The sequence below is a fragment of the Gracilinanus agilis genome, chromosome 4 (assembly GCF_016433145.1).
Source record: "Gracilinanus agilis isolate LMUSP501 chromosome 4, AgileGrace, whole genome shotgun sequence".
NCBI lineage: Eukaryota > Metazoa > Chordata > Mammalia > Didelphimorphia > Didelphidae > Gracilinanus > Gracilinanus agilis.
Genome location: NC_058133.1, coordinates 381,114,523 through 381,231,618, shown reverse-complemented (window position 1 = coordinate 381,231,618; position 117,096 = coordinate 381,114,523). Strand labels below are relative to the sequence as shown.

Below are 117,096 nucleotides of genomic sequence, written 5' to 3'. Positions count from 1 at the left end.
TTCCCAGCTGTGTGACCCTGGGCAAGTCACTTGACCCCCATTGCCCACCCTTACCAATCTTCCACCTATGAGACAATACACCAAAGTACAAGGGTTTAGATTTTCATCTAGTCCATATGAAAGAAAGCACCATTTCCTATGAATTACTAACAGCACTTGTAGTCTTTACCATAAACTAAAGAATTTAATTATTTTCCATCTCATGTTATCTGTTGTTTTTCTTGAGTGCTCATTGCCTCAGCTGGACTCTTGAGGGGGAAGCAGTATCCTTTTTTTTTCAGTATCTTCATGTCTCTAAAATATTACAACTACCTAATGAAACTTGCTACAAATTCTACTTTCTGGGCTTCATCTCTTTAGGTTCAGACTTTAATCACTGTTGAAATGCAAATGGACCAAATGCAACTAAATATTTATAGTAGTATTTTTTTGCAGTAGTCAAGAACTGGAAATAAAAGATGCCCATCAATTGGGAAATGACCAGATAAATCATGATATATGAATATATTATGATGCTGTAAAAAATGGTAAGTATGATGAATACAAAAACACATAGAAAGAATTACACTGATGCAGATTAAGTAACACCAAGAAAACAATATGTGCAATAACTGCAAAAAGTGTAAATAAAAAGAATGATTACAAAATTGAAAAGAATAAGCCTGGCCCCAAAGAAGGATTATAAGATAGAAGATATTTCCTTTTGTAGAGCTAAAAAGTCCACAGGCATGGAATATTACATATATTTTCAGATTTTATTTTGACGTAATCTTGATGTATTGATCTTTTCCTCTTCCTCTTTTTCTTTAGAAAAAAATTGTTATGTGGGATGGCTCCCTGGGAGGGGGTAGAAGAAGGCATAGAGAGGGAAATTTAGGCATTGTAAAAACCAAAAAAAAACTCCAATGTAAAAATATTAGAAAGAGTGGTACTTGGAATCAATCATTTATAACTTCAAATGAACTGATCTGAAAACATATGTTGATAGGGAGAAGAGGAAGGTCCAACATAACTGGGTGGATAAGCACCACAGAGAAAAACAGGAAAAAAATCTGAAAGTATAGGGAACAAAAGACAGATTTTTACCTTTGAATGCCCACAAACACAGCCAGGGCTGAGGCAAATGTTTTGAATGATAAACAAGTATCTTGGGAATTTGTAGTTCCACCACCACCACCACCACTACCACCCCTCCTTTAGTTCAAGAAAAGAGAAGTGAGGTAGTTGCTGGTAAAATGAGATCAGTGGCCCACGGGAATTGGAGTGGGCTTGGCTCTAAGAGGCAACATTGCTGAAAAGAAGTGGGAGCCAAAGCTGAAGACAAAAGGAAGCAGGACAGAGACTGACTGCTCAGAGCATCATTGGACTTCCTCCCTTTTACCTATGAAGCTGAGTAGCTGAGTAGTATTCCCCTCCCTGTTAGGAATGTTTTGAGATTTAAACAAGATGATGTATATAAAAGTATTTTGAAAACTTTAAAGCACTATTAAAATGCCAGTTAATAATAACTGTTGTTATTATTGGCCTACAGTCCCACAGTATCTAGTCTAGTAATGAATCGATTCCCTAATCCTTCTGCTGAACTCAAGCAATGTGCAGGTAAATGCTTAACAACTAGGCTCTCCAAAAAAAAAATATATATGTATATATATGTATATATACATATATGTATGTATATATACATATATATACACCCACAATTTAAATTTAATCTGTCTTATTGACACTTTCTTAAGTCTTTATTAAGAAATCAATAAAATAATAAATCAAGCCCTGATTTGCTAGCTATTACAGATTTCTAAGTATAAATGCTTACAATGAAAATTAACTATAAGCTCTGACAAGTCAGTTAGAGCTGACTCCAACACACTCTTATTCCTGAAATTCTCTGAGTTACTGTTGGCACTTACTTTATCACTTGGGCCCCCCTTAACCTGGAACAACCCTCTGCTTAGCCAGACTATTCGCCTTGGTATATCCCTTCATAAGATCTGCTCTCCCACTCCTAACAGTGAATTTCTCCTGGAGATTCCATTTCATGGCCTGGCCCAGGAGAGCTTGCCTCCCTTCATTACACTCCAGTCCTGTTCCTAACCTTCTCTGGACTTCAGAGCCCCACTACTATACCTCAGTTCCTTCCTCCACCTTTTCAATTCCCTTTTTTCTGTTGTCTTTTTCCATTAGAATTGTGAGTTCCTTGAGAGTCAGAAGTGTTTTTCTTTTTGCTAACATCCATGTCTTCAGATTTTAGCACAATGCCTGGCACATAGTAAACATTTAATAAATACTTAATTTTTTAATGACATCTTCTTCCTCCCTCTCTCTCCAACCATGGTCAATTTAGATAGTGCTTTAAAAAGATGCAATATTTTCCTTTCTCGCTTTGCTTATCCTAATTTGTAAGCCTTGTCTTTTTGAAATCATTTATTCTTTAGGAATGTCATTCCTTGAAATCAGAGTCTGCATGAGGGGTTGGCCTCAAGACATTTTGTATTTTACAAACTGCTAGAACCTTGTTGGCTGGTCTCTCTTGAGTTGGGGGAATGTGGGATAAAAGACTTCCCTGAGGGCTAGAGTCACAGTTAGTTTATGAATGATCCTATAACTCTCTTAAGCATAACACTAAAACCTAAACTCTGGTCTCACTGAGATTTCCTCCAGAAAGAATGAGCCATTTGGAGCCATGCTGTCCACTTGAGGGGTGATTACCAATCTAGAGACTGACCTCACTCTCTATTAACCAAAGGGAGGGAAGTAGTCAGAGAAACTGGGAGAGAATGTCCTATCTCCCAGTTAGCATTAGGGGTACAATCTGTGACAATTTAACTCTGCCCCCTCCTAGTTGGAAGGCATGCCCAGACCCCTTCTTTCTCCACAGGGTTTATCTAAGGTTCCACTTATTTTACAGTCTTACCTAGCATCAACTCAAACTCCTTCTATACTACATGGTAGGTTTAGAAGCCACTAACACAATATCATCCAGAGTTCATTGGGAAAAGGCAACAGAAGAATTATTCTGGTTTTATATGGAGTCGTAAGAACTTTTCCTTTTTAATGGCCCTCTCTCTAAAAGAGCATTGGATTTGATGTCAGAGATCATGATTCCAAATGTTGACATGTAACTGCAATTCAAGTCAGGTTGACAAACACTTATTAAGTGCTTACTGTATGTCTAACACTATGCTAAGTGCTGGTGACAAACCTTTATTAAACACCTAGAGCACAACACTCTCCTAGGAGCCAAGGTTATAAAGCTAAAAATGAAGGAAAATCCTCACCTAATGGAGCTTACTTTCTTCTACCAGGATTTTGTTGTTGTTGGGTCAATTTAGTCTTGTCCAACTCTATGACCCCAATTTTATGGAATTTTCTTTGTAAAGATACTGGAGAGGTTTGTCATTTCCTTCTCCAGGGTTCCTATTATCATTGAGGAAACTATTGCAGACATTAAGTGATTTATCCAGGGTCACACAGCTAGTAAGTGGCTAAGGCTGAATCTGAACTCAGTTCCTCTTGATTCCAGGCCCTGGAGTCTATCAACTGATATAATTTGTAAACAGATAATCAAATACAGGGTAATTGAGAAGAAAACACTGATAACTAAAGGAATTAAGCAAAGCCATCTGTAGGAGGTAGCATCTAAACTGAAACCTAAATTGGGTTAAGAATGGATATTAACTAATCCTTTGACCTTACATAAATCATTTAAACTCTCTAAGTCTCAGTTTTCTGATCTATAAAATGGGAATAGTAAGAGTTGTGAAATCTACCTCACTGGATTTGTGAAGACTGATCCAGAGAGTGATCAGATAATCATCAGATCCTTCAGCAAATTCTAATCTTTTTGCCAGGAGAGGGTGTTGCCTCAGTGTTGATGTCTGGTTGCTGAAGACTGGGGTGTTGGTGGCAATTTCTTTAAAGAAGACAACAATGAAATTTGCTGCTTCGACTCTTCTTACTTGAACACTTAGGGGTCATTGTAGGGTTAATAACTGGCCTAATTTCAGTATCATTGTGTCTCAGGGCACAAGGAAATCTAAGAAGAGGGAGAGATATGGGAAGAGCTGGTCAGTAAAGCAGTCAGAACACACACATTTATTGATTAAGTTAGCCATCTTATATGGGTGCAGTTCTTAACATCCCGAAACAATTACAGCAGTAACATCAAAGATCACTAATCACAGAGCCCCATAAGAGATATAAAAATAATGAAATCATATGAAATATTTTGAGAATTTACAAAATATAATGCAGGGATACAGTGTGTGGAGCAAATGGTGCAGATGGACTTACTTGACACAGAGCTGCCACAAACCTTCAATTTGTAAAAACACAGTATCTGTGAAGAGCCATAAAGTGAAGCACAATAAAACAAGGTATGCCTGTGCCCCATATTTTGAATGGGGCAATTTTTTTTTGTTTCAAGTTCTATTTCATGGCCTAGTGATGTTTGCATATCATGAGATCAGTGCTCCAATGCTCTCTCTTTATAACCCACTTCTGTCTCAAAAATGGCCCTTAATGCCAACCCCTTCCAAAAAAAAACTCTTTTCTCTGTGACCTCTAATACATAGATCCCATATAAACAAGGAGGAATGTGCAACTGAGCTCCCACAGGTGCACAGGCACGCCAGGAGTAGACTGACAAGTTGCAAATTGTCCCTTCCTGAATAAAGGAAGCCCTCTTGGCAGTAGCTACATATGGATGGTTGCCAGTATGAAGCTGTTAACCAATGGAGGTTATGATAACATGCAACTTCACAGCTGGATGAATGTCTCCAGTTGCAGGATTCAGACAGGAATTGAAAACCAGCAGAAAACTGAAATGGACACCTAAGACTAGACCCCTGTGGTTCAGTGCTAGGGTTTTGTTGTTTTATTTGGGAAGTGCACTTTAAGAAATAGAGGCATGGGAAAATGCTGAGCACATAAAAAGTGATCTTTACTAGCCAAAAGTAATCAACTGTTGAATATGACTTAAACCAGTAAATCAACCAGCCCCATCCTTACATTTATAATATCAAAAACAACCAAAGGATAAAAGTGATGGCCACATCTATCAATATACATAGATGGATCTATATAGATACAAAGATCTGTCCATACAGATATATACGAACACATCCATAGATCTATCCATAGCTATATACATAAAGATAAATACTGGTCTCCTGGCAAAGTACACTGAGCATATCAATATCAAGGAGAAGGCTGTGACTGATATGACAAGACTTAATGGCATTCTGAAAGCAAAGTTGAATGGAAAGACCACATTTAAAGCAATTAACACCTATAGAATACAAGTCTTAATGGGCTCTATACCTCTTTGGAAGAACAAAATGGACTACAAGATGAAAACTTAGGGCCTCAAACCCTAAGGCAGTTATAGGACCAGTGGTATCACTAGGTGATATCTTGACTTGTACATGAATTGGATTTAAGTGAAGCTGAGTTGCACAAAGTTATCAATCTCCCTCTCTCTTCCAGTCATACAAATCCAGTGGCAAGACAAATGTCAGGATGACTGGTGATGGCCTGGATGTAGGGGATGACTTTGGCACTTCAATGTCTGACAAAGCTCTAAGCACTCCCTAGTGCCTACTTCAGATACCTTCAAAGGCACTGGAACAAATTATTCTCATCTGCCCATTCCATGGAGGGTAGGATGCTGGGGTCTTCACATGTTTGGAGAAGACATCTATTAACTCAACCACAGGTTTAAGACCTATTAGTCACTCTCAAACTAGTTTAGTCCAATTTTTGAGGTGGTTTGATCCAGTTGTGTGCATGCTACAGCTTCTTAGAGTCCCAGGTGAGAGTTGGGTGAAAGGTGGACACCAAAGGACCAAAGGTACATGAGCAACCCCAAAAAGGACTTAGCAAGCCCAACAAGAGGTGCTAGTCCTCCCTGAATACCTCATAAACCCCAATCAATTAATAAACAGTTATCAACACCTATTGTTTGTCAGACACCATATTAAATGCTGAGGGAAAAAGAAAAATACCACATATAGTAAAAGGCAGTCCCTGCCCTAAGAGGTCACAATCTTGTCCTTACTAAAAAAGAAGGAAAAATATTTCTAGACATTATCTGAGCATGTGACAAACATGTCATAAATCTGCAGAAATAACTTTTTGTATAAACAAGCATCACACTACTAAGGAGTAGTAAAGATCAATAACAAGTACAGTTTTTGACGATGGATTTATCAACTATAGCTAAAAGTTGTTTATCTCCCAACTGAACCCATGAAATAACTAAGATCTAGAAAGTGGAATCAAAAGGCCCTTCATGGGAAATATCTGCACAAACTCAACCAACAAATGTTGATAAAGAAACCTCCAACAAATGTTTGTGGAAATGGAAGAGTTTATAATGGAAGTTCAAGACTAATTCATTGCCACAAAAAAAAACCCTCAAATAGATTATCTTTAAAGAACTCAGACTTATTGGTTAATGTATAAAAGAGTGGCTATTGTACAACACATTAAAGTAGATGGCCAAAATGTCACCTATAGTGAATACCTAGAAAACCAAAATCTAGTGGCTAGAAATGTATGTGTCAAAATCCTTCTTGTTATTTTTCATAGCCTACCAAATGACATACAATACTACAAATATAGGCTTCAAAATATCCTGGACAATTCAACAAATAAATTATACTAGAACATTAATCTGGACCAAATTGTTGCCTATAATGGCCTAAATGTATGTAACATAAAAACTAAAGAACAATGTTTTTAATACATGCTATCATCCCAAATATTCACAATCATCAAACTATAAAACAAATAAAATACATCTATAAAAAGGGACAAAATTCTTATTGAAACAAATAAATCGTTTATCTTTTTCATCATTGTGTCAGCTACTAATGTCCTGAGAACTCTAGGATTAAGCTTACAGCCTAGGATGAGCTTATAGCCTAATGCTTTATTCAAAAAGAGTAATTATTTTATCTATCTATGCAAAAGTTAATTGGACATTAAATAAAATAATAATGGCAGATTAAAATCATTTCTATCAGAACCTCACACAAAAAGATGAGAAAAAATGAGATGAAAATAATAATAATCATAATGATGAAGACTTCTTCAAGGATTAATGATTCTGACTTGTTTGAGTGCCCCCTTTGTTGAGAAGATCATGAATTCTTCCACATTAACTCAGTAAGTAGTTATGATATTTACACCTATTTTATAGAAAAGAAAAACTAAGACCATAGAAATTCAGTGACTTGCCCATGGTTATACAGTTAATAAAGGTCAGAGCTGAGATTTTAATCCAGATCTTCTGACTCCAAGATAAATATCCTTTCTAGTACCTCATATCTGCTTACATTTCGGATTATTTCAAAACTTTCATCATTCTAAGACAATTATGATGGACTTATGAGAAAGAACACTATCCACATCCAGAGAAAAGAATTGTGGGAACAGAGACACAGAAGAAAAACATACAATCGATCACAAGGTTCAATTGGGATACGATTGAGGACGCTAACTTTAAAAGATCACTCTATTGCAAATATTAATAATATGGAAATAGCTTTTGAACAATGATATATATATAGCCCAGTGAAATTGTTCATTGGCTCCAGGAGAGGGGAGGGAGAAGGGGAGAGAAAGAACATGAATCATGTAACCATGGAAAAATATTCTAAATTAGTTAATTAAATAAATTAATTTTTTAAAAAACTCTTATCATCTACCAATCAGCTAGGATTGAGTTAAGGCTTTAATGTGCCATGGGCAGTTAGATGGGCACAATAAATAAAGTAACAGACCTGGAATCAGGAAGATTCATCTTCCTGAGTTCAAGTCTAGCTTCAGACACTTAATTAGCTATGTGACCCTGGGTTAGTCACTAAACCCTGTTGGCCTTAGTAAACTAGATAAGAAAATGGCAAACCACTCCAATATCATGCCCAGAAAACCTCAAAGGGGGTCACAGTGTGTCAGTCATGACTGAAAAACGACTGAACAACAATAACAACAATTAATGTGCCAGGCAATCCATGGCTGATCTTTCTTCATGTCTTTGGAGATACAGAGTCGAAAATAAAACAGTCCCTACCTTCACTTTTACATTCTCTCAGAGCAGACAAAACCTACACTTATAAGTATCTACAAAATAAATACAAGATAATTTTGGCAAGAGGGAAAGGACAGGATCATGAAAGAGCTGATTTGTGAGTATTTAGGATGGTGGCATTTAATTTCAACTTTGAAGGAAACTAGAGATTCTAAGAAGCCAAAGTGAGGAAGGAGAAAATTCAGGGCATCATCATCATCACCATAGCCAGCATTATATGTGTTGTGTGCCGGACACTGTACTAAGTGCTTATAAATATTATTTCAATTAATTCTCACAACAACCCTGGGAGGTAGGTGCTATTATTATCCTTAATTGCCAGAGGTTAAGTGACTTGACCAAAGTCATACAGTTAGTAAGTGTCTCAGACTGGATCTGGACAACTCTAGGGCCGACACTGTATCCATCTAACTGCCTGTGTAGACATGAGGGAGAGGCTGGGCAAGGAGATAGTGTGGTAGGACCACAGGGTCGCCCATGAAGGAGCACAATGTTCAATAAATCTGAAAAGGGGAGTATAGTACTTCCATCTGTGGAAATTTCTAACAGTTTCCAAGACTGGCATCAAAAAACTAAAAAAAAAAAAAAAGAAAAAAAAAAGCATAGTTGGCTCTGCCTTAGTCTTTTAAAGCATTGATAGATGTGGTTTACGACAGATCCATTTAGAAACCCTTTTCCCTGATTAATACTGTAAGAAGAATTTGTGCTACATACATGCCACCGAAAAGCAGCAGAAGGACAAGTGAAATGGGGTGGGCATCTTTTGGAAATACGTGAAGAAAAGTCTCCTCATTCCTTCAGTTTGAGATAAGTATACATCAAAAGCAAGGGCAATGGCATTACCCGCTGACCAAACGATCATGAGAAAAAAGGGGAGTTTCAGCAGAGACATACATAACAAGTTTATTCCTGAGACACCGACATACCTAAGCTAAGCAATACATCGTGGAGAGAAGACTGGATGTGAAGTTGGGAAGACCTCAGGTCAATACCAGCCTAAAAAAGATGCTGACTGTATGACCCTGGGCGAGCTGCTTAATGGCTTTCTGCCTCATGAATCATAGGATCATAAATCTGGAAATGAAAGGGATGGGGAGAGCTAGGTGGCTCACTGGACCGAGAGCCAAGCCTAGACACGGAAGGTCCTGGTTCAAATCTGACCTCAGACATTTCCTAGCTGTGTGACCCTGGGCAAGTCACTTAACCCCCATTTCCCATCTGTAAAATGGCAATAATAATAACACCTATCTCACAGGGTTGTTCTGAGGATAAAATATTACTTATAAAGTGGCTTGCAAACTTTAAAGAGCTATATAAATACTAGCTATTTGTGTCGTCAACATTAAAGAGATTCAATATTTTTATTTAATATTTTGTTCAATTAATATATTATTTATTGAATAAGTTGAATGTTATTAAACATGGAAAATATTTGTTGAAAATATTTAATAAACATTTATTAAGTGCCTGTTATGTGCCAGGCACTGTGCTAAGTGCTAGGAATACAAAAAGAGGCAAAAAATGGTCCCTGCCTTATAGTAGCTTACAATATTATTATTATCATCATCATTATAATATCTCAAAAATTACTATGGAGGGTAGGTAGGGAAGACACCAGGGAAGAGTTCACATGGAGTATAACCCCCTGTATCTCATCTAATGACTTTCTTTTCTATTTTCTCTTGAAAACGAGATATTAAGGTTAAAGAATCAGGAGTGTTGTTAGTTCCCTCTAAGTTTCATCAACCTGGAGGAAAGTCCTCATAGCCTCACTTTAATAAATTATTTTCATCTGAATAATTAAAAGAAAAAGCAGCCTTTAATAGATAGTTTGCCAAATTATCAGAAAAAACTTGATTCAGATATTACCTCTGACTATATAAACTAATTCCTTAATCCCCAATCTCAGTAAGCCAGTCTCCAACAGTGGAAGGACTTCTTACACTAGGTTTTCTCTAGACTAATTAAATCATGAATCATAGGATCAAAAAACTAGAAACAAAAGGGATGGGAACAGCTAAGTGATTTACTGGTCTGAGAACCAGGCCAAGAGATGGGAGGTCCTGGGTTCCAATCCGATCTCAGATACTTTCTGACTGTGTGACCCTGGACAAGTCACTTAACCCCTGTTTCCCAGCCCTTACCTCTCTTCTGCCTTGGAACCAATCCACAGTATTGATTCTAAGATGAAAGGTATGGGTTTAAAAAAAGTGAAAGGGATTTATGGTATCATAGAGTCTAACCCCCTCACTTTACAGATGAGGAAACTTAAGGTTAGACTTGCTCAAAGTCACCCAGGGAACAAATAGCAGAGCTTGGATTTAAATTCAGGTTTCATCATTCGAGGCACATGTCCCACTATGTCAGGCTCTAAAAACTTTGTGAGTTTCAAAATTAATATCTAATATTCTAAGTATCATATTAAATAAGATTTATTAATAATAACTAACATAAAAAAGCTAGAGCAAAAAGCCACCTTCCTCAGCCCGCACACGGGGAAAAAAGAGAGGAAGAGGAAGCACTTACAATAAACTATATACAAAACATGACCACACATGTGGTGGAGAGATCAAAAGGAATTCTAGGAAATACTAAAGGACTTCTGGGAGATGAAGTCCAAGGGTTCAAGAATTTCTAACTATATAACTTTGAGCATATATAAGAAAAAGATTTCCAAGTGCAAATGACATTTGAATTCCTAGCCAAAAATGTATTCCTTAATGAGAAGTTCCAGTAAATAATGAAGTGACTCACCCAAGATCACACAGCGGGTAACTGCTGAGGTTCCAATGTAAGTCCTCTGATTCTAAATCCAGCCATTCCAAAAGTCAGTGTAGGAGACCTTACTGTTACTTAGCCTCTCCGGGTCTCAGTTTCTCCATCACTAAAATGGAGGTTGGTCTAAAAGACCTTCCTGCAACAGGACCCAGAATGTCACACTGAGGAGAAGGAATGAACAGATATCATATTTCTATAAAGGAATTGCTATTCACTCATGTCTAACTCTCTGTGACCTCGTTAGGTTTTTCTTGGCAAAGATATTGGAACTGCTGGCCATTTCTCTCCAGATCATTTTAGAGATGAGGAAACTGAGACAAATAGGGTTAAGTGACTTATCCAGGATCATATAGCGAATGAGTAAGAACTCAGGGATATGAGTCTTCCTGACTCCAGACCTACAATCCTGTCCACTGAGTCACCTAGCTATCTGTTGCGAGGGATTAACAAGTATTAATGAAGTTCCTATCAGGCACTATGCTAAACATTTTACCAAGATTATCTCATTTGATCCTCATAACAACCCTGGGAGGCAGGTGCTATTATTATCCCCATTCTATGGTTGAAGAAACTGAGGTTAAAGACTTGTGTCTCGGTTTAGCCTTGATCTTTGGGATCCTAAGCAGCTTGTTTTAATGCCCCATCCTGTCCTCCCCCCTCAGAGTTTCAGCTTCCTCATCTGGGGAATGGGAACAAAAATATCTACCTGGCTTGCTAAGCAGGGTTGAAATATAGAAATAACAACTAATAGCATTATTTTCAGGGGCAGCTAAGCGGCTCCATAGATAGAGTGCTGAGCCTAGAATCAGGAAGACTCCTCTTCCTGAGTTCAAATCTGACCTCAGACACTTCCTAGCTGTGTAACCCTAGACAAGTCATTTAACCCTGTTTGCCTCAGTTTAGTCATCTGTAAAAAACGAGCTGGAGAAGGAAATAGTAAATCACTACCTGTGTGCCACTGGGCAAGTCACTTCAGTCCATTTGCCTCAGTTTCCTCATCTGTAGGAGAAGAAAATGGCAAACTAGTATCTGTGAAACCCTGGGCAAGTCATTTAACCCAGTTTGCCTCAGTTTAGTCATCTGTAAAAACTGAGCTGGAGAAGGGAATAGCAAATCACTGCCTGTGTGCCACTGGGCAAGTCACTTCATTCCATTTGCCTCAGTTTCTTCATCTGTAAAATGAGCTGGAGTAGAAAATGGCAAACCAGTCCAGTATCTTTGCCAAGAAAACCCCACATGATGTTGTGAAGAATCAGGCAGGACTAAAACAACCGAACGAACAACAAACAACCTTATCATTAATATCGCATTCAATCTTTCCTGAGGGAAAGTGCCATTACAAGGGAAAGCTTTCCTCCATCCTGTCCATCCTTTGATGGATCCTTCATTGGAGCCACCAGCCTACATTGTCTTCTAGATCTCAGGGCACAGATCCTGTCTAGGTGGAAGTTCGAGCCCTGAAACACATTGGATCAGGTCCCTGAGAAGAGTGAGTCTTCTGACCCTGGTTAATGGCAAGCTGAGCTACTGAACTGACTATGTTTGGGGTGTGAAAGCTTTTATGTTCCCCTGATTGTTTATGTTTCCTAGACCCTGAGGAGTTTCCAAGGTCATTAAGAATGAAAACGTTTCTGCTTTTGGACATTGGAATGGCTGCTAGAGTTGCTACAAGCTTAGTTCATCATTTTTCTTTTGTCCCCAGCTGAACAGCTTCTCTACAAAAATCAAACTGAACTGTCCCAGAAATACTTTTCTTGGTTCGGATAGCAAGAAGCTCATTAATATAAAATAAATAATAGAAAAAAATAAGCTAACGAGACTGTCTTTTTCCAGATTCTTGGGCAAATTTACAACTCAAATAATATTTCTACAACATAGTGTCATCTAGGTTACTCCTTAACAACACATCCTTTGGATTAATTTCTACATGAAGCACAATGAGTCTCTAACTGATTATTTATTTTGGAAATTATATCAACTGATGATTCATCAGGAACCAGTTTTCACTTTCTCCAAATACATTTTAAAAATAGAAAGTGGCTTTTTAGTCCTCTCAGATCCATTATTCAATTGATTATTTATAATGTAGCATTATTTATTCATTTGATTAATGTGCATTATATCCTGTTCCACATGTTCACAAATAAAGAACAGTAAGAAAAACAGATTTGTCTTTTCCCTAATGTCAGCTTCTGAGATGGGAGGCCCTTAAGAATGCTGGTTTCCATGTAGCTGGAATCCCACGTAAAAGAGGTCTCACTACTCAAATCACAACATACCTCATTTCTTTCCCTTTGCCCACTAGTGAGTAGAGTGTGCTGGTGGCAACTCTTTGTTCTCAACCTAATAGTTTGTTTTTTTCCTCGATGACTGTCCACATTAAGACCATTAGCACATTAAACCTAGCAGACTGAAAAATTGGATTTGGTTATTGTATTGCACCTGAGGCTGATTTTTTTATCCATCCTTAATGTGCTAAGTGCCTCTGAAGACAGCAATCAGAATTCATTTTTAAGCAGCTAAGAAACAAAGGTGCTACCCCAGATAGAATTCATTATTTTGGTGTTTTACAACAGCAGTGTCAGTTCTCTGCTTTTGCTGGAATAAAGGGGAAAAAGAATGATGATAAATTATCATTTATATGTAACAAGCTACATTATATATAAAGAATAATTTATAACATAAAATAAAATATAGTAAAATGAGAAAAAAATAAATAATGAAGAGTAGATTTTTTTTTATTTAGCTACAGAATGCAAGGGCTTCTGGTTGGTACAGTGGAAAGTACACTGTGCCTAGAGTCAGGAAATCCTGAATTCAAATTCAGTCTCAGACACTTACCAGCTATGTGACCTTAGGCAAATCCTATAACCCTGTTTGCATCAATTTCCTAATTTGTAAAATGGCAAACCATTCCAGTATCTCTGCCAAGACCCCAAAAGAGGTCACAAAGAGTTGGACATGATTGAGAAACAATGGAACAACAACAGGATGCAATCCAGTTAGTAAAAAGATAATAGAAAGCACAGAGATGATCTGAAGCTGGGAGGAGTCATTGATAAATTGCAAGAGAAAGGCAGGATTCAAAAATTATCTTAACAGACTAAAACAATGGTGTGAATAATAATAGCATTAATATAGAGCTTTAAGGTTTACAAATATTATCTCAAGTGCTATTATCATCCCCATTTTACTAGAAAGAAAACTGAGACTAACAGAGGTTAAGTGACTTGCCTGGTGTCACATAGCCTGCCACACTCTGACAAAGATTATCAGAAGCAGACTTTGAACTCAGGTCTTCCTGACTCTATGTCCAGCCCTTTTTCCAGCTCCTCTAAGAAAATTTTTAATCTAATTAGATGAAATTTAATAGGGGAAAGCATAGATTCCTGCATGCATGTTCAGAAAGTCATATTTATGAGTAGGAGAGAAAGTGATGGCTATATAATACACATAGAAAAATCTATTTTCCAATTGCTTACCATTTGGGGAGGGGAGAGTGCAAAAGAGGAGGGAAGGGGACAATTTGCCTCAACATTTTTTACATGAAGGTTAAAAATTATTTTTACATGTAATTGAGGGAAAAAATTAAATATTACTTAAAAATTTTAATGTATATTATAAATATCTTCCCATCATTTTCTTAAACCTATATAGTTAATAAAACAATAAATAATCAAGGGAGGGAAATGGAGGATGAGGCAAAGAAAGAGGAGGTTTAGTGGCCTGGAAGCACCATACAAGTCCCAGTATGATGAGCAATCCCCCCCACACCCAAAATAAAAGGTGATTTTTTTTTCTTTTTGATCTAGACATGTGATTTCACTGGTATAGGCACCTAGTGGTAAGGAAACTCCTTCTACTATTACAAATTAGCAACCGTTCTGCAGTGTATATTCTTTGAGTTCCTGGATGCCTCAAAGGTGTTACCTGACTTACCCAGATCAAATAGCCAATATGTGTCAGAAGACCTAGGTCCTCTGATTCCAAGTTCAGTCATCTATTCACTCTGTTTAAGCTACCTCTCAGTTGTTGTCTGAGATTGCATGAATAGAAATCCAGCACTGAGAATCAAGCCGAATTGGGCTGACAGATCCCCTGTCCTCTGCTATGTTATGCCACATTGGAATAATTGAAATTCTAGGAATAATATTTATATGGGGCATCGACAACTTGGAGTTCATGAAGAAAAGGGCTACCGATAAATCAGCTATCAAGCATTTAATAAAAACCTACTATGTGCTGGGCACTGAGGCTATAAAGGCAGAATTGAAATTACCCTGCCTTCAATGCAGAGATTTTTAATGCAGAGATTTTTAAAGTCATAATGAAAGGATCACTTTGAAGGATCTAAGGATATCTTGTTCACAGAAGAGAAAATGTAGTTGTCTTCAAGTGTTAGAATTGTTGTCAGGTAGAAGAAGTGTTTTATTTATTCATCTTGGACCCAAAGGGCAAAGTTAGAACCAATGGATAAAAGTTCGAGGAAAACCTTTTAGTCTAATATAAAGAACTTTCTAGAATTTGACTTCTCAGTCTCTTAATGGAATGGAACCAAGAGCCTTAACAGTTGGGAATTCCCTAGCAATGGAAGGTTGTCAGGTGGAAGTCTAGACCACCAGCAAGGGGTGTTGCAGGGCAGGGATTAAAGCTATAGGTAGAGATTGAATTAGATGCCCATGTAGGTCCCTTCCAACTCTAAAATTTTTGTTGTGTTGTTGATTAGTCATGTTCAATTCTTTGCAACTCCTTTTGGGGTTTTCTTGGCAAAGATACTGGAGTGGTTTGCCATTTCTTTCACTAGCTGATTTGGCAGTTCCAGAAGCTTGGGCCAACAGGATTAAATGACTTGTCTGCAGTCACAGAGCTAGTAAGTGTCTGGGGCTGAATTTGAATTCAGATCTTCTGGACTCCAGGCCTGATGCTCTTTCCACTGTTCCACCTCACTGCCACAGATACCTACACATTCTCTCCTAATTCAAATCTGGTCCTGACCTACTTGTAGAATTGAGACCTGGATTAGGTTTCCCCAGTTTTGATTTTTTATCTATCTTTTTTTAGCTATCTTAATGCCTGGCATATAGTAGGCACTTAAAAGATGATTACTATCTGCATATATGTTCCTATATAATATATGATAGAGGTTTATGTAGAAAATAGGAGGTCTGAATCAGATTTCTATTCGGAATGTGTCTATCCCAATATTTTAGAGTTGGAAGGGACCTCGGTGGCCATCTAATTGGTTTAATCCTCTCTGCAACATTTCTAATAGCTGCCCCCTAGTGCCTAAAGATGACCACCTGAAGACTTCCCTTGATGGAAATCACCTACAAATCAAGGCCTCCTGTTCCATTCCATTTAGATTCTACATAGATAAGTATGAGTATGTATGTATCTACAGCTAGGTAAGCATAGGGACATGTATTTATTTATCAGCTAACACACACTAGTTGATAGAAATACAGACAGAGCACAAGCTCTGGCCAGCCCTAGTCCATTGCCTAAAGACCACATTGGGCTAAATTTAGAGCCATTCATCATATGGTTACACATTAATGAATATTTCAGTTGTAACAACTCAACAAATTATACCTAAGATCCTGCGGGAGGACCCTCAGAGAGGAAATCGCCATTCTGTGAAGCATTGAAGAACTGGAGCTGACCTGAGATTGTTTGCCACAGAGTTATGTGCCCCAATTCCCATTGTGTATTAACCTTGTATTTGAGTAAAAATGGACTCTGTATCAATTAGAGTCACAAGATGTGAAAGTGTGGTGCCAGTCAACGAGGTGCGTTTTGCAAAATGCAAGGTGAATAAAATATAAATACACTGTGAAATCCAGTGCATTATTTATAAAACGAAGAGGAAGCAGTGAGCAGGGGATAGAGAATTGGGTTTAATGCCAGGAAGACCTGGGTTCAAAGTTCAAGACACGACTTCAATGTCCCCCACCCCACAAACATACAAACTTAATGGTTGTTTGATCCCTGGTAAGTCACTGAACCTCTCAGTGTGTTCAGCAACTTTGCCATGAATTAGTAGGGGAAGTTTCTTCCCCATTTTGGAGTTTCCTATACAAATGAAATCACAAGTCCCAGTTATAAAATGAGGAGTTAGGACTTGTTCGGTTATTTTCAGTCACATCCAACTCTTCATGACCCCGTTTGGGGTTTTCCTGGCACGATATTGGAATGGTTTGCCATTTCCTTCTCCAACTCATCTGACAGATGAGGAAACTGAGATAAACAGGGTTAAGTGACTTGCCCAGGATCACACGGCTATTAAGTATCTAAGGCCAAATTTGAACTTGGCTCCAGACCTGGCACTCAATCCACTGTGCCAAATTAGGATTAGAGGATCTGTGAAGTCCCTTCCCAATTCAAATGTTCTAGGGTTCTGTGAGCTTTCCTTAATCCAATAAACATTTTTAAAGTGTCTGCTGAGGGGCATTAATGGCTATAATGGAGGCATCTTAACATTTTAGATAAAATAAACAAATGATTAGTCATAATAAGTTTAAACAGTTCCCTAAGGAGTTGACTAACCATTTTTCCCTGTTACCAGATATTCCCACAGGCAATGAGCTATTCATATATTAGTGAAACCATGATGGTTCTGAGGCTGGATTTCCCACTTGTCAGCGATCCATGGGCCTTGCCATCCCGTCCATTTCAATTCTCATTATTACTTCTAACAAAGGATGAGGAAGAAGGTCACTGGTTAGAAGCAATTGAAAAAGAGTGGTAAGGAAATGAGTGGCAGCTATGTGAAATCATGGATAGAGTACCCATCCCTGAGCCAGGAGAAGATTCATCTTCCTGAGTTCAAATCTGGCTGCAGATACTTCTTATGTCATTCTAGGTAAATCACTAAACCCTATTGGCCTCAGTTTCCTCATCTTTAAAATGAACTGGAGAAGGAAATGGCCAACCACTCCGTATCTTTGCCAAGAAAACCCTAATGGGGTCACAGTGAGTCCAGGACTGAAGAACAACAAGGAAAGAGGTAGAAAGTAATCATTAAAGTGGGTTTTACAAATTCATTGATATAAATGATCCCCTTTCCCTTGAGAATAGAAAATGAATGAAAAATAGATTCACTGTGTGAACAAAAGATGATCAGCTGGTTACTAAACTGACTTTCTATACCCAGAATGCTATGGGAGTCAGAAATGTATCTATCGATTCATTCCTCGCTTTTAAAATGGGCTATCCTTTGTTATCCTAATGGGAAGATTCATTTTGAGATGACCTACCCCTGCCCCCAAAAAGAGAGACTTTCAAAGGAATCTTGTGTGTGAATGCTAGAAAGAGCCTCGACCTTGTCCTCTCTTCTAGGACTAAGCAGCTACATCCAGAAAGCAGAGCCAACAAGGACCCTCTAAGATGTTGTGACTTCTTTTATCTTCACCCTGTCACAGTGCTGCTGAGTGATGGCACCACTTGTGAATGGCCTATTCTCTCTGCAGAGACTCAGTGTCAACAAGACTCTCGATTGCAGATTTGGCTAAACTTGCCTAAAGAGGAGGTGGAGAGAAGATGCAAGCCTTGCTTGGCATTTGAGCTCTGGAGTCCTGGAGCTTGACCCCGAACGGCAGTGATAAGATAAAAGCAAAAAATAAATGTTAGACTGGGCTAAGGGAAGACATTATTTTTAGAGCATGTGGGTTTTAAAGTACTCCAACCTAGAAGGAAAGGAAAAGTTCCATATTTTCTTGACTCCACACACAACCTCAACCGCTATCCCTAATTCCTGACTTCAATTCAACTCACTGAGTATTTTTGTGCCAGGTCTATGGACAAAATGACAAAAAAATAAAACAGTCCCTTCCCTCAATAAGTTTATAGCTTCCTGGGGATGAGAGGGAGGCATAATAAAACATACACTTGTGCAGGAAAATATAAAGCGGAGAAAGATGGAGAGAGGGTGAGAGGGAGAAACAGAGACAGAGAACAACTGCGAAGCAGGAATCTAAAAAGGTCTTGTGTAGGTACTGACATGTGAACTGTACTTTGATGGATATAGGAGATTCTTAGAGGTGGAGATCACCATAAGAGATACATATTGCTTTAAGTTTTGCAAAGTATTTTCAAATATTATTTCACTTGAACCCCACAACAACCTTAGAAGGCAGGTGCTATTATTTTCATCTCCTTTTAACAGATGAGGAAACTGAGGCTGTGTCTGAATCAGGACTTGAACTCAAGTCCTTCTGACTTCAGGCACAACACTATCCACCATGCTACTAACTGCCTCTAAGAAGGGAGAGTGGCATTCCAGAGGAGTTTTTTTTTTGGTTTTGTTTTGTCTTTTAAATCCTTACCTTCCCTCTTAGAATCAATACTGTGTATTGGTTCTAAGTCAGAAGAGCAGTAAAGGCTAGGCAATGGGGGGGGTTAAGTGACTTTCCCAGGGTCACACAGTGAGGAAGTGTCTGAGGTCACATTTTAATCCAAGACCTCCCATCTCTGGGCCTTGCTCTCAATCCACTGAGCCACCCAGATGCCCCATTATGCCAAAGTTTTAAGAATTTGAAAGTAGAAGCTATCATAATCAACCTACCTGGGGCCAAAGATGGGCTCAGATTTGAACAATAATTCAAACCTAAAATAAATTGTTTTCATTGGGATGTAAAAGCATGGAGAAAAATTAATTGATAAATGAAGGACTATATATGTTCCTTCTCTGGACGTCCGAAGATCATTATTACCATTCAGGCATTTATTCATTTATTTATTGAATTACTTAGCTAACAGAGTGCATCTAAGTTATTTCCACTGATACTAGTAAACAGAGGATAAGCTAATGGATATTTAGAAGACATTTACAGTTTTTCCCAGCCAAAAGATTTTTCTTCATCATAATCATCAAAAAGCATTTATTAAATGACTGTTCAAAGCCACCCCTTCGATAAATAAAGTCAGCCAACAAATATTAGTCATGGTCATGTGCCAGAGTCTACTAAGTGAAGGAGAAACAAAGAAAAGAAGACACTAGCAAGAGTATGGGACTGGGAGTCAGAGGCCTGGGTTTAGATTCTAGTTCTCAGGTGTGCTCCCTAGGTGACTTAGGGCAAGTTATTGAACCTCAGTTTCATCATCCGTAAAAGTGGGACAGCAAGGTCATACAGCGGAGTTCTTTGGTCTGGAGTTGTGAAGACCTGAGTTGAAATCTAACCCTCAGATTCTTACTAGCTGTGTGACTCTGGGAAAGTTACTTAACTTTTGGCCTCAGTTTCTTTATCTGTAAAACTGTAAAGGAAATAGCAAACCTCTCCAGGATCTTTGCCAGGAAAACCCCAAAAGGGGTCATGAAGAGTCAGATACAATTGAAAATGACTAAACAAAAGCGGGAGATAGAGAAACTTTCTAAATTTCCATCCAGCTCTAAACCCCATGATTCTGTGACAGGGAAAATGGGGATGATAATCCAGTGTCTTGAAATTGGGTTGAGGGACAGAGCATCTATGGGAGGAAGAGAAAATTCCTCCCACAGCTGGTGACTAAAATATAATTAGCCACAATAAATACAACAATATAAATGAAAAAGAACTACACACAAAAAATCAAAAGCAAATGAAACAAAATTATAAAGTCGGTCTCGAATGAGGAGATATTAGAGGATATCCCAAACCATCCCTTTATGGAAGTGGGAGGTACACAGGTGTTACATATTGCATATGTTTTTAGACTTTTTCAATGTATCAATTAATTGTGCTATTTTTTTCTTCTCTCTAAGAAATATAATTTATTATATGTGACAACTCTTAGGGAAGGGAAGGCATATTTGAGATAACTATGATGATATAAGAAACAAAAGACATCAATGAAGCCTATTTTTTAAAAAGAAGGGTTAAAAAAATCCCACACAATTATCATCAAAATTTCATAGAATTTTCTTAGGCTCCATGTTGTTCTTCTGTGATGGGACCTCTATGGAAAGCTCAACTCCTGATTGTTATTAGGGAGACTTATACTATATTCTGAATGTAAAGCCCTTTTGCTAACCCTGTTGTTAATTTTTTAAAATACACATGCACATATTTATTTTACAGACATTTTGTATCCTTCCCTCACACTGGCCCCCCACTGAACAGTTTTTAAAAAGAAAAAAGAAAACCATCATAGAAAATATACAAAGTCCAGAAAAACAAATTTCCTTATTGACCATTGTCCATCTAACTCTCATTCTGCATTTTCAGTCATCTTTTCTTTGCCAGAAAGTGGTTAACTTGTTTCATTATCATCGAGGAATCTTGTGGTTTATTGCTGCACTCTGGTATTCATTTTGACCAGAGTTATTTATTTTTTAGTTCTATTGATAGCTTTTTTTCTTCATAGTAGTTATTTCTCAATATACTATCCCCTCTCTTCTTTGCCATGGAACCCTAATCTTATGACAAAAGAAAACAGCTAAAAAAAAACAATCAACATCATCCTTTATTTCTAAATCATGTACCCATTTTCTTAGTAAAAGGCATGAAGTACTACTGGTCTATGCCTAATTTCTACCATAGTGTTTTCAAGTTTTCTCCAAAGTTTTTGTCAAATAGTAAATTCTTCTTCCAAAAGCTTGGCTCTTCGGGTTTGTCAAACACTAGATTACTGTAGTCATTTACCATTGCATGTTGAGTGCCTAATCTATTCCATTGGTCTTCCACTCTATTTAGGTAGTACCAAATTGTTTTGATGATTATAGTTTTATAACGTTTGAGATGCGGTATAGCTAAGTCACCTTCTTAAAAAATGTTTCCATTAATTCTCTTGATATTCTAGTTCAGTGATGGTAAATCTTTTAGAGACGGAATGATGGGCTCTGCCACCAGACAAAGTGTCATGCCCCTCCTCCTCACCAAATGCTGGATATGCCCCCCATTTACTCCAAACAGAGGAGAGAGGAAGCGCTCCCATTGGGCTGCTGGGCAGAAGGGCAGATGAAATGAGGAATGTCCTCAGTGAGTGTAGAGAGGGGGAGAGGAGTGACCTGAGCACTTGGCTTCCCTTCAGCTCTGCCACCTATGAGCTGCCCATCTTATCCCCTGTGAGCTCCCATTGGGCTGCTGGGTAGAGGGGCAGGGGATATGAAAAAAATCATGAGGCACTGTGGAGAGGGAGAGGGGTACAGCTCCACCTGAATCCCTCTGCCATTCTAGAAATGATCTGGGGAGGAGGGAGGGTGAGAGGGCAGCCGCGTGCCCACAGAGAGCACTCTGTATGCTGTCTTTGGCACCCATGCCATAGGTTCACCATCACTGTTCTAGGTCTTTTGTACTTTCAGATGAATTTTGTTATTATTTTTTCTAGCTCTGTGAGATAATTTTTGGGCAGTTTGATATGCCACTGATTAAGTAAATTAACTTAGAAGAACTTGCATTTTTCTTTTATTGTCTTGGCCTACCCATGAGCAATTTTCCAAATTGGTTTTCCAATTGGTTTTATTTGTATGAAAAGTATTCTGTAGTTGTGATCATATAATTCCTGGGTTTGCCTTGGCAGTTAGACTCCCAGGTATTTTATATTTTATATATACAGTTATTTTCGAAGGGATTTCTCTTTTTATCTCTTGCTGTTGGGCTTTATTGGTGGAATAGAGGAATGGTGGTGATATCTGTTTTATTTCCTTCCTGTATTTTTCTCTAGTGAAAGCAATATGTGTTTTATTTCACAACATGACAAGCATGAAAATATGTAACATATGATAATACATGTACAACCTGTGCCTTTTGAATAAAATGAATATTAAATTTTTATTTAATAAAATATTTTAAAATTTTAATGAAAATATTAAAAATTCTATCAACATCTAATCTGGAAAATTGAAACTAAAAAGGAAAAAAAGCCAATCAACCATCCAAGTCCCATAGCTGTAGTCCCCAACTCCCTGAAATCAGATGTCACCCATATAAAGATGTCAGAGAATCATTTGCGGCTGGGATGGGGGGAGGGGGAACAGATTAATAAGATGAGTTCAAGAAGAAGTAGCAATGGCAATACCAAAGAAAAAAGAGCATCAAGGAAACATTTTTAAATATACAGAAGACAACAGAGGAATGTTCAGAAGGGGAGGGCAATAATGTTAATTTTATTATATACTTTAAAAAAGTATATTATATATATATATAACCAAGAGAGACACGATTTCCTAAAAAGTTTTATATCTATGTGATACAATGAATCTCCGGAGCACTGGGCTTGAGGTCTAGAAGGCCTGGGTTGAAATTCAGCTTTAGCTACATCCTTGCTGTGTGACCTTGGACAAGTCACTTAACCGCTCCCTGACTGGGTTCCCTCAACTGTAAAAAGAGGGTCATTATAGCAACTACCTCAAAGGGTTATTGTGAGGGTCAAAGAGGATTATATTTGTAAAGTTCTTAGCACAGTTCCAGGCATATAATAGGAGTTTAATAATTGTTTATTTCCTTCCTTCATCTTTTGTTCTTATTTAAATATAGAAATTTGTCAAGTTCATCATTTTTAAATAATTTTCATTTTCACAATCCCCTCAGCATGGCCCTGTGTCTAGTGGCATGTACCATTATATAGACTTTAATGACAGAAGGGACATTTAAAATCTTCTGGTCTAACTCCCTTTTTTTACAGATAAGTGAAGTATTTTAGCTAAGGATACATAATTAGAAAGTAACAAATCCAAGAAATGAATACTGATCTTCTGACTACAGACCCAGGGCATTTTCTACTATACCACATCCTAGAAGCAGGTGGTACAGTGGACAATGTCAGGCTTCCATAACTTAGATAACTCTAATGGAAGGTCTGAGATTAAACACTGCCTCAATTGTATGACCCTAGACAAGTCACTTAACTTCTGCCTCCGTTTTTCCATTATGAAATAAGGAGCACTGATCTCACAGGGTTGGTGTATCAAATGACTCAATAAAATATATGTAAAGTGTTGTGGAAACACTAGTTATTTTTAGCTATCATTATCCTGTACAGTATGCTTTAAAAAGTCAAATCCACCTTCCAGGAATTAAAATTGATCTTTTTTGCAAACCTACTTTAATCATTCTTCACCTTAATTTTCCCTCTGTAACCAGGTTGAAAGAGCACATCAGGTAGGTCTGACTATTCAGAACTGAACATAGTCATTCAAAAATATTAATCTCAACCCTTTCTGAAGCCAGTCACATATAATTGAGAAAGGGGAAATCCTATAGAAGCAAGTAAAGCCTTTCTTACTAAATTATGGAACTTTTTGAGAATTTAGGAGAGAAAGAGAAAGAGGGAGAGAGAAAGAGAGAAGGATGGATGGATGGATGAATAGACAGACAGAAAGAAAGAAAGAAAGAAAGAAAGATAGATAGATAGATAGATAGATAGATAGATAGATAGATAGATAGACAGATAGATAGATATTCTATATATTATACAAAAATACACGTGCCTCTTGTATACTTTGTTCATTGATTGATTCTATTTAGTTAAGCAATCATTTAGTGCCAGACAAAGGACTAGATGCTGAGGATGCAAAGGCAAAATTGAGGCAGTCCTTCTCTACCCTCAAAGTACTTAAAAGCTTATATTCCATACTATTGTGCTCAAAGGAATAATAAACTAGAGGAATTCCAGGCGAACTGGAAAGACCTCCAGGAACTGATGCAGAGCAAAAGGAGCAGAGCCAGAAGAACACTGTACACAGAGACTGATATACTGTGGTAAAATCGAATACAATGGACTTCTGTACCAGCAACAATACAATGACCCAGGACAGCTCTGAGGGATTTATGGTAAAGATGCTACCCACATTCAGAGGAAGGACTGCAGAAGAGGAAACATATAAGAAAAACAACTGCTTGAAGGCATGGGCTGAGGCGGACATGATTGGGGATGTAGACTCGAAACTACCACACCAATGCAACTACCAACAATTTGGAAATAGGTCTTGATCAAGGACACATGACAAAACTAGTGGAAATGTGCATCGGCCATGGGTGGGTGGAGTGCGGGGGGTGGGGGGAGTGAAGGGGAAAGTAGGAGTATGAATCATGTAACCATGTTAAAAATGAATATTAATAAATGTTTTTTAAAAAAGCTTATATTCCAGTGATGGAGGGGAAAACATGCATACAGATAAGTATAAAACGCATATAAAAAATAAACAAAAAATAATTTTCCATGAAGAAGATACTAACAATTGGAGGAATTAGGAAAGGTCTCATAAAAGAGGAGGTGGCACTTGAGCTGAGCCTTGAAGGAAAGGAGGTAGAGGTGAGAAGGAACAGCTACCCAAGAATGGGAAATAAATATGACAAAGCTATGAAGGCAAGCGAGGAAATGTTGAGGAGGCAGGAGAATCAGTGCACCTCCATTCCATCTCCTGCTCCAGCATCAACAGGTGTACAAGGAAAGCCAAACATCAAGAAGGTGACTCCATTCTCTCCATTCATCAGACATAATCCATGAAGCCCCAGGCAGACAGAATACAAAGAATCATTTGGTCCTAAGAGCTGTCTGAGGTAGCAAGAATCCAATGGGGTTAATGCACCTAACCAACATGAGTCTTTTTGTAATATAATCATGGAGCTGTAGCTGCCTTGCCCTTTTGTGAAGATTCCCTGGTAGACAAGCTTTGAAGACAACTATGACAATAAAGAAATAAGTCTCTTAGTCTCCCAGGCTTCAGTCTGTTTGCTTACAGTTCAGCTCTTCACATAAATGGTAAAACTACCCTACATACAGAGGATTGGTTTGACTGACAGAAAGCAATGATGTGGATGAGTGGATGACACATTTTCTGTGTTTAACTAGAAACAGCAATTGCTTCCTGGACAGAAGTATTTTAGTTATTTTAATTGTTACCAAATCCATTTGTGGGCCATTAGACAGCTCCCCTGGTGTCCAGGACCTGAGCTCACCCTGCTCAACAGCACAAGGAGGTATGGAGTCTGTTTCAGGGATGGATCAATGTGAATTCCTCTGAAGTGACTTGTGTTTGGATTCTTATTTCATGCTTAATAATGACACAAAGAGTACCATCAATCTTTCCCGACTATTGATTTTGAGAGAGTCCAATGGAATCTAACAAAATATATGCTGAGAATATAATCTTAGTTCCTCCTAATAACATGGAAGGCAAAAGTTAATGTAAAGACATCATAGACTATAAAGAGTCTATCTCTAGTAACAGAAGTTTCCAATCATCCTAGCCATCATTTAGGTATAAGCCTGGTAGCCTGTGGATTTACCAGGAACTTTTGCATTCTTGTCACAGAGAAAGAAGGAGCAGCAGTCTGACAGTCCTGCAGACTTTTTAAATATTAACAAAAAGTTTTTGTTAATGTCTTTTGTTTTTTATATCTTTCCCTCTTTTCTTCTCAAAGATCTATCCTATATGACAATAACATCTTTAAATGAGAAAAAGAGAAAGAGATTGGGATAAGGACAACTAATCATTATATTGGAAAAGTCTGAAAACAAGAGCAATGTATAACATCTGTGGAACTCCTGCCTTCATGAAGGGGCAAAGGAGCAGCATTATCATGTATTTCTTCTCTTAGGTCATACTTGTTTAGAATTTTACAACATTCCCTTTTGATTATGTATATACAGTTGTTCTTCCATTTACATTGTTGTAATCCTTACATCCATTATTGTTTTTCTTGGCTCCATTTACTTTACTCTGTATCGGTTTACATTGATCTTTCCCTGATTCTCTGTATTCTTCACACTCATCATTTCTTATAGAAAATTAATATTCCATTACATTCATGTACCACAATTTGTTTAGCCATTCTTCCATTGAATGAACATCTACTTTGTTTTCAATTCTTTGTGCTTACAAAAAGTATTCCTAGGAATATTTTATTATATACAGAGTTTTTCTTCATATCAATGACTTTCTTGAGGTATAAGTCCAGGAATGCAATCTCTAGATCAAACAGCAAGGACAACTATAGTCACCTTATTTGCATAATTCCAAACTACTTTCCAAAAATGGTTATACAATTCACAGCTCCACCAACAATGTAGCAGCATCTGCCTTCTCACAACCTCTCCAACACTGATTCTTGACATCCTCAGACAACTTTTCCAATTATCCAGTTATGGATTTAAACCTTAGGGTTGTTTTGATTTGTATTTCTTTTAATTTTAGTGATTAGGAGCAATCTTTCATGTGGTTGTGAATACTTTGGATTTCTTCTTTTGATAAGTACTTGTTCATGTTCTTTGACCACTAAACTATTGGGAAAAGGCTTATCCTTGACAGTTGATTGGCCCAGTTGGACTGAAACAGCATTTTGTATTTGTCTTCCTGATCATCCAGGGACATAAAAGAGGTCAGCCCACAAGGAACTAGTGGTCTTTAGATTTGGCACATGTCCCACTGTCGTGCAACTCACCACATTCTGCCCCTGCTGGCCAAATGAATTTCTAGTTAAAAAAAGAAAGTCTTCATCTACCAGTGATTGATTACAAACTATCTATTCCATGTGATAAGTATGTAAATCTCCTTCTATTAGACATAGATCATCTGTGAGTACTTTTCATTCCAGTCTCAAACCAGAGCGATCAGATTAGGATGAATCAGGCCTGAACTATAACACCCTTCCCTTATTTTACAGAGGAGGAAAGAAAGATGGGTTTATAGAGATTAAGGGACTTGCCCAAGATCATGCACATTGTGGGTAGCTTTGGTCTTCTGCCTACAGATCTAGCTCTCTACATCTCACCATCTTGCCAGTACAGGTAACCAGAATAAACTATATTATATGATAGGTGACTTAGAAGTCCTTTTTCTAAAATAACATTAGAGATCCATCCATTGTTAAGACAGGTGTCTCTGTCACAAACCAGGACATGTATTGCTACCTGTGGTCTCTCAGGGGACAGATGGACAAGGAATTAGAACCATTATCTCCTCTGGAAACAGTTTTTCCAAGGTGAGGATCAGACACATGCATATGGCAGTCAAAATTATCTCTACCCCTTGCTGCATATCTTCTATGGATAGAGTGAGGGCCTCGGTCTCCTAAGCTATCAGTCTAGCACCTCTTCACACATGCCCACATAATTATACATCTGATTCTGCATTCCTTCCTAAAGTAAAATTTCCTCTGAAGTGCAAGGCCATTTTGCATGAGGAAGGGTGACAAGACCATGCCTATAATAAGAGTTTTGTTAGCACCCTATATCTTTTTCTCCAGACTAGATTGAACGTGTCATTATAGTTGTCTTTTATTTTTCTCGTGTGGAAAGGACATTCCTCCTAGACAAACTTACAGGGAATGGAGTACCCCAGTACCCAGAAGGCTGCTGTTGACCCCAGAGGTGACAGATCGACTCCATGGAAAATTGAGCAACATTCTTTCCCGACATTTGTATCTCAAAGACCTGAGAACTTCCAGCCAGAAGATGAGAGAATTACTGAGAGGATTTGAAGACTGACAAGAAGTAATTTCCTCTTTTGTCCTGTCCTAACCCTCTAAGTCTGTGTGCTGGGAGCTTTGAAACATGTGAAAAGGAAAAGACATTCTGGCCAATTCAATCCCCTCTCGTCATAAAAATGACCAGTCAGTTTTATTTGTGACTCTTCAGAAATATCTATATACTTTGTGTTATATATTTTTCTTTTGTTGTTGTTTCCAGTCATTTCAATAATATCTGACTCTTCATAATACCATTTGGAGTTTTCTTGGCATAAAAAATATACTGCAGTGGTTTCCATTCCCTTCTCTAGCTCATTTTTACAGATGAGAAAACTGAGGCAGACAAGATTAAGTGACTTGCCCAGCTAATAAGTATCTGAGGTCAGATTTGAACTCTGGAAGATGTCTTCCTGACTTTAGGTCTGGCACTCTATCCACTATGCCACTTAAATATATTTTTTCTGGTGAGCAGGTGGGTAGCTCAGTGGATTGAGAGCCAGACCTAGAGATGGAAGGTCCTAGGTTCAAATCTGGCCTCAGACACTTCCTAGCTGTGTGACCCTGGGTAAGTCTCTTAACCCCAATTGTCTAGCCTTTTACCACTCTTCTGCCTCGGAACCAATACGTATTGGGTTTTTTTATGTATTTTTTAATAAATAAATATATTTTTCTAACCTAGTATAATAATACTTTACATTTGTTTAATGTTTTTGCTCTTAAACATATTCCCATAATATTTTCACAGGAGGTCCATCTAGCCTCCTTAGGAGGTAGGACAGATATCCTTAGATAGGGACTGTGATTTCCATTTTTTGCCTAATAAAATACATCCAAATTCATGGTTTACAGCTAAAGAAATATAAACTTGCCCAAGGATACACAGTGAAACTTTCAGGGACAAAGTCAATGCTAGTGAGGCTCAGCGACATACATTTCTACAATATCATGCTAATGTCATAGTCATGATTTCATTATTTTTGAGTCCTCTCAGGGACATGGCACTGAACTAAGAGATTTGGGGAAAATTACAAAATGCAGAGTAGGTTTGGCATAATTAATATAAAATAACCTTCCCCACCCCTCCCCAGGCTGCAAGAACACAAGTCGCCAGGGAAGGCTCTTTTACAAACTTAATGAATGAATTATCCTTTTCACATTCAAGAAGGATGTCCAGCAGTGGTCTCAAAATTCATTCTTCCTGAGTGAGAAGCGCTAAAGGACACAGCAGATGTAGAAAGCTGTAGACCCAATGAAGCCAGCACTGTGAGTGATAATAATGATGTATCTTTTGAATTCCCCATCAGCCAAGCATTCTAAGTACATAGCAAATCCAAGGGGAAACGGACACAAGCTTAGAGCATATGTGACAGATCTCCAAAAGTCCTTTTGGTTGAGTCCTCCAGATTTTCTCCTTAGTTATAGTATGGCTTTTTTGCTGGGCTTCTTATAGAATCAGAAATCTGCCTTTCCTCATCATATTCACTTTACCCTCCATTTCTGGTACTGACACTGCAGCTGTTTACCACTGCCCTACAGATATTGCCAAGATGCCAATGAAAAATCCAAATCCTTCAGTCCTCTCAAGTTCACAAGGTCCTTCTCTGGCCAAGGAGGAAAAGGACACAAAGGCCAAGAATGAGGCCTTCTCCTCCCCTTTCCCTCTCCCAGCAATTCTTTCTCAAGTGCTTGGCTAGAAGTAAGCTACCAGACATTCAAATCCTTCAGTTCTAAACTGGCTCAGTTGTATGTAAATAATCCACCGAGTGTGACCAAGTTTTCTCAACCAATTCAAACATATTTCTCGGATAGTATTACTCTAGATCATCCAATAGTTTTCAAATGCGTCTAAATTCATCAAAATCTTTTCTCACATAACCTAAAACTTTTAAATGATTGATTGAGTAAATGGAAATTGATTAAATGGAAATTGATTAAATGGAAACTATACCTTGTTCCCACCTAGTGAACAATTCACAAATGTTCTTACCTGCTTAATGTATCAGAGCATAGTGACCACACCACCCTATCACATTTCCTTGTAAATACATTGAATAGCTTTTGAAACATGAAACATTTATATTTAAAATAGAGCAAGGGTGACCAGCTTTGCCATGTTATGTTATGGGGTATTGTGATCATTCTAAATAATTGCCCTGTTCAAACTTCCACAGAGATGGACACACACTCTGGCCACTGATTCCTTACTGGTCCCTGAGTATCCTTGATTAGGAGCTGTGCCAAAAAAAAGGCCACAAATCAACCAGGGCTATTATACCCCAAAGAATGAAGTACCCTGGACCAATCATAAGATCAGGGGGTTCCATGTTCACCTCCTGTTACCAAAAACATGTGATATCCTATGTATTGAATGTGAAAATTTCATTTTCTGAAAATCTTTTATATTTCAAAATTGCTATCCTTTCACAGGTAATTTTTCTTAGATGGCTTCTAACAACACTTAGCACCCATGGTGCCCTTAACAAAAAGGACAAAATTATACCAGCTTTTTTTTTCTTTACCCGCCTGCTTTTCTCCAAGTCTACAGTATCAATTTTGCATAGATAATGAAATCAATTGAATAACTTTTCTGGTTACTAGCTGACCTGCTATGGCCATTCTAGCAAGAGAATCTCTTCTTAGAATGATTTCCATACAATTTTTATGTGAAATAATATAATGTGGGGGTAGCTAGGTGGCTCCATGGATTAAGGGTCAGGCGTAGAGACGGGAAGTCATGGTTTCAAATATGATCTCAGATACTTTTTGGCTGTGTGACCACGGACAAGTCAATTAACCCCCCATGCCTAGCTTTTACCACTCTTCTGTCTTGGAACCAATACACAATATTGATCCTAGGACAGAAAGTAGAGGTTTTTTTAAAAAAAAGAAAGAATATAATGTGCATTGATAGGAGCAATAACCATTGATACTTCACAGATAAATCCAACAGGAAAGTTGTCATTAGTTCAGGGTCACAGTAATAGAGTAGAAGTTCTAGATTTTTGTAGCTAACAAAGGCAACTTGGAAAATTGGTTGCGTTGATTCCATCATCTTCGGCAAATTGGAGGATCACCCAAAAGGCCTGGCGAGGCAGGTGGTAGTCATGAGCAGGCTGAAATACATTACAAATCAGGAACTGTGTGAGGAGAATGACCTAAAGGATGGATCTGTTTCATAGTAAAAGTAAGTAGGAGAACTATAAATTCCACTGATACCACAAAATACAGGAAATCTAAAGCAAGATCTTTAGGACTTTTGATGGGCATCCTGTGGCAGATTTACCAGAAGATTTGAACAAGGATGATAGAGAATAAACAATCAAAGCATTATTGGAAGGAATACCCACTTCATGAAATCACAAGACAAACCAAGTATTGAAATAAGGTTTTTAGGTATAGAAATGCATCAAATCTGTGGCTAAACCCTTCTTGTTTCCCCCATATATCTCTTTAAAGTTTCCACAGTTTTAGAATGCCAAATATAGAACTAAGATGTCTAGGAAATATGGAAGAAAGGCAGAGTTGCAAAACCTCTCTTCATAGCTCATAGTGTCTGCTTATAAAAGGAGTCCAGAACTTGAGTTTAGTTCAGATGTTCCTAACTGTGGAGTAGAAAAAGGCAGAGTGAGAATCAAGGAGCTCTCCATTCAAATGGCACTTCCATCAATTCCCTATGCACAACTGGGCAAATTATTTCACTTCCCTCAATCTCAGTTTCATCATCTTTAAAAGAAGAAGACTGAACTATGTAATCTCTAACATTGCTTCCTGCTTGAATATTCAATGGTTCAACTTTTCTTTGCTTTGTTTTCCAGGGGGAAAGGGAAAGAAAGAGCAGGATTAGAGTGAAATCCTTAAGCCAAGCAGATGAGAGGCACTGTTGCTAGATGTACACCCCTCTCACCAAGGAACCTGGGCAAATTGTGAAATGAGAAACATGAAAGACAATATGGTGGTGACTGGCTTGAAGACTATGGGTTAGGAACTACCAATTGGTTATATGACTTTGTAGGCAGAATACTTATCATGGGATTAGAGATTAGAGCTGGAAAGAACCTTAAAGGTCATCTAGTCTGACATTCCTATGTTAAAACTATCCCCATACCGGTGAGAAATTGAACCATAAGGAGGTTAAGTGACTTAACCAAGGTCATACAGGTGGTAATCATTAGAGATAGGATTTGAACTCAATTCCTCTTAACTACAGAATCAAGGCTCCTTCTACTGTACCATACATACTGCTTTCCATGTGAAAATGATAGTAAAAATGTTCTCATCTGAATCTCAGAGTTCATCCAGTCTAACATTCACTTGTTAGACCATACAAGTGGGAAGTTGAACCATAAGGATATAAAGTGACTTACCCAAAGTCACACAGGTGGTAACCATTAGAGGCAAGATTTTTTCATCATAGTCTTTCTGAAGACATGATCTTTGATCTTGAAAAAACCTTAGACCATCCACTTCAGCCCCTTCATTGTACACATGAAGAGACTGAAATTTTTATAAATGAAGCAACTTTCAGGTTATAAGGATCAAAGGTGGGATTTGGCCACAGATCCTCTGATTCCAGAGCAAGTGCTTTCTCCATGGGATAGCATTGCCTCCAGTAATAGAAGTCCTCTTCTCCTACTGTCAGACACTAAATAGTAATTATCCCTACAGGCAAAAAGAAAACTACCATTTCAAAAAGTCTCCGTTGTTTTAAGGCCTGAGCTGTATTTATATTCTCCAAAGTCAAAGAAAGAAGCTAACAAATGGAGGATTAAGAAATTATATTTTCCTAATTTATTTTGCCTCCAAAGATAAGAACAGTTTGGAGAACTAAATGCCAAGGGACCTCAGCATATCTACTGCCAGGATTTGCTGCATGAGATTTCTACTGGCTAGCTTAATCCAAATTAGTAGGAGCTTCAGAAAAGGCTTTTGGCCGATCCACAGCTGGAAAGGGTTTTGTCACAAACCCTGCCAAGTACATAAGGATATACAGGAAAAATGAGAAAGAGAAAAGTGAATAAAAATTGAGGGAAGCAGATTTTGTTCTTTTTTATAATAAATTTTTTTAAATGAATGAAACCTCAGATTTAATTGAAATTCTCTCCATATTTCTGGCCTACCCCATGATTTTTATAGAGCTCCCCAAAATTAACTGCTGTTTAAAAACAGAAAGTACGGAGAAGTATTTTGTATTTTAGAATAATGGGAAAGGAGAGAAATGAGATTTGGGGCTCTTCTTTGCTATTGTCCTCAGGACCAATGATGACAACCTGTTTAATGGGGTGGGAGGAGATAGGGGCGGGCAGGCCCAGCCTTGCAGCTAGTAAAAGTAGTTTATCAGCTCGTCTACACATGGTTCAGCAGAATACAACTGTTCCTTCATCAGCACACAAATGTAAGGAACAAAGAGAGGCTAACCAACTATCCAATACAAGAAGATATGACTGTGCTGTTCTCAAAAACTTTAAGCAGTACAACTGGGTCTTTTCATCTTAAGTAATACTTCAGTGCTGTAAATTGCTTTCAATTAACTTGAAATTATCTAACTGAATCTCATGTGAATTGTGTCATGCCAAACCTCCTTGCCAAAGATTCTTGGGATCTGTAAAAAAAGATATAATATTGCAAAATCAATCTTGGAGCATGACAACAGATTTCATATCTATGTCTATCTGCCCTATAACCTGGGCTCTCCGTCACCTTCCATTTCCAAATGATCATCAGTTTGGGCTTTAGAATATCTCTACCTTCTTTTCCATTCCTAAAGTTTCCATGGTGCCATGGAAAGTACAATAGATTTTAAGTCATAGGACCAGGGTTAAAGCCTCAACTCCGTCATTATCTGTGTGACTTTAGGTAAGTCACTCACCTCTTTAGACCTCATTCTGTTCCTCTGTAAAATCAGGGGGTTGGATGAGATGGCATCTAAGTTCCCTTCAACTCTAAATGTATGATTTTAGAATCCACAATAATTTTGATCATAAAAGAACCCTTTAATGGGATGGTGGAATTAAAGTTGGAAGGGACCTTAGAAATCATTGAGTCCATCTCCTTCACTTGATAGGTGAGGAAAAGAGGCCCATGGAGGGTAAGTAGATGAGGGAGAAGATGGAATTTTTTGTCAATTAAAAGGAAAGGTGGCTTTCGTCTGGCTTTTTTCTTTTGATTATCCAAGTGGTGGCATCATGTAACTTCATGACTTATATTGAATGATAGAAAATGAGCTGACCCTTCCCCACCCCAATATTATGGGGACACCTTTCATGCAAGCTAGAGGAAGGATACTCCATGAGGCTTGTCCCCAGGTCCCCGGCTACCTTTTCTACTTTGTATTTCATTTCCTGAGTAGGTGACCAAGCATTGAGCTCAAGATAGCCATTATTAGCCTTGGACGTGACCTTGTGAGTTCCGGGAGTCCTGGATCCATCCAGTGAGGCTGACTAGGGGAAAGGGATATTCCTTCATCAGAAAGGATGACCACTGAAAAAAAGAACAAGCCTTTGTCCTGGCTTACCAGAAAACGTGGAGCTTTTTTGGACAGCACAAAGCAGGGGTGAAATATGAAATGCCTAATTACCAGTCCTGCAAACTGTTTTTATGTCCTGATGAAATTTTAAGTTTTACTTCCCAGCAAATTATAGCTTAAGTTGTTACTAAATCGAGTTAACTATTGAGTTACTAAATCTTAAGTTATTCTGGCAACATTTTTACTTTCTGAAAATCTTTTGTGTTCATCTTTTCTTTTGGCTGTGTGAAATATATACTTGACCTGATTTATATTACACATTGAGATTTTCTTTTAATTTCCCACTTTGGGGAGACCTAGACATAGACCAAAATATCCTCTGAGTGCTGGGATAAGGACTGTGTGAGCTAAGGAGTGTGGTCAAAGAGAGCTTCATTAGTAGCCAGGCTCTCCAAGGATTGAACCAAGTCAGATGGCCTGCATAGGTCCAAAGCAGAGGCATCCCTTAGGGGAAGAAGGTTAGACACAAATTGTGGATAATGTGGCCTTGTGTTCTATAGTATTTTTATATCATAAATAGAAGTATTCAAGCAACCAATGACAAACCCACAAAGTCTTCCCTCACCAAGAAGTCAAACTTCCACCTTAGTGCAGGGCAGGACAAAAAACCAGCACAAAAAGACATGTTCAGGTGGTCAGATTCTGATCTTTCTCTCCCAGTGCTTCAGGGCTTCTTAGAGTCCCATGGCTACATGCAACACTAGAGTTCCAGGGTCAATACTGATAAACTCTTCCTAATTTGCTTCCCTTCCAGTTTAATTTGGCTTTCTGCTGGTTATTGATTATTCTACACTGGCCATACCTTTCCCTTCTCACTTGATTTAATATGCCATAGATTCTCTGCTTGTTCCTGGGCATGGCTCATGCCAAAAGAATATGTGACTTTCATATTAAAGTCTCATTGTAAAAAATTAACCAACCATTCAACAAGAACTTATTAAGCTCCTACTATATACCAAGGCATTGTCCTAGGCAAGAAAGGTATAAGGAGAGGGAAAAAGAATAAGCATTTATATAGCACCTACTATGTGCCGTATACTATGCTAAACACTTTGCAAATATTATCTCATTCGTATATAAAGACTCAAAGACAAAACTGAAATAGTCCCTACTTTCAAGATGATTACATTCTATAAAGGGAAGCAACATGAATACTTAAAAGAATATACAGCATACATGCAGAGTAAGTAAAATGTAATTTGGAGAAGAGGCATTAGAAGCTAGTGGCTGGTGAGGGTCAGTAAAAGCCTTACATAGCATTCTAGGTAACTTTTGAAAGAAATTAAGGATTCTGGGACAGGATGAGAAATGAGTGTATGTGAGACAGACAATACAAAAGCATGCAGATGAGATGAGGAATGTAGTATGTGAGGAACAGCAAAAAAAAAATAATAATAAAGCCAATTTGGCTGGAACATAGAGTACATGTTGGGGAGTAAAGTATAAATAAGTCAGGAAAGAGAGATGAGAGCCAGGTTTTGAAGGGTTTTACAGGCCAAACAAATAAGCTTGTACATGATCCCAAAAGTAACAAGAATCCATCGAAGTCATTTACTAAAAGGAGTGACATATTCCTTAGGAATATTGTGCCTTAGGAATATTAACTTGGTATTTATGGAGAGGAGGCTTTGGAGAGGGAAGAAACTAATGAGGAGACCAATTAAGAGGCAAATGCAATAGTCTAAAAAGAATGAGAAATAGGTTCCATGCCAATTCCCATTTTATTTCTATCTTCTCTACCCCTCTCACTCTTACCCCTTGCCATTAAATTGTGAACTTCTCAAAGGTGGGGAGAATTTTTTGCTTTCTTTGTACCCCAGGCATTTAGCACAATGCCTGACAGACATATAAGAAGTGCTTTTTTGCTTTCTTAACTTGACTCTGTCCCCCTTCCCCTTCCCAAAACCTCATGCTTTCCCACCTGACATGAAGTTCATATTATACCTCCCCACATAGATGAGTGTTTTGTGCCCTGCCTCAGGATTTATTAACTGGGGGAAGGAATATAACTACATTAATGTAATATATACATTATCCTTTATTTAGTCTATAAGCATTTGTAAAATATATACTATGTGTAAGGTAGTGTGGAGCAGTGGATAGTGTCAGCCCCTAAATTAAGAAAATCTGAGCTAGAGTTCTATTTCCGAGACTTACTGAATAAGTCACCCAATAATTTGGGGCTCTAAGAAATTCTCTAAATTTGTAAAATCTATGAGTTGCAGCAGAGGTACCCACCTGCATTGGTAGGGGAAGTTTCCTCATGTGGGAGTTCCCTAAACTAATGGAATCACAGGTCCAGTTTATGTCTATTGTAGAAACTCACAATGGTGGATGAGATAAATAGGAACAATTCTTGTCTTTAAAACATGAGCTTGTAGTACTTTTGCTCCCCTTAACTTATACGTTATTCTTAGACATCTTTCTGATAGAGTGATTAATTGAGGCTAATTGGAGTTCAGTGGCAAAGCAAGAGGCTTTGAGAATTTTAAATGTCAATCTCGAACACTCATCTGTTCATCCAATGAGAACAACCAAAGATTTATTCCAGATGATAAAGAATGCTTATTGGGGCAGCTAGCTGGCTCAGTGGATTGAGAGCCAGGCCTAAAGACAAAAGGTCCTGGGTTCAAGTTTGACCTCAGATACTTCCTAGCTGTATGATCCTGGGTAAGTCACTTGACCCCCATTGCCTAGCTCTTACTGTTCTTCTGCCTTGGAATGAATATACAGTATTATTCTAAGAAGAAAGGTAAGGATTTAAAAAAAAGAATTCTCATTTCATTTATTTCTCTATGTGTCCTCCTCTTGTAAAAAGTCAGTTAGGCAGACTTTTTTTTACCCAATTAATTATTTAATTACATAATTAATTTCCACAAAAATGGCAACCCGGTCTGTGTTAAAATCTGCACCAGAAAATTGTACACTAATGGGGTCTGTGAGAGTAAAAGGAGCCACTGGGCAAATGGAGTTAGTGCCCAAGCTAAGATCTAAGATGGTGAAAATAGACCCAATGACCTTAGATCATTCCTTTTTGTTGATACCCAGATGCCCATCCAACCTTTTGGGGAGGGATGTTCTCTGTAAATTAGTGTGATAAGTCAGGCCAAATATTTCTACACTTACCCAAACAGTCACTCAAGCACTATCCCTTGCTATTCCTAGGGCAAGTGGAGGGTGATGAGGAGGAATAACATATGGGGAGTATCTTTGAAATACCAAAAGATATCCCAGAGGCAGTTTGAGCTAAGCATTCAACTGATGTGAGAATTTTAAAATCTGCCACACCTGTTAAGATCAAGGAGAAAGAGGGCACTCCACCTAGAATCCCTCAGTATAGGTTGAGCAAAGAGGCCACAAAGGATATCAGGCCTATTATTCAAAGTCTCCTGGAATAAAGCATTTTGGTCTATACCAGGGGTCGGCAACGTATGGCTCTTGAGCCATATCCGCTCCACCTCCCGACCAGCCAGTCCAGGCAGAGCCCCAGGATGTATCCCAGGGGGCCCTTCAGCCCCTGCCCCATATTCCAGCACCTTCCGCCTCCATCCTCGTCCTTCCGCAGGCATTTATGGCTCTCACGGCGAAAAAGGTTGTCAACTATTGGTCTATACTATATCCGAGTACAACACACCCCTTATGCCCATTAAAAAAACAAAGAAAGATCCAAATGGCAAAACACAATGGCATTTTGTGCAGGATCTGAGGGCAGTTAACAACTTTGTTAAGAAGGGACATGCAGGGGGCAGCTGGGTAGCTCAGTGGAATGACTCAGCCCTAGAGACAGGAGGTCCTAGGTTCAAATCTGGCCTCAGCCACTTCTCAGCTGTGTGACCCTGGGCAAGTCACTTGACGCCCATTGCTTACCCTTACCACTCTTCTGCCTTGGAGCCAATACACAGTATTGACTCCAACACGGAAGGTAAGGGTTTTAAAAAAAAAAAAAATAAGGGACATGCAGTGGTATCTAGCCCAGCAAATATCATCACTGAAATTCCAAGCAGTGCAGCCTGGTTCACAGTCATTGACCTGTGCTGTACATATTTTACCGTACCACTGAATGAGTCTAATCAGAAGATTTTTGCATTTTCCTGGGAGGGTAAGTAAATCTGCTGGACCCGAATTTCATAAGTATTCTCATAAAGTGCAAATATCTTTTGCCAGATCCTGCAAAGAGACCTTGAATCAATCATATTCACTGAGAGTAAATTAGTGCATTATGTTGATGACCTTTTGCTAATGTCACCAAATGCTCGAATATGTCAAAGGGACAGCAAATATCTATCACAAGAGCTATGCAAAAGGGGACATGAGGTCTCCAAAGCCAAGCTACAGTGGGATTTGCCAAAAGTAGAGTACCTTGGCTTCGTATTGGAGAAGGGTATAAGATGGATTTCCCAAAAAAGGGTTGCACGTATACAGAAGCTGTGCATGCCTAGGACCAAGAAGCAGCTCTGTGCAATTTTAGGAATCACGGGTTACTGTAGGCAGTGGATACCTGGTTGTAGTCTGATCTCAAAACCTCTGAGAGACTTGACTAGGAACACTGTCTCAGAACCTTTAAAACTGACACGGAAGCACAAGCATGCAATAGAAAAACTGAAAACAACTGTGTTGTCAAGCCCTGCACTTGGAATCCCTGACCATGCAAAACTGTCTCACCTGTTTGTGCATGAGGACAAGGGAATAGCCAGTGCAGTATTAGTGCAGACTCTTTGGGATCAATTCAGACCAATAGCCTATTATAGCTCCCAGCTAGATGTAGTGGCTAGGGGGATGCCACCATGTATGAGAGCAATTGCAGCTGCTGCCCTGATGGTTAAAAAATCTTCACATCTGGTTTTGGGATACAGGATTATGCTGTACTCACCTCATCAAATAGATACTATCTTGAAAAACAGCAACCTACAAGCGTTTACATCCCAGCATTTATCCCAATATCAAATTGTGTTGCTGGGCAATGAGAACCTAACTTTCCATCGTTGTAAGGAGATCAACCCAGCCATACTGATGCCAGACTTACTGTTAGAAGGGGAACCCATCCATAGCTGTGCAGATACCTTGGAAATAGTTCAGAAAACTAGAGATGACCGGACTGATATCCCTTAGTTCTCTCTAGACCGACACTGTTTACCGATGGTTCTGCATTTGCGTTAGATGGGGAATGGTATACAGGTGCAGCTGTGGTGACTCAAAATGAGACTTTATGGTATGCAACTCTACCAAAGTCCATGAGTGCTCAAGGTGCTGAAATCCTGAGTCTCACCAGAGCTCTAGAGATTGACTGGGGAAGGAGGATAAACATGTATACCAGCAGCAAATATGTGTTCAATGTAGTCCATTGCACAGGCCAAATCTGGAGATATGAGGGGTTTATAACTGCTGGTGGGAAGGAAATAGCTTATGGGAGCCTTATAAACCAACTCCCCAGTTACCCAAAGAGGTAGCGGTGATGCATTGCCAATCACATCAAAAGGGTGAAGATGAGATCTCATTAGGAAACAGAAGGGCAGATATAACAGCCAAATATGGTACCTGATTTGGTCCCATCCATGTGCTGAACTTCTCCTTGGTGGATGAAGCAGATCTAAAACAGGCATACTCCTCAAGGGAAGTGAAGCACTGGATAGAAAATCTAGGGGCCAAATTAGTGAAAGGTGTATGGTTTTCTAGTGCAGACTAACCCATTCTTCCAAGATCTCTATATAATACCCTATGCCAAAGGTCATTATGGGACCCAATCCCTGGTGGATAACATTCGAAGACACTGGATGGCTTCTGGCATATCCACTTGTGCAATTAGAATGTGCCGGAAATGCAAGGTTTGCTTGCAGTACAATCAGGGCATGACCAGAATTAAGGGACTAGGGGGCAGACAATTTGCATATATCCCATTTGAGTGCTTACAGATTGATTATATATCAATGCCCAATTGTCGAGGATACAGATATGCCCTAGTCATCGTTGACAGGTTGACTCAATGACCAGAAGTGTTCCCTGCGAAGAAAAACAACTCAGCTTTCATGGTAAAGACACTTCTGAGAGAGTCCCGAGATTTTCTGTACCAGCTAGAATTGATTCAGTCCATGGGTCACACTTTTCTCAAAAAATCCTGCATGAGATTTACAAGACCTTGGAGATACAGAGAAGCTTACATTCGAACTACCTTCCAGAATCCTCAGGGCAAATTGAGGTGTGCAATAAGAAACTTAAAAATTGATCGGAAAAGTGTTCTGAAAGCCATCTGAAATGGGTACAAGAAGTCCCCATTGTTCTCTTTTATTTGAGAAGTCAACCCTATAGTGACACACACCTATCACCATTTGAACTCTTGTATGGTCATGCTCCATGGCATGGTTTATCCCAGAAGTCGGCTCTCTTGTCACACCTTGGAGCTGAATGTCAGCTATATAAATATATAAAAGCTTTAAAGAAAAGACTAGATGAATTGCACAAACTTGGCTTGCTAACCCAGAGAGTTCCTTTAGACTTTAGCTTACATCAGCTTAAACTGGGAGATATGGTCTACATAAGGAACTTTGCAAGGAAATCTGTTCTAGACCCTAAATGGGTAGGGCCTTAATAAGCACTATTAACTATCCCAACATGTGTTAAAGTTGAGAACAGAGACCCCTGGTTCCACATCACACATGTGAAGCCTGAAAAAGAACATGCTGTACATGAAGAACACCATGATAAACCAACTGAATTAGAGCAAAATCAAATGAATGCACAAACAGATCCATAGCATACACAATGTACTGTTGAAGAAAATTGAACTGATTGAAAATAAAAAAAAATGCAAAATGTTTTTCTTTGCAACACAAAAATAGCACAATGAAAATTAACACAATTACATGACGACAACTAATGTTCCTGATTAAGAAGGTGACAAGCCAACTACCTGGCAAGATGATAGACAACAGGGAAGTATGAATCCAGTACAGATGAAAAATTGAAGAACACAGAAGCTATAAGCTGCAGCAATTCAGAGCAAGGACAGCATGGAGGAATGGACAATCACAAGGGATTTATAACCTTTATTAAGTACTGTGCAGGAAGAGGACTGGAAGGAAGAAATATGTAAGGCCATAATAGCATGTCATAAACACACATTACATAAATGAGACATCACATGGTAGTTGCATGCCACACTACAAATGCTACACAAGGAGAATTGTGGTTCTCCAGTGTGCCCAGAAGATCCGTGCAGTAATGGGTATGTGCATGCATCAGCACTCATTAGTTCATTGGACACAACACAAAACTGATTGTTCGCCTTTTGACATAGACCTCATGTAAATAAATGAGAGTCTCTAGTATGTATATATGTATTATATGTACATATTACATGTGAATATCTGTATGTAATGGAAGGTATCCTGGGATCTCTAGCATATCAAAAGATCTATTGTTTGTTTTTTGATTTGATAGACATCAAGGGAACTTCCACCTGTATATAGGCATTGTGTATAGCCTGTATTATAATTACTAACACATAGTAGAGTTACTAACAACTTAGGGAAAAGTAGCTTTAGGGACCTTTAGAATACAGAGTTAGTTAGGGAGAGTCACTATAGTATATGAGGATAAGTAATGTATATAGCCATGTACATACTTATAAGTAACAGGATAACATTAACATACTAACAATTTAGAACTTAGAAGTATTAACCCCATTAACATAGCTTAAGTAATTAACATGAAAACTTAGAATTAAATGTTTCAGGTTTCTGTATAGATGGTTCTATAACACTTTGCTTATAGTTTTACCATGGTCTTTTTGTTGTGAGTTAGGAGCAAGTTGAGAAACAATTTAGTCCTTTGCAATTTTGCATTTGAATGTGTTACAAAGATATTTTCATTGCATGCTTTAGGAATAGTGATTGCAACCTGTAATTGTTGCAAATTTGGTTTTATGGTTTTGTTACTATGTTTGTTATGTTGTTATGCTTGTACTTTATACCAAAACCCTTTTTTTCCCTTTGTTTACCATCCTTTTCGCTCCTTAGAGAGGGGTAGATAGTTAACATAAACCATAGGAACAGAAAGAATAGGATTAGAGTGTTAAGAATAGGAATTTGTTTAGAAAGTTGCTTTAGTTATAGCATTGATATGGGTAAACTGTGCTGAAATATCTTAACACTGCAGAGTTTCCTGTGGAAACTCTACCTACTAGAAAAGGAAGATACTGCAACATGGAAAATGGCAGGGTAGAATTCCTGCAAGATACAGGGTCAAGCCTCACCCAGAATTCCAGGAGACACCCCCCCCCGGAGAACTATGGGTGAAGGGACAGTTTAAAGCAGTTAGGGACAGTTGATTTCTGGGGGTTGAAGTAAGCAGGTCACTCTGTTTGTTGAGCCCAGTTCTGGATAGCTTTGGTGACCTGTGGCAATAGCCATTTTGGTTCTTCTCTGCAGTTTGCCTATTTAACTGAACTAGACCTTTGCTGCAATAGCATTTTTGTTACAATTTAGTTATTTTGGATATTAGAAATGATAATTATGGGCTATGAGGGCAAGCTAGTTATAAAGTCTGCCACCCCCTCCCAAGGGGGGAGGGGCTGTTTCTACCTAAGAGTTCAGGGCTTCCCAGATCTTATCCTAATCCTTGAAAGCCTTCCCTGCCTTCCCCTTTCCTTTTTATCAGTAAAACTTCAACTTTGAGGTAGCTGTGCCTGGCTATTTATTTGGGAATACTCAGTTCTTCCATAAAGCTTGGTTCCTTTCAGTTGCCAGCCCAACAAGTCAGATCCTTGTTCTGTCCCTGATAGCTACAAAATATCAAGCTTCTCCTATCTTCCCTAGTCAAACCTGTGGGGAAATAAGTTGAGAAAGTGAACATCTTGAGGGGATTAGCCTTGCTCATCCAAGCCAGTATATCTGGTCAACCTCCATTTTTCAACTGATTCCAATTGCTTGGTGGGAGGGAGAAAGTAAGGAGTACCTACCCCTCTCTACTCATTCAAGCCTTTGTGTGGGGGAGGAGTGAGTCCTGCAGCTTTCCGGTTTCTGGCCAACGCTTCAGCTTCCCAAATATCTCTGTTAAGATCAACATAACATGATGGCTCATAAGGCTATCATCTCTCTTCTCTCCCCTGAGCTCCAGGCCATTAACTTCAACTGCCTACTGGATATCTCCAGCTGAATGTCCCAAAGACATTGCAAAAGCCTCATTTCCAAAAGGAAACACAGTCCCTTTCTGCCTAAAACCAGCCTCATCCTAACTTTCCACTCTTTCTAGGGCACCACATCCTTCACCCATATTTGCAACCCCAATGTCATCCTTGACTCTTCACTCTCCTTTATCCATCCCATCTAATCCATTGCTAAGTATTGTTTATTCTATTTCTGCAGTTGTTTAGTTATTTTTCAGTTGTGTCTGGTTCTTCATGATTGGAGGCTTGGATTTTCTTAGCAAAGATCCTGGAGTGTCATTTCCATTTGCCATTTCCTTCTCATTTTACAGATGAAGAAACTAAGGCCAATAGGGTTAAGGGACTTGCCCAGAGTCACAGAGCTAGTAAGTATCTGAAGCAAGATTTGAGCTCAAGATTTTTCTATCTCCAGGCCAGACACCTAGTTGCCCATCTATTTCTGCAACATCTTTCATATCTATCTATTTCTCATACACACAACCACCTCACAAGTTCAAGTTTTCAACACTTTTGAGTTGTAATATTATAACAGGTCCCTTTGCTTCCACTTTCTTCCTTTTCCAGCCCCTTCCTCCACAAAACTGTAAAAATGATTCTTAAAATATATACCTGTTCATGTCAGTCCTGTGAGAATCTATTTTTCATATACAGCATTCTTATATCAGAGGCTCCAATCAGTTTCTGTATATTAAAGGATAAGTTTGTGTATCACAGGCACCTTTGAGATTATATGTTTTCGCTTGGGAATCCCCAGGAATGAGTTCCTTTCATAAAACCTGGTTGCCAGGAAGTTTTTACAATTATTTTCTGGTATATGTGACAATCATCACCTGCTGGTGTGGGGAAGGGTTATGATTCTCATGGACCACCTCCTAATTAGCTAATGAGCTCGCAAAAGTGTATATAGGTGCCTGATTCAGAGAGAAGTGCATCTGTGGATTTATGGAGGAAATCCTTTGACCATATTAGGATGTCTTGAATGGTCAATTAGTAAATTATTTTAAATTAATACTGCCTTTTGAGAATTTCAGTTGTTACATTCCCTTGCTCAAGAAGCTTCAGTTAGTTGTTCCCTACTGCCCCTAGAATTAAATACTTCTATGTTTAGCATTTAAAGTCTGATTATAGCCTCCTTCCAGACTTGATTTCACATTATTCCCTCACATATCTTCTATGTTCTGGCCAAATTTGCCTATCTTATGTCCCCTGTACACAATTAATAAAATTCCTTCTCCCATCTCTGAGACTTTTTCTTGCCTCAAATCTGGAATGTTCTCCCCTCTCCACCTGTCTTTTGGAATCTCTAGATTTCATCAAGGTTTAGCTATAGTGCTACCTTGTACATTAGGCCTTTCCTGATCCCCTCCCCAGTTGTTTTTGCTCTACATCTCTAAAATTATCCCTTATTTACTTATCTGTGCATATATTGCTCTTCCTTTCCCCACTAGCCCTGGTAAACTTTAAACTCCTTAAGAGCTGAGAGTACTTGAGACCAAACATGGTGCATTACACATAGTAGTTTATTTAATTTTATATTTATGAAGTGAATTTTTTTCATATTTATGGAGTGAATGAATAAATGAAGGAAGAATGGTTTCCAGGATTTAGAGATGGCATATTCTAGAACTGAGGATCGAATTTAAATGAAGAGTCAAGGTCCACAATCTCTCTACCTCTTTCTCCCCATTGACAAGATGGAAGAGATAATGCTGTCACTACTCATTTTGCAGTGTTTTTGCAACATACCACCCTGACTTTTTCATTATATTTCTTTCACACAATCTTTTGTTTTAAACCTGAATTAACTTTTAGGGATGAATCCGATGGTTTCATGCTAAACTGCACTATTGGTACTCTGACATTACAGCTTCCTCCTTAATTAAATTTAATTAACTTCAGTTAATTAAAAAATTAACCTAGGAGAGTCAGAAAGAGTGTTCAAAAGAGAAATTTCTAAATTATTGAGCTCAAAGCAAAGTCCTTTTTTGGCATTTTAAAGTCTGGCATTACTGCAATATGACTGTCTTTGTAAGAACATTCAGATGCCAGAAGGAAAATGTACTGAGTACATTCTAATACCCTGTGAAGGAAAACTAAGGGTCTAAAGTTGCATAAGGGCAGCTGGCTTATCTTGACATTCATCTAGTAAAGCCTGATTTTGATCTGGGGCCCAGGTTACCTAAGAGATTGCTGAGACAGTTTAACTTCTATCCCCTAAGGCCTTGTCACCGATAGCTTACTGATGGAGGGATAAGAGACAACCACCAAGTCGGCCTCAGTTAGAGCAAAATGTCAATACCCAGCTCAGGGAAACAGACAAACGTCTTCACGAAGACCCTTGCTGAGGGAATAGGGTCAGGGTCCTTAGTGAGTTATTTCACCCCAGTGTAGACAGGAATGTGCTGCATCTGGGATTCTGTGGCTAGAAATGTGTTTATCCTTCCACTGCAATACTTGACACTCTAGACCTTCTGTTCCCAGACCACTCTGGTATTAAGGAAGATCTAAAATGTTTTAATGAAGTACAAACACCCTTAGCTTAAAGTTTATTGTGTTCCTATATATACACATCATGGATTAAAGGATTAGGTTGTGGGTTTGGGGGGAAGTGAGAGGTCAGGGGAAGCTGGGGGTTGAAGAGAAAATGGCATCACTTGACAAATGATGGAAAAAAATGGGAGTGGAAAATTTTGAAGTGTAGCGTCCTCCTTCAGGGGACCTGGCTTGAAATTAATGTTCTAATGTTTAATAGTGCCCTGATGTTAGGTATTTAACTGCTCGGTGCCTCAGTTTCCTCACCTATAAAATGAGATTAGACAAGATGGTTGGAAGAGAGATCTCTTCCAGTTCTAAATCTATTAGCCTACGACCCAGAGGAAATAATCCTCACAACATTAAGACCCTGCACAAGTCGTTTGCTCTTTTTACTAATTTAAGAGTATTACCTTACATTTATCTTCTACAATGACTTAAGGTACTTGACCTGACACAATAATAAGGGAAATCAAGTCACCAGCTCTCTCCAATTTCTATCCATTATTAGTTAAGAATCAAGAAGAGTCAGAAGAGGAGCTAATGCTGCTGCCATATAATCTTCAGGTCAGAAATCAGTTCAATTCACTGACTAAATGTCCAAGTGAAAAGTTCTCCCAAGCCTCATCTTGGAGTGCAGCTTGCAGTGTGGGTCCTAACAAAAGGTTTTTATTATTTGTTATTATTATACTATATATATATATATGTATATATGTATATATGTATATATGTATATATGTATATGTATTATTTTTATAGGAGAACTACTCTACAGTTAGCTTTGGAAAGGTTAATCACCAGAAGGCTGGCAAATGGGTGCTAAGTTTTTTAGGATGTCGGAAATTCGCTAAGAGAGAAACAGAATAGAGTAATGGCCAGATTTTAGAGTCAGAAAGACTTGATATGATCCTGGGGAAATCACGTAAACTCTCAGGGTCCCAAATGACTCTCCCAGAACATTATACACAGAGGCTGATACACTGTGGTACAATTGAACATAATGGACTTCTCTACTAGCAGCAATGCAAGGATCCAGAGCAAGGCTAAGGGACGTTTGAGAAAGAAAACTAGCCACATTCAGAGGAAGAACTGTGGGAGAAGAAACACAGAAGAAAAACAACTGCTTGAACACATGGGCTGATGGGGACATTATTGGGGATGAAGACACTAAATGATAACTCTAGTCCAACTATCAATAAAATGGAATTAGGGCTTAATCAATGATACATGTAAAACCAAATGACTCTCCCAAACTGTAAGTTACAGATGTGTTGCCAGTCTTCATTGTGGAGGGCATTTCTGGAAGTAAAAAGATAAGACTGAGTCTTGAAGGCTGTGAGAGACAAAAATAAAGTGGAGGAGCATTCCTAGCCCAGAAGATAGCTTACCCCAATTTAGGCAGGCAATGAATAGGATGCTAAAGTTCTGGAACTGCTAGCTGTTCTCTCCAATTCTCAGCTGACTGCTCACACTGGCAACCAGATCACTCCATCTTAAAAGTCTTATTTCCTGGATTTTAAAAATAACATCCTTGCTTCTTTCATTTACATTTTAATAAGGGTATAAAAACACATGAGTCAAAAGCTATTTCCATGTCTCCATAAAGCATGTGCTTAGAGACTTTTAAAGCATATTTTTCACCCAATAATATAAACACATTCGCTTTAATGAATCCAATTATGCTACCTCGGGCTGTACTTCCCTCCAAGCACAAAGCTTGGAATAAGATTCTTTTCTGTTGTAATATCCACTCCTCTCGAGTGTATAGAGAATGGCCAATTTTATGAGTGCACATTTCCTTAACACATTTCCTTAACAAGGAAACTATGATAAGATTGCCTTACCTCCCAGAGTTTGCAAACACTTTGAAAATGTCCTATTACTAAATCCCTATCTTTAAAGGGTTTGTCATTCATGGGCTGGCCTGGTAGGTCACAGCCGGGGCACAAAGCTACTGAGAAAACAGCACCAAAGAGTTCTTGAACTTTTTGTGTATGCTGGTGACTTGGGCAAAAGCCTCTCAAGACGACCTGCTCTCCTTATTCATCCTGCTTGTCACCAGACACACACATACACACACACCGCTCACCAAAATTAACAAGGAAGGGTGTTATTACCTTTGATGAAACATCACCCAGGTGGTCTGGTTTTTATTATATGTTAAATAAATTAATTTATACCAGAAACAAGACTACAGACTTAGTCATACTATAAACATTAAAGAGACTGGTCTAGAGACCACCTGGGGGACCCTTAGGACCATATTCGAATCACAGAGCTACAGGACCGTTAAGTGGATTAGTGTTTAGTTAACTGGCTAAGGTGATATTCCTGCTGCTAAATATAAAAAGAAGTGAGCCAAATATCCACAAGTTGAAACAATCCTCTTTGAAGTAATCTGCTGTAATTGCTACAAAATATTACAAAATATATAATAGGATAAATTATGCATCCCAGTGATTGGCTCCCAAGCTGGTGACAAATTAGGAGTTTAAGGGTGGTCCTGCTGACAAAAACTCCAAATAAATTCCATAAAGCTTCTGCAGATTCAAAGTTTAATAGACTTTTCAATTACTGCTTTAAATAATTAGCTCAATTATAAGGATAATTTGGAATCTGAAATCCATTTATAAGTTTTATGGCTTTTATTTTGCTGTTGTTTTAAGTGGTGACCCAGTTAAGATTCATTTTAAAATGCTCCAAATTTTTAAACTAAGACTAATTTTTGTTTGCAAAAGGGAAAAAAAGGCACTAGGCTGAAATTTCTCATTTCAAATTTTTCCAGCAACAAAAATTCAGATTTACCCCTAAACAACCTCCAAATTTAAAAAATAAAAAACAAAACAAAGCACTTTATACCAAATAGAAATACTGAAAATAAATCACTGTTGGATACTTTTAGACTTTCCTCTAGTGTACCACAAATCACATCCAGAAGCCCAAACAAAACAATCACTGACATTTTTGAGACCTTCCTGCTGAGATTCAGATCCATACCAAAAAAAAAGGAAGAAGGAAAGACTCGAATGTAGAAGGGAGCCTTTAGCATGGGCCATACTAGTCCTTGGTAAGTAATGATCAAGTACCCATTAATGTGTGACCACAATTACCAAAGGTAAAATTAAACAAACAAACAAACCAAAAAACCTTTTAAATCCAGCAGCATCTGGATGGATTGAAAGACTCCACTTTACCACCACCCTGCTGAGGTACATTTGACCACCAAAGGCAAGGAAAGCCATTAACATCCAGAATTAATGGGGTTAGTGGTTTCCCAATGAGATACTTTCATGACACAATGTGGATTCAGCAAAGTTTCCCCTTCAAGAAAAATACAGCTTCGATTTCAAAGAGTACTGATTGGACTTAATACCATTAGGGAAACTATTATGGGACTTTTTGTTGTTATTGTTGTTACTGTGCTTTAACTATCAGTTGCTGAACCAAAAATTGTGGGCAGTTGTCTTTACCAAAAGTCAAGGTTTAGGAATGTGAAAGCAAATCCAAGGTACAGATGAGCTTCAGATGTGAACAAGCTTCAGATAGTTTAAGAGCTTTTTTTTTTTTCAGTTTTAACAGGTCTTAAGGTTTATAATTATCATTACTAGAAGAATAAGAAATTCATCAAGAAAATAATAAAAAACACCGAATGTTACTCCAAGAAGTTGCATTTTATTGGTTTCAATGCATATTCGTTACAAATAAAAATTAAACAGTTTGACAAATCTACTAAAGAAATAATTCTTGATCACCTTCAACAGGTCCTAAAATATACAGGAGACCCCAAATACCAAAATGCCAATGCACTGTTTCCTTTTGCAAGTTAATGGTAAAAAAATATAATTTTAAAGTCAATCTTCAATAACACTTGAAAATATAAATTAAATAAGGTTTTTAAAAAGACACATACAAAAAAATTTTGCTATAAACAAACCCATTTTCAAAAGAATTGCTCAATTTACCTTGTATTTATTTTGTTTCTCTATTTTAAAAAGTTTTAAACAGTACATGTTCTCTGGAACATCCATGAACATCCAGATGTCTTTTCTCCTCAAACCCCAAATCTTCAGTTTTCGTTCATTTGTTGTAAACTTAATTTTCACTCTTGGATGGATTTTTCTTCCTTGGCAATTCTTTTTGTTACCCCACTGAAATACTTTTCACGAAATGAATTAAGACCTTTGTAAGGCAGAAACTGATTATCTAATAGGTGAGAATACTGATCCTGGTCCTGGTGGATGAGAAAATAGAGAAAAAAATATTCATTCAATTCATTAAAATTCATTAAAATATTCATTAAATTGTTTATATGTGACATAGCAAAAATTCTATTAAGCAAACTCTCTGCTTTTTTGTTATTCTTTCATTCCAGAATATATTTCTAGAATCTAAATAAAAGAACTGTGCTCTGAGTACTTCTGCACAAATCAATCAATCAATAATAATTTATTAAGTGCCCATTATGTGCCCGGTACTAAGGATTTGAAATAAAATATGAAACCAGAAGAAAATGATCACAAAGGCTTGCATTCATGTAATATTCAACAAATAAATGAAACTTTTGGGTTACTCTCATATTCAGGTATTAAAGTGGATGGCATACTACTACATTAAGTGCCATTTAACAACTGTTAAGTAGTCTAGACTACTGAGAAATGGTTTGCCACCAGGGCAAGATCAGATATACCTGACAGTGAATAATAATTCAAATACTTCTCAACTAGACCTGGACTTATATAAAATAATTTACCAATTATATAAAAACTGCAGGGGTAGGTTGTTTGCTCTTAGAGAGTCCTACCACCTACTCAAACAGATGCTGATATGCACGTGAATTAATATGTTGTTGTTGTTTTTCACAGAGATAAAGAGAATCAACTAGCAAGCAGAAACCTAACCTCTTAGTCTTTAATTTTAATATCAAAATAGTAGCTACAAATGCATCTGTAATATATCAACTGTCAGAATGTTTTCCCATTTCTGCTTATTTCATGAGAAATTAATATCTTTGTCCTACTTCATTGCTAGTTTATAAATACCCAGAAGCTTTAGCTAATATGAAATTTCATTTTTTATACTGTTGGCCCATATATTTTCCTAGGAACCATTTTAGTCAAACTAAGTGCATCCAAATTATGCAATAAGTATTTCATAAATATGTCTAGCATTACTATTGCATTAAGCATAAACAGACAGCTACTTGAATTTTAAGATAGCATAGCATACACATATCCTAGAAGTTTATCAAATTTGTAAAGAACTCCAATGAAATGAATTAAACAACAGTATAAAAGCAAAATGAAAAATAGCAAAGAGTCAACAACTTCTGGGAATATACAATCCAAGAAAGGTGAATTTTCTCCTAGTCACTTGGTAGATACTCAATATATAAATATTTTGTCTTATTTTTTCTTCTCATCAAAATAAATAGGCCCAAATGAGGCACTCTGAAGTGACTAGCCCCAGGACTCAATCTGAAGAGAGAAAGAGCCACTGACCCATTTTCTCATCCACTACTGCCACTGACCCCATACTAAAGAGAGAGAAATTTTTCTGAGTCCCATTATACCTAAGACAGCTTTGTGGAAAGTAGCTTTGCCAAAAATGTGTTATTTCAGATATTACTATCGACAAAAACTACCTCTAAGAAACAATTAGCAAATAATAGAAGTGTTAAAGGTTTGTCTTTATTTGATATAGAGGAGCAACCAAAAGAAAAGTCTAGTCAAGGAATTTCTGTAAGCCAAGAGCACTATAATGTACCAGTTGATTGATCACAAATTATACAAATTCTACCCGAGTCTGGAGAGATGGAGTTCTAAGGAAAAAAAAATTCTTCTTTCAGAATCAAAAAGTAGCTAAAGGAAATATTGTAGACTTTAAGATAAAGTGAATGTATAAGGAAAGGATATTAACTTCAAGGTTCATGACAATTAGAGGAACCAGTGACTGAAGATGAAACAGGAAAGCCCCTAAAAATACAAAAATAATGCCTTCAAGCTGTCCCAAATAATGAAAATAAAATTACGTGCTATGAATTGCCACCTATATATAGATTATGTCCCAAGATTTCTTAAAATGTCTTGAAAATTAATTTGTGCCCTAGAACATAATGTAATATGTTTTATACCAAGAAGGGATAGAGAAGTAGGGGAGGGAACTATGGGAAAAGCATAAGTCACATAAAAATGGTACATTATATAAAATAATTATACATACACAAACATATATATGTCAATTGATATAATGACTTATCAACTCTAACATTTATTTGGTGCTTTAAGGTTTATAGTGTTCTTTCTTTCCCTAACCACCCTGTGAAGTAGGCAATGTTATTATTCCCATTTTCCAGATCAGAAAAGTAATCCTAGGCAAAGTTAACCCATATGTCCTGACTTCAAGTCTACCACTCTTTCTGCACACACCCCACCCCTGAAACTATTTATGACAGTAAGAATTTATAGTGCCTCACTTCAGATAAATTCAATTCTCAATCTTCTACTCCTCTCTATCTACTCTTATCTTTTCTTAAGGCCAGAGTAAACTCTTAAGATGTTGATATTCAACTCTACATATCTTTCAACACCTGTAATGACTCTTCTCTATTCACATTCCCTGTCCATTCTGACCAAGTATGTCTGTGATTTTGCTTCAACTCTCATCAGTTAAACATCTCAAAGACAAAAGTGTTTCTTTAAAGAGAAGGAAGACCTTTAGTACAATATGATCTCCTATCTTTTTCTCCTTGACTCAGGATTGCTATTTGCTAGGACTCTGCATCTTGTTTCTGCAATTTCTTTAATAGTCGTGAAACTGCCTACTAGCCTAAATCACAATACTATCTCAATATTACAAAGACTTCATTCAAAGTAGCTTCTTTTTTTTCCATTAGGGTCACCAATTTATAATGAGAAAGAAAAGTAGATGGAAAATACAGATACACAGAAAACTAAAGACTACTAAGAAAGAAAGGGATGTTTAAAAAATTTAAAAAAAAAAAAAAAAAGATTTGATCTGCCCCAGTTTGTTGCTTCACACTTGGATCCTTTAAGTACTCACTGAAGGGAGGAGAAATTTTACAACTCGAATTCTCTGGAGACCATATCTTAGTTTTATAATTATTTATTAAAATAGCAAAAGGCAGGCCAGAGAAAAAAAGAGAGAAAAGCACCAGCTGTGTGGCTGGCTGCCTCCTCCATGAGCAGGCTGAGCCAGACCTTGGGCCCTCCTGAGTCTCTCCATTAATTTATGCTCTTCATGACATTCTTTCCCAAACCTCTCTGATTGGAGGACTCAGAACTCTATCAGGACAAGGGCTGGCTCTTTCTGATACTAGGAGTAACCACTCAGGCACTTAGAATGCCGGAACAACATGCACTTTTCTCCACTTGATGCAATTTCCCAGCATGGCGGCTAGCTGACCGACTCCATTCCATAAGCAAATCCTTGCTTACAGATAAAATAAAGAACTTGTGTCCAGTCCATCTGTCCTGAACCAAAGACAAAAGTAGACAAAAGAAGCCTCAGTCTCAGAGAAGATACAGTTTAAGCTTCAGTCTAAAATAAAACTTTTAACTTCAAAATTAAAAAGTTGTTTTGGGGGCCAAAAAGTGGTACAAATTAATATGAACTTTCCTCACAGATAGTAATGAAAAAAAAAACAATTTGTTAAACTAAGCTTCTTTCTCAGAAGAGAAAAGCAACATGGCGTAGTGGATAAATCCCAAAAGATTTGGGTTCATGTCTTGAATATAACACTATGCACTCATGACTACAGACCAGATGCTAATTTGCACTGGTGGAAAAAGTTTCCACACTGGTAATTTCTGAAATTAATCCCAAACCATCCAGAAAAAAAAAAAGGTTGAAAGGAAAAAGAGGATAAGAGAATTATAAAATAAAGTGAATGGTAGGACAGGTTCACCAGATTGTTCTTAAAGGAGCCAACATTTGAACTGGCCTTTAAAGGATAGAAAGGAATTCAGCAGGTAAAGAGAGATAGTGAAAATACTCCAAGCATAGGGAATGGCATGATGAAAGATAAGGAGGCAATGGAATATAGAGTATGTTCATGGGAGAAAGAGTAGTCAAGACTGGCAAGAATGTAGAATACCTAAGGGAAGCAATAGAAACCAAACCTGTAACAGTGGGCTAGTTCCGGACTGTGGGGGACCTGTAATGTCAGGCAAAAAAAATCAAAACTTAACTCATTAAATGAGAGAACCACTGGGGAGCAGCTGGGGAGCTCAGTGGATTGAGAGGCAGGCCTAGAGACAGGAGGTCCTGGGTTCAAATTTTGCCTCGGACACTTCCTAGTCATATGACCCTGGACAAGTCACTTAACCCCTGTTGTTTAGCCCTTACCACTCTTCTTCCTTAAAACCAATACATAGTATTAATTCTGAGGTGGAAGGTAAGGGTTTGGTTTTTTTTTTTAATAATTAATTTTAAAAAATAAATGAGAGAACCACTAAAGATTTTTTTAAAAAGAGGAATGGCATAAGCAATGCTTACATAAAAAAGGTTTCTGGTAAAAGAAGCAAGGAGTAGGGGAAAAGACAGAAGAAAAAGGAGAACAGAGATGTGAGAAAAGCTCTTAAGGCAACATCCCATAGTCAGAACATGTGGTAAGGACAGAATTTTTATTAGGACAGAACAGTGGGAATAAGGAGGAGGGGATTAATGTGTTGTGGACAAGAAATCAACAAGAGTTAGTATCAAATTGGATATGAGTAAGAGAGAGAGAAGAATCCAGATAATTCCAAAAGTTTTGATTGAAGGTGGTGAATCAGACAGAAATTACAGCAAGGATAAGTGCTTCTAAAAGAAAAATGATGCTCACCAGAACTAATGGAAGGGCAAATATCTCAACCTTATAAATTGATAGGTAACCTTACATACATATCACAGGAAAGAAGTCACTTCAGAGTCTGTGAAGGCAACACAACTGAATAATATTTGATTCTAATGCCTATAAAAATATTGCTGAAATGATGTCCTGAAAAGAGCACTAAACTTTGAGTGTGACCTTGGTGACCTTAGGCAAATCATTTTATCTCTCCGGGTCTCAGTATGTTCGCCTGTAACGTTAGAGTGCAGGCCCAAATTACTTCTAAAGGATTTAACTCTAAAGTCTCTGTATGATCATTTGGTTAATTTTTCTAAACAAAATACTGGTGGGGCTTACAAAACAAACTAAGATTTGAAATCTACTAAATAGCAAAAAAAATCTTGGACCTAAACTTTTACACAGGATCCTGTTAACACAATGTCCCCACCAAGTTAATTTCCTGCCCTATCAAAGCTGGTTCTAAACATAATCCATACAGAGAAGTACAGCACTGATCCCTCAAGCAGAAATGGAGTTTTCCAATATTTTCATGTGTCCCACTGCCCTCTGCTGGCCAAAATTAGAGTCCCTCTTTCTACTACCTTACTGCATAGGTTACAATAATGATTTAACCCAGAACTGACCATATGTCCTGGAGCCTAAGAGATGGGGGTCAGGAGTGCTTGGATCTCACTGCTATTTGATATCTGCCTACCTAGTATCATAAAGACGATCAAAATAATCTTTACCCCATTTGAAAGGACTAGTCATTATTCATAGCGACTCATTTCTTAAACAGATATACAAACAAAGCATTTGCAAGAAATTTCACATTCTCCTAGTCTCCATCTGTGAACAACCAAGAAATAAAAATTATACCTTAAAACAGGAACAAAGGATGGACCTTATTTATATACATATAACTATCATCAAAGAATAAAATGGGATATCTAAAATGAAGGATAAAAGCCATGAAAAATATCTTCAAATCCCAAAACACTTAAAATGATGCCACAATTAACATGAACATAAAGGTTCATAAACGCCAAGTTAAAAGAAACTTCAGAGAATGTTTTGTTTATACAAATTCAAAATAGGCACTTAACCCAGGGCTACTGAGGTTAACTGGCTATTGCTTGAGGATGAGTATACAAATGCATTTCTCAACCTAAGGATCACACACTGTTAGGAATTAGAGATAGGTTTGGGGGCAGCAGGGACTACAGCAAGAGGACAAAAAGAATAAATCCAAATGAACTTTATAAAATCATATTTGTTAACCAAACCTAAAACCTACTCTGTCTTATCATATAGTCCCAGAGAAATAAAAGTGTCCTTGACAGTATGGTTAATTCTGCCACCTTGCTACTGCTCACTCACTAGAAGATAGTAAAGTTAAATCATGAGAGTCATTAAGAACTTTAGGCTTGGAGAGAAGCTCCATCTAATTCTGATATTAAAACAGAAATTGAGTGGATTTCAAAATGGAAGATTCTGGATTTTGGCCAGCTGTAGCTATTAGCCACAGTTCCACTCCTCTTCCCAACTTGTGCCTCCATCATAAACAAGTGGCATTATTTAATCAAGCAAGCCACAAACAAGTATATATTATGTGCAAGACACTTGGGGTTGTGATGATTTTATAAAAGTCTCCACATGTCCTCATCCCTACCTACATCAGTTCTAACTCTCCCTAGTACTGAATTACTTTTGACTTCACTTCCACTTAGAACTTCCATTTTGATACTAACTCCCCTTCACCCTCAATTTTCTCCCATGATACTGCAACCTGTTTGTATTAAATTAAACCTGACCTTTTCTTTTTTTTAATATTTTATTTTTTTAGAAAAATTTTCCATGGTCACATGATTCATGTTTTTACTTTCCCCTTCAACCGCCCCCCCATAGCCGACATGCATTTCCACTAAACCTGACCTTTTCACAAGGGCCTCACAGACCTTTACCACTCTTTCTACAACTGACCATTGCTTTTTTCATTCCTCCTCACTCCATAAACTGGTTGGGGCCAGCAACTTTGTGTTCTCCTTACTTTCTACCGCCATTGTGGACTTTTGTCCTGCCACCATCAGTCGGTAAGCTTGCCCCTGGAAAACCTATGAAACTCTTACTCCAGCCATACACTTAACTGGGTGGTCATGCTTTATAAGTCACCATTACTTGGAAGGGCTCTACCTCCAAAAACTTCAGTTCTTGAAATACCCCTAAAACCATAATCTCTTGTCTTTGCAATTCTCTTACATCGTCACTTCTAAGCCATCTCATCATTCTCGTCATGACCACCAATCTCTTGATTCTTCTCTGTTTTCTCAGACTATCACCAACATTCTGACATGAATAAATTAAAAGTTGGAAGAGACAAGACTCTGATCCAACCTATACCTAACTGTGAATTCTTTATGCCTCACCACAGACAAGTAATCAACCATTCTCTGACTGGAGAGTTCCAATGACAGGAAATTAACTGACTACTGAAGTAATAAATTACATTTCTAGACAGCAACCATTGCTAGACATTTTTGCCCTTAAATCAAGCCTAAAATCTGCTCTAACTTTATCCCTTGCTTCTAGTTTTGTGATCTGAGGCCAAAACAAAACAAACAAACAACAAAAAAAAACAACTATTTCATATGACAATCCTTTTAAATGTTTTAAGAGTGTTATCATGTCTCCCCCCTACTCCCACTAAGTCTTTTCTCCAGGCTAGCCATCCTCCAGTTCCTTCAACCATCCTCTTAAAGTTCTTTTCCTTTTTTTATATCACGGACTCCTCCCCTTTGGCAGTCTTAGTGAAGCCTATGGATTCCCAGAATAATGATTTAAAATACATATAGTAGTACATATAATGACAAAGGAAACCAGTTATATTTTAAAACAATTATTAACAAAAAAAATTTTAAGTTCCCAGAACCTAGGTTAAGAATCCCTATTAAATTGTATGGAATCTAGTCCTCTTAACATATTAGTCACAATTGAGGTTATGTTCCTTCTGCCTCTCAAAGTATACTAACAGAGCTTTGGGTATTGCCATGTTATCACTATTAATCAAATATTGAAGCTATAGTTTATTAGTCCTCTTCTCTCCTCTGTTTCTTTTTGTAGGAGTCATTATCTAGCCATATTTCTCTTAACCTATACTTACAAAGTTAGTTTTTTGAGGCCGAGTGAAATATTTTACATTTGTCCCTATTAAATCCCACCTTCCTGGACTTTTCCCATTATTTTGGCCTTTTAATAGCTTCCTGGATCCTGATTTTGTCACCCAACATTCTAACTATTTCTCCTAGCTTTGTAAAATTTGCAAATTTGATAAGCAAGGCATGTAGGACCTTTTCCAAATTATTACTTCCCTCCCTACCCACTCTTAAATCACAGGTAGGACATTTCAACAGCTTTTTATCCTAAAACTTTAAATGCTACCTTTTAGGCAAGAGCTTTTCCATTCCTACTTCCCAAATACCATATGTTGCTAAAATAAATCACAATACCATGCTGAATCCTTTTATTTGTCTTTTATTAAGAATCCATCATATCCACTTTGACAGTTATTCAAGAAGTTTGGCAGTGAAGAAAGATGATGATAGTCTGAGATGTTACCAGGTCAAGGAAAGTTTTCTTAAAAGATGAAGTGAACTGGTTATTTTTGTAATCAGGGACAAAGGAGCCATCAGAGACTGAAAATGGTTGAGATAGGGAATGACTGATGGAACAGGGTCCCAGAGGGGACTGAGGGTGAAGGGGGGGGCGGGGAAGGGATTGTCAAGGCACAAGTGGAATGGTTACACTTAGCAGTATGAAGAGGGTAAGTGAAGTGAGAGTCATTGAGGTGCAGAAAGGAGTTGGGGAAGCCTGTCACATGCATCTTTGTATTAAGGGGGGGTATATGGAATTGACCACTGATTGGATATAAGGGATGAGATAAAATAAGGCATCATGGAAAACACATAGGTTGTAAGCCTAGGTATCTAGGAGAATGAATCTAATGTCTCTTTGAAGCTTGTAATGTAAACAGACTAAAATGTATATTATTTCTGGTCTAAACTACTGCAATAGCTTCCCAAGTGCTCCATTTAATACTAGCTTTTCCCCTCTACAATTTAGTCTTCTAGGTGCCACCAGAGTAATATTCCAAATATAAACATTTGCCCATGTGACTCCCATAATTTAAAAAAATTAAAAATATTTCCATTACCTACTGATTTGTCCTGATATTCAAGTCCCTCCACAATTGGACTACAATTTACCTTTCTAGGCTTACCACAATCCTAATCACAGACTGTGTTCTAATCGAACTATTCATTCTCTGCTCCCATTCTGACCTCTCTTGCCTCAATGCCTTTAAAAACATAATACACAGAAAGACAGAGACACTCACACACAAACACCTTCTTTCAAAGCTCAGCCCAGGGACTCCTCCACAATGACTTCTCTGATTTCTCCCTTATAAGTAATCTCTACCTGCTCAAATCTGTCATAAATCCATTCTATTCATACCTCTTTTAGAGATGTCTAAAAGTATAACCAGCATGACAATTACCCTTATACTTGTCTTATTACTATTCCTATTATACAGTAAATACCATAAAAGTAAAAACCACATACTGTTCTATTACTGTATCTCTCTGGGCCTAGTAGAGTACACTGTAGACACTTGACAAATGATTGCTGAACTATTAAAGATGCTATTTTTTTTTAGCAGTATCATCTAATTTTAGCCCATGCACCATATGCCTTGTAACTAAATCTTTTACCAGACTACAAATTCAATGAAGGAACTGCCCACCTTGAGGTTCAACTCATAGTTGCAAATGAAACAGACAACATTTAGTTGTTAAATACTAAAAATTTCTAGATGGCAGGTAATTGGCATTTGAAACTGTGTCCAATATAATCCTCACTAAAGATAAAATTCCATTTTTCAAGTTAAGTTTTTTGCTACCAAACCCACCCCACCAAAACTGACATGTTAATTATGCCATATAATCATAATGTAAGTGACAGCTCCCAAGGGTAATTTTTAAATTATAAGGTGGCTATTTGGATAAAACAGGTAATTTGTGCCAAAATGACTTCATCTGGGATGTGGATAATCAAAGACTGTATGATGCTAATCTAAATAAATCTATAATGATACAAGAAGAAACTAAGTGACTTTTACTTTATTTATGGGCCAGGTTAAAATTGTTCCTTTACTCACTGTCACTCCTTGATAATGAGATAATGATTTCTTCCACATCGATGGCATTAACTTCAGATCATTTATATTTTCTTAAGTGACAGTAATTTATATAAAACAGCAGTTTCCACTGCAAACATCTGAATACAAATGGCTTATGAAGCATCTTATGATAAGTGAAAGCCAGTGATGCTGACAGCAAAGTGACAACCACCTTAACCTAATTTTGTCAGCCAACATTAGGAAAAGACTCTTTAATTATAAAGGAGACTGAAGGTATGTGATACAGTCTTAGAGAAATATTAAAATGAAAGCAACAAGGGGGTGAAAGATGAGGGAGATGAGGAGGAGGAAAGCACTAGGTAGTTTTTCTTTTTTAAATTAATAAAGAAATGAAACATAAATGATGTTGCTGAATTCGGTGGGCCTCAGTTCAGCTTCAGGGTAATTACCCATGTCCGGCTTTTGTTTAAAAATCCTGCTACCCTTATCAAAGCTTCCCACTGTTCGACATCTGGTACTGGACAGTAGCTATAGAAACCACTTGTGGTGAAGTTATACAACTATAAACAGCACTAAGCAATTTCCAAACCAAGGACAAGCAGGTCAAAAGTCTGGCACCCAATACTAGTAAATAGAAACTCCCAACATTAATCTTAATGAGAACCTGAATGTCACAAGGTGGGGTTGGAAATCTATTCAGTAAGTATAATGTTTATATATTTGCAAATATGTTCTTTACAAAAGTTCGTTTTTCAATTACCCTCACCTATATCCATATCTCTTATGGATTTTTTTTAATATCCTCATTCTTGAATTCTAAACCTTAAGCAATATTCCCACAAAGTATGAAATTTTAATGCCCAGAATCCAGCATCAAATATAGGATTCCAATGTAACAACACTAGGCTCATAGTTCTATACTTTAAGGTTCATTAAAATGAACTTCTGGTACTTCAAGGTATCATTTCAATTTTACTGATCAAGAGACTTTACTGAGGCTATAAGTTCAGCGACTTACCCAAAGGGAAAAATAAAAAAGAGTTGAAGGCAAGACTCAAACCTGGGCCTCTCCTTCCTTTTTGTAACCAAAAACTCTCTCTATGAACTGGTACAGAGTGGGACTTAATAGATTTTTTAACAAAAGGCACTGCTACAATGTACTATAGGAGCACTCTTCTCAGAAAATCTATAGTTTTATGGTAAACCTGAAGCCTGAAAGAGCAAGAAGCAAGAGTTTATTGCCAACTTAGTGAACATGCTTTAGCTAAAGTTTAGTTAAATCAAAGAAAAAGTCTTGCTTAACTTCTGTTCAAGCTAACAAAAGAACAGTATTTTTTTTATCAGATATAGTAATAGATTTCAAAAAGTTGGAAATACTGAAAACCCATATAAATTTTAGAAAATTCCTATACATGTCAATAGAAACAAAGTATTACAAATAAATATTAGAATTAGGAATAATTAGAAATTTTAAGAATTAGAAAATTAGAAATAAATATTAGAATAGAAAAAATATTACAAATAAATTATATTTTTATAGTTGATAGTTTTGTAAGGGTGATGTGATAGTCCATATCTGATCTAAGAAAAATGCTAGGAAGACTATTCTATATTAAATTCTGAATAAAGAACAACAAAAAATTCTCAACATGAAGAAAATGTTATTCCAGTAATTGTACATTGGACAAAGTACTGGTATTTCTATTTTACCTTAGAACATCCTGCTGACCACAGGATAAAAAAAAATTTGTTAAATATAATTTAAATTCATCTCTATCTCCACAATTATGATACTACATATCTTACTTAACTTACTACAGACTTATACATAGGATTCTACCATCACTGGTACATTAAGAAAGAATTTTCTTCTTACTACAGTTGAAAATCTTAAGAACTCTTTAAGTAGAAGAGAATATTATTTATAAGGATTGGCCCTCTATTTTCCTTCAAAGAAATGAATGATCCTATAAATAAGACTGAATAATAACCAAATTTATGCCACATATACTAGGATCTGAGTAACTCAAAGGAAAAACAAACTGATCATTAGGAAAATAAAAATAGTTGTCATACTTATCCTTGGATTTAACAGGAATAAGAGTTTATAACCCAATATAAAGGAATATAAATTATATTCATTTATATTTCTCTATATGACATATACCATATGTATACAAATATACTTCTCCTAGGCAAGTATTTCCAAGTAAAATATACATCCCTCTAAGATATAATATTTAATATCTAATCTCATCATAACTTTTAACTTATTCCCCTCCAAGACATTGTTAAGTCATCTCTGTCTCTGGGGATAACACCATCTTGCAAACGAATGACCTCAAGGTCATCCTTGATTCCTCTCTTCTCTCCCATGTCCAAATAATTGTTACAATCTGGACAGTTTTTCTCCACAATTTTAAAATAGGATCCCTTTCTCTAGAGCAAAATCCCTCATCTTTGGCCACATTCCACTCTGATTTATTACAATCTTCTCATCACCCTTTCCATTTACAAGAGTCTTCTTCCCAGTAAATCCAAAACAGAGAAAGGAACTTAACTTTTGCCTTGCCCCTTTGTCCACAGTATTTCCTTCATTAGAGTCTTTGAACTAGTATATTATCCTGTCTATGAGAATAATCAAGCATCTGTATAATACACACACAGCATTTTTCTGGAATAGTTAAAAATATTTATCACAAGTACAGATGCTTAAATAATTTTAAAGAAATAGATCCCTGTTGAATTATTCTTTTAAAGAGAAGAACATTTTCAAATAAGAATATAGTACACAGAATATAACTGTTTACATTTTAGTAACTGTCCTTAAATTTACTAGAAATAAAACTGAAACTAGTACTTTGATATACACTCAATAAAGTTATGGATTTTTAGCATTTTCCTTATATTACAATTCCTTATATATACAATGAAGACTACATAAAAAAAAGCAATGTGCTAATCTACAGATAATCATCACAAAATAAATAGCACTTCAACCCCTATACAGAACAATAAGACTAATGGTTCTTAAAAAATAAAAACATAAACATGAACAATGACCTGAGGCTGTATAAATTGAGGATAAAATCCCTTAACATCCATTAAAAGATAACTGTGAATTTCATTGTGCCCCTTAGAAACAAAGAAAATGGCCCATATTTACCCAGCACCTTCAATTTTCTGATTTATAAAAGGTTTTCTCCATGACAAAGTATTATTCTCATTTTCCACATAAGGAAACTAAGGTTCAGAGACTGTTCCAGTGAACTGTTCATGGTGATCAAATTAAATGTCAGACCATTTCCAATTGCTGTACTCACTGTACTAGTCCTTGCCCATAGAGTTCAAAATCTAGTAGGGGGAAGTAAGATAATTTAGGCTGAAAAAATGTAATATAATTTAGAATCCAAATATATACAATGACAACAATATGATAAAGACAAACAACTCTGAAAGAACTGAAGAGGCAAAGGTCTCATAATGAAGACTTATTTTGGAGGGAGATATAGCCAATATGGAAATTTATTTTCCTAGACTATTCCTATTTATAATAGGGATTCTGATTTTCTTCTTTTCTTAACTGGGAAGAAGAGAATTCAGGTAGAAGGTTGAGAAGAAAGATTTTTGTTGACTGAAAATTTTTAAATATTTTTTTAAAAAAGAATACAAGTATATAAGAGAAGAATATAATGTTATAAAATCAGAACGTAGATCAATAATACCCAAGGGGCCTTTTGAGAATATTCTTGTAGTTACTCTCTTTGTAGATACTTAATGGGAGAAGTTGTGAGAAGATATACATATTATTAATTTATCATTAAGATATATACCACTAGAGAAGAACAGATTACTTAATGTGTTTCTGGCTCTATAACAGACATTTGTTGAGTTCAACTGGGTTATCAAGAAAACACTTTTTTATTGTTGAGACCCAATGATCAAGTTTAAATAATCATCCAATAACATTCAACAAATATATTTTTTATAGTCCACATTTTCATCAACCACCAGTTTCAATACTAGTCTTTCTAAATTTAAAAACAGAAATTTCAAAAGGGCAAAAGGAACAATTTATATCAACATAACAAACAGACCAAGTTTATTGATGTTAAACATGTCTAACATATCACAACCCAGAAATGGAGAGAAAATACACAAAAGTATAAAAATTTATAATTAATGGCATTCTGTAGCCAAAGTCAATGGTGTTGGACAAGCAGAAGTGCAATTTGTTAGAGCAATGAGAACTGTTTGACCATTTGATGTCATGTCTTGCATTATAATGGACTAGGATCTTAAAAACAGTTATATACATTCCTCTTGATAAAGTAAGGGTAAAAATAAAGCAATATGTTTCCAACAAAGTCCCATTCCTTAATGTAACAATCTAAGGAAAACTCATAATGAGTTGTACAAAACTACCAAATGAGACAATAATGAAAATGGAAAATGGAAAGCAAAGATCATATTACTTAAGGCAGAGGATAACTACAAGATGCTACTTGGCAAAATGGCATAAGGCAACTAGCCAAATATTAACACTAACATTAATGCCTATAAAGTACCCTGGAAAGCTTCCCTTTATATCTTTGGCATGTGGTTTAAAAAGAAATTTTTTTCCAAAACCTTAAAAGCTACCTCAGCTTTATTCCTACCTTTTCTTTCTAGTCCCAAATGAATTTGCCTAGAAGGAGATTATAACATTAGAAAAAGGATAAAATACACTGAAATAAATTAAGCTCCAGAGAAAGAAACAAAGGTAAAAGGTCCACAATGAATCTTATTTCTGGCATAAAAACACAAATCATGGACTTATTGTACTGGTCTTAAAAAATATCCTATAAATTATTCCTGTTATGTTTCACTTTCCATTTCTCTGGCACCGTGTTTCAAACTGCCATTATTATCCAAAGTTAAGGGACAATTTATACTGTCCAAACAACCAAAAAAAAACAGTTCATTTTATTTTACTTCTAGCACAATTGTGATAGTAAGATTATACCTCTGCTCATTCCCAAAGAAGTATATGTCATCAATAAAACTATAGAGTTTAAAAAAAATCAAGTGGTACAATTTACACATCCAAGGAAATGTTACCCTTTTCATACTTTGAAAGTCATCTGTTAGGATGGGCAACCTGTGAACACAGTCATGTAGAAGTCCAGGCTCTATGAATCAGAAATTAGAGTATCTTCCACCACACTACAAATTCTCTCATGAATTAAAATCTCTAGGGATAAGGTTTATCAGGAAAATATCCCTCAAAAAGCAAACTAAACAAACAAAAAAGATAGAGAAAGGAGAAATAAATCGATCTATGACTCAGTAAGAGACAAATGATACATAGAAAAACAAAACTCTTCCTCAAAATTCCCTCCTTGAATGAGTTATATAATAGAATGAATGAAGCACATACATGTATGTGGCAATTGAGGAAAGTCTAGGTTTCAGAATAGCCTAAAAAGTTAAAGAATTGAGGGAACAAAAACACATTAACAGGTCTTGGGCTAGGGCACCACAAATGTTATTCACATTAAGAGGAAGGCTTAAGGATGGAAATGGGACAAGGAAGATTCTGATAATTCCATTATCTGAACTTGGAGCAAAAAAACAAAAGATGGGTAAATAGATGTTCAAATACACACAGGCACACAGACAAACAGAAACATACATAGATATATACATGCAAAGGAAGAAAAGGATAAAAATAACTTAAGCATACTCAAGTAACTTAAGATAAGGAACACAAGGCATGCAGGAGAAGTCTATGGGTGAATGAGTGTAAGCAAAACTAAATTTGTAAGAACCAGGTGCTGCCTTAAGGTTGAATGGAAATTACCAAGTTGAATAGGTTTTTAGAAAAATTAGATTTTAAAGCCCTAAAAGTTATGGCATATGAAAAAAATAAAATATTATTGCATCATAAGAAGTTTTTAAAGGGACAGTTTTTGGAAAAACTTGGAAGGACTTGTATAAACTGATGCAAAGTGAAGTAAGTAGAACCAGAACAATTTATAAAAAGAATGTTGCATGAGGGAAAAAACTTTGAAAGACATAAAAACTCTGATCAATACAATGACTATTAAAGGACTAAATGATAAAAACTAGCTACAACCGTCAAAAGTAGAAAAAAAAATCACAAAAAGGCAAATATAATCAATGTTGAACGTGTTGAAGAGAACAGGCTAGTCGATATTTTTGTTGGTGAAGATAAAATGGTTCAACCTTTCTGAAAAACAATTTGTAATTATGTGAGAAAAGTAACTAAACTATTAATACTTTTTGATCCAATGGTCTAACTATTCAGATCTTCAATATCTAAACAGAAGGAAAAAGATGTCATCTACACCAAAATACTTACAGTAGCATTTCTTATGGTAGCAAAAGTCTATATAAGTACCCAGTCACTAGAGAATGGCGAAATAAATCATGATGTCAGAATGTAATGGAATATTATTACAACACAAGAAATAACTAATGTAAGGAATTCAGAGAAATACAGGAAAGCTTGTACAAACTTACACAAAGCAAAGTTAAGAAGAGAACAATGCTCACATTGACTAAAATAATATTAATAAAGATAATAATATTAAAAAGCAACTGAATTCAGATTAACTGTAATAGCCAATCTCAGGCCTGGTAATCTAATAATGAAACTCCTTTTCATCATACCAGCAGAGGTACAGAGATAGAAACAAGAAATGTAGTACACATCATCAGAAATAATGGTTGCATTAGTTAATTTTGTTTAAATGTCTTTGAATGGGGCAGAGGAGAATATGTTTAAAGGGAAATGACTGTGGTATGAAAAAAAAGAAAGCAATAAAGGGACTTCTTTTGTTTAATTCTACATTTCTTTTAAAAAAGACCAGGCTCATTTACCTCAAAGTCTTTCACCTTTTCCATTGTTACCAAACGCCTTGCTGTATGACTGGAAAGCCTCTGCTCACAGTTGCTAATGAGTTTCAGACAGGGGTGGCGTGGTACTATCTCCTCTGTGTATCTGGAAAGAATAAAACCACTGAAATAAGTTTAGGAACATGTGTGCCCCACACTGAAAAATGGGAATTATTCAACTATACTTATTTTATACATTCCCATCATAAATAATACTACTTTACTTTCCTAAAGTAGCATGTGCTCATTGCCCTTAAAATTTATGACAAAAGTATACATTTATATAAAATAACAGTATTAATAATAATAGAGAATATAAACTCAAATTTTAAAACTCACTTGTGGTATATAAAGAAAATAGCATTTTTATAGAGGCATTAGAAAATATTCATTAAACTGGAAATATACTTCTTCATTACAAATGACCTAAAATAGTCAAATACTTTAAAATTTTTTTTGAGTCCAGTGATGGGCAAATTATTCTCTGCAGGCCAGATCCAGGGGGTAGTTTTCTCATCACTGCCTTAAGCAATTCCCTAATCACTATGCCCCCACATCCAGATGTACAGATAAGGGAATTGCTTAAGGCAGTGATGAGCAAACTACAGCCTGCCTAGACAGATCAATGTCTTGACCCTGTTCTTACACTGAAATCAAGAACCTGGGATAAAGATCAAATTGAACTAGATAATGGCGAAGATCCTTTCCAGTTCTAACATTCTATGATGCCTTCTTATAAAAGCCCCTGGCTTCACAGAAAGGTATGTCACCATATACATTCTTATTTTTTTTTATTTAACCAGAAATTAGGATTCAACAATATAAAATATATCAAGAATAGTCCCGACATCACATTCACCTAGATAAAAAAAAATAAATAAATGTTTCTAGGATATTTTAAAGTTAAGTGATGCTTGAGTATAAATTTTAAACTACTCAACTCTCCAAAATTAGCTATTTCAAAGTGACTTCACTAAAATCTATCCCTTCCTCTGCAATATAATATTTGTAGATAGTATAATACACATAATTACAAACTGGTCACTTTTGGATGTGATTTACAAAGAAACTATAATATCCTTCAAGAAAACTATTATGTCCTTCAACAAATCATTATATCTATGTTATATCTTTCAATAAGTATGTGATCTTATTAGTGTTGATATTTACTGCAAATGTGCAGATCATAGCAAACCCATACTTTCTAATTGGGTAAAATTCTTGTCCATGCTTTACTATACAAATCTCGTATAGGACTCAATACAATTAGCTGAGAACCTTCCTAGAGATCTCTTGATATCACAGATACCAATGAAGCATAAAGGCTGTTTAGTAGTTATTCCTCAGTCTTACCGCCTAACCAAATCACCTCCTTTTTCTCTAATGATATCCTTTGTGCCACTTCTCCTGCACAATTCTTCATTGGTAATGAATCACAATCTATTCAGGGCCTCTACACAACTTTCCACTGTCTTTTGGGTGACCTAAAACTTTACTCAGAGATATATTCCACAGTATCTAATTTTTTTCTTCCCATTCTATCCTAAGGCTAGTTTCTAGTTTTGCAATATCTGTCTGCCCAAGATATATGTGATATTGGATGAACTATATGGATTGTCTATCCAATTAATCAGTCAAAAAGCATTTACTGAATACCTACTACATACTAGGCACTCAGCTACATAACACATGTGCCAAAAAAATCATGGTTTAGAAAAAAGGCATCCTTCTTTCCACCTGGTTTTTCCTATGTGAATTGCTGAGTCATAGGGTCATAGAATTATAAATCTAGATCTGGAAAGGTCCTCAGAGAACATCTAGTTCATCCCCATACTTTACAGATGAAAAAACTGAGGGTAAAGAAAGTCAGGTGACTTGCCTGAGGTCACACACCCTTTTGAGTGACCATGGATTTCATTTAAGAAGCTCTATAGTATTGTTGTTTGTTGAATTCAGTGCAATGTTATCCCCAAATAGGAATATCTGGAGAATTTCATCTTCTATAGAAAATCCCACTTCCATTTGGACTCTGCTCTGAACATTTTCCGTGACAATGGCAAGCATTTTTGCCAAACCAATGTGTCTCTGCTTTATGCCTTAATACTTATCTATTGTTGCATCTTTCAAGAAATTCTATAGGTCTTCAGCATATACTTACATTCATGGGATACTCTAAAGTGACATTTTACTCTTAAATTTTTTTTCATAATAAAACAAAGAATTCACTGAGTGGGATTTTTTATTTGCTGGATCTTTCAGTCAGTTCTGGGGTGGTAAAATGCTCCAGGGTATTGTTTCCAACATCTTCCTAATCTCTTTGCATGCCTGCCTGAGATAAGGACACCTTCCATAGATACAGAAAGACTCTGTAGAGATGGGAAAATGAGTAAATCAATCCATAGATACTCATGTTTCCTCAATTATCTTTTTCTTAGTAGTAATTACATTCACAATTTTCCCAAGTGTTTGAACCTGTCCCTTTAAAAAATCTAGAGATACTCCCCTAATTGGGCAGTTAGGTGGCATAGGAGATAGCATGCCAGGCCTATAGTGAGGAAGACTTCAACTTCCTGAGTTCAAATAACTAAGTGATATTGGGAAAGTCACTTAATGCTGTTTGCCTCAGTTTCCTGATCTGCAAAAGAAGCTAGACAAGGAAATGGCAAATCCACTCCAGTCTCTCTGCCAAGAAAACCCAGAATTGGGTTATGAAGAGTCAGATACAACTGAAAACACCTGAACAACAATACTTTTCCAATAGCATTGCCTCTACCATGGTCCTTCTCTGGGTACCACTTAGCCTTATCAGCTGCTTTGCTCAGTTTTTGTTTTCTTTTGTGATCCTTTTACTTATTTCTGCAACATACAGGGGATCTGGACACTAGAATCCAAACTTGGCAGCTTGACTATATCACTGAGAGAGAATAGCTTGAGATAGTAAGACTAACAAACAGGTCTTTTCCATTTTTTTTCATCTGTTTATTATCCTTCCAGTTTCATTAAAAGAGATGATATATCTCCAATGAGGAAAGCTTTTTGCACATCCTAAAAAGCCATATCATTTTGAATTTCTATCATCTCTATATGCTTAGGATAATTTTCCTTGAGTCTTTATCCAATGTCCTACAGGTTTGGTTTTTTTTGCCTCTCTCACTTATTAATATTTATAAGATAATACTGCTCAGAATCTTTTCTCAAATATCTTTGTAAAAAAATATTTTATACAAATAAATTTATATTCTCAATTGGAATTGCCTTTCACTATTTTATCTTCCCATCTGTTAAAGAGATCAATGGAGAGACACTATACAGTAATGAGGTTAACTTTGTATCTTTCTTTGTTTGTGAGTTGCTATCACTAAAGGGTACTTATATGGCATAAATAACATAAAGCAAAAAATTCACATTATTTTCTTTCTTAAAAAAAGGAAACTCTGACCTTTTGTCTTGGAATCCATATTGAATATTGGTTCCAAAGCAAAAGTGGTAAGGGCTAGGTGAGTGTTGTCAAGTGACTTGCCCAGGGTCAGCACTTCCATCTCTAGGCCTGGCTCTCTATCCACTGAGTCACCTAGTTGCTGCCACATTATTTTCTGATATGTGTAATTTGAGTCTTGAATTCATGCATGAAATGAGAAGCTTACAATCATTATTGTTTTCAAAGTGCAATGCATAGTATATTTAGAGGTGAGCCTGGGCTCTTGAAAAACTATGTCAATAATAAAGTATAAGATCTGGCAGATCCTATTACGATGGAAAAGCACAAAATATGACAGGCAACTGGTAATTGCTTGTGCTTAAGTCTAAGTACCAAGTAGCAAAGTCGAGAGGTGGAAAATGGGGTCTCATCACTATCAAAAGGCTGGTTAATAGAAATTTAGTCTTTTGGGCCGTAGAGATTAAAAAAGGTATGGAGATGTTATTCTCATTGGTGCAAGAAATACCTACACCAATAAAATCCTAGAACACTGAGGTAGGTACACTGCAAAAATCTAAGTCTAAATTTTCATTTTTAAAATATACTCTCAGGGCAAGCTGGGAAGAAACCACTTAAGAAAAGGCTTCTGATGAGGTCACCTGAGGTCAAGGAGGTAGTAGTGGAAAATGAGTCAGCAAATTCCCTATGATGGACAGTTCAGTGACTAGAATGAAAAAAAGACACATATATTTAGATGAGAACAATATCAAGCAAATTCATGATATAATTCAGAGAATCAAATCTCTGGGAGTAACAGCAAAGCCAACTAGTCTAACACATTCCTGATAAAGGATCTCCTCAATAAATCTGATAAGACATTATGAAATTTTAGCTAAAAGACCTCAAGGGACAGTAGAAAGGGACTTATTACCTCATGAAGTTATTAAAAGCTGTGTTAAAAGTAAAGGACTAGAGCTATGGAATCAAGATATGAATTCTCAGGTACTGCCACTATTTCAATTTGTATTACATGGTTAAATATATTAGTCATAAGGGAAGGATTTGACTTTGTGGGAAAGAGGGTAGAGGATTGGTGGGCAATGACAGCTATAAGGAAATAGAGCTTCAATAAAGTTACACAGAGGGTAGAGAGGATAAGCGCAGAAGGCATCAAAAATAGAACAATTTCCAATTACCTGGTTAAAAATATACACTTAAAAAAAGAAATATACATGTGGCAGAAGTTCAAGGTTTCATGTTTATCCTCTTTTCTTCATTTCTTAAGATGTTTGTGATTATTCATGATTGTTAAAATCACAAGAAAAAGGAAAACTGTAAAAACTAAAATAAAATCTAAGTTTTAAAAAATTTGTAGTAGCATCTTTTGTAGTAGTAAAGAAAGAGAAACAAAGTAGATGCCCATTGACATGAGAATGGTTAAACAAAATACGGAACATAAACAGAATGGAGTATATAACTGCCCTGGAAGAACTTGTGAGAATATGAAGAGAAGTATGAGAAGACACATAAACTAACACAAAGTTAAGTAACCCACACCAGGAAAACAATTTGTTGTAAATTAGTCATTTCAGTCATATCTGACTTTTCACAACCCTAGACAGGTTTTTTTTGCAAAGATCATGGAGTGGTTTGCAATTTTCTTCTCCATGGGAAATTATTTTCCCATCTATAACAATCAAAATGAGAAGCACAACAAGAACAGAAACAATGGTGTAAAGTTATAAAGACCATGCTTAGTGCCCAAGATATGAAAATGCACTTTTCTCCCTTCTTTTCAGATGTATATGTGTATATAGAATGCATGTGCCCATGTATATGTAGCATGTGTATGCATTTTACAAAGGTGGGAGATAGAAGAAAGAGGACTGAGAGAGGAACACTAAATACAATGTCAGATTTGGTTAACATATAGATTAGTTTTGATGAACTGCTTCTTAATATATAAAACTAGAAATATCAACAAATTAAATTTTAAAATATCTGTGGTATACAACTGAATGTTATCAATAAAACCAAAAAATGAATAAAATCAAAGTAAACTATAGTTAACATCCTCTTTGAACTACTAGTCAAATAACTATCAAAAAGAAAAAAAAAGAAGAAATGAGGTCAATTTGGAATGATTTACTCTTGAGGAAGCCATGCTGAACATCCCATCTCATGATCACTGCTTCCCTTTTGAGATATCCACTAACTACTTTTTTTTTTAAGGCCTAGAATTTTGCTAAGAAGTAAGGTCAAGTTCAATGGCCTCTAATCTACAGAATTCATGCTTTTTTTCCTTTTTGAAAACAGGGACAAATGCCCTTCTCTGATGCCACAGTGCCTCTACCATTCCAAGATCTTTCAAAGATCACAGACAGTGGTTCAAGTGATCTGCCAGTCAGGCCTTGAAATAAGAGGTAGACATCAGTCATCTCTCTGATGAAAGACTTAAAGATAGGAAAGGACAGCACAAGAATGGAGAGGAGAAAGTGGCCTAGTTGGACTAAAACAGAGAATATATGAATTCAAAAATCTAAGCCAAGATTTATTAAATATACAATAGAATATATGAAAGCACTGGGCTAGATACTATAGCTAAAGGGCAAAAACAAAATCACCCAAAGGGGACACGAGTGTGTCCGTATGTGTGTTTGTGTGTATGTATATACAAATACACACACATAATATATGTACCCACCCACATTTGTATACAAATATGGGAATGTATAGGCTTACATGCATGTATAAATATACACGTATACATATATACACACACGTAAATATAGATTATATATAAAATACAAGGTGATTCTGGAGGAAGATAGAGGAGCACTAATAACTTGGGGGCCCAACAAACACCCTGTATAAGAGGTTGCACTTGAGCTGCATCTTGAAGAGAGCCAGGAATTCCAAAAAGCTCAGGTGCAGAGGGAGAGGATTACAGTCCCAGAGGCCAAGGACAACCTGTAGAAAGGTACAGAAACAGGAGAAGGAAGAATATGGTCCAACTGGCCTAGCATGGAGAACCCATGAGGGAGCACAATGTGAAGTTGGTCTGGAAAGAGAGACTATAGGCTGACTATGAGGGGCTTTAAAGGCCTAACAAAAGCATTTTCATTTTATCCCACAAACAAGAACAAGGGGCTGAAGTTTCTCAGACAAGGAAGTGGCATGGGATAATCCTAGTGGGCTATGCAAGGGCCTGACCAGGGCTCTGAATACCAAGAACGTATGGGCATGTGGGGTGTGAGTAAAGTACGAGCACCTCTGGTGGGAGGGCTTGCCAAGCCCTTTTTGGGGCAACTCATCCACCTTTGATGTTCACCTCTCACCCAACTCTCAGCAGGTGTCTAAGATAGAGCATGCTAAGGAGCATCCCTCACCACATAGGAAGACTCCTTGAGCAACTAACTGTATGAAAGATGGGCTGAAGAAAGGATAGAGAAGGGGCGAGAAATCAGTAATGCGGCCATTTTAATAGTCCAAGTGAGTACTGATAGGAATCTGAGAAATGGAAGTTGCAGTGGGAGTGGAGACTATTTGCAAGAGATATTGCCAAGGCCAAATCAACAGAACTTGGCAAATAACTAAGTGGTGGATGAAATGAAGGGAGAAGGGAAAAATTATCAAACTAAGTAACTTGAGAGAATAAAGAAGTCCACAACAGAAAGAAACATGAGGGTTTGAAAGGGCAGGTTTGGAAAAGGTAAAAATGATGAACTTGGTTTTGGACATGACAAGTTTATGGTGCTAGCAATAAATCCAGGGAGCGAGATCCTACAGAGGATTGAAAACTAGGACTGAAGCTCTGGGGAGAGGGTGGAAGTGGAGACTGCAGAAAGGTAAGAAATGAAGCCAAAAGAGTCAGTAAGATCACCAAGAGAATATACAAAGAAGAAAAAAAGAAGATGATGAAGAAGAGAACCTTTGGTTATATATATTTAGAAACAGTCAAAAATTATTAAAACAAAGAAGCCTGAAGATAAAAATATCCAACATACGTCCTTTACCATCTTTGAAAGCAAATTTGTACACAAAAAAAGACAGCTTCTAGCTTTACTTTTGCAAAGATGGAAAAACTAGAATAGGGACTCTTAACTACTGCTCTACCAGACAGAATTTCAAGCATAATTAAATGCTGGAAACTAGGAAAATGCAGGGTCATATATTTATGGCTAGAATTTTTCCCTATAACTGCAACAAAGCTAGTTCCCTTTTGAAACTCAATTGCCTAAGCCAGAAGGAGAACACTTCCACATACATTATGTGCCAATAAACTCCTTCTTCTAACAGATGGTACATATACAAACCCACCTGTCATTTCAGACATCAGCAGATCCCAAGATCTGATTTTAGTCTTGACTCTCTTTGTGTTGCCTATTAGATACCCAGATTCATACTTCAAATAACATCTGTCTGGACAAGGAAGTCTGTGGTCTCATTAGCTATTATATCAGAAGCTCAACAAAAATAACTTTCAATAAACTAGCCCACTTTAAAAAATTCATTATTCTTGATGCATGCTGCTTCTAATATGTAATGGGCTTCCTATTAATCCAACAAAGGCAGACTCCATACACTGCTCTTTAAAACCTTGTTTATGATCACGATTATGAGAGACATAATGTGTGGCATAGCAAAAAGGGCAACAGACTTGGGGTCAGAAGAACTGAGTTTGATTCCCTCCCCTACTCTGCTAGACTTACTAGCTGTGTGACCATGAGCAAATGATTTTTACTTTCAGAGTCTAAATTTGTACATCTGTAGAACAGTAATAATAATACTTGCAGACCTAACTCACAATGGGTTACTGTGACAAAAACACTTTTGAAATATTATGCTGTTGTTCAATCTTTTCAGTCATGTCCAATTCTTCATGACCTCATTTAGAGTTTTCATGGAAAAAATACTGGAGTGATTTGACTTCTCCAGCTCATTTTACAGATGGGGAAACAGATGAATAGGGTTAAAGCAATTGCCCAGGGTCATATAACAAGTGTCTAAGGTTGGATTAAAACTCGATTCTCTTCCCGTCTCCAGGCCTGGCACTCTATCCACAGAACCATCTAACTGCCATTGGGAAGTATTATAGCACCACATAAATGTAAGTTATTATTATCACACACAAACTTGACAGCAAAATAAATACAAAAATTATTTCTAGTTCAGATCGAAAAAATACAATTCTTTGGTGCTTGAGATTGATGATGAAAGACAATTATTATTACTTATTCAAACACTTTGTTATCTTTGATCATTAGTCGATATATTTTTCTACAAATTATAATTATTTATAAAAGCTAAGGAGACCTCTAGAACACTGGGAAGACCCTCGTTGGCAAAAGCATGGGAGAAAATAGACAAAAGCTGCACAGGATAAAAAGGCATAATGTGTTGCAGTTTGGATTGTTACAGGGATACCCATGTTGGCAAGATAACAAATCCATCTGGGGATAACTAAACCTGTGCCAATGACGTAGTACATAACTAGGGCTTTCACAAATAAAATTCCCATTTCAGCTTTATCTTTCTTCAAAAATGTTTAATGTACTCATGATGATGGCTAACATATATATATATATATATATATACGATTAAGCATCTGAGAATACCAGCTGAGAATTCAGCCAGGCCATGACTCATCAGTAAGTACCTTCCACAATAATTGGCAAGCAGGCTTTAGTTAAATAAAAATCTAGACCTCTCATACAAAGTAAAATGAAAAGGGTCCAAGAGTCAGTGTTTTAATTTGCCTTCACTGACTACCCAGAGACCTTCTGGAATGAAAATGACCCAAAAGAATGGGAAGTAAAGAATACCAATAGTAGCAAAAAAGTATCCAAGGGTCTCTGGGCCTCTAGCAGTAGCATGTAAGTTCCTTGATGATAAAATTGTTGTTGTTGCTTTTGGATCCACTGTGCCCAGCACAGCATCTTGTATATCATAGGCACTTAAATGTGTGTGGAATTGAATAGTCACAAACATATATATGCAAATCTAGGCTTTTCATGTGAAATTACTTTTGAATTGGTGCGTTTTGTTCTTATGTACAAATATTTACATATTACTCCCACTTCATAAGAGATCTCTTGTAGCAAAGTAAAACATTTAAGTAAAACTAATAACATGATGACTTCAACTGAAAGAACACATGAAGCATTTCACATCTGTAGCCCCCCGCTCACCTCTTTTTTTAAATTAACTGAAATCCTATTCTCTCTCCCTCTCATTCCTCACCTGAGTGAACAAAAAAAAAAAAAACTAAAACAAAAAATAAATTTATTATAACATATGCAGTCAAGCAAAATAAGCTCCCTCAATGGCTATAAAAAATATATATACATCTAATTCTGCCCTTCATTCAATTACTTCTCTAGAAGAGATAGCATGTTCCATCACCAGTCCTCTAAAATCATGAATGGTAATTGTATTGATTATAGTTCTTACAGTTTTCAAAATTATGTTTTCATGGTGGTGTTTGCTATTGTACAAATTGTTTTCTTGGTTCTGCTCATTTCATTCTTCTTCCATTTGTAAAAGTCCTCAAAGCAGTTTATTAAAAATTGAGGGAAGGCATACTACCTCTGATCCAGGACTGAACAGGAAAGGGATGGGAAAAAGATGAGAAGAGGGCTCCCAGTGCCAGTTCCAGGACAGTGCGCGGAGCAGCAATACCATGGCTAGGAATCAGGGTGTGCATGGGAGCAGGAGCCCAAGCAGGGGCCCAAGTAGAGATTAAGAAGAGGCTCATGTAACAGGCCCCTGAGCAGCAGATGGGGTCCAGCAAGGAGCTGCCTCTCTTCACCAGTCCAGCCCCAAGGTAGAGTGCTGCAGGCAGTGAAGAGTGTGTCCTCAAGGCTGGAGGACTCTGGCAGTGACTGTAATGAGGACACTAGCAGCACTGAAGATGGCCTATCCAGTAGCATCCCAAAGATGACTCAGACAAGTCCCAGGTTGGTGCCACCTTGCAGAACATAAAGGAAGAAAAGAAGAAGAGAGGAGTAGAGAACAGAAAAGATAGAAAAAAGTAATAAAGATCAGCGTCACTGTCAACAAACAGCAGATTCTAACAGCAGAAAAGATGAGAACTAGAAACAAGGATAAGAAAAATTAAGAGAAATGAAAAGAGAGTAGCCTAGATCAGTAGTGACGTCAGAGGTAGTGACTAAAAGTGGTGACAGAGACAGTGAATAGCAGATACTCTGATGTTAGCAAAAGGAAGTCTTCTAACACAAAAAGCTACAGCAATGCTGTTGTTTGCAAATGGTATTTATAAATACCTCAAAACTATAGCTTTGAAGGTCAAGACAGGAAACTTCTACTTTATGTGTATCTGGGGAGGGGATGGGGTGTACTAGAGTAAATGGTTACTCATACTTTGACAGCCTCTAAAGCTTTAGAGAAGGAACACTAAATGGCACATAATTCAACAGGCAAAGGTATGAATATACTGTATAAACAGTGCCAAATTAGGTCATTCAGGTCTATACCATACCATTTATGGGTAGATCCATAGCTAGAGCATGTTTTTCCAACAAACGAATCCTTGAGAAATAAGGCATAATACCCATTTTCTTCTTGAGGACATACACACAAATGTAATATCTGAACCCAAGTTACTGCTGATTTTTCAAATCTAAGGTCCTTTTCTCATCCTCCATCCTTTTTTTAACCTCTCTGTAATATTTGACACTGCTGACTCCCCTCTCCTTCTGGATACTCTTTCCTGGGCCCTATTCTCCCTGCTCTAGACATCCTTTGACTTACAGATCTCATCAGCTCTGATGAGTTCAAGTATCATCTCTATTTTGAAAATTCCAAGATCTATATACTAAACCCTCATCTTTCTCTTGAGCTCCAACCCTACATCATCTACTGGTCAATGGGCATTTCAAACTGGGTATTTGTGAGGAATTTCAAATTCAACATATTCAAAAGAGAACACATTACCTTTCCCTCAGAATTAGCCCTCTTAGAATTTTAATATTACTGTTGAGGCACCTAGTATCTTTGCATCTCAATGTCATCCCTGATTCCTCACTCTCATTAATCCCACGTATACAATCAGTTGCCTAATCCTGTCACTTCAGCCCCCACATTTCTTATATACATACCTCCTTCTCTCCACTCAGACCACCACCACTGCAGCTCAGGCTCTCATCACTTTTGTAATGAACAAAACAATGCCTCCATATTGGCCTACCTGTCCAAGTGTCTCCCCACTCCAATTCATCCAAAACATAGCTGCCAAAGTGATTTCATTAAAGTGAAGGGCTCACCATGTCACTCCCTTACTTAAGAAATTCTAATGGCTCCTTTTTATCTGAAGGATCAAATACAAACTCCTGTATGACAGTTTTCACCACATTATAGCCTCTCCTGATTTTCTTCAAAACTCAGTTTGTCAAGCTCCATCTTCTGCAGTGCAGAAGGACATTCCTGGACTCTCAATTGTTAATGCTTGCTCCTATAAGCTAACCTTTAATCTGCTTTGTAATTGTCTCATATCTACCTAGAGATGTACATCTGTCTTCCCTATTAGAAGGTAAGACCTTGGAGGGTAGATTTTCACTTCTGGCTTTGTATCCTCAACACTTATGCACAGTATCTAGCACAGAGATAGATTCTTATAAATGTTGGCTGATCACCTGATTTAATAAAATTACTTCTTCCAAATCCCAAGTTCTAGCATACAAAGATTCTGTGTTTCTACCCTTCTAGCCTTCAATTTTTCTGACTTAGTGCTACTTTTTTGTTTCCTCTTATATGAAAGCACCTTCACCTTTAGATTCCCCAACTCTGTATCTTTCTAGTCCCATTTCATTAGATGAAGCAAAAAAGAATTTGAATGAATGTTCTATGATCTCCTATAACTCACCTAAAAACTTAAACTTTGGGGACTAAAGCACACATCCCTTAAAATGAGAGTTTTTGTATAATATTAAAGAATGAGTTACACTGCATAAATTTCTAAAGGAATGAAACAAAAATAAAGGATGCTAAGGATTTCGAACAGAAAATTAAACTTACACAGTAAATAGTATGTCCATGTTATTAGTATCCTAAAAAGGTAATATAAATACAGTCCTATTGTATAAATTAAAATACTAAACTGACAAGTGACAGAGGAAATCATGAAGAAATAAACGATCATAACTTTTATCTTAAAGTTTTCTAAGTATCATGGAATATTACATGCTAAATCAGGACTACCAAGAAAGAAAATGTTAAGAATACGAAAATAGAGGCTATGGGTTACAGGAAGAGAAGGCAACGAGAGCGACCCATCTGTTGTAGGTTCTCACCCAGCGATGTTCTGTCCAACTATCCATATTTTTCTGGCAATCTAAACTTTCTTACTAATTTATGCCTCTACACTGCCACGGTATATTATGTTTCATGCTCCAGAAATCTTATTTGTTTTTACAAAAAATAACAAGCTTTGTCCTGATAAGTAATTAACAGGGTAAAACTATGGGTATCTCTCAAGGCTTTAGACCCTCTTCTCTTTGCTTTCTATACTTTCTAACTTGGTGATTTCATCAGTTCTGTGTATCACTGTCCTAGTCTGTGTAATTATTTTTCAAGGTTTTTCTTCTTTTCAAAAAAATCTCATTTAGGGGATATAACCTATATTCCTAACAATGATGTATGCAAATTAACTAAGAAGCAGAATCCAAAAATAAAAATGGCCAGAGAGCCTAAAGAGAGAAGCTACAGTGTATCACACTCTCCTAAACTTTGCATAACAAACCATTCATTCAACAAATATTTATCAAGTCTAAATAAACCAAAGAGCTAGAGAGACAAGGGCTAAACAAACAAGATTGTGCTGTGTATAGAAACTAAAGACTTTCACTCTACTTGAAATACCCAGACTCTTACTCCAGACACAACTGAAGTTAAGAAAAAAATGCTAATAATACAAAATATATTATGAATATAGATACACTATAAATAGAATAAAAAGATAAAGTTCTCCAAAGGATACATACTCTGGTAAGTACACTGGCAGCCAATAGACTAGTCTTCCACCAAGTACAAGAGTTTCTGCAGCAAAATTTAGAAGGTCTACAAACATGTCGCTCAGATGATAATTGATGGAAACAGGGATGTGGCTTTCTGGACTAAACAAAACAAAACAATATATATATGCTTACTGTTAAACATTGCAAATATTTTTTAAAGGTAAAGTTTAATAAAGAAAAACAACAAGCATCTCAAAGTTGGAAAAGCTTAAATTTTTTTTTTTGTTTTGTTTTGTTTTTTTTTACCCTTGTACTTCGGTGTATTGTCCCATAGGTGGAAGATTGGTAAGGGTGGGCAATGGGGGTCAAGTGACTTGCCCAGGGTCACACAGCTGGGAAGTGGCTGAGGCCGGGTTTGAACCTAGGACCTCCCGTCTCTAGGCCTGACTCTCACTCCACTGAGCTACCCAGCTGCCCCCAAAAGCTTAAATTTTAATACACATATAGTAATCTAAAGCTTACTTACCATTTTTCTATTCCTTTTGGCATTTCTTTTTGTGAACCCGTTTTTCTAGTAGATTCTCTGATACCATAGGGAGCTAAGCAGAAAACACAGGTAACACTGACAGCCAGAATTCACCTTATAATTTCAAAAAACATATCTACATTAAATTAATGATGTCCAGGCAATTTTTCTGCACACTAGTTAGCAACAGCAATTCATTCACGTATCTAATTCAACAATCGTTTTTTACTTTAGGAATATCAACATAAAAGTGGCCTTGTTCTTGTTGTTAAGAAACTTACATTTTATTGGGACATGGGAGAGGTAGAGAAAGAATTATAGCATGGAAATAACTAAATAGAAAAAAGCTAATAGAATGATTATAGAAAATGAGAGACCATAATGTTTTCCAAGAATATGTGAGAGAAAGCATTTTCAGTTAGAAAATGAAAAAATGGAAAAAACATATAAGATTGTCAACAAATGAAGACTTGATAGATACATACTGAAAAGGAAAGTCTGGTTCATTAATTTAACAGTGAAAAATATAACATGGGAAAATGAATTTCCATCTACAAGCATGTATTAAGAACCTAATACATAGGGGCAGGGAGGCAGCAAAGCCGATAAAGCACCACACCTGAATTTGGGAGGATCTGGTTCAAATCTGACCTCAGATGCTTCAGAGTGTGTGACCCTGAGCAAGTCACTTAACCCCAACTGCCTAGCCCTTGCTGTCTTCTACCTTGGAACAGATACTTAGTGCAGATTCTAAGACAGAAGGTAAGAGTTTATTTTTTAAAAAAAAGGAATCTATGATGTGCCAAAAGATTCAAAGATTAGAAACAAAGGAGACTCTGGGCTCAAGGAGTTTACATTCTGTAAGGGTAAACAACTTGCAAGTTAAGTAGATACAAAATAAACAGAAGGCAGTTGGGACGGGAGCACTAACCACTGGAAGATCAGGAAAATTCTCTCGCAGGAAGTGATGTTTGAGCTGACCTTCGTAGGAAGCGGGGGTTCTGAGAAATGGAGTGAGGAGGAAATGCATTCCAGTAAAGGAAAAGAGCAGGTACAAAGACGTGGAGACAAAACGGATAAGGAAATAGCATTATTAAGCACTTACTCTGTACAGTCATGTACTAAGTTCTCTAAGCAGGAGGGCTGCGTGTAAGGTCATTTTGCCCTGCCTGAAGGAACAAGTGCCAGCACAGGAATTGGTAACAGGGAGTCAGAGTTACTGAGCAGGGAAGTGATGTTATCAGAACTGTGCTTTAGAAATACGCCTGGCAGCTATGTGGGAGGCAGACTGGAAAGGAGAGACCTGAGGCAAGGAGACCATCCTTAGAAGGTTATTGCAACTGTCCTAGAAAAAGGTAGTGAGGGGTCGTAGCCAAGGTAAATGGGAAGAAGGTGATCCAGGTGTGGAAGGACCAAAACCTGTACCTGGCGGCCTACGTGGGGTGAGGGAGAGGGAGGTGCTGGAGACGACGGGAAGGTGGCAAACGCTGCCATAGAAGGATAACGAGGCCCTCCGCAGCGCCTGCGAAGCTCAGAAGAGGGTGGGTTTGGCCATTCAGAAAAGTACTGATTTCTGCCTCAAGCAGGTTGCCAGGCAGCTGCGTGATACGGCAGACAGAGTTCTAAACTTAGGAGTCAGAAGTCGAAACCCCGCCCCAGATATCACACTAGCTGTTCGGCCACGAACGAGTCTCTGTGAGCCTGGGCTTCCTCATATGTAAAACAGGAATAATAACAGCACTTACCTCCCAGTGTTGTGAGGATCAAATGAGATACTTATAAAATGCTCAATATAGTTTAAAATATTTAATAAAGCACATAGTAGATTTATTAATGATTGATTTCATTCTTTCCTACACCAAAGGATTGTTGTGAAAACCAAATGAAGTTACATTTATAAAGTACTTTGCAAACCTTAAAGTACCATATAAGTGAATAAATATGCATTATTATTGATAATTTATGAGTCATTTATACTTATGGGCTAATCGTTTCAAAATATCCAATAAGCAGTGAGTGATGTAGGGTTAGAATTCAGGAAAAGACTAGGGGAAAAACAAGAGTAGAGGAAAACAAGAAAATTGAATTTGGAGTTAGGAGAGATAGATTCTTAGGAAAGTCACTTAAATTGACTGAGCTGCTCTTTCCTCATCTATAAAATGGAATTAATAATATGAGCCCTAACAACCTCATAGGATTATTGTGAAGATCGAAGTGGTTAAAAAATGTAAACTGCTTTATAAAAACAATAAAAATTTATTAAGTTCATCTATGTTGCAAGCGTTCTATCTACTATGTGTTAAGGACACAAAGATGACAATAAAAAAGAAATTCTTCACCTTCAAGAAACTTGTACCCAAATGGAGGACACCACATATAAACAGATAAATACAAAGATAATTCAAGAAGCAAAGGAGCATCAACAACAGAGAAAGAACCAGCAAAACCTCCCTAAAAGAGTTATATCAGATAATATAAGCCTTTTTTTTTTTTTAACCTTGCAAATATTTATTCTCCTACACTTCAATCTCTTTGGGGGACTTTTCTCATTTGGTTTCTTTTTTTTAACATGTTTTTATTGTCATCTTTGTTTTCACATCATCTACATTTCCTCCTGTCTCCCTCCCCCTCTGCCTAGGATTATTATAACTAACAGTAGTATTATCAAATTTTCCCAGATCTATGGGAATTCAGTATTCCTCTAATTGCACAGTATAAGATGTCCTGTGATCTTTCTTTTGGCAGCAATAAGTGCTACAAAAATACAAAGACCTCTATTTAGACAAACGTGCAGTATTTATCCATTCTCTTACTAAAAATCTCAGATTATATTTGAAAATGGACTAGACATCTTGCTTCTAGTTTTTCTGAAAAATACTGAATTATCCTAATCACGAAAATAAATGTATATCTACATACATACCTAGAGCCAAAAAGAAATTGGGTATGAGAAAGAAAAAAATTAGAGACTAAAACTATCATCATATTGTTAAATTCTGCATTCCTCTTCAATAAATTACTTGTACTACCTTCCATTTTTTTCTTCCTTATTATTAAATGAACAAATTAGGTGGAAATAGCACTAATAAACTATGTGCCCTGGTAAATGGTTTCCCTAACATGTAAAGCTAATTTGCACAATTCTAATTGTATATCTACTATGACATAGAAATATACTTACGATCAGTGATGATTGCATCAAAAAACAATCCCTTTCTCCAGGAAGGCTTAGATGCATCTGAAACGAGGACATCAAGGTAGTATTTCTCCAAGCCATACTGGCGAAGATTTGCCTTAATATTTTCATCTGGACCTCTCCATTTTTGATTTTTCCTACTAGCCTTTCCTAATGGGTAAGGAGAATAAGAAAAAAGAGAATATCAAGTTTTGACATAAGTATTAGCCAAATTATTCTTATTCCTTGTCATTTAACTCAGAATCACTTTTAATTCTGTTCCTTAAAAAAAAAAAAAAAAAAAAAAAACTTTTAATTTCATTTACATTTTGTTTATACAAGTGAGTACTTTCACTTGATTCATTATGAAATACTACTTCAGTAAGATAAGATACATTGTCACTGGACTCCTGCAATAACTCTCTCCTTGGGCAACAAAATACAAGTCCTATTTTCATGTAAAACTGCCTTCCTAGATACTTTTCATGCAATGGGAACTAAGCCACCTTAGCTAACAGATAAAACAGGCCAACCTTTCAAATAGTACCCTTTAATACAGTATGCTATAGAATAAAGTTATAATATAATTTTTTTTTAATTTTACAAAGAACTTTTGGGGTATTTTCCCCAAAGAAAATCTGCCTGTTACAGGAAAGAGTCAAAAGATTATAATTCACCTGAGCACATTACTTCAGTGCTTCAAAAATCCATAATTTTATTAGCATAGGTATCCCCTCCACCAACAACTACTGATGTGACATAGTTGTCAGTTTTCAAGAGCTACTGTGGGCTCTTTTTGTAGTGCCAAAAAAATGGAAACTAAGAGAGTGGCCATTAATTTGGGAAAGGGTGAACAATTATGGTATATGAATATAACAGAATGCTACTGCAACAGTAGAAATGATTAAAGATGTTCCAGAGAAATATTTAAGGATTGATATTAGCTGCTGTAGAATAAACTAAACAGAATCAGGAGAACAATTTAAACAACGATGACAACATACCAAAGACAAACAATTTGAAAAACTTGAGAATTCTGATCAATTTGAAGACCAATGATAAATGGCACTACCACCTGAAGACAGAAACCTGATGAACTTAAGATGCAGAATGAGATATATATTTCTTGAAATGGCCAATTTGGAGATCTATTTTTTTAACTATGCATATTTGTTAAAAGGCTTTTGTTTTTTTTCCCAATGTGCAGAGGAGTGAGGAAGAAGAGGAAACTTATATTTGTCAATTGAAAAATAAAATAAAAATTACAATAAAAAAAGATTTTGTGTCTCCAAAAAATTCATTACTGTAAGGCCAACATGGTGATAAACTTCTCTGAACTAGGCAATAATGATCTTCAGATGACGTACATGATGTCTTTCACTAACTCCATATTCAGTGGCATTTTACCTGGCCTAAATTCTTCTGACTGTAATCTTTTTTATATTAGAAATGTATAAACATAAATGGCAATAAAACTAGCTTAACAAGTTTCATTTTGCTCATTATAAATGTTATAATATATCTTAAACAAAGGAAAAAAATCCAAGCCATCAAGTAGGGATACTTAACTCTGGCTTCCTCTAGCAAGAGAAAAAGATATAGCATAAGAAAATCTCATCTCATACATTAAACATAAAGCTAATTGACCACCATACTCCATAAGGATATAATTTCTTCATATAAGAAAGTAAATCACAAAGAATACCTCTTTCTTGGGAGGTGGTTCATGGAATTATTTGTTTCTCTCTACAAATTGTTGGGGGGGGGGAACAAAACTAAAACAGAAGAGTACTACAATTCATCCTATCAAATTTACTCTAATTCCTTAAAGCTAGTTCTTTACTTAGGACCTCAACAGGGTAATTTTGGTTTCATCACAGGAAATGCTTTAATCAACACAGCTGCCAACTTTTGGTTAGTGGTCCTAAATAAGTAATGGCAAGATTTATAATACTGCCTCCAATGTGTCAAGTAAAGAAATGCTATGAAGGTCCCTTAGGAAAAATGAGCCATTGCTATCATATTTATTTATTATTATTTATCATATTTACTACTTATTATTCATATTATTAATCATATTTATTCATATGTTAATCTCTCTCAGGTATATCTGAAGAAGAAAACCAGAGAGGTCTGGAGGATAAGAGGAAGTAAAAAAATGTTTTTCTTATCTTGACATAAAGGTCACCTATTTTGACACTATTAACCTAAAGTTGACTATATCACAAAATAATACCCAAAAAAATTATTTAACTTTCTATTATCTATAAAAAGGAACTATTAATATACTAGTAATGAGTGTTAAACCATTTGGAACCACAACTTACCCAATCCATGAACTGTATTGTAATCTATGTCTGTTCCACATACATAGGCCCCAAAATGAGCAGAGGGTATCAAGAGGCCACCTGAAAATCAAAGAGATAATAACAGTGCATGACCAATTAGGAGGAAAACTACATTCCCCCTCCACCCTCCCATTTCCTCCTCTTCACTTTATAAGTACCAGAGAGCCTTAAAATATAGCTGTCTGAAGGGTGTGCTAGGGATTTATTCATCCTTACTAATAAATTAATCTGAGTTCATTAGAAAGTAGGGTATAAATTAGTATAGCTTTTATCATTACTGAAAAGTATTGCTGATATACAATTATTTCTTCAACATTTTTTTTTGTATCTCCATTCTACTCAAAGGGGCCCCTACAGACACATCCTGCTCATTTCTGACAAATTAGCTCATAGGATTTGCTACATAACCACAGTTGGCATCCTTCTCCCACATACAAAATGACTAACTTCTGACATTTGGGCTTAATTCTCAATGAAGTCACAAAACTATAAATAAATATTAGAGGGCAGAATTTATGCCACTCACATGTCAACCCCTACCAAAACCAAAGGAAACATGTTAGGACAAGTTAAAGTTTCTCATGTAGATGACTTTTTTGGTATTTTTCCTTCATATTTTAAAATAATTCCATTTTTCAAAGTTAAATATCAACATAAAAATCAAAAACAAAAATAAAAATGCTCATAATAATTAATTAGTCTTTGACTTTATATATGTCATAGCCCAAAGCAGAATAATCTAACAAACTTTACATTTGCCTATTTACTATTTGACAGAGGTGATATATGATTTAGGCCATAAAATACTCTGGTGTGGAAAAGAAAAATTATGGAACTTCAGGCCCTAAGATTTCCCAATTATAACCTCTCAAAATAGAATAGATAGTGCTTCCAAAAAATCAATTATTCTCTCCAGAGTCAAAAATATTACACCTGTATTATGTATGTGCAGTGAACAATCATGTCCTTTAAACAATACTTAGAACAAAGTATTATAGGATTCATATAAAAATACTTTTAAAAGACAAACAATACTACCACTAAAGAGTTATGAAAGTAAGGATGAATAGAAAAGGAGCACCAAAAGCAAACTGAAAATTACATCCAAAGTCCATTCATCATGAAAAGGGATTTAAGTGAAAGATAAGGGGATAAAGTCTCGATTAACCTAGTCATAATAACAGAATCGTCAGAGTAATCGTTATGAAATGTGAGTATAAAATGTGTCATGCTGAATGACTTATAATATTCACACTATAACTTGAACTACTTCAATTCTACCCAAAGACACAGATACTCACCTCATAGAACTAGTTGCCAAGTGAAAAAGAAAAACTTCCCTGTAAGCTTCCTCAAACACAACCTTATCCACTTGGCTACGAGTTCAAAAAAGACAAGACACTTTATAATATAGTATACTGCTGAAAGGAGATGAATAATCTTTTTTTATTTCTATTTTTTTAGGTTTCTTTTTAAAAATGAGCTTGTCTCACTGCCTTGGCCATTGCATAACCACTGATAGCCAGCCACAGAGGCTGCTATACCCTTAGATATTCCAGAATTGATGGTTTATGAGATATCAGTATCAAAGGAACAGGACAAGATTCACCTGCTTCCTACTCTCATTCCAGAACCTGGGAATGTCTTAGCTTCACTCTCCTTAACAGGAACATTTGCAAACAAAGTTAACATCAAAAAATTTTAAGCTACTAAATGTGCTATCCAAGTATAGACTGATAAAAGCTTTTCATTTCTGAAAACTTAAGATATCAGTCATAACAAATTGGACTAGGTACAGAAATGAATGGCTAGACTTCAATAAGGATATAATAAAAGGAGGTGAAATAAAAAAGAAAGGAAAAGAAACATAGTAGAGCCTAATAGTCCATTGTGCCACTGAAAACATACACAGACAATATGAAATATGCCACGCTTAATTAAATCTATTAAACACCAGTAGTCTGAAGGAACAATGTCAACAGAATGACATGGATAGTACTAGACAAAACTGGATTACCCAACCTGACCAGATAGTTCATTAAATTTCCATACCTTTCCTTCCTTTAGCAAAAATTGGGCCTTTTTTCAAAGAGCTTATCCAGGGAAGCCAGTTAGAATTATAAAAAATTTGACAGGGGCAGCTGGGTAGCTCAGTGGATTGAGAGCCAGGCCTAGAGACGGGAGGTCCTAGGTTCAAATCCGGCGTCAGACACTTCCCAGCTGTGTGACCCTGGGCAAGTCACTTGACCCCCATAGCCTACCCTTACCACTCTTCCACCTATAAGTCAATACACAGAAGTTAAGGGTTTAAAATTTAAAAAAAAAAAATTTGACATTTTGCCAACTTGGAATTTCAATTCCAATTCCATTTAGCAAAAAACAGGCAATGGGAAAAGGCCAAAAAAAGATGTCAAATTCATAAGAGTTTAAAATGAAATGTGCTTCTTTTTTTTTTTTAATCCCAGCTCTATGATGGGCAGGTGATAAGGTGGGAGACTAAGAACCCTTTAGAAAATCAATTATCAGTTGCTTTTTTCTGATTTCATCCTTTACTTTCTGTTGTCCCCTCAAAGAAAGGTGAGAGAGTTTCCCACTCTGAGGGTCATGTGTCTCCTATTTCATCCTGAGGAAAGAACCAAAAGAATTTGGTTCAATACTCATTGCCCAACAGGAATAAACACTACATTATTCAAAGGGGAACAAGTGAGGGTATTTCACATCACTGAGCCCTGCACCTCTCTATGGAATAACTGTAGCTACAAATAGAGAACTAGATTTTCCAAAGAGAAACCTTCATTTCCTTATCTTCTATTGTATTTTAGCAAAGAAAGAATAACTAAGGTCCTAAATAAGTCCACACAAACTTCTGAGAATTAGCGACAGAAATGTTCAATTATCCTTCAACAGAAAGTGACCACATAATAAATCTGTTCATTACTACTCAATATTGAATTTTGAATCTGGTATCTATCACCAAAGTAATAATAATAATGAAAGCTCAGCATTTGCTTAGCACTGCACCAATATTATCTCAGTTTAGGCCTCACAACAAGTGGGAGGGAGAGAGGATATAGGTGCTATTATTATACTCACTGCATATGCAGAAACTGCCAGATCAAAGAGCTAATAAAGTTCCTGAGGCCAAATCTGAACTTAAGTCTTCCTGACTCCAGGCCCAGTACTCTCTCCAATATGCTATATCCAGGCTCAAGATCTCGATTAACATTAAGTCTCAAAACCAATACTATCTGTTCCACTTGACAAAAAGGATAAGAGTGTGGGTTATATAATTTATGTAAAGATATACATCAGTCAGTGAAAGCGCTACAAATAATTCATGAATCTACATTTGTAATATAATTCACAAACAAAAAAAAAAACCAAAAACCCAAAAACCTAGCAAATGAAATATAAGTGAAAATTTACTCTGGTTGAGCATACAGCAAGGATTTTTAAAAATACTATACTGACTGATTTATCTTCCAGTAAGTGTGTTCTCTGGATGTGCTTGGGATAATAACAATAATCATTATTTTGTACCTTAAATAAAAGGAGATATGTATTTTTTTTTAAATCCTGGACAAATCTGGTTGCTGAAATGTAGAGGAAAAGTGTTTTTCTAAAGCTCATAATGACATTCTAGAAAACAGTAGCAGACTGTCTAAAAGGACAAGGAAAGTTATTCAAACAAAAAAGATTATATCTCTCTCCTTCCAGTTTCCTAGAAGCTTTCTAACCTACTACTCTATAACCTTGAGAAAAACACAGCCCCTGAATAGAGGAAAGATACTGGTAGAAAATCATGTTCATTTCAATTCTGCTTTTCTACAAATAAGCATTTTTAATAATATTAAAATAGATAATGTGTTGGAAATAAATGTCAAAGAAGAAAGGAACAGGACCAGGAAAGTTGGGGACAGAAGGAATGATGCCAAATCTATAATATAACTTTGAGAAAAATGTGACTTCAAAGTCAGGGCTCTTTCATTTCTCTGGTCCTTAAAGCCCTCTATGAAAAAGCAATAAGCTCAGTAACAAACAAGTTATGCTAAAGAACTGTTCCCACAGAAAACTGAAACAAATTCATGTAAATTATCACTAAACTAAATAAAACAAATTAAAATTCTAAAATTACATCTGGATCACAGACTAGTATGTAAAACTGACCTATATATCAACCATTCAGTTTAACTACTCATATCACCTTCCACTAATAAATTCAGTAATATGACTGCTAAAACAGGTAAGACAAGCTTTTTAAAAAAAAATCAATCCTAACACCTCAAAACCACTTCAATATACAAAGTCACTCTCAGCCACAATAGTTAAAGCAAGTGAGAATTTTCACTGCTATAGAAAAATTAGTTTTTCGTTCATTTGTTTTAACTTGTATAGCCAACAGAAAGGATTTTTCATTGTAATACCTAGAAGAATCAAAGACCTTTCACCATATCTGGTTTAATATAAAACTAGAAATAAAGGAGCCTCTAGGTAATGCAGTGGCTAGAGTGTCAGGCCTGGAGTCAGGAAGATCTGAGTTCAAATTCAGCCTCAGACACTTCCTATCTATGTGATCCTGGACAAGTCACTTAACCCATTTGCCAATCCCCTGCCTTCTGTCTTAAGAGTTGTTTCTAAGTCAGAAAGTAAGGATTTAAAAAAAAATTAAAACTAGGCTAAGAAGATTTAAGGGGAAAAACTATGACACCATATGCAGGGTACTATCCAAGAATTCTTCCTAGTCCACAAAGTATTATAAAATTCCCAAGAAAGGGACTAAATAGTGGTGAGGATAATGATCAGTTAGGAAAGATATGCGGTCATAAGGGTAAGGAAGAAATGTATAAACAATGTAGCAGGAATATATTATTTGTATAATGAATAGAAGAGATGAATTTATTGATTAATTCATAACTGATTAGTGGGCTAATTCACTAACAGAAATATATATAATAATCTCTAGTTCTTTTTATCATTTTATTTGATATATTTGATATTTATGAACAAAAAACGGTGGCTTAGCATAGTAAGTCCTGGATTTAAGTTGTAACTGACACATACCATTTATGTGACCACAGTACAATCAGGATGGCCAGAGATTTCACTTCAAGGAAAGGATTGTAATAATGTGAAACTGATATTTGGAAATTTCCCTAGTAGAATCCTAGTATCCTTTTGTCATTACCACAATCCTTATGGAATTCATGATGATGAAATTTCTGCTCATCCTTACAATGACCAGGGCCTGCTCCCAATTCCACAATACCTGGGATATGTCATTATGGTCACAGTCTTTTCCCCAAATTATATTCCATCAGTTTCCACCATTATAGTTTACTTTTTTGCTAACTCAAGTGTAAACTGCATCTATTTTTTTAACTGATCACTTGATTATCTCTTTGTGAAGTGATTCCAATTAGTTGTCTGATCAAAACACTCAAATCTTTCTTAAATATGGCTCTCAAAAGCCGATTTCTATCATGTTTCCAGACATTCAGGTCTTTCAAATTTAATTACAATACTGTAATTTATGAGCTAAAAGCTCCCCCTACTGGTTTATTCAACATTACAAAGAAATAAAAATTTAAAAAAAGATGAAAATATATCCTGTCTTTTCTTTTAAAGAAATTATTACTTTAAAATTATTTTACATCTTGGACATCACAATTTCCTTTTTGTAATTTCCACTTTTACATACATCCCCACTTAAATGGGAAATGAAAGAATATTCTTTAGAAGTACAACTTTTTTTTTAAAAAGTGTTCAACTTTGTTTCACCTAAAAGAACATCTTTGCTATTTTCTAAAATAATTAAATAAAAATACCTGTTCCAACAAATGGATCAAAGACAATGTCATTTTCTTTCACCTTCCCATGATTGGCCATGATGAATGATAGCCCAGCATCCATGCTTGTGTTCCCAATAAAATGTCTCTTTTTAACACTGTATGACTCAATAAGCTCTCTCTGTCCATCAGCAATCTGTGTCAAAAAATATTTTAAGTTAATATAAGGACCAGTAGAGGATTATCTAAGATAAACAACCCTGGTCAAATCCCTAGACAAGACATACTGATGGAGATCAAAAAATGAATTTCATAAATACAAAACAAGGAAGACATAAAAACAGTTTTTATGAAAAAATCTAGAGGTTATAATGGTTAGCTAGCTCCTTATGAGTCAGCACATTGATTGGGAGACAAAAAACTAATGCAGACTTGGGCTACATTAAAAGAGGAATAACTTCCATGAATAAAGAAGTTCTAGTGATCACATGTGAAGTATTAGCTAGAGTGGGTCCAGAGTAAGTCAACAAGATTGGTGAGGGGCCTTGAGGTACTCAGAAGCAAAATGAGCTGTCCCAGGGTCCCTCAATGGACTGGATGACCACATGCTATGTATGATAAACTGTAGATTCCTTCCTGGAATGTTTGAAAAAAGATGGCCCTAAGGTCTCTTCCAGTTCTAACAATCCTGTGACTCCATGACAGATTCTCTCCAATTCCCAGTAGTTTAACTTTTCTTTTAGTAAATGCAATGGAGGTGGTTATGGAAAAGTTCCTCATCTATTGCATAATATCTTTGCATTTCCCTTATTATTCTCCAAGTCAAATATGCATTAATATAAAAAATGAATTGTCTCCAACCAATGGTAATAATGTTTTTTCCACGTCCAAAATCTTTAACCATAAAGTTATTCAGTTAACACAGTAGAATCCTCACTCATTAGTGACTGTAGCCTAAATTCCTCTCTAATAACTATCTTTAGAGGCAGCTGAGTAGCTCAGTGAATTGAGAACCAGGCCTAGAGATGGGGGTCGTAGGTTCAAATCTGGCCTCAGACACTTCCTAGCTGTGTGACCCTGGGCAAGTCACTTACCCCACCATTGCCCAGCTCTTACTCCTCTTCTGCCTTGGAACCAATACACAGTACTGATTCTAAGATAGAAGGTAAGGGTTTAAAATAAATAAATAAACAAATAAATAAATAAATAAATAAGTGAGTAAACAAATAAATAAATAAATGAATGAATAAATAAATGAATAAATAAATAAATATCTTTGAATTTTGTACGGAAGGTTCAAAAAGACATAGTGGAAAGAAAGGAAAAGAGCCCTGGGCTTAACAGTCCTACCCCCATTTAATACCTATGTAACCCTGAGCATGGCACTCTACCTTTATTGACCTCAGTTTCCTCACCTGCACAATAAGGATATTGTTGCTTGTACTAACTACCTCATAGCATTACTGTAAGGAAAATACTTTGTAACCTATGAAGTATTTTATAAATGTGAACTATTGTTATGAAAAACCAATAAAAGAGGTCTCTATCATTGAAGTTCCTGCCTAAAAATGACATGGAAACTTTTTTCATTATTTCAATAGAAATGAAGTATAATAATCTATTTTCTTTTAAGTCATGTCTTAATTGTTTCTGGGTCATAATTTGCAATTGTGTCTGGGGCACAGAAAACACAATTTCAATAATACCAGCCAGTTCTAGTTATATTCAGGTACCTGCTCACTGATCCTCTGGACATTGGCTTACACTATCTCTTCTCTGAGCCATGGAATGGGAAGCTTCTCTTAAGTTTGTCCTATATATGTACCTGGTTCCTTATCAGAGGCTGGGGCCTAATTAAAATTCTATCCCTACCTGAGTAAGAATTCTTGGCTTTTCTTTACCTTAGGCCTCAAGGGAATGAAGCAACCTGGAGAAAGAGCCAGAGTCTGTTGTGCAGGGTTTTGGATAAAGGACTATTTACTACTTCTAGGTCTGAATCTCTCCCTTCTCATATTTACTGTTTACCTCTGAACAAGAACATTATTCAGTTCTTTAGCTGTAATAGTCTAATTCTTTTAAAGTTTTTAATAAAAAAAATCAAATTTGTAGTGCTAATTTTTTTTTCTAAAGAAAAACCAAAATATAAAGAAGTAATGCTACTTGCCCATCTACCAAAATAAATATTAAGTGGTTTCTCTGGGATGTGGTTTGGATCCAAGCCATAATCTTCCAAGATAGAAAATATATGCTGTGGAGTTTTTAAATTCACTTTTCCTTCAAACGGCAGAAATTCAAGTGCCTAAAAGAAAAAAAAAATTCTAACATCCAAATAAACCTTAAAATAAAGTGTCATTAAAATATTGTAATAATTGTTATGCTGATTTAAAGCTACATAAATTTTAACTCTACTTACATCTATTCGCTTGATTTTTTCTTCTTGTGTTAACGTTTTATTAAATGTGTGAATCTTTATTTTATATGTAGTATCTGAATGTAGAAATGGAGCCTAAAATAAAACAGAACATTTTCCTTTAATATCTGGCAATTTTATTTGAATTGCATGCATTCTAATATAACACATATCTTTATACATACCATCTTTTCCATGGGATAACTTTTTAGAGATTTGTATAGTTCCTCTGGAGATTTTCCATGACCCCATAATTCAAATATAGACCTGGAAATTTTATAATCAAAGTTATTTTCAGCTTGAAAAAATTCCCACCAAAAACCCAACACTGATCTTACTCATTTTAGCTAATCAAATATTTTCTTCTATTTCATTACTGAACATTTAAATAAGAGAATTGGGACTTACAGCAACATACAAGCCTGGTTATCTAACACAGTTTTGGAGACTGAATTGTCATAAGCTTAAACAGGGGAGTTATCTGAAGATATACACAGAAGGAAGGATAAACCTTTTCTCCAATCAAATATTTTTGTTCTTGGTTGTTTTATGTTGTTGTTTGTTGTTTTCAATTTATTTAATATAATTTATTCCCAGGTATCTCAGCCCATCTCTCCCCTCCCCATACTACAGAAGGTATCACCAGATGAGAGAGAGACTGGAAAGATCTCCAGGAACTGATGCAGAGTGAAAGGTGCAGAGCTAAAAGAACATTATACACAGAGACTGATACACTGTGGTAAAACAGAATGTAATGGACTTCTGTACTGGCAGCAATGCAATGACCCAGGACAATTCTGAGGGATTTATGGAAAAGAACGCTACCCACATTGAGAGGAAGAACTGCAGGAGTGGAAACACAGAAGTAAAATAACCGCTTGAACACATGATTTGATGCGGACATGGTTGGGGATGTAGACACTAAATGGCCACACCAATGCAACTATCAATAATACGTAAATGTCTTGAATGATCACACATGTTAAAACCAGTGGAAATGCGTGTTGGATAAGGGGGAGGGGGGAGTTGAAGCAGGGGCGAAAGGAAAGTAAAAACAGGAATCATGTAACCATGGAAAATTTTTCTAAAAAAAATAAAATATTTAAATCTGGAAAAAAAAAAGAGACAGAGAGAGAGAGAGATTATATCTTTCACATTTCTATTTTTCAGTTCTCTGGAGGTAAACATTCACAAGTTATTCTTCTAATATTAATTCTGTGGCTGTATATAATTTTCTCTTGGTTCTACTCATTTCACTATTACTTCACGGAGATCTTTCCAAGTTTTACAAAAATTAACCTGCTCATTTCTTACTATTCCATCACAATCAGATGCCACTACAATTTGTCCAGTCATTCCCCAACTGATAGATAACCCCTCAATTTCCAGTTCTTTTTCACCATAAACAGAGATGCTATAAATATTTTGGAACACATAGGTTCTTTTCCTTCTCCCCTGATCTCCTTGGGAAACAGATCCAGCAGTTGGCTGGATCTAAGGGTATTACATTTTTATAACCTTCTGTGCATAATTCCAAATTGCTCTCCAAAATGGTCGTATCAGCACACAGTTCCACTAACCTTTTTAACATTTTAGTCAATCTGACTGGTATGAGGTGATACTTCAGAATTGTTTTTATTTGCATTTCTCCAATCAGTAACAACTTAGAGCATTTTTTCATGCATCTATATATGACTTGGATGTCTTTATCCATAAACTGTCTGTTCATACCTTTTGCCCATTTACTAGTTTGAGGATGGCTCTTATTCTTATAAATTTGACAAAGTTGTTTATATATTTTAGATATGAGACCTCTATCCAAGAAACTATAAAAAATATTTTCCCAATTTTCTGCTTTCTTTAATCAAGCATTTTTTAAACACTTACTATGTCAAAGGCATAGTACTAAGATGTAGAGATACAAGCAAAAAACAAACATAATCCTTGCCCTTAAGGAGTTCACAGTCTAGGAAAACAATATATACAATGCAAAGCACATACAAACTTGAATTCAGATGAAAGGAATCCTTAGGGAGGAAGGCACTACCAGACCAAAGGACAGTGATAGAGGAGGGATTTTCTCACCTCCACACTTCCAAAAGGACACAGTGCCACATCTTCAAAGCCAGAAAGAGAAAATCAGGCTGATTGCACTACAAAAAAAAATGGTCTTTTTGTCTCCAGTTTCTACCCAGTTTTTAGTCTTTGTTATCCAAAACTAGATAAAAAGTATCCCTCTTACTAATATAAATTTTCATTCATCAGCTCATCAGTCTATAGTATTATTTTCAAAATTATCACCTTTCCAATAATTCAAATTAAGAATGACTAAAATTTAGGCACACAACAATTCATTAAAATCTAAATCAATTACAATGAATTTTACAGGATAGTCAAATGACCTCAACTTGTTAACTATGCTTAGCATTTCTTTTTGTCAGAGTGGTATTCAGAATAACAGTATTTTATCCTGCATCCTTTTTCTCTTTCTTTTTATAGCTAGACAAGATTTTAATTTTAAAAATTAGTGAATACATTTTTCTACATTTTTTTTGATATCTGAAGAATAAAGCAGTGTGACACAGTAGTGAGGATGTAAGACTTAAAAGGCAAAAGACCTCTCTCTTTTCAAATCTAATCTCAAATATTTACTAGCTCTGTGACCACTGGCACATCATTTAACTCCTGGGTAACAAAGTTTCCTAATCCATACAGGGTTAGGAATCACTTGGTATTTGTGATTTCACTGACATCAGGAAATCCCAAATGAGAAAACTACTACTCTGCAAATAATCTTAAATAGTCTTAAAGAGTTATCTAAAGTACAAAGAGGTTAAGAGATTTGCCCAGTGACAGTTATATAAATCCGAGGCAAAATTGGAACCCAGGTTCAAATCCAGTTCTCCAGCTTCTATAACACACAGTCTCTTACTTAAAATGGGTATAATAAGAACACTCACCTCAAGGGGTTGTTGTAAAGATGAAATGAGATAATGTATATAAAGTACTTTATAAGTCCTAAAGCAATACATAAATGTCACCTGTTATATATATGTTATATTTGTATATTACTATAATCCTTTATCACAATTATTTTTTGTTATAATCACAATTATGATCAAAGCTATGCAACCCTAGGCAAGTCATATTCTAAGTAAATTTAATCATGTGTAAAATAGATATAACAATATACCCATCTCAGAGGTCATTTATGAGGAAGGTGTTTTGTGAAACTAAAAGCACTATGTAAAACTGAGTTATTATTACTGATATTTGTATCAAGACATTATGGCATAAAAATTGATAGCCTCAAGAGTCATAGAAACCTATTTTTTTATTTCCTTTTTTCCTATTGTGAAAATTATAAGGGAAACAATTTATACTTCATATTGAACTCGTTACAACACTTTTTCTCTAAGTCTCTTAACACAAAGTGTCTGTATGATGCTCGGTAGGTCACTGAATCCCATTATGCCTCAGGCAATTCCCCAAGATTCAAGATGCAGAATAGCTAAAAAACTACACTTGGAGAGAGAATTTACTATACCAATAAAATCACAGATCCAACCTAAAACCTGGTAACATAATTGATTAGTGCCATATGTATACATATGTTCTTTTGGAATTGTGTTACTCCCTATTTCACAATACTATATCCAAAGACCACTTTGCTATTTACGAAACTCTTTCACAGACAATATAATAGAAAAATGATGACTCTGGAGCCAAAGGACTTGGGTTCAAATCCCACCTTTTATTCTTACTAGCTATGTGATTTTGGACATGACATTTAATCTCTTTGGGTCAGTTCTCTCATCTGTAAAATAAGGGGTTTATACTACATGGCTTCAAAGGTCTCTTATAGTTTTAAATCTATGCTCTTAGGAGCTCTAGAACAATCCTGGAAAGATGACAAACATGTATTAGTATCAATATTTTACAAATGAGAAAAATGAGGGCCAGAGTGGGTTAACTGCCATGCCTATGGTCACACATCCAAATTCCTGGAGTAACCTAATCTAATCTTCCTCACAACAGTAGGTATCAACAAGAGACCCATATCCCAGTCTACTGACTCAGTGTCCTGCCTTTTTCACTACACTGGACTCCTTCTTTAATAACAACAATAGGGGGCAGCTGGGTAGCTCAGTGGATTGAGAGTCAGGCCTAGAGACAGGAGGTCCTAAGTTCAAATCCAGTCTCAGACACTGCTCAGCTGTGTGACCCTGGGCAAGTCACTTGACCACCCCCCCCCCATTGCCCACCCTTACCACTCTTCCATCTAGGAGCCAATACACAGAAGTTAAGGGTTTAAAAAAAAGTTAAAAAATAATAATAATAACAATAATCTCTCACATCTGTTTGTAGAGTGTCTAGTTCCTCTGCATAGTTGTAGTTAAAATCAATAAGAAGGCTTCTCTAAACCATCTTTTTCCTCTGGATGATTTTTTTCACAAATGAGCCTTAAAATTACTGCATTTGTATATAATTATATTTATTAAATGGTATATACATATTCCAAACACTTTAACAAAGAAAATAAATCAATAGCAAGCTATCACTTATTTTTAAAACTTTATGACTAAAGCTTTTAAGAAGGATTGGTCTTCAAAAGGCCCATAGGAAAGTTAATCCCATTTAAAATGGAAAAAGGATTTCAATCTCACTAGCAAAAGGTAATCAACTAAAAGGTTTGTCATTTGATTACAAAGTTCAATTATCTGAACAGCAACTAAAACCGGAATTAACTCTGAAAAGGAAAAAGCAATTTCAGGGCAGTGTTCACTGTGGTATTAGGAGGTCTTAACTCCTAAGTAAACTGTAACTTCTAAACAGTGCTATAAAAAGTCTAAAACTAGCAGTTGCTAATCTTTTGAGCCATGAAGTAGCAAGAACCTACATGTATACCAAGTATCCATTTTCTCACATTTTATTTTCACTGAGTAGATACAAACAGCAAACTATTTGGAAAATTTACAAAATGTTTTGACATTTTAAAAAAATCTTCCTACTCAAAAAAAGGTTTGGAAATCCAAAACAGAATAGAGGCAGCAGCTATGTGGCTTAGTAGATTGAGAGCCAGGTCTAGAGATGGGAGGTAGTGGGTTCGGATCCAACCTCAGATACTTCCTAGCTGTGGGACCCTGGGTAAGTCACTTAAACTCCATTGCCTAGCCCTTACCACTTCTGCCTTGGAACCAATTTTCAAAGTACGAATTCTAAGATAAAAGGTAAGATTTTAAAAAAATAAAAAACAGAATTGAACATATACCAAAAACTATTTCTTTACCTTTAAGTTATTTCATCCTTGCATGTATATGCAACAAAACACTTTTAATATAAGTGCCTTTTCTTTCACTCGAACCTACCGCAGAAGATAAGACATTAACTCCTCACTTATCTACTAACCTTGAGAATCTAGAATTTCACTGAGAGACAGAAAGTAAAAGATTTTTTTAGGTAGTCCTCGGGCAACGTACTCAACCTCTCCAGACCTGCCTTTTCTCATCTTTAAAACAAAGGAGTTGGACAAGATGATCTCTAAGATCCATCCCTTCTCTAAAATCTATAATGTGAAAAAACATATTACTAACTCAATGCACCAAGTTTTATTTCCTTTACTTGCAAAAGAATTTCTGGACTACCATTTAGAGTTTATCTTTTAAGTTGTATACACTTTTCTAAGAAGTTTGGTTTTCTGATTTTTGTAGCTACCACAAATTAAAAGATTCATGGGAAAAAGGAAAGGTGGGTAACCAAATACAGGTACAGTAAAGTAGCAAGAAAAAAAAAGTGACATCAACAGAGGAGAGAAAAAATATGAACAGCTGACAAAAGAATCAAAGAAATCTTGCCTGAGATTATCCAATGTAGGATCATTTTACAAATACTCTTACACACCTCCATAATCCCTATTTCACAACATAACTAATGATCATGATGACAACCCTGAATCATTAAAAAAAAGGGGGGCAAACTATGTCACATAAGCTCTTTACAAATATAGAAAAGTATATTATTTATTTTCAAAATTTTGTCATTTTCTGAAAAGGTATAATAAAAAATTTGGATGTTAAGGGAGAAACTGCTTACATTTACAAAAGTACATTTATAAAACTAGCAGTTCCCTCTTCCAATGAACTTATTGAGGAAGAGGCTAGACCAGGGGTCGGCAACATATGGCTCTTGAGCCATATCGGGATCTTTTGAGGGCCAGATATGGCTCTTTTTGCAGGAGCCATAAAGTCAATTTTTTTTCAGGCGCTATTACAGGAGCGCACTGTTAGCACTGTACGGCTCTCACAAAATTACATTTTTAAAAACGTGACATTTATGGCTCTCACGACCAAAAAGGTTGCCGACCCCTAGGTTAGACAATAACATCTTACTCATCTGGCAATTTTAATGAATCATTCATGTGAAACATTTTGTCCCTCAAAGTTGCCAAATAACAGACTTATTACTTTACATAGTTACAATGTCAAAAATAGACAGACCTAAAACATGTGATTGATGGTAGCAGTACATGAAATATGGCTAATAGAGAAAGATGGTTTTAGAATCCATTACCTGAATTCCAAATCCACCACAGAAAAATATATAAAGGAAGATGGTAAGTCTGCAACTATTGACGCACATTCAATCATACCCTTCATTACCCATCCACAGTTCCAATATATACCACAAGTTAAGAGCTTTAAGAACTAAGAATTCTCAGCCTCAGAATAGATAAAATCATACCTAACAGATCATATGGCTTTAAACATTTTATATTTGAATAATGATAACTTATAAAGTAAGTTTATCAGAGAAACACTCCATAATAATGTAACATATTGAACCAAAATAACTAGGAAATGAGTTTTTTAAACAAGTTAAAATGATTACCTTTGGAGGTTTTAGAACTTTGACTATATGTACTATTTTCATCAATATCAACAATCACACACAATAACAAAAACAATAGCATGTGTAAGGTATGTGTGTGGAGAGAGAGACACACACACCACTTTAAGGCTTAAAAAGCAAATGTCTATGACATCACATATATGAGAAATTTGCCAAAGTTAAAATTAGACAGAGGCTGCAAAAGATACATTCACATTGCAGTGCTAAATAGTACACAATCCTAGACAAAAGGTCTTTGAGCAATTTGCTGAAATATTCCCTCCAAAACCTCAAGAATACCACAAAATGTTCAAGTTTTAAGAGGCAATGTGTTACTCTGACTTCAGAAAAATGCAGTCTATTAAACAAGCTATTAGTATTATTATGCTTATTAATTCTGTGTGTACTTTTTCAAAAATAAAGATACTATTTAGCAGAACAATATGTCGATAATAAAATGGCTTTTGGATCAGTTATACAGACAATTACACCACTACATGTTTATTAATGGTAAGACAATAGACTTTGGCTTGCTGAACATTTTACTACTGAAAATTCTTATAAACAAAGAATTAGCTTTCACTTAAGAACTCATTTCACTAACAAATACAGTTGGCAGAATAACTATGTTCAGGCAGTGCCCACTTTTCCCCTGCTTTGTACTTTGCTGATGTGTTCATCCAACAGAATTTCACTTTTCATCAACTTCATCCATTCATTTACCAGCTTCGGGCTCTGACTCCAGCTTCTTCCCATCCCCATGTAAACGTGCCTTTCTCATGCAGAAACACCATCTAGTTACAACAGCAGGTAGCTGCTATCCATACGGCCTATGGAATAAAAATATCTATTTTGTCCTTCTGCTTTCAGACTTGATTTCCAGGAAAGCACTGTAGCAAAAAAGCAGGGATTGCCTGTAATAACCCAGAAGACATAGTGGGTGGGTGCACGAATGAGAGAAAATTACACCCTTTCAGAGTTGTTCTTACTTTGCACATACTGTCCGTTTCATTAAATTCCTGGCAATATCTTCTGAGGGAATGCTAAGAATCCAAAATGGAGACTGAAACAGAAACAATAAAAGCAGTAAGATAATTTGTTTCTACGTGGCCCAAAGAAGAAGATGGAGAGAAATTCTCATTTGCCACTTTTATGAAGAAAACACAAAAGCCTACTTCATGGTTTAATACAAGCAAAACAACGAACACCCAGATCTGACCTTTCTACAATGACCAGCTGAATAACACAGGACAGCATTTGCAAACCAGCCCAAATAACATTAAAGATCATTTCACAGGATTCTTTCTCATTCACTCTTTATACAGAAGCATCTGTTTCTTAAAGATTGAATTGTCAACAAAAGCCCTGGAATATAAACTACTTCTTGAGTTATTCTATAGCAGGGGTCGGCAACCTATGGCTCTTTCTGCAGGAGCCACAAAGTCAATTTTTTTCAGGCACTGTTACAGGAGCGCACTGTTAGCACTGTACAGCTCTCACGAAATTACATTTTAAAAAAATGTGGCATTTATGGCTCTCACGGCCAAAAAGGTTGCCGACTCCTGTTCTATAGAGTAATTAAGTTAAAAAGGTTATTGTTGTATAATAATTTCAGAATCTTTGTGACCCCATTTGGGCTTTTCTTGACAAAGATACTAAGTGGATTGCCATTTCCTTCCCCAGCTCATTTTTTATAGATGAAGAAACTGAGGCAAACAGGCTTAAGTGACTTTCCCAGGGTCACACAGTTAGCAAGTATCTGAAGCTGGATTTGAACTCTAGAAGATGAGTGAGTCTTCCTGTCCCCAGGCCAAGCACTCTATCTACTGTACCACTCAGCTGACCTAACAATAAATTGAGTTATATAGTAATCAAGATATTAATAATAAGTAACATTTATTATTGTTTGCAAAGCACTTTATATATGTGATATTATTTAAGCCTCACAGAAGCATATATGACTCCCATTCTATAGATGAGAAATCAGTTGCTCAGAGAGCTCAAGCCTTGTCAAGGTCACATAATCCAGTTTTTAAGGCACGATTTGAAAATAAGGTATCCCTGTCTCCAAATGGAGCAATCCATTCACTACATCACGCTACCTCTCAGGGGAGTATTTTTTTTTTTTTTTTAGAAAAATTTTCCATGGTTACATGACTCATGTTCTTACTCTCTCCTTCACTCCCCCACCCACCCCCCATAGCCAACGCACACCTCCACTAGTTTTAACATGTGTGATCAATCAAGACTCGGGAATATTTAGATGACATGTCATTTGTCATTTTCTAATCCTTAAAATTTTACTTTTGACATTGCTACACTTCATTTCCTTTAAAGCACTGGTCTTCCAGTAATACCCCATCCCATTTCTTCACTGGGGTGATTTGGCCCCGGGTTCCAGATGCATATACCAGCAAAATATATATACTCTGGCAAGTCTTATCAACTTGGAAAAAGCTTTAAAAATGGACCACGTGATAGACTATACTTCAGTCACTGGAAGACCATCCTAGTTAAGTTCAGAAAGACTGGTCTCAGCCACTGCCATTGTCAATGGAGATATATTAATGTTGTTGGCAAAAGTATGTAAAACCTGTAATGTATATTAGTACAGAAAGTCCCTACAAATTAAGGATCCTGAAATGTTGAAATAAAACTCTAAGTCATTAAGTATAAAATAAAATTTATTACTTTACTTTCTTGAGTAGCATACATTAAATTTAAAAATAATTTGCCAAAAAGTCAATATTCCAGTAATTAGTAATCATAGTAAATCAACAGAAGACAGAATTATCTTCAATAGAAAGGCACTGTGTAAGAATTAAAGAAAATCTTCTAAAAATATGGAAAATTAAGTGAAAATAAGTACAGGAGTAAAAAGAGAAGCCATTATTTTAAAGGGTCTTTGACAAGGGTTCTTAATCTAAAGTCCATGATTTTTTTTAAACATTTTGATAATTGTATTTCGATATAATTAATTTCCTTGGTGACTCTTCATATTTTATGAATTTAAAAATAATATTCTGAGAAGGGATTCACAGTTCACTATGGCATCCAGGACACACAAAAAGGCTTAAGAACCCTTGGTTTGTACTCAGCTTTTCAAAACTATATGATGCTTTTTCAAAATGAGCTTTATCTAATAATACCTAAACTTATAAAAATACTCTCACAGATACAAATTTAATACTCTCAAGAAAACAAACTCTCAACTTACTTTTCCATGAATTTCCTGATGGTTGCTGAATCGACCTCCAAAAAGCGAAAGTAAAGACTTTATTTCCTGTTGAGAGAATTACAGGGGATATTCAACTTATTCTTCATATTGAACTTGTTACAATTTCAATTACTACTACTACAGATGACAAAGTTCAATGGTTTTTCTCTAAAAATGCAACCAGAAAATTTTAATATACATGCCAAAAAATTACCTGTGGTACAATAAAAATGAGAAATACTAAGATGGTTGGAACAGGGTAAGATGTAGTATGGCACATTGACAGAACTGCCTTTGGAGTCAGAAAGACCAGGTTCTCAAGTCTCACCTTTGAGACAGACTGGCTAAGTTACCAGAGACAAGGTTTTCATGTCTCAGTGACCCAGGCAGCTTATTACTACTACAAATTGCAGACAGATCACTGAACATCATTAGAAAAAGGAATTTCTATTATCAGGAATACCCAATAACAATGAAATTAGAGACAGAGAAAACAAAAGTAATGGGAAATAACGTAATGATTGGGCAAACTGCTTAACCTAAGGAAACACCATCCCCATTCAATTCTTCACTCCTACTCCAGGACTGCTATGTCACTGAAAAAAAAATTATGCAGTCAAGATGACTTCACAACATAAATATATGTGTGTGTGTGTGTGTGTATAAATTTTAACAATAATATAGCTAACATTTATATAGTGCTTACCATGTACCAAGCACAGTGCTAAGCATTTTATGAGTATTATCTCATTTGATCTTCACAACAACCCTGGGGGGAAACTGAGGCAAAGAGAGGTTTGGGGTCCCAAAGCTAGGGTCTGAGGCTGGATTTGAACTCAGGTCTTCCTTCCTCTAGGTCCCAGTGTCCATGGGACCCTTACACAATCTCAGAAGATCCTTGCTCTGACTCTCCCTCACCCACTCCCTATCTCACTGCAGACAGTAACTATCCTCACCACTCTCATAAGCCATCTTGCAGCCCCTGGAAGGCCCCCAGTAGCATGTTTCTCTGGGAAGGCGGAAGTCATCTGCAAAGTGCTCCATTCAACTGAGTTTAGCCCCATCAAGATTTACTGTTCCTCTGGTGACTAATGATGCAGCAGGGCGGCGATAAACTGAGACACAAGATAAGGTGCCCATGTTCCGCAAGGGCCGGCTGGGCCTTTGTTACGCCAGGGGCCCTTCACTGGGTGACAGCGACCTAGCTGTAGGGGAGGGATGGGGGAGAAGCCTAGGCTGCTTCTTTTCAATGTGCAGAGGAGCCACAGAGCAGGGTCAGGCCTGGGATCCCTGCCACAGGGCATACTGAGGCTGGCCTAGCCTGAGTGTTCAGAGTTCTGAGCCGCAGCAGGCTCTCTCCTCCTCGGAGTATCTGCACTGAGCTCAGGATCCATACGTGGCGGTTACGAGGGAAGGGGTGGCACAGAGAAGGCAGATCTGTGCCTAAGGAGAAGTAGACAGACCCATATCAGAGATATTGGCTGATCCACAGTGGGGGAGGGAAACTGGGCCTGGGAGTAGCCTGGGAGATTCCTCTTTGGGGAAAAAGAAGAGATTAAGTCTTTAAAAAAAAAAACTGACAAAAGAAAAGACCAAAGACATAAGAGGGAAATGGAACAAACCCAAAAGGTACCTGCTGAGTTTATTATAAAGGTTAAAAGAAAAATACACTGTGCATAAGAGAGATCTGAAGTTTCTGGTATCATCCCCTTTTTTCCATTCTACTACATTTATGGAAATGCTCATTTTGTTTGATGTTAACGTTCAGAGTATTTTTTAAGCACATGTTATGTGCAGAACACTATGTGAGGGGCTAGGGATATAAAAACAAAAAAGGCAACAGGCCCTAACCCAAATTCTACTTAATAATTCAACATAAGTTGATCGAAAGTGAGTTGAGGAAGGGAAAAGCACTCCCAAACCGAGAGGGGGAGGTGGGGTAGGGGGGAGACCAGATAAGGTTTTCTGTGGGAGATGGCAACTGAGCTGCGCCTTTCAGAAAGCTATCTTAGGCAGCAAAGGTGAGACAAGGGAAAGGCCAGACGCCCCATCCAGGAAACAGCAAGCAGGTCACTCTGGAACAGAGTACAAGAAAGGGGGGTGGGGAGATACAAAACAATCCTGAGAATTAAGTCACATGGTGATTTTTATTATCAATTAATAGTAGTTAGGCAACCCACTTTCCCAAACTGGGAACTCCACTGACCCCCTGGGGGTCTCTGATTAATGAGTGTTCTCCTTCCCACCCCCAACCCACCTACCCCATCCCAGGCACTCCCAGGCCCCACAGCTGCCATACTCTCACTACCTGGCCCCACCTCCAACTCCAGCTCTGAGCACAGTAATCACCAGACACTGCCCAGCACCAAAGTACTTGACAAGCAATCACCCCCAGGACTGTCAAGCAATTGCTTCCTTCCAAGGCCAGAAAACTCCTCCCACTCTCCCAGCTATAATAACTCTCACTATTGGAATATAAGTATCTGGGGGTAGGTGGGTGGCTCAGTGGATAGAGAGCCAGGCCTAGAGATGGGAGGACATGAGTTCAAATTTGACCCCATATATTTCCTAGCTGTGTGATCCTGGGCAAGTCACTTAACCCCCATTGCTAGCCCTTATTGCTCTTCTGCTTTGGAACCAATACATACATAGTATTGACTCTAAAAGGGAAGGAAAGGGTTTAAAAATTAAAAAATAAAAATAAAAAAGAATGCAATCTCCTGATTATTTAGCACAGTGCTTGGCACCAGTTATTAAGAGTTTAATAAATGCTTTTTGACTACTTTAGACAACAAGGAGATAGACAGATAGATAGATAGAGAGATAGATAGAGAGATAGATAGAGAGATAGATAGAGAGATAGATAGAGAGATATATAGAGAGATAGATAGATTTAAATGTTCAACAGAATTCACTTTAAAATTATTCTTAGCAAGGAATTATTACCCCTTTTGGAATTCATCTGTTACTTGATTACATTTCTGAGATTGGGTTATTCAAAGATTTTTTAAGTGTTTGTTTTAAATAAGAGTGTATCATATTTTTTGAAATTAATCCACTTCAGTTAAAATCTTTGCTTTTGTTAGAATAACTTGCATCTAATATGTATTTCTTCTTAGAACCAGAATGTGACCTGCTTTAAATGTCATTGATGGATCTACATTTTATTCTAGAGTTAATAAGGACTTGTAGTTTTTTTTTTTTTTTTAAGAAGGGGAGTATAGTGACCAGATTTATCCCTAAAGGAGATAATTCTGGTCTATGTGTAGGGGAGAGAAAGGGACCAATTAGAAAGCCATTAGAGTAATCCACACAAGTGATGATCAGGATCTAAATTAAAGCAGTGGCTGGATTACCTTTTTTAAAAAAATGATTGATGAGTGATACGACAGAAGTAAAACCAATGAGATTTGGCAACTGATTAACTATAGAGGCTCAGTAAACATCTTCTATAAACTGAGAAATGTCCCTTGCAAATGTCCATTGAAATGAATTTTAAATTGGACTGATAATTCTGAGAAGAAATGAAAATAAAATAAACTTTTCTGTCCCAAACCTGTCCCTCCTACAAACTGCCCATCCAAGTCATTCATGTTCAAAACCTCATCCTTGATTCTTTCCTCTCCTTCAGCCCCCATTCCAATACTTTTACCTGGCATTCAAGACCCTCTTCTAACCAGACACACCCTAACATCCTTATCTTCCATTCTCCACACATTTCTACATTCTAGCACAGGGGTCGGCAACCTTTTTGGCCGCGAGAGCCATAAACGCCACATTTTTTAAAATGTAATTTCGTGAGAGCCGTACAGTGCTCACAGTGAGCTCCTGTAACAGCGCCTGAAAAAAAAATTGACTTTATGGCTCCTGCAGAAAGAGCCATATCTGGCCCTCAAAAGAGCCAGATATGGCTCGAGAGCCATACGTTGCCAACCCCAGTTCTAGCAGAAATGGAGTGCCCAAACACATGCTTCCCTCCATCCTTAGATGTCTTTTTGCTATTCCCTGTACCTAGAATAGCCTCTCCCTCTGCCCAATACAACCACAGAATTCTTGCCCATTCATTAAAGCCCAATGCAAATGTTACTTTTTCCATGAGAAGGCTGAAAAGCTGGGATTAAAACACAGACTAACAGCAAATTCAATACTATTTTCCCCACACCATAAGGCCATTTGCTAGTTCCCTAATGAGGAATCAGAAGCCTCAACGACCCAAATTGGATTATGAAGAGGTATGTTTTCTTTTTGAAGTATATATCTGAGCCACAATGTATATCCAGTGCTTACTACATGTACCTTGTAGGTCAACTACCCACTTCTATCGATACACATCAGTAAGTCAAACACCTATGACATCATTAGGGCAGGATGTCCCATGGTGAAAATGTCATCCCCTGACCCAGATCACAACCCACGTATAATTTATAGTATTAGGGAACTGTCCACACAAATTGCCTTAAGCTTTAAAGAGAGAGATTTGCCCGTGATCATAAGACTTGTAGATGTTCTGGGTAGGATTAAAATCCAAGATTTTTCTGTCTCCACATTCAGACTTCTATTCATTGTGCCTAGCTGCCTCTCCAATACTGATGAAGTGAGAATAATACCACCCAAAGAAACCTTGATTGTAATATTTCTAGAGATCCCAGGATGGAAACTAGATGACTTAAAGGAATGAATGGTGTTTTCAACTCATTTTCAAATACATGGCAGTAATTTTCCAGGAAACAAAAGAGGCTATAAGATATTAACATCTGTTTCTATGAATACTGTTACTATGAGTAAAACCCACTGTTGTTGCTGTTCAGTCATGTCCAATTCTTTTGGACACCTTTTGGGGTTTTCTTAGCAAAGATACTGGAGTGGTTTGCCATTTTCTTCTCCAACTCATTTATAGATGAGGAAACTGAGTTAAATGATTTGCCTAGAGTCACACAAGCTAGTATCTGAGGCCAAATTTGAACTCAAATCTTCCTGACTCCAGGCCTGATCTGTTCACTATAAGTAAAATTCATATATAATCTCTAGATGAAGTGAAGGGGAAAATAAAAACAAGAATCATGTAACCATGGAAAATTTTTTTAAAAAAATAAAATATTTAAATTAAAAAAGAAAAAATAATCTCTAGATGAGTATTTCCTCTGACCTCTCCAAAGACCCACACAACTCTCTCCTTTGTTCTAGTCTTTCATTTGTAGCTCTTCTCTTCTCCAAGGACAACCCTTTAAATCTCCTCCCATATTCTCCAGCAGGTCATCCCCAATACCATTCCCCTCTCTTGTTGTTCATAAATTGGAGGCAGGTTGGTAATAAGAAGGCTGCTAAGCCTCACTTAGGCCTGACAGGCTCTGTTGGCTGAGTCTGCCAAGCAGGCACTGGATGAATCTGGGCTAGTGAGTGCAATGTTTGCCAGGTAGGTACCCAATGTGTCAGTAACCCCAGGACTTATGAAGATCAGCTTAGCCAAGCCTCTACCTCTACAACAGCACCCAAATCAGGAACCGAATGGGAGCTGTATAAGGGTTTAACAACTCCTCTAGTCCTGACTTGGGGTTGGATTTGATAGTAAAGGGTTGGTTTGGGCTGGTATAGATGTGCTCCCTGGATAAAAACTATTCTGACTACAGTTTATAAATCCCTTCCCTAATCAGCTATAGAAGGTACACCAATTAGGAATCTTCTTTGATTGAACTGCAACAGGATTTATTTGCTATCTATAAGGGTTAGGATCAAGGAAATAGGATATAGGGATTTGGGAATAACTAAGCTAAATCTAAATGAATAAAGGTGGTCTAAATCAAATGGATGATAGATTTGATAATGAATGGGCTGGAGCTTTCTTCTCCCTCTCACAATTCCTGGCTGGATCCTGCCACAAGCCAAAGGATAAAGATTAGTGATGTTCTTCTAGTTGACTGTGGTGTTATCTCTCTCAGCTCTATAATAGCAGGTAATTGATTTCCTATGGCACTCAATATGGATGCTAGATTGCAGATCTAGGGCCTACCTCCTCTCCAATCCACCCTCCTTCCAAGATTTCTCAAAAACGAGACCAAATGTGCTGCTGTCCCAGAGTATTTATAGGAGTGATTTCAACTGTCTTTTGGCCCTACCTCACACCACCAAAGTGGCACATTCCAAAGTCTTTAACCAACATTCCTGTCACTCAAGATGTCCTCCATCTTGTCCCAGAAGTTCCTTATTACACTCTTCATTCTCTTCCTATCCACTGCTTCCTTCCCTGTTGCCCATACATACCCAAGTCTTCCCCAACATTAAAGAGGCACTAGATCACTGATGGCAAACCTATGACACGCTTAATCATTTTCAATTACATGCGGCCACATACAGAGAAGTATGGGGCCACATGCCGAGGATGGAACATTTGCTGTAGTGTAGTCACTCTGTGCACTATAGATGACAATTCTACCTATATAAATTTACCTATTTTGGTTTATTAAATAGTTATATATTATAATTATACATCTGTTATTTAAACTATAAATATCACGAAATTATGGTTTTTTTTCTTGAAGTGACATACCACCCAAGTTATGCTCGATTTTTTGGTGAATTTTGACACACCAAGCTCAAAAGGTTGCCCATCACTGCACTAGATCCTACTACCACCAATAACTATTGTCTGATATCTATCCTCACTTTCTCAATTAAACTCCTGGAAACAGCTATTTATTCTACTCATTGTCTTCCATCTGGCCTCAAATTCTCTTATTCAGCATAAAGACATTCCCATACAAGTACAATCAGAACACACAGCAGAAATAAGAGAAGCTAAAGGAGAATGCACTGGCACCTGGGTGACGCAGAAAAAACATTACACAGGGGCTGGCATTTGAGTTCACCAAAATTATTAGTGATTTTTAATGTCAATTCTAATGGCCTTTCCTTAATCTTTATCCCTCCCAACTTCTCTGCACATCTGACACTGTTGCCCACCCTGTTTTCAAGGGTCTTGTCATTGCTTCCTCCTGGTTCTCTCCTACCTGTCTCATCACTACTTCTTTCAGAATCCCTCACTGGATCTGCGACAGTTCTGGAACTGTGGACATAACCCCCAGCTCTGGCATGGACCTCCCCCTCTTTTCTATAAATTCTCTCACTTGGGGATCTCATTAGTTCCTAGGGGTTTGTGTAAATACTTTTGCAAGAAGCCATGTTGGACCAGGATAGTTGCCAGTTACTGAGGTTGGAATGCAGAATGCAGGGGTGGCATGAGCTGGCATAAAACCAAAAAGTCTGTTGAATGCACCCTATAAATTGAGGTTGATCCATATTCTCAGGGTCTCAGTCTTGAGAACAGTGGGAGGATAGGCGTTTCAAAATTGTCTCTTAGTTAAGGTTAACTCATACCTCATAGGATTAGTTACCTAGTCTCATTGCTCATCCAGTGCTATCAGCATCCATTCCTATACATCATCAATAATATACAACTTTCTAAACACCAACAAGAAGATAAATATTGAAGATCAACTCTGTTAAGCCAAGTCAACTCAAATTAAGCTAAAATATCAAGCAATTGAAGTCAGGCCTTTAGGCCTAACTAAGGCAATTTGCCTGGCAAATTCAGTGAATCAGCTTCACCTGAAAACTCCAGAAGACTTATTATAGGTTTAATTAGTTAAATAAGGTTCTAGGATTCATTCCCAATCCCTCTTTCCTCTTTATTTCAACCCATCCTTTCTCTAGGCTTATTTACCTTCATCAAATAAGTTAAAAAAGAAAAAAAACCTGTACTGACCTGATCTGTGCTGAAGATTCTTAGGGGAAAGGTGTCAGTTAAAACTTCTTTCTCTCAGCAAGCTCATTCAAGTGCTTATTGCTCTTCTATCACCAGGATCAATATCACAACCAACAAATCACAATCAGTTATAACATCTTTAATAGTTTCAGTTTACTAGTTCTCATTTCATCTAAAGAAGTTCATCTAAGTTCATTTAGCACTGACAGTTGAGGAAGAATCTTTTACTTTCTCATTGGTTAGCTGTAAAGGAGGAATCAACTGAGTGGTGGGGCCTGTCAGCTGATTTAACACAGACCACACCCAGCTTTAGAGTCACAGAATCTTACTTAAAGCAACCTCATTCACCTGTATTAAACCACCTAGATAAGAGGTCTCATAATCTCCTTTACAGTTTCAAAGACAATCTCTATGCAGATGATTCCCAGATCTGTATATCCTGCCCTAATCTCTCTCCCAGGCTTCTGCATCATGAAATGTCTATTGAACACTTTGTGCTATATGTCCCAGAAGTATTTCACTAACCATATCCCAAGGAGAACTCATATTTCCCCTCAAACCATCTCTCTTCCACTTTCCAATTACTGTGGAAAGCACCACTATCTCTCCCATCATACAGATTTATAACTTTGGGGTCATCCTAAATTCTTCTCTCTCACCTCATATATCCAAACAGCTGATAAATCTTATGTATCTGCACAATAGCTCTTTCACAACCAAAGTCAACACACCAGCATAGGTCTTCAGCCCTTCTTCCCTACCATCTTCTCATGGGACCTCTCTCCTCTAAATCATCCTCTGCACAGCTTTGAAAGGGATTTTCCTAATGTGCAGGTCTGACCATGTCTCTCTGTCCCTCTCTGTAAGCTTTGGTGGTTCCAAATTAGCTCTAAGATCACATATGAACTCTTCTGTTGAGTATTTAAAATTCTGACTCTTACTTCTTCCTGGCCCAATCCTACTTTTGAAGCCTTCTTAAATATTATGCTTTATCACATGCTCTACAGTCTATAGGCTTTCTTGATCTTATACAAAATACTTCATTTCCCCCAACCATAACATTGTGCTAGCTGTCTGCCATACGTGAATACTCTCCTTTCCTCTCCTCATCTCATTGCAATACTTGGCTGGCTTCAGAACTCAGTTCAAGTGCCAACCTCTGCTCAGGGCTTTTTCTGGGTCACCAAGCTATTAGTTCATTCTCCCTTAGGTTCTCTTGTTTCTGATGTTTTTTGTATATTACTATATAAGAGAATCATGTCTCTTCTCCCTAGACTGTAAGTTTCTTATACATAGATACTTGTCTGTTGCCTTTGTACCTACCTAGTGCCTGGCACACAGTGACTGATAAATGCTCTGCACACACAAAACTTTCTTAAAGCATAGTCTAAACTCACTGCTTCTACTCCCCCACCACCTACCCACTTGCCTCTCAATTTCTTGAAATTTTAGCTTCTGCCTCTACTTGGTGCCCCTCAAAAGTAAATCCAATAGCTTTTTCTTAGTTCTCTTCCTATTTAACCTTTCTATTTCTGGTGAGGTTGATCACCCTTTCTTCTTTAGTCTTCTCTCTTCCTTTGCCTTTCAGGCAACTAACTACATATACTTTGCCTCTTTGAAAACTCTTCTTCTTCATACTATCCCCTTAATATAAGTGTTCCCCCTAAACCTCTTGGAATTTTGTTTAAAATGAACTTGACATTCTGTCCTTGAAACTCTTCTTTCCGATAGAACTCTAACTTGATTCTATTTATTCCCATCCCAGCACACCAGTTTAACAGGACTAAAACAAAACTCCACTTTTTGTCCCAAAGTTTGCTGCTCTTCCTGAATTACTACCTTTTTACCAATGGCACTGCTCTTCTCCCAATTAGACATACTAACAACTTCAGGGTTCTCCTTGAACATCTGCTCAGACACCAATCCCTATCCTGAGATTTTATCTCCAAAATGTCTCTAGTATTGCTCTCTTCCCTTTCAATTCTAATTTTATCCATAATTGGCTAGGAACTCAATAAGAAATTCATGGTTTTATCACCTACAAAAAGGAACATTACAAGTATCGTCTTGGCCCAGTGGAATGAGTACTAGATTTAAAGTCAAAGAATGTGGAAATTCTGGCTCTGCTACTATGTGACTCTGGGCAAGTCACTTTACTTCTCAAAACTTCAGTTTCCTCATCTATAATATGAAGGGAACAAAATAGATGACCTTCCAAGTTTTTTTACCCTTAGGAACTGGAGAGGAGACTGAAAAAAAAGGAGGGGTTGGCATTTGAATACTGGAAATCATAAGACTTGAGTTTTCTAGAGAACTATGTCATCTTGGATGAACTGAGCCTTTCTGTACCTCATTTTCATCCACTAGTAAAATGAGGAAGAATCAGGTTTTCTAGCTCTATCAAAATGTGTCAGGTGGACCTTTCTTTCTGGACCTCAGCTTTATCCACTAGTAAAATGAGGAAGTCAGGTTACCAAGCTCAAATGAGATGAATGTAAAACACTGCAGACCGTTAAGCACTTAGTAAATGCATACTATCAGTCAGTGCCTTAGCCTCTAGGAGTCTCTAGGGTACAGTCATCAATTTAGAGCTGGAAAGGACCTGGAATAACAAGAAATCAGAGCATTTATAGTGTTTTAGAGCAGCTAGGAGGTACAGTGAATTGAGTGCTAGGCCTGGAGTCAAGAAGACCTGAGTTCAAATTTAACCTCATACTTACCAGCTGTGTAACTCCGGGCAAGTCACTAATTAAACTTGTTTGCCTCCGTTTCTCATTTGTAAAATGTGCTTGAGAAGAAAATGGCAAACCACTTCATTATCTTTGCCATGAAAACCCCCAAAATGGGGTCAGAAGGGTGGCCCACAATTTGTTAATATGGTGCTTTAAAGCTTGCAAAGTTCCTTGCATGTTATCTCATTTGATCTTCACAACGACCATAGGGAAGTGGGTGCTAGTATTCTCCCACAAGCCTACTGCTCATCGGGAGCAGGATGTGAAACCAGGTCTTCCAGCTGCAAATCCCAACACTCATGCTACCTACCAGTCCCAAAACAGTATATATAAATGAGGAAAAAATGAAGGAAACTGCAAATGAATTAGACTTAAGAGAGCCCTGATTTCCCTTAGGGCTCCGGGGACTGCGGGCGGCCTGGAAATCGGGGGGGCCTCCCGCCGACTGGAGACACTAGGAATGCTGCAGGCTGACACTTAAATGAAGTTGTAGGAGACCCGCGAGGAGAAACGCGCACGCGCGCGACCTCTCCCTCCCCTTTTCCGCGGTTCTCTTCCCCACGAGCCCCGCCCCCATGCCCACCCCGCTGTCCCCGCGCCCAGGCTGCGCGCGCCGCCCCTCCTCTGCAACCTCCCGCTCTCAAACAACACGAGGAGTTAGTGCGGCACTGACCGGCAGCCGGAACTCCAGGTGCTCCTGCGCCAACAGTAGCAAGTATCGGTTCAGCGTGCTGGGAAGCGCCATGTTCCCTCGCTGCGGCCACCGCAGAAGCCACCTCCTCCGGCTGCTTTTTGCGCATGTGCGGGGGTAGAGCGTCGCTGGGGCGGGGTTTGGGCGTGGTCTTGGACCAGAGGCCCTGCCTTTTGTAGGGGTGGCCTGTTAACATTTTGAAGGAAGAAGCTGTCCTGCCTAAGTCTTAACTCCAGAATACTTTCCAGCAGCAGCCACTTCTCCGCTCTTTAACTAGCACTTATGTTTAGTGATCTTTTGCTTTCGTATACTTTAATTTCCTTCAAATTCTGTTCCCCTCCTTCCAGAGAGCCATCGCTAAGGGTAAAGAATTAAAAGAGAAAGAAATCTGCCAAACCAAGGAATCTGGTTTTTTATATAGTGTTTAATAGTTATGGTCCACCCCCCCCCCATGCAAAAAAGAAGGGGAAGAGATCTCATCTATCTTTTTTTTTTTTTTAGGTGGGGGGAGGGTGGCGTAGGAAATGGGAAACTGTCAAATAGAAGTAGCCCAAACTGCAGACGCCAGCTCTCAACTTGCAAACCAATAGTTAAATTTTCTGGGTGAGCATTCACACCTGGAATTATGCAGTCCTACAAATCAGGGCTTGATTGACTAGACTTAAAAAAGTGTTAATAATGCAAATTAAACTTAAAAGGGTGTATGCATACAATCTTCCCCCCCCCCTTTCATCCCCCCCCCCTCCATTCCTCATTAAACCTTTACCAGC

General features: G+C 36.9%; 1 protein-coding gene across 2 annotated transcripts; it reads right to left on the bottom strand.

Moving 5' to 3' along the window:
• Nucleotides 1-50,417: 50,417 nt before the first annotated feature.
• Nucleotides 50,418-116,380, bottom strand: TRMT11 (tRNA methyltransferase 11 homolog). Of its 2 annotated transcripts, none has more exons than XM_044676926.1 (13): nt 116,305-116,380; nt 105,145-105,179; nt 102,917-102,990; nt 95,225-95,306; nt 95,043-95,135; nt 94,794-94,928; nt 92,669-92,825; nt 86,823-86,903; nt 84,502-84,666; nt 81,321-81,393; nt 80,822-80,953; nt 67,388-67,508; nt 50,418-50,706 (listed from the first exon to the last, which is right to left on the bottom strand). In XM_044676926.1, exons 1-13 carry the CDS (start codon nt 116,378-116,380, stop codon nt 50,575-50,577), a joined length of 1,356 nt encoding a protein of 451 aa, XP_044532861.1. In that variant the 3' UTR covers nt 50,418-50,574. The 2 variants fall into 2 exon arrangements, with proteins under 2 accessions (XP_044532861.1, XP_044532860.1); XM_044676925.1 differs by having other exon boundaries at nt 105,145-105,210; nt 116,309-116,380.
• Between the last annotated feature and the right edge of the window lie 716 nt (nt 116,381-117,096).

Bases quoted from the DNA above. Each gene is read 5' to 3' on its own strand.
- TRMT11 (XM_044676925.1), bottom strand. From the start codon at position 116,380: ATGGCGCTTCCCAGCACGCTGAACCGATACTTGCTACTGTTGGCGCAG. The intron at 95,136-95,224 runs GTATGTATAAAG...GTTTTATTTTAG, and splicing joins GTTATCCCATGGAAAAGATG to GCTCCATTTCTACATTCAGA. The intron at 94,929-95,042 runs GTAAGTAGAGTT...TTTTTCTTTTAG, and splicing joins AAAAAATCAAGCGAATAGAT to GCACTTGAATTTCTGCCGTT.